The 144,179-nt window shown below is 35.1% G+C and overlaps 1 long non-coding RNA gene across 1 annotated transcript; it reads right to left on the bottom strand.

The window, feature by feature from the left end:
• Positions 1 to 37,776: 37,776 nt before the first annotated feature.
• On the bottom strand, positions 37,777 to 100,412 carry LOC113929845. The gene is made up of 3 exons (XR_003522345.1): positions 100,283 to 100,412; positions 44,752 to 44,879; positions 37,777 to 37,941 (listed from the first exon to the last, which is right to left on the bottom strand). It is a non-coding gene; the product is annotated as an uncharacterized LOC113929845 (long non-coding RNA).
• Positions 100,413 to 144,179: the final 43,767 nt, after the last annotated feature.

The raw sequence follows: 144,179 nt of genomic DNA, 5'->3' as shown, positions 1-144,179 counted from the left end.
TGCCCCTCCCCCTGCTAACTCTCTCTCTCTCTCTCTCTCTCTGTCTCAAATAAATAAATAAATCTTTAAAAAAAATAGAGGAGAAGACTATTACTTGCTTTATGTCTCTGTGTATTTCACAAGGAGCAATGTACGGATCTTGTTAAGGTTGGAAAACCATTGCCTATTTTCTGCCAGAAATGGGCTTGAGTCCTTCCATTCATGTTTCTTCTCTTCCTTGAACTCCTTTCATATATAGGATAGGAAAGGTCAAAGAGCTTAAAATTTTGCATCTTTCTTACCTATTAGTCCCACCTTGAAGATAAATGTTTGGCAATGAGTACTATTTTTTAAAAAAAAATTAAAACTTCTTAATTCCCTCTGATTATATCAATTATACTCATTACAATTAACATAATTTTTGGTCGTAATATTTGGGGCTCATTGGTTTTCTATTCATGTCTGTTTGAGAACTCCTGATTTTATCAGAGCCATGCTCAGATGAGAGCTGCTAGAAGAGATCTGTTAGTGTTTGCTGCTGGATGTGGGACCCCTGTCCCTCCTGGGTTTGTTATTATGAAGAATACTGATTTGCTTCTCCTATCCCAATGCTGATTCTCACTAGTCCTCATTTGGGACACCCTTCCTGCACTTTTGCTTGGGAAAGAGTGGCTACCTTCAAAAAGCTCTGATGGTTGCTGTCTGATTGGTCACTCCGATATTTGCTTAATTGTTGCCTTTGCCTGGGTCTGAACTCATGGAGCCTGGTGCTCCTCTACATTTTCTCTGCCTCTCCAAGAATCTTTTCTTTTGTATATTTTTGGTCATGATTGTCTCTGGTCATTTTCTTGTAGATACGACCAATTCTGCCCTCTGTTTTTCAGAAGGTCCCCAATATTTCTCATTTACTAATCCCATAACTTATTTTCCCATTCTGATATTTTTCACTGATAAATTCTCCTCTACATTTTTATGAGATTTGAGACAGGGGTAATTTAGAAGAATATTGATAAATGTCAATTTTCATTCAGTCACCATTTTAACTTATTTTTACCTTACTAACTTACTTGAAAATGTGTCAGAGGTCTCCATTTTTTGTACTTTATTTTTTTTAAAGATTTTATTTATTTATTTGACAGAGACTGATACAGTGAGAGAGGGAACACAAACAGGGGGAGTGGGAGAAGCAGACTCCCCGCTGAGCAGGGAGCCTGACATGGGGCTCGATCCCAGGACCCTGGGATCATGACCTGAGCCGAAGGCAGATGCTTAATGACTGAGCCACCCAGGCACCACGATACTTTACTTTTTTAATAGCAAGAAAAAAATATGCTTATGTAAGAAAATGCTCTTCCAAAGTGTTTATCATAAGAACTTCTCTTTTAATTGCACCCTAATCCTACTCTCTTCTTATCCTCTGAGGGGTAACTCCCTTGGCATTTTCTCATATACACTTGTATGCAGGTATGCAAATAAATATTTTGTATTTTATTTTCACATAAGTAAAATTATATTGCACATATCACTATTTCAAAAGTATTATATTGGAAACTTTTCATGTCCATACATAAAACATTTGTGCATTTTACTGTCTCCATTTTATATAGAGATAATGAATTTGAAAATTGTTAGCTAAGTCAAAAGACAAAAAATGATGACATAAGGTAAAGGAGAGTAAAAGGGCTGTTACATAAAGGTGACTGAATCACAATGAATATAATAACCTATAACATAAGATTGTGATGTTGAGGGCTCACCTGTGAACTTAGAAAAGTTTCCTTATCTGTAAAACAGTGGTTCTACTAATAACAATAGTAATATCCATCTTGTAAAATTATTGTGATATATGAAAAAATGCACAGAAAATACCACAATGCCCGGCACATAGTAAGTGCTCTATAATGTTGATGGTTATTTTCTTAAAAGAAAGAAAATAAGCTGTTAATGTGATACTAGACAACAAATAAACCTTCAATGTTCTCAAGTATCATAGTATCTGGAGTAAGAACAGCATCCCAAAATCATTCTTTAAGATCAGGGAAGGTAGGACATCAGAATGAAAGTGGAAGAGAGTATTCCTGTAAAGATCTTCTTACCTCTGGATACCTTTTGTTTTACCTACCATTTTAGTTTTCACTATAATGTTTATACGTCAGAGATTGAGGGGAGGGGAGTTATTACTGATTTTTTTTCTTCATAAGCCCACTGCCAAAAAATAGCTGCCCAACCAGGTAAACACTATAAAGAGGGAAGCCATAATGCTACCTCTAACAGAACTGTTTTCCAAGTTTGGAAAGACTCCCCCCTACACACATTTACTTACATCAGGCATGTTTATACATGAGGGATACTCTATCTTTCTCCAGGGCAAGGCTTAGGTAAAGGATGCAATAGAACTGTTCCTAAGAGTGCTGATGTTGGAAGAGTATCAATATCTTCATTAGAGAAAAGCCCTGGAAGCTTCACCACTCTTAAAACTGGACTTCTTCAAAGCACAAAAGAAGGTTGAAACTACATACTTACAACTTCATTAATTTTACAGAGTTTTCTAAAAAGGACCAAAACTTTAAAAAATTTACTATACTACATTTTATTGTTATTTTCTTGGTGTAATATAAATAATTGACTGAACAGGGCGACTGGGTAGCTCAGTCTGTTAAGCCTCTGACTCTTGATTTTGGCTGAGATGGAGCCCTGACTTGGGCTCCACATTGGGCATGGAGTCTGCTTAGGATTCTCTCTCTCCCTCTCTCTCTGCCCCCTCCCCCACGATTGTGCAAGCACTCTCTCTGTCTCTAAAAAAACAAAATTAAAAAAATAACAAATAAATAATTGACTGAATTCATGAGTTAAAATTTTGTTTACAAAAGTATAAACATGGTGTATATAACAACAGAATACGATAGATCAGTAAAAATAAACTATTACTTTTGGTAATGTATATAAATCTTAGCATTATTATACTGAGTAATAACAGTAACTTATTTTTTTAAAATAGCAATTTCTTCCTTTTTTTAAAGATTTATTTATTTATGTGTGTGTGTGTGTTTGAGAGAGAGAGAGATTGAGCACGCAAATGGAGGGAAGGGGCAAAGGGGAGAATCTGTAAGCACACTCCTCACTGAGTGCAGAGCCTGATGTAGGGCTCAATTCCATGACCCATGAAATCATGATCGGAGCCAAAACCAAGAGCCAAGACGCTTAACCAACTGAGCCACCCAAACACTCTAAGAGTAACTTTAAAAAGATTAGATAGGGTGTGTGCTGTTTTATAAAGTTAAAAATAACTAAAACGATGTGTTTTTTAGGACACACACTGTATTAAGGAACTCTGCACACATACAGCCCCAAGAGATTGATCATCCAGGATGATTGTTATTTTGGGTTGCGGGAGGAAGACAAAAAGTTTAGAAGACCATGTGGGCTCATGTCAGTTACCATCAAGGCTCTACTTTTCATAATAGATGTAGGTTGACTGTTATTAAAAATAAGCAAACAAATAACTAAATAGGAGAGAATCTTTCATGTCTTGAAACAAGCATTATAATTAATCTAGGTCCTAGGAAAATAGTTTTTAAGAGTCATATAAAACTTTGCAATAGAACTTATAATTTTTCCTTTCGCTCCCTCTCCATCAAGAGTCATTTGAAATACTAAATATATTTCTGTTTCTTCCAATTCCAAAATTCTCTGGCTTTTTTTCAAATGCCAGCAGTCACACAACTCAGGGAGAAGCTTTTGATATTCACACTTATTGTAATATAGACTATAAATGCATTTTGATTCTGCTTCTTGAACTTAAAAAGCTTGTATGGTTAAAATTGCAAACCCAGGAAGTGAGGGATCATTATTTTGAATCACAAGCTGAGATGATTTTATACAAGGAAATATATAAGAAGTAAGCAATGAATGATGGAGGGGTGCCGGAGAGAACAAAATAAAGATATTAAAGTGGTATGTGAAGGAGGAGCCAAAGCAAGAATTGCTGATTTGATTTGATTCGATTTGATTTGATGTGATTTGATTGATTTATTCACACATGCATACATATATACATACATACATTCATACATTCAGGTGTCATAGTTAAATGACTGAGTGATTATTAAAAATCCAGTCTTCAGGGGCAGAAAAATAGATGTCGAAGTTCATCTAAGTTTCACCTAATCCATTTCATTAGCCTTTACATTATTCGGAGTAATTCCCTTGCAGAACGGTTAGATTGGATAAACAATACATTTTCTCTGATTTTATCACTGTTCTTTAAAAACAAAACAAAAATTGAATTAAAAACAGACCAAGAACCCATTTCAGGCACTCATGACCTACCAGAGGGGAGATCTCACATTCCAAAGATTCAATTATGTAGGTTATAGCCATTTGCTGCAGGCTTTAGGGATGATCTACATGTTTTGGTTAAACTGAAATACTACTTTTAAGATTTGGAATTTATTTCAATGTAACAGTCATATAAAGTATTCTGCCTTGCTAAAAGAATGGTAAATATATTAAAAATGTTCATCAAATCATTATAAAGTCTAGCTATTTATCATATACCTGTTGCAATTTGACCAAATTAGTCAAGACAAAGAAGCTTCTTCAAATTTCTTCCTCTAGGTCCTGTATCTTTAGGTCCAGATAGGTACAGTGAAGGCTTGGGACATAAGCTTTTTGACAATCCAAATGTATGTTTTATCTTTACTATTTTAGAGTTAGTAAACCAGAAGCAAGCTATGCCAGGCTATGCCTGGGCATCTCAGACTTACACCTTTGTCACCATTTACAGTTTAGGGGGAAGAATGCATTCAGGCTTCCCATTGCTACATTTCAGGATTTCATTAGTGTGTGAGGCTTCCCAAATGAGTATTTCAAGTGACAGATGATTTTGTTGTGCCCCTTCTTCACAGTGTCAATATCCACTATTCTATGGAGGATTAACTAGAGTAAGCACCCTGCAGTCACTGCTTATGAATTGTAAATGTATGACAATTATGGCTCTTGAGGTACAAAACACATTTTTTATAGTGATTTGTGGGGCCCATTTTTATTGGGAATGAGCTTAGAACTGCCAGATTCATTAGCTACTTGAGCTACACTGGTCATATCCTTTGTGTGTTTGTGCATTAGGCTTTCTTAATCAGAGAAATAAGCTTACATAATTTCTTTTAAATTACACGTAGTGGGGAAGGAGGTATTCAACACGGGAAGGATTGTGAGAAAAACTATAAAGTAGAAATGCCAAGAGTGGATGCACATTAAAAAATATTTAATGAGCAATAAAATGCTTCTGGAGCGATTCCAAGGGATGCACAGCATAGTCCAGGGAAGAAACAGTGTGCTCCAGTAGTTCTTCTTGGGAATGGTACCATTGAGAGAGTCCAGTTATTTTCTGCTGCTCAGGTCCCCTTGTCTGATTGTCTATCTTATTTTTTTCCTACTTGGAGTTATTAACAGTAAACTGATGTTGAGATATTTACAGGAAAGATGATTTCAAAGTTTGAATGATACCTCATCTTTCGCCAAAGGGCCACAAGGAGGATCTCATTGTGTGACAAACTGAGAGACAGTTTCCCTACGAAAGGAGTATCATATACATAAAACCAGAAAAAGCATAAAGTTTAAGTACATTTTTTCAGGACATCCACAAACTAATGAAATATGTAAGGGAGTGTGTGTATACACACGCATGTACACACATATATAAGTATATGTTTATATATAATTTTTATATATTTACTATATATAATGGATATGTCACATATATAAATGGTATAAATGAGGTGATGTTTACCCTAATAACTTAATGCCATTGGTATTTACTCAGTAAATATCCATTGTACCAGGTACTCCGCTAGGTTTGGGATGCAATAATAAAATAGAAACAGCTTTCACTTTATGAAACTTACATTCTAACTGGGTTATGAGAAGGCTGTTAATCAAATAATTACACAAATTAATCTATAATTAATAATTGTGCTGTCAAGGAGAGGGACATGTTATTGTGGAAGTGTGTAACAAGGGGATATGAATTGGCTTGTTCTCTCGCTCCCCTAATAAACCTCATTATTTGGACCTTTCAACTTCTGTCTGGACTTCTGAATCTATATGTGTGCCAGTCTAGTATCTCAGAAGTGATGAGGGCGCCTGGGTGGCCCAGTTGGTTGAGCGACTGCCTTCGGCTCAGGTCATGATCCTGGAGTCCCGGGATCGAGTCCCACATCGGGCTCCCTGCTCGGCGGGGAGTCTGCTTCTCCCTCTGACCCTCTTCCCTCTCATGCTCTCTATCTCTCATTCTCTCTCTCTCAAAATAAATAAATAACATCTTTAAAAAAAAAAAAAGAAGTGATGAGGCACAAGTACAATACCGCTTTTCACTTCATCTGTCTTCAGGTACTCTTAAGACCATCCTACATAGGAAAGAAAACTCTAGGTTTACATAACAAAGCTATAGGTTTTTCCAGAGTTCTGGTGAATGATCTCTTCCAGCTTAGGGCAGGGCTGGTTAACCGTTCCCAAATCCCCTCTTTCTGATGGTTAATCCATGTGTCAACTTGGCTAGGCTATCGTGCCCAGTTGTTTAGTCAAACAGTAATTTAGATGTTGCTGTGATGTTAACATCTAGATGTGATTGAACATTTACAATCATTGGACTACATAATGTGGGTAGGCCTCATCAGTCAGGTGAAGGTCTTAAGAGCTCCAACTTGGGTTTCGTTGGGAAGAAGGAATTCTCCCTCAAGACTGTAACATAGAAATTCTGCCTGAGTTTCCAGCCTGCTGGCCTGAACTGTGGATTTCAGACTCAGGGCTGCAAAATGAACTCTTATTTGAATTTCCAACCTGTGAGTCTGCCCTATAGATTTTGGACTTTCCAGGCCCTACAGTCATGTGAGCCAACTCATTAAATTAAATTTTACTCTATATAAAGTATCTCATCAGTTCTGTGTCTCTGGCGAACCCTGTCTGGTATACTACTAAACTGCCAAAAAATAGATTAAATAACCACAGTTGGTTTTCTTAGAAGCAAACACTGAACTGAATCTTCATGTGTAAATGATTTAGCAGAGTTCCTTCCAGTAAGAAACCAGTAAAGGTGTGGAGGTAAGAGGATAGTGAAGGGATGTGTTCAACCAAGAATGGAAGTTCAAGCCACGTTCTAGCCTTATCCTGGTGTTATGGGGAGTGAGTTACACCTGAACATTGGTTCTACCTTGAGGAAAAGAGCTGAACTTTCATATTTGCAGCATTTGGTCATTGGATAGGGATTAATAGGGCCCTCTAACTCCTAGAAACTGCTGGCTTTCTGTGCTGCTGGTCCAATTTGTTGGAAGCAGAGCACACAGACACTACAAAAATAGTCAACTGGATCTGCAGTAATGTGAGTGAAGCATGGGCAGTCATGTTACATAGATAGTTAACAAATTTGGTTGATTTGGCCTAAGCCATGCCATATGCCAACTACTTTAATAATGTGCAGCGGCAAAGGAAACAATGATGGGTTAACCATAGAATTTAATATGGTCGTATCTCTCTTACACAGGAAAGAAATATTCTCCCTTTTCCTGCTGCCCAAGAATAAGAAAAAACTGTAGGTCAAATCCCATGCCAGTAAATCAATTGATAGCTGACACCCTACTGTTTTCCCAGCCCCACACTAGATGCTAAGGAAGAAACAGAGGAGTACAAGACCTCTTTCTTCCTCTCCAGAACTTGGCAAATATAGATTGGAAAATCATATATGTGAACTTTCATTATCTAAGTGAACTTTGAGCCTCTTCTTCATTTTGATGTGGGGATGGTAGTGATATTTCTTTTCATTTGACTGATATGAACCTTAGATAAATGCATGGAAAATGGTTAGCACAGAGAAAACCATAAAGGGAACCTATTTCTAATTTTTATTCTTTGGCTGGACTATAACATCATGAAGTCAGGAGTCTTGTTTTCCTCACCATTTTTCGCCTAGATCCTAGCATAGTTCCTGATTCATAATAGGCATTTTATATGTTTCAATGCAGGAACAGGAGACATTAACTAAGATAACGATTGATTTTTCCTCTTGCTTTTTGCTTAACCTTGTAACATTTTTTTTTAAACATGGGATTCTCAAGGTCAAAGAGTTAATGCTAGTTGTGAGTTACATACTGCTGGCAGTTAATGATAAGTAATAATATTTGAGTCAATTTTATATGTATATTTATATATTGTTCTTCAGGGATGAAATCATTGTTTATTAGCCTTTAGGGAAATGTCTCAAGTGTGAGGGAAAATAGAAGACATATGGGGCACAGGTATTTGCTGACCTGTTCAGTGAACTACATTGTTGAAATGTTGGCAGCTCTAAAGTTCTAGTCAGAGTTCTTAATCAGTCTGCATACACTCTTCTCATCTGTAAACTTATTAGCTACATACCATCATCTATATCTTCTGATTGCTCTAATTATAGCCAATTAAATAGCCTTCATATACCTGAAATGTATTCCTCTCTTGACAAGCTAAGGCTGCACCCAGGAAAGGGGGCTGAATGTTTGCTCCTTCAGTCACTTACTGCTTCATCCCCATGTGTATCTGCCACGGGGAATGCATCTCCCCATTGTGCTGGTACCACTATATACTTTGGAAATAAAAAGATGAATAAAATCTCTCTCTGGTGATTAAAAAACTGGTAGGGCAACACATATTTTTAGAAGTTTGCTCTTATGGCATGCAATAAATAATAATAGATCTGAACAAATCTTAAATTTACAATGTGAATTTTTGCTTATGCATACATCCATGTAATCACTATCTATAAAAGAAAAAAATAAAAGTATTCTAGGAGACTCCTTTACGTCCCTTCCCAGTCAGTAAGTCCCATCTAGAGAGAACAATTATTCTGACTTCTAGTGCCCTGGATTAGATTTACCTGTAAAGAGACATTTAAAGAGATAATTTTGATACTATTTAAAATCACTAGACACAAATGGGTCCAAGAAGATGTTAAATGATAATGAAGCAAAAGAGGACCGATCAAGCATAAGAAAATGCATCTTTATAGAAGTGGTAACATTTTAGTTATATTGAGAAGAATGATACAAGTTGATGAAAAAGCAGAGAAAGAGGGACTTCCATGCAGAAAAAAAACACGGCATGCACCGTGAGCATTCTGTGTTTAGCAGGTGGCAAGTAGATCATTTTTCTAGACATTAAATTCCGCGATAAGAGAGGCATGGGGAACCAGCTTGAAAGGTAAATTTGCATCAGACATAAAACTTTTCATAATATGTTAGGAGTTTAAATACTATGCCGTGAGCAAGAGGAGGCCAGAAACACGCTAATTTTTAGATGGGGAAGAAATATGGAAAGGGGGTAATGTGAGGATAACTTGCACAGCACTGAGGCAACATTTCCCACTGAATAAGAAAATATTACCAGAATCATAATGCCCAAATGGCAACTCTGTTGCCTTTTTCTGATGAGTATTTTTCCAGGTCTTCCTTCAAACTCAAATTGCACAGTGTGTTATGGGAGGTATTAGAGACTTTATAAGAGAAAAGTTTCACATGTTTAAATGTTTTAGGCAGTACAGGGTTAAACCTAGTAGGTTTCTTTCATAAATAACTTCACAGTACCTTTCATATGTGCGTTAGGAATATTGGGAAGAGGGAATATATTTTCTCTTACACTTGTATTTGGCTGAAAAACATAAAAAAATTTTTAGCGTATCTCATCATATGGATAGTGTTCTATAGTACACAGTTTGGGAAATGTTGTTATATGATAGAAAAATAAAAAATGGCCTATCAGAAAGTTTACCTCTATCATGCAGATTCCTAAACTGAGAATGTCAAGCTATAGCCACATCATTCTAAACTGTGTGATCATTGCCATAATTTTAATCAAATCATCTATTAACCCAGAGGTTTTCATCCTGGGATCTAAATTCCCAGAAATCTTCAAAGATAGTAACAGAGGGACCTTAGTGATGGAAGATAGGGAGCCCTTCCCCCAATGAAAATATTTGAGAGTTTGTGAAATACATTTGTCTTCAAAATTGAAATCCTGCTCTCAAAAGTAAGATATTAAAGGGAGAGAAGGCTCTGTGAAGGAGAACCCCTGTTAAATAACAAGAAAATCTCCAGATGCTAACTCAGGAGCAAGCTTAAGGGATAGCTCAGCAGCACGGAGGTCGAAAGCTACACAAGTATGAAATGCTGAGAGGGTGGACTTGCAGAAATTTTGTTCTGACTGGATGAGTTCACTGCCACAGTTCTGGGTTTGAATTTAAGGGCAAACTGTGTGTCAATCTGGCTGGATACATTCACTAAAACAAATGATGAACTCTCCACTTGAAAAACAATGAAGTAAATATCTGCAATGGCCCTTCATTCTGCAGGCCCTTAGAAATAGTTATAAATTAAGAATTTAAGACAGAGTATCTATATTATGCCTGGTTCGGTTTCATTTTTCTACATTTCCCTCCTGGTATTCAGGGCCTACAGATACTCAGAAGAAGGGAAGAATATATATACAGTACATACATAAAATGTTGAGATATAAAATGTCTGGTTTTTTATATCTTGGTCATTGCAATAATCCAGGATAAATGTGTATCCCATTGTTGTTTGCCTATAGTTCTTTTTTATCACTATTTTAGATTTTATTTATATTCAAGTTAGTTAACATATAGCTTACTATTAGTTTCAGGGGTAGAATTTAGTGATTCATCAGTTGCATATAACACCCAGTGCTCATTACATCATGTGCCCTCCTTAATGCCCATCACCCAGTTACCCCATCCCCCCACCTCCCCTCCAGCAATCCTCAGTTTGTTCCCTATAGTTAAGAATCTGTTATGGTTTGCCTCCCATTCTGTTTTTATCTTATTTTATTTTTTCCTTCCCTTCCCCTATGCTCATCTGTTTTGTTATTATATGTCTATTAAAAATGCAGGGAAAAAATAAAATATTCTCAACAGCAGTACACAAAGCATCACTTCTATTTTTCATTTAAGATAACAATAACAACTTAGAATAAATTTTCATGTTTCTGCATATCACTATGGCTGTAGTTTAAAAATAAAATTTAGAAAACTTCTGCTATTCCTTTTTTGATCTACTTTATATTATTAATACTATTATTTTGCCTATAAAATTTATAGAATTGGCTTTCTTCCAACCATATAACTCCAAAAGCATACTGTTTCTAACAATATTACTTTATGGCAAGGGAAAATCTTCCTGCCACAAATGTTCAATTAATGTCACAATGAAGATAAAACTACCTCCAAGTTAGGAGAACTAAATACATTTATCCTAAATATTACCTTTTAAATTAGATAAAGTTTTGAAAATCTGCTATCAACTTACTATTTCTATGACCATTTGCTAATAATCACCATAATTGTAATGATTGTCTACCTTCATTTGTCATTTATAGTGCCTTATAGAAGAAAAAGCACTTACAACATACCCATGTGCATAGCAGGCGTTAGTATACTCCTCTTACAGAAAAAGAAATCAAAGTTCAGAAAAGATGTCCTATGTCATCTAGTAACCAGAATTCCAACCTGATTTTATGAAGAAACTGTAAACTGTATGTAGAGCCTAATAATTTAGAGAAGTAATTAAATCATTATGTTTTAATGCTAGAAGGAGGTCCAAATACCATCTGGTCTGATCAGAAGCAATGTGATGATAAAAGCTCAGACATGTCCAGTCATCTCCTCAGTGTTACCCCACCCCCATCCCCATTATCTTAACTCCTTGGAGGCAGCATTAATGTTCTAGTTCCAGATCTGTGACAATTGGCTAATGAGCCTTTTCTGTTCTCTTAGGAGGATTTACCTCCTTAATTTTTGCAATTTTATTTCTTTTTTTTCCACATTGACCAACCATTTTAATATCATAGAGTCTTAAGTTATTTAGAACAGTAAAGAATGATGCTAGCCACCAAATCCAATCTAACCTCTTCAATTTCTGAATAAGAGAACAAAACCCAGTGTGGTTATAAGTTTCCCAGCATAGCCCAGTCATATTCTAATTTGGCAAAATCTCTTTGTGATCATCTTGGTCACCTAACTTATTTGCAGATCTAAACTCTGATTTTATAATGGTCAGTTAAAGCAGCTCTCTTGCTACTTTTCAGTTATATTGGAATGATCACCAGCAAATACTGTTTTAGTAAGTATTCTCAGAATCAGAAGAGCAATAAATGTTATTGAGTGATAGATAAAATTCACTATGAAACAGTTAATATGACTAGTAGCACAAGACAGAAGAGCAGTTTGGTGATATTGACCACTGTTGTCTTGGAAGAGCTAGAATAAGATGATGGATTTCAACATGAACACCAGTCTTAAAATAAATATTTCCATGTTAAATATATTGAACATTTTTATGGACCATATACTACATGCAAAATAGAATCTGTGCAAATGTACAATTTCATGTATATAGTTACACACATGCACACATACATCGTGTGTGTGTGTGTGTGTGTGTGTCTTGTTTAGTTCCGATCTGTATAGTATAGTATGGTTCAAAAGTACCTTTTCTGTTAAAACTACTGGAGCTTGATTCTCAACACCTTGCTATCTTATCTTCCTTCCCTTCAATCTCTCAGTTAATGGGATTTCTATAAACCTGCACGACAGTGGGCTTGGTAGCTCAGCAGATTAGTCTGTGGGCTTTCATCCTTGGAACCTGGTTCAAATTCAGGCCCCACCAAAATTTCCAGTAATGATCCATGGGCAGATTGCTCTCAAAAGGGCATGAAACCTAGTTTATCTTTGAACCTGATTTGGAACTGCTTTTACATCCGTCCTAGACTTGAGGTTTCATTCATGCAACTGAGAAAAAGATATGAAATGTGGGCTTCTGCCTTTGCGCTGTAACAAGTTTCCCTTCTGGAAACAGCAACAACAACAACTCAGTACAAACATCCAAAAGTAAAACAATATTGTCTTTGCATGTCTTTACAACCCCTTTATTACAAGGATCTAATAGTAGTTTTCACTGTCTCCTCATACCATGTTCTAACTATATTATTGCTCATAGACAGACAAATTATAGAGTGATTTCATCATATTACTCCTTTAATTAAAAGCCTGTAACGATGCTTCTTTGTTGTCTGTTCTCCATTAGATCCAAATATTCCTGAATTGCAAGTTCCAACCTAGACTTTTTTTTTTTTTCTTATGCAGGTAACAACTTTCTAATCAGGCAGGAAAACTTACCATCTATACACAGCATACTTCTTTCTTTCTTTCTTTTATTTCATATAATGTATTATTTGTTTCAGAGGTACAGGTCTGTGATTCAACAGTCTTACACAATTCACAGCGTTCAATTCACAGTGCTCACCATAGCACTTACCCTACCCAGCGTCTTTCTTCTCTGTGCATTTAATTCTGTTACTGCTCCCCACCCTGTTCCTTTTCAACTGCTGGAATGCCTTCAGTCTTCTTTTTCAGTCTCACCTCTCCTTTATGGGCTGACTGACTTCATCTCCTCCCATAAGCTGTGCTTCTGCCATATCATTCAACAAAAGCTCAGTCTTCTATAAGGTATTAGAAAGAGCACTAAAGGGTGCCTGGGTGGCTCAGTTGGTTAAGCGACTGCCTTCAGCTCAGGTCATGATCCTGGAGTCCCGGGATCGAGTCCCGCATCGGGCTCCCTGCTCAGCAGGGAGTCTCCTTCTCCCTCTGACCCTCTTCCCTCTCATACTCTCTCTCTCAAATAAATAATAAATAAAATCTTTAAAAAAAAAAGAAAGAGCACTAAATTAGAAGTCAGGAAACATCCTTCTATTCATCTCTACTTCATTAATTCGCTGTGTATCTACAGCAAGATATTGATGAGGATGAAGAAGATGATGGTGGTAATATAATAAAAACAATTACAGTTATTTTCTGAGTACCTGCTAGAATCTGGGCAGGATGCTGGGTGTTCTTTTTGAGGCTTATTTCAATATGATACCATGAATATATAACCCTAATATTCAATCCTAAACATAGCTTGTATGTAAGACTCACTAGGCCTTTTAATAGAGAAAAATGCGGGGAATTTTAAGCAATTTGCCAGGTAGCAATAGAGCCCAGACTTCAACCCAGCTGTTTGATTGCTTTGTCTCATTTCTAATTGTGATGCTGCTAATCCTCTCCTCTTAATCTGAGTTTCACCTATCAAGTAAAGGGATCTAGACAGATGATCATGAGGTCCTTATAGCTCGAGAATTACAATGGTTTATGAATTCTTACTTGTTTCCACTGTACCATATAATATTTTTCTTTAAATATCTGTGACAGATTAGATTTCTCCTATTTGATGGATACATATATAAAATGTATATGTATAACACAAACAATGCTGAGTATTCAGTTACGATTTTTTTGGTAGGCAAAATAAAAATTTTAAAAATACATAGCCTACAGCCTTTTATTTGCACTAAATCTAGAAATAAAACACTGCAGAACCACTTCATTGAAAGATTTACTTAACAAGGGTTTGAATCCTCCCTACTTTGAAGAAAGTTTTATTTTAAGCAAGTGGGATACCATGTTAAGCACAGTGTCTATAAACTAAAACTTAAGAGATTTGAATATTCTTAATGTCTTTGTTCTACATGATCCCAATACTATGAACTTTCAAACCTTTTAAAATGGGAAAAGATCAAGAATGACATATAATTTTGAAAGAAACTATTGTCTATTATTACTAATTATAATAGATTTATTCAGAATGAATAATATCTAGAAAACGTTCATGGCCTTTTATTCCCCAAGATGGTGGAGAAGCTAGATGGCTAGCCAGTTTTTCATTAGGAATCAACTGAGTCTGCAAATCTATTCTCACAAATACCACTAAGAATAAAAACTGTTAAGAAAAATGTTCATCTTCAAATAAATTTCTTTCCTTTTTTCAAAGCAGGCACCCTAAATTAATTGATATCAAATCAGAATGATTATAATATCCATTTCCATTCAAAAATTCTAATAATGAAATTTGTCCTTCCATATTTGTTTATTTTATTCACTCATTACTTGCATAATAGAGAGCAATAGTGAAATTTTTAGAAATTTCCCAGTTACTTATACTTGCATTTTATTGGTGCCAAATCAGATGTGAACAGCCAATTTGATCTGTTGGAGTTGACATTAGTGTATCAAACAAGAGAGCATTTAGTAGTTGATCAATCCACCTAGAAAGAGTCTTTCAAGTCTCCAGCTTAGCCTCAAGAAAATTAGGACATTTTCTTGCTTAAAAAAAGCATTTCTCAGTTTATCAATATAATCATTACCATTATTTATTTAACCAACAATTTAAAGGAAACACTGTGGCACAATAATCATTTCGGAGTCGCTCAGAATGAGATTTCAAATCCTGGTGTCACTCTTCACCGGACATTATGGTAATCCCTTCATAAGTCTCTATTTCCTTATTCTAGAATACAAACATTAAAAGTGTCATTCCAATGGTATTTCTGTAAGGATTAAATGAAATCCTACAAATGAGTTCATCAGAATGCCTTGTACATAATACACATTTAATAAATGTATATGTTTAATTAATGTATGGCAAATTAGGCATAGTTAATGGCATGGTTGAGGAAAATGTCAATACTTTCAAGAAGAGAGAAATAGTTGGGTGGGAGGGGTAATAAACTATTTAAGAACATACTAGTCTTACACCTTCTCATTGCATGTACTTCAACCTATATTTTAAAAAAATTAGTCTGGAACTGAATGTATTCTAGGACTCAGGGTATTATAGCCTATTTTTTTTATCCTATATAGTTCATGCATTTATTCATGTCTCTTTTATGCTAAAAGGATTATAGGGGTATTTAAAGATGCATCTAGATACAGTACCTAAGACCCATCCATAGTCTGGGGGCCTACAGACTGGGATTAGAATATATTCTAAATAGTTTACATCCACTCCCCCTGCTTGTGTTCCCTCTCTTGCTGTGTCTTTCTCTGTCAAATGTCAAACACCCAATTTAGCACTGACTGCCCTTAGCATACCACATTCATTTTTTTAAAGAAAAAATTCATTACCATGTACCCAGAACTCTGTTAGTGAAATGTATATCATCATAAATGAAAAATGCTCCTTACCTCTATGGATTTGATAGTTTAGAGCAGTTGTTGGAAAACTGCAGCCCACAGGCCAAATTTGTATAGGCTATTATCTACTTTTGGGCCACAGATACAATAATTTAAAATATTGTCTGTGACAGTTTTTGCACTAGAAAGGGAGAGTTCAGCAGTTGCCACAGAGACCTGAGGGTGGCAAAACCTAAGATATTTTCTATCTGTCCCTTTACCCAAAGTATTTGCCAATTCATGGTCTACAGAAAAAAGTAGACATTGAATAAAGAAATGGATACATATTTAATTTTAACAAAATTGTGTTAGGTGCTATTAAAGAAAATAATATGGCAGACCTAATTTGAGTGGTGTAGCCAGACTTCCATTACAGTAACATAGCTAATAACCCCAAATCTCAGTGACCTAACATAATACAAATTTGGTTTTTGTTCACACAAAACCAGCCGCTGTCCAGCCAACCCCCTAGGGCATCTGTCTTCTTTGAGATGCCTCAGTGATCCCTCAGGGTTGTTGGTTCCACCATCTCAACAAGTTCACTGTTAAAAAGGAAGAGAGTCTGAAAGAATCATATAGGAGGTTTCCACTGACCCAGCCTAGAAGTGACATTTGTCATTTCTGTTCATATGTCATTGACTGGAACTAGTCACATAGCTGTGCCTAAATTCAGAGAAATGGGAAGTTATCTCCCAGATGCGTAAGAAGGAACAGAAGTCCCAAAATTGTTAAGCACAAATAATATTTGCTCCATCATTCTGAGAAAGTTATGTCTAATCTGAAACCTGAAGATGGAGAATAAGGCAGGAAGGTAATGAGGAAACAGAATCTGAAAGTGGAAACAGGATTTAAGAAGATGAAAAAAAAAAAAAAAGTAAAGCCTCAGTGTATTCCAAGAATCAAAGACCAGTGAGTTGTAGGGAAAGTGGAGTAAGATGTGATTAGGGCAGAATTCAGGAGAAAGATCAGGCAGGGCCTTATAAGCTCTGTGTATGTTTGAGTATTATTCACTTGGCAGTCAGTGAAAGGTTGAAAAGGCAGAACATCATCTCATTTATGTTATAAAAGAACCACGTTACTTTCTGAGTGAGAATAGATTGGAGAACTTGTCTGTGTCAGGTAAACTGAGATGAAATTCCTTCTCTTTTATTATGAATTTCCCTGCCATCTCATTTATAGATATGGAAAAAATTAATTATTTTGCCACTGAAGGTCATAAAACAGTTATAAGAATTAATAAAAAGAGAATTATTCTATTGCAGAGATTAAGACATACACATAAACTGAAAAGTTATTTCCTTGAGAAACTGAACTTAGTACTTGCCACAAATCCCTCAGACCCATCCCTGTTCATACAGATTATGCACCAGCAAGGAGACAGAGATTAATGATGAAGGACCTTATCAGGAACCTCTTTTGTTTTTCTTGCTATAAAATGTAGTTTATGGAATCACTCCATCCTGAAAGAAAGCCCATGTTTGTTCTCTTGTTTTCATTCCCTTTCTCTCTTCAGGTGCCAAAGAGTTTTTATATGTTAAAGAGATGGATTTTTATGAAACAGGAAAATGTCATTTTTTGGTTGACTCTTAGGCATAAATTTTATAAATACTAGGTAATAAATCATGGAGCTCCAAATAATATATGTGATATTATAAATGTAATTTCAATGTTTTCATGACTAGCTAAATAACATAGCTCATCCACAGTGCAATCACACCTTTTATAACAATTCTTATATACATATATCAGGTTAATTATAGCCTGCGTATCTGACAAGAATTTTATGACAGCTGAAAACAGTTTTCATTTCTCTTTATAAGTAGGTGATATCTTTTCTTATTTGGGGATCATTTTATTAGTTGTATTCAGCATGAGTTATAAAGAATTCTCTAAAATCCACAGTTCCAAATTTATGAGATTGCTAAGATTCTAAATGCAATTCTATGGGTTCTTTCCCAGTTAAAGTTAACCCTGAGTTTTATGCCACACATCCCCTTCATACAAACACTTCCTCTAAGGAGCCAAGGAAGAACCAGCTCCTTTTATGACTACTGACTCTAAAACAATTTGCCCAGTATGAGAAACAGTTTGCATCTTCTCTCTTCAACGTGGAATTTGTTGTAGAGCCCTCGTGACTCTGACACTCACTAAAATTGAAGGAGAAAAACCTCCTTTAGAGGCACCGTGGTTTTCAAAAAAGTAAAGTGCTCTGATTTTATAGATATCTTTGCGTATTAGCAGAGGAATGTTGGATAAATTCACAAGAAATGGCACTTCCCTTCTAAATATTATTTGAGTTGGGAAGTGGAATGAACACACATCTGTATTTTAAAAATATAAACTGTGGCTCTATTTGTCCTGTGAAAGCATGAAAATCGCATTTTTAATCAGGAAAAAAAATGAAGCATAAACTGAGTGTCTTTTGCGTGTAGAATACTGCCATATCAAGGTAACTTGTTTGCCAGTGGCTCCTCAATTATAGTTTTTCATGTTCTATGTATGAGAACCAGCACACTTTTATTTTGATAATTTCAAAAGTTATATGATGAATTAAAGCAAATGATACTGGCGAAACTGAAGATGGAACTGGAGGGTGTTACACTGCGCGAAATAAGTCCAATTAGAGAAAGACATGTATCATATGACCTCACTGATATGAGGAATTCTTAATCTCAGGAAACAAACTGAGGGTTGCTGGAGTGGTGGGGGGTGGGAGGGATGGAGTGGCTGGGTGATAGACACTGTGTATGTGCTGTGGTGAGTGCTGTGAATTTAAGAATCACAAACCTGTACTTCTGAAACAAATAATACATTATATGTTAAAAAAGAAGAAGAAGAAGAAGATAGCAGGAGGGGAAGAATGAAGGGGGAGAAATCAGAGCGGGAGACGAACCATGAGAGATGATGGACTCTGAGATACAAACTGAGGGTTCTAGAGGGAGGGTTCTAGATGGGTTAGCCTGGTGATGGGTATTAAAGAGGGCACATATTGAATGGAGCACTGGGTGTTATACGCAAATAACGAATCATGGAACACTACATCAAAAACTAATGATGTAATGTGTGGTGATTAACATAACATAATGATAAAAAAATGCAAAAATAATTAAATAAATAAATAAAAAGAACTGTTAGAGGGGTCCGTGGGTAGCTTAGTCGGTTGAGCATCTTACTCTTGATTTTGGCTCAGTTCATGATCTTAGGGTCCTGAGACCAAGGCCTTCATCAGGCGCCGTGCTTATCAAGGAGTCTGCTTTTGTACTTCTCCCTCTGCTCCTTCCCCTTCTCTCCCCCTGTTTTCGCTCTCTCAAATAAATAAATAAATAAATAAATAAATAAATAAATAAATTCTTAAAAAAAAAGAACTGTTAGAATTATAGTAGTTAATTGTGGGTGCTTAATATGTACCAGACACTGTGCTAAGCACTTTTCATGTATTCTCTCTTTTAATCTTTACCAGAACTATGAGGTAGAGATATTATTATTCCCATTTGACAGGATAGGAAGTTAAATCTTGAGCATTTCCTTGATGTTATCCATGGAAGATCAGGAATAAGAAATCCCGTTACTTTCTTCAGACCCAATTTTGAATTTTAGTTTTCCCTAAGTTAAACTCTCTCTTCAATAAACAGGAAGAAAAAGAGAGAGAGAGAGACTTTTGCATATTCCCAAAAGACACCAAGTGTGGGTAGTGGTTTGGCACAAGGATTAAATGGATTACTAATAATTCAATGATCATAAGCATAGAACAGTCTTTTGTGGAATGCCACAAGTCTCTGAGCCACTTGACAATTTTTTTAATGCTAAGGTAAGTGTTTACATGGTTGTTTACAAAAAAAAAAAAACAGTGTGTGTCTGTGTATAGATGATTATGAGGAGATAATAAACACCAGGATGGCTGTCACACAATTAAAAACAGGAAACACTTTCGAACAGAATGTATTTTAGTTAAAATAAGTCTTTAATTTCGGTCAAGAAAAAAAATAATAGTAATTCTCTGTTGAAAAGAAAACAAATATTTGAGTGTTCTAACATTTCGGTAGGTACTTTGCCTAAAGTATTTTAAGTTTTGCAACCAATCATCTTTAAAAAAAAAACAGATAAGGCTTTTAAAAAGTTGAATAACTTATCAGGGTCACAGATTGGAGAAGGAATTCAAGAATAGATCTTTCTGTCACCAGTCATTATATGTATGTGTGAGTGTGAGTGTGTTTGTTTGTGTTTTCTTTACCTTTGAAATACTGCTTTCTATCAAGCACATTATAAATAATAGCATGTGAAAAAACCAGGTTTTAGTTAAAAACTCAATTAGCAAGAGTTAACAAATCAGCATAGCTAAAACCCAAACAGTTTTTCCTTATATTAATTAAGATATGGAGTAAGAAGATCTGGAGTAAGAAAGGAGTTCGTCTGTCCCTCCCTCACTCTGAAGTGTTCATGGCCCATGTGGAAACCTGACTTGCAGCCAGGGCCACAGACTTGAAAAACATTGACAAATGGCATAAGGCAAAGACAGACACTAAGTTGAGAGACCATCTCTCAGGAAGAACAGTGAAAAGAATGGGACATATTTGTTAGAGAATTAAAAAAAAAAGTGTAGCAATTTGGTTGGACAAAACAACCAGTTTTATTTTTTAAAAGGATTCCTTTGTATAAAAATTTTTTCAAAAAAAAAAATATATTGGCCCCAGATACTTAAAATGAACATGTTTGTCTATTTATGTAACTGCATGGTCCTAAACCGATAAAGGCATAATTGTTATTGTTAAAAAAAAAAAAGGATGCAAATTACCAGTGTAGTATGTTATTTTGAACAAAGTAGAAATGGTTACTACAATTCTCCAAGGAGAAATTCTGGTAATATATGAAGTTCTGTGCTATTAGGCCTGTCCCCCTGCTTAAAACAAATGAGAGGAAGTGACTTTTGAAAGCAGGTTAGAAGTAACTAAAACTTTAAAAAGACTTGAGAATACACTTTCTGAATTTGAAAAAAAAAAAAGATATTGGAAATCCTTCTGCTTTGGGTACAAAAAAAAATCTGGAATTTCAAAAAAAATTTTTTTCAGTATGACTGTAAAAGGCAGTTTTCCCAGAAATAGATATTAGTACAAAGTAGTTTTAAACTCAGTATAAGATAATTAATATATAATTCTAAAGTCCAATATGAGTAACCTTAGTAGCAGTTTTTTCTTTGGGACTAGAGCTGCAGAGCTTTGAATAGTTAAAACGGCTATAATTTGTGACTTTCTGATTTGTTCTTAGAATTTGGATAATTCCAATGATTTCTTTCAAGCTTAGCAATATATTTTATTTTTTAAAACATTTAATCTGACGTGTTATATGTTTAGAGAAGTTGGGAGGATTAGGAATGATTTCACAATAGTCCACCATTTTGAAGGGAAGTTCAAAACTTCATTGTGATTATCATTCTATGACTTTGAAAAGGTTGGGAAACAAAGTGACAAGAGTACTATGACTAAAATTCTAGTCTTATGTAGCTCTCACTATTTATAACCATTAGACCACACTGTTTTGCGTTTATAAGTAAATTACATCATCTTCTCCATGATCTGGACTATTCTTAAATTGTCAACAAAGATACTCACAGTAAAAACATAAAGCTTGAAAGATCTACCATTTCATTGCAATCATCAAAACAAAAGCTTCCGTAGTAGCTTGGCACTCTCTTTCATGACCCATGACCCTTATTCAGCAAGTTATGTTTGGGGTCCAGCCTAAATCCCTTCTAACTATAGTCTCATCCTACTGCCTCTGTTCCTTTGCATTGCAGTTGAACAGAAATTTCTCTAACATGTAATTCTTTTGGATAGTTTAGGTCTTGTGTTCACCCATAAAATTGGGCCCTTGTTTCAATGTATACTACAAATTAAAAGGACTGTTTACAGGTGTTTCATTTGCATTGGGGTTTTTTATTTAAAAATTTGCCATATGAAAGTCTTACAAATTAATCTATTTCATTTTTTATTTATGACTTATAATTTTATATATATGTAAAACAATACAATGGACATGCAAAGAAGAAACCTGTGACCATGTGTATATGTGGGACATAATTGCTTGCATATATGTGAGAGGGAGATTTTTTGTGTGTGCTTTGTTTTTTTACAAATTAATTTCCACTAAGCCCTATTCTGTCTCTTCTAAGGGAGATGTAAACATTTTCTAGTACAAAGTCCTGTCATTCCTATGCACCTTTTAGCTTGCAAACTCTGGCAGTTATTTCTAATAATTTATTGCTCTAAATTAAAGCTATTCAATTAATGCCATACAGTTCAACTTTGTGAGGTTTATTAATATTTTCTCTTCATTTCTCTGGTACATGGGGGCATAGACTAAGAGTCATGGGGTTTGTAAGCTGCTGTATGATTAATAGTGTGGGACTTGGAATTTGGCATCTGGCAAGTATATAATAATCCCCTACCTGTATAAGATATATGAAGCACTCTTAAGGTTGTATATTTTATTCACTTAAAAAAAAAAGAAAAAAGAAGAAGAAAATTTAGGTTCTGGATGAATTCTGATCTAAATAAGTTTAGTGACTGGTATTTTGTGTTAGGTCAGTTTCTCCATTTCAGTCAAGCAAACATTTACCAAGAGGCTTTATTATGTTTTAGGTCCCCTTCTCATTGATGTATGGATACAGTAGTGAGCAAAACAGACCAATATCCCTGCTTTCATAATGTTTACGTTCTAGTGGAGACAGCTAAAAGTGAAGAAAATAACAAAGTGCAGTATATAGTGTGATAGACGGCAGTAAGTGTCACAGAGAACAGAGAGGGAGAGTGTAATCTTACAAAGGGTGGCCAGGGGGCCACACTGAGAAAGGGACATTTCAGTAACAACCTGAGGTCCCACTCAGAGGAAGAGCGTTCCAAGAGCAGGGGGCTGCTGTGATGAGGCTTTGAAACTGGAGATTATGTGTGATGTTCAAAGCACAGGAAAGAGGCTTCTTTATGGCCTGTCTGCCTTCAAAGCCGACCGAGGGCGTTCCATCTCACACAGAATAAAAACTAATGTGTTTACAATAGGTTGTAAGACCCTATATATTTAAGTTATATTCCAGCTGGTGTGTTGAGTGGATTCATGTGGAGGCAGCATTGGGAAAAGGTGAGCATTTAGAGCACTATTATAATAACCAGGGAATGGATGATAGCAGATCGGGCCAGGATGGAAACAGTGGCATTTGCAGTAAAGTGTTCAAAATGTGTACTCGTTCTGAAGGTAGCAGCAACAGAATTTGTTGATAAATCTCATGATGGCTGAGAGAGAGAAGCCACACATGGCTCAGGTTTTTGACTTGAGTAAGTGAAAAAAAACTAAATTATTGTCTACAGTTGAATTCCAAAGAAGGAAAACATAAGGAAAAGAAAAAGGAACCATTTGCTAATTGCTTTTCAGACACACAGAAAAATTGCTATGTCTATTTCTATGAATGAGAAAACTAAAATGACCAATGAGTGTCAGAGATCTACTGGATGTGCAGGCTTTTCTGACTTGAAAGTCTAGATTCCCTTGTATGTCTAAATGTGAGGTTTTCAAGTAGATTGTTGAGAAAACAGCTGATAGCAGTTTGGCAGGTAAGGTGGTTTCAAGTAGAGTCATAGTATAGGTTTTAAGAGTCACATTCTGTGCTCTCCTTACATAAGATAACTCATCGTGGCACAAGTTAAGTATCTTGTGTCTACAAAGATACAGCATTTTTTTATTAAAGTAAGTAATTAGTAACATACATGAATTGGTTCCTAGCATATAGTAGGTGCTTAGTAAGTAGAAACTGCTTTCACTGTTATTATTATAACTATTATAAACCTTGTCATTTGGTTGAGATTAAAGATTCTACCTATTGCTTATCTGTTAAGCCCTTTTAAAGCATATTAAAGTCTTACACAATTCACAGACCTGTACCTCTGAAACAAATAATACATTATATGTTAAAAAAAAAAAGAAGATAGTAGGAAGGGAAAAATGAAGGGGGGGAAATCAGAGGGGGAGATGAACCATGAGAGACTATGGACTCTGAGAAACAAACTGAGGGTTCTAGAGGGGAGGGGGTCGGGGGATGGATTAGCCTGGTGATGGGTATTAAGGAGGGCACGTACTGCATGGAGCACTGCGTGTTATACACAAACAATGAATCATGGAACACTGCATCAAAAACTAATGATGTATGGTGATTAACATAACATAATAAAATAAAATAATATAAAAAAATAAAGCATATTAAAGTAACAGAATCTGCTGAGTTTATATAACTAATATGGGACTGGTCATGAATTCATCAACTTACTTGTTTTTTAAATGCATAAAAAACTGGAAAAATAGGTAATCACAGTATAATTTTCCTGGCCTTATGGTTAAAATCTAGCCCAGTTGGGAACAATTTTGTTTAACGGGGGGCCTAAATATTATACATGAGTGATAAACACTGCATCCCTCTTTTAGCACTAATTATATAAATCAGTAGACATTCTCGAGCATGCATCTTATCAATCAAATTCAGACAAACTATGCTATCATTAAATAATTTTATAAAAGTGATTGTCTGTATTAAAAATTTATTTTCTTCTCCAATTGAAGATTTTGTCTCCTACTTGGGATGGAAATGTTTTCCTTTCAGCACAGACAAGCTAGCCAAAGGGATTAGAAAAATGGCCTGAAAAAGTCTGATGTAAATCTACAGCTAAGAAATATTTATAATAATAAATGTGAAATATTAATATTGTTGTTAGGATTCATAGTATTCATATATATGCTTATATTTATATATTTTCTCTTAGCCTCCAAAATGTTTTCTTATGTGTCCTTGGTTCTAGGAAAACAGAATGCAGTTTATTAACTTTTTCAACATTTATCCATTCAACTTTCTTATATTAATCCCACATACTGGGCTAGGTGTGAATTATAAAGGAATGCATAAGAAATAGTCCCTGGCCCTCAAGAAGAATACTCTCTAGAGCAGTCCTTTCTAAACTGAGGTCAGGAGTATATTGTTTGGGAAGATGAAAGCAAGTGTGCTGAGGATATAAACTGGATCATCTAAACATTAATAATATTCCTTGCTATAAGACATCCCAAAAGCTTTATAAGCTACAGAATATTTTGACTTTCCAAAGGATTGGCAAATAAAAAAAATATTATCTAAGCTTATTTGGTCAAGAAACATTTATTCAACTAAGAGGTTTAGAATATTATTCATCACTAAGAAGTGCTAGTCTGATGTTATGCTACCATATACCTAGTAAATTACAACTTCAGTATCATGCTGACAGTCATTTAGCCAAGGACCAAGTTAATGTAATGAAATTTTTACAATTACAATATTGGTACTTGAGGGTCACTTAAAGATCATTTAAGCACTATGCCCTTCTCCCAACCTTTGCCTCTACTTGATACATACTATTTATGAGCCAATTCAAAGCTGTCTTCACAGTTGCCTCCAATCCATGTTGGTCTATTGGTCCTACAGGTCCACTCAATCTGAAGCTAAGCTATAATGGGTATTATGGCATTCATCAGAGTCTTCTGAGATTGGAAATAAGTTTATGATTATAACCTCTTGTGTTCTAAAGACAAGGGCTATGCTACTGTTCTTTTTTTGTATTCAATGTTCAATTACTTAAGAGGCCCTAAGAAGCGAACATAAAAGTTCCATCCCCCATATACATTCAAATAAACATTCACTATGCTCATCTTAAGAGCAAGGCACTGTTCTGGGCACTGGGGATTTAGCAAAGAAAAAAACAGACAATGTGTCTACCATCATGGAGCTCACGTTACAATAGGTGAATCAGACAATAAGCAAAGTGGTAAATAAATATGCAATATAATGGCATGGAATAATAGCTTTATAAAGAAAAATAAAGCAAAATAAAAAGATTAAAAATGATTACAGTGATTTAGCAAGGCCTCCCTGGAAGTAAGAATTTTCAATTTGAAGAAATAGTTAAGTACAGAGACGCTGAGATGAGAGAGAGGTCATACTGTGCTATTGGAGAGCAGTTAATTCTAAAAAATAAATAAATAAATAAATAAAAGGAAAGAAAAGAAAAAAAAGAGAAGAGAAGCATGAAAATAAATCAGAAAAAAAAATTGATGGGAAGCATTTGTTAACTCTAATTTGAAAACACCAAAGAGTTACATGTAATTTAGATATATGATAAATTGTTGTCGTTTAGATGTATGATAAATGTTGGTAAGTGTAGCTGTTCTTTTTAATTTAATATACTTGTCTTCCAGTAGAGAAGTTGGTTGGACATATTCTCCTCTAACTCAATGTCAGTTGTAGAGACTAACAACCAGGTGAAATAGAAGCAACCATTTTTTTCTTTTTAAAATTTTTTTTTTTGCTGAGGTGAAATTTACATAACAAAAAATTAACCATTGTAAGTGAACACTTCAGTGGCATTTAGTACATTCAGTGTTGTGCAACCACCACCTCTATCTAGTTCCAAAACATTTTCATCACCCAAAGGAAGCGAAGCGCTTTACCCATTAAGCAGTTGCTCCCCAACCCCTCACCCTGGGACTTGGAAGTCAGCAGTCTGTTTTCTATCTCAACAAATAAGATTTTTATTTGATAATTTTTCCTTCTTTATAAGATTTTTAAAGTGTACAACATGATGATTTGATATACACATACATTGTGAAAGGATCCCTCTCAGTGGTTTTTAAATTATAAAATTCTACATACGTTCATTGAGGTCTGCTCTATTCTATTTTGCATTGTGCTTTTACTTTGCTGAAGTCTTAAGTACATAATCTGGCTGTCCTCCAAACACCTAGCAGAAGTAACTTCCCAGCATAGTTTGCTTAAATTTTGTCTAATCTATTTGCCCCCGCCCCAACACACACTTTAATTTTATAAAGAAGGAATTTGGTAATTAACAATTAAATTATCTATTCAAGGTTACTTAGCTAGCTATCACAAATTTAGGACCAGTACTTAGGTCTCAAAGAGAATCTCACTTTTTGTGGTTTAGGTAAGAACATCAAGCAGTGAATTTGGAAAAGGTTTGTGCCTTCTTTATGTCACACACCCGGGAAGTTTTTGGTGAATATGATGAAAGAACATAAATCTTAACTGTAATACCACCTACATGCACAGAACTATTCTAACAATCTGTACCAACAACCATTTTACTTATAATTAAGGGTCTAAGAAAGCATTGAAAAGGAATAAGAGAAAAGGAAATGCTGGAGATGAATGCAAATGCATGTGTTGCTTTCCTCCAGGGATCTAAATCAAATCCTCATTGTATAATTTGATTTGGTTACTCATTGTTTCTAATTAGAAATAATCACATTTACATGATTTCCCCCTCCTTTTTAGTTTCTCACCAAAATTGCTTTGCTCAATTATGCCACTTTATGGTTTCATATAATTTGTATCTCTTGACTCAACAGTTCCCCACATCATTTGGAATGTGTTTTATTTTTTTTAAGAAGTGAAAGTTTAAGAGCTATTCTCAAACTGATCGTGAGACTTAAGTAGCTCCAGTAAGCACAGAAGCATGCTAAAAGCAAACTGAGGAATACTTCAAAGTGCAAAACTAGAATGATGCTTATTACTAACTATATGTGAAATTAATTAAAGATTTAATTATTTGAGGAAAAATAAATTGGCAGTTTCTACTTTTGAGTCATTAAAAACATGTCTATTACTCTAGGGGTTTTGAAAGCATGTGCAAAAAATAGACTACACAAGCTTTGATGTTGCAAGATTTTTTAAAAAAACAGGAATTCAACTTAAATATATGTTGCAGCCTGAGCTTCTTATTCCAAATATGCCAACCTATTTTCGCCTCTAAAACAGTATATATATGTGTGTGTGTGTATATATATATATATATATATATGTATTCACCCAGATATTTAAATACTATAAGATACTATAAGATAATTTTTCCTTCTTTATAAAATCCCATTTTTATGAAATGACATTTAGAGTTAAAGAGGAATTTCAGGCTCATTTATAAATAAAGAAACTAAAACTGGTGAGTATGTTGTGTCCCACAGTTACACACCTAGCTAAACACAGAACTAATAGGGCATGGAAGTTCTATAGGATAGTGCTCATTCTGCTACATGATTTAGTAGAGACCAATAATAGGGAAGAGGAAGGTAATTATGGGAATAGACATATTAAAAGTATTTCTTTTCATCTTATCTATTTATGTATTTAATAACTTCTATGTAATATATCAGAATACTTTTAGTTTTCTTTTCTGTATCAGTTTGCTCTTCAGTAGTCCATACTCTCACTTAGCAAAACTTAAAAAAAATTATTGATGCAACACATAGCTATTTACATCTATTATGTGTCACCATCTATTAGAATCCCAAGGCTATAATGAAGAACAGGGTAAAAAGTACATTTTTAGTGAAAATAATGTTAAACAAGTATATAAACAATATAACTTCATGGATCTGTGATAGAAAGAAAGGAAAACGAAGTGCTATAGTAGAGAGTGAGTAGAGTTAATTGTTGGTGGTTTTTAAGTTGATTGGATGGTCAGGATGGTATCTCTGAAGAAGTGGAGGTCTGATGAAAGAGAACAGGAAGCAACTATAGGGATAATTGGAGATTGGTGTTCTAAGACCCACATGTAGCAAATATATGCTCAGGCCTTTAGATGAGATTGAAATGATCATATAGAAGTCCATATAACTCCATATGGTCAGTCCAGTATAGCTGGGATGAAAATGTAAACAAGATTTCAAGATGAAGGTAAAGGAGAAGAGAGTGAGATAATGTAGGACCCTGAAGGCCATTAAAATATGTCTGGACTTTATGCATAATTTTACAAGCTATTTACCTTCATTGTGTTTGTTTACACAGACCGTAGAATTCAAAGTTAATTGCTCACAGTTCAGGGTCATATCTGATCCAGAATCAAGAGATAATTTGTTACAGGGGAGAAAAGATATACAAGCGATTTTTTTCTCCTTAAAATCCACTGAAAGAATTCTTACTGGATAGCTATCCATGCCCATAATCCAGTTATCTGTGTTTACTTCCTTTCAGATTGATTCAGAATTTTATTTTATTTTTTTAAAGATTTTATTTATTTATTTGAGAGAGAGAATGATATAGAGAGAGAGCATGAGAGGGGGGAGGGTCAGAGGGAGAAGCAGATGCCCTGCTGAGCAGGGAGCCCGAAGTGGGACTCCATCCCGGGACTCCAGGATCATGACCTGAGCCGAAGGCAGTCACTGAACCAACTGAGCCACCCAGGCGCCCTCAGATTCAGAATTTTAAATAATTTTGAAAATAAGGTACAAGAAAATATCCTTATGCATTCTAACAAAGTACAGACTAAGAATTTTATCTTACTTGCAACTTTTATTTTCAAAATATACATCATTTTCATGTAGAGAAAGAGCATCTATAAACAATACAAACTTCTAAAAACAGAGATAATCAGATGAAAGTGTATCAAAAATGATGACCTGTGTTATTTTGGCACTAATAATGGAATTTCCCATGCAGCAATTTGGGTTATTTCTTACCCTTTGAAATAATTTGTGTTTTGCTGAACCATGGGTAAAATATGATCTGTGTATCAACAGTAAAGACAACTAGCAGTAATGTAATGTCATCTGACTTTTTGTCTTTCCAAATTTTTAATTCATTCAGATAACCTATAAGTGTAAAGTATGACACAGATGATTTTAATTGAAATTTTATATCCACATGTATAAAGTGTTGCTATTTCTGTTGAACCCCTTCCAATTCATCAATCTGCTGTTGCTTAAGACAATTTATTGTGAATTAGAGGGTAAGTATAAAGCAATGTTTATGTGATGCCATGCATAGGAGAGCAAAGTAATTAGGAGTGCTTTTAACACCTTGAGTAAAGGGAAAACAATAGTTAACAGAGAACCAAATAGTGATTTAAAGAGTCACCAGCCAAATCAAATGTGGCTATTCGAGATGTAGATCTCAATAAGCTGGTAATTTAATGAGAATATTGAATCTCAGCTCTGATCCCTTTGACCTTGGACAGGTTCCTTACCATCTGGAGCTTTTGTTTTCTCAATTTCAAGATGGGGGTAATAATACTCATGCCATATAGTTACTGTGAAATTTAAATAATGTAAATAAAGTACTTAGTAGAGTAACGGGGATATAATATTTGTATTATACACTCATACTATGTAAGGTCAAAATACGACTATATCGTTCATTTCCACATTTGAGATGGAAAACTGTATCAAGACATGTGCATCTAGTTTTCCTTTGAACATTTTTCATTTGTTGCCCAGTGATTTTCTTTATCTGCTGCACAGGAGCTCCCAGGTATCTGTCATTTGACAGTTGAGATGTTTAGAGGATTAGTACATTGAATGGCAGGTTGGCTTACATTACAGTTCTATTCCTGTGTAGCTTGCCTTCATGTTCTTAAAATACAATGTATCACAGACAAGATTGATGATGACAAAGAAGAAAGTTCTCTTATTGTCAAGCTGAACAAACTAACATAACTTCAAAATAAAATTTGGACTGAGATTTCAATTTGTTTGTCTTTTCAAGGTAGAGATGTTTTCTTCCTGAACTCAAGAAAGTGAAAACATTAATTCTCCCAAAGAAGAAAAAATATGGAATACTTTAAATTGCATTATGCTGTATAAATTACTAATTCATACTTATCTACACCTGAAATAGTTAAATCTCAATTGGCTGGTAGTTCTTTAAATTAGTATTTGGCTCTAGGTTTCCCATTGTCTTTACTTATTTCAGGGTGTGAAAAGCATCATCAAATTCTTTGATTAGGAGGAGTGGATCTATGGGGAATTTGAGTACCAGATGAGTGGTGGAGGAAATGAGCATTTGAGGTTTTTCCTTATTTCATTTGTTTTCATTCAATGCCTGGATAAAATTATATTCATAATATTAAAAATAACAAAACAATTATAAAATGGAATATAATGAAAAAATGGAAATATTTCCTTCTCATTCTTGTCTCTTATCTATTTTATATCCTTCCACAGCACCTTTATGCTCATACACACGAATATGAATATAGATTCTTCACTTAACCTTATTTTCTAGTCAAAAGGTAGGAAACTATATGCATTTTTCTTTACCTTATCTTTTTTATTTATTTTATATATACAGATATATATTACAGATATATATATATATACACATTTCTTTTTTTTACTGAAGTATAACTAACATACAGTGTTATGCTAGTTTTGGATATGCAGTATAAGGATTCAACAGTTCTATATATTTCTCAGTGCTCAAGATAAGTGTACTCTTAATCTATTTCAGCCATCCCTAGATCCACCTCCCCTCTGTCAACTACCAGTTTGTTCTCTGTATTTAAGAGTCTTTTATTATCTTTTTTGTCCATGTTTGTTCATTTGTTTTGTTTCTTAAATTTAACATATGAGTGAAATCATATGGTATTTGTCTTTCTCTGTCTGACTTATTTCACTGAGCATTATACCTTCTAGGTATATCCATGTTGTTGCAAATGGCAAGATCTCATTCTCTTTTGTGGCTGAGTAATATTTCATTGTATGTATATACCACATCTTCTTTACATATTCACCTACCCATGGATTGTGGGGTTGCTTCCATTTCTTGGCTATTGTAAATAATGCTGCAGTAAACATAGGGGTGCATATGTCTTTCCAAATTAGTGGATCTTTTTCCTTTTATTTATTTCTTATGTCAATTTTTTTATTTACATTATAGTTAGTTAACATATAGTGTAATCTTGGTTTCAGGAGTAGAATTTAGTGATTTATTACTTACCTACAACAGCCAGTGCTCAACAAAACAATTGTCCTCCTTAATACCCATCATCCACTTAGCCCATCCCCCTCCTTCCAACAACCCTCAGTTTTGTTCTCTATAGTTAAGAGTCTCTTATGGCTTGTTTCCCTCTCTGTTTTATTTTTCTTTCCATCCCCTCTGTTCATCTATTTTGTTTCTTAAATTCCACATATGAGTGAAATCATATGGTATTTGTCTTTCTCTGAGTTGTTTTGCTTAGCATAATACACTCTAGTTCCATCCACATTGTTGCAAATGGCAAGATTTCATTTTTTTGATGGCTGAATGATAGTCCATATTATTTGATATATATATATATCTCACATCTTCTTTATAGCCAAAGCAATCTTGAAAAAGAAAAGCAAACCTGGAGGGATCACAATTCCAAATTAATGTTTTCACTTTCTTTGGGTAAATACCCAGTAATTGAAATACTGGATTATATGGTAATTCTATTTTTAATTTTTTGAGGACTCTTGTACTGTTTTCCATGGTGGTTGCACCAGTTTGCATTCCCACCAACAGTGCCTAAGGATTCCTTTTTCTCCACATCCTCACCAACATTTGCTGTTTTTTTACATTTTTTATTTTAGCCCTTCTGACAGGTGTGAGGTGATATCTCATTGTGGTTTTGATTTGCATTTCCCTGATGATGAGTGATGTTCAGCATCTTTTATGTGACTGTTGACTATTTGTATGTCTTCTTTGGGAAAATGTCTATCCAGGTCCCCTGTACATTTTTAAATTAGATTGTTTTCTGGGGATTGAGTTGTATAAGTTCTTTATATATTTTGGATATTAACCCCTTATCATATATATCATTTGCAAATATTAAAACAATATTCCATCAATAGACATTTGTTTTTCATCTCTTGCTATTAAAAACACTACTGCAATGAAGACCTATTACACAGGCCATGTGACACATGTACAAGTAGGTCTGTAAGATATGCTCATAATGGTGAAATTGCCAGGCCAAGAGTTACTATCTTTATAATATTGATAACTATTGCTAAATTTTTTATACAGAGATTGAATTAACTTATCTTCCTACCAGCTATGTATGAAGACCTTTTTCCCCATAGCCTTTCCAATAGAATTTTATATTGAATTTATGCCTTTAACTAATATAATAGGCAAAAAATAATAATTCAGTGTAGTAGCGACTTTTGCTCTGTTAATATTATTAAGATTTATCATCTTTGCATGTGTTTGAAACTATTTACAATCTCTTGTGAGTGATCACATTTCTTCCTGATTTTTTGTATTAAGTTTTTAATGCTTTAACTCACCAATTTTCTAGATATTACTTATATACTGAGGGGTATGATCACTTTGTGCTATGGGTTACAAAATATTTTCCTCAGTTTGTCATTTATCTTAAAATTAGCCTTTGATATATATTTTTTACATTATTGTACCAACATAATTAACTGATAATATATATTTATTCACTGATTGAGTTATTCCTTTTTCCTGCACTAATTCCTAGAACATACATTTTTTCCTTATTTTTGGATTTTCTCTTATCCTTAATTTATCCCTTAATGAATCAGTAATATACTACTTTAAGTGTTGATGATTTATAATATAGTATGTTTTCAGTCATTGCTTCTTTTTTTAACTTTACAATTTTTAAATTTTTCTGGCTATAATTATTAATTAATTTGTCCATACCTACTTAAAATCATCTTTAGTTTAAAAAATATTTTTAATATTTCATTGAGATCAAGTTAAATTAATAAAAGAAGTGTGGAGAATTAGCAAGTTTATGTGTTCTGCTGTGTAACTCAGTGTGACCTTTTCTTTGTTCAAGTCTTCTCTGTCACCTTCAGTAGGGTTTATAACTGACTTCAAATAGGCCTTGAATATTTCTTTCCATTTATTCCTATGCACTTATCTTTGGTTATTATTGTAAATGATTTTTGTTCATTTGTATATTTTATCTTGTGGTTTGTATTATTTTATTTCCTATCTTCTCATTTATTTTTTAAAATATGTGTTTTTTTAACAATGGATATGACATTCCTTTGTTTATAGCAGTTTTGCAGTTGCTTTTGAGAATTTTTAGATACAGTTATCTTTAAATATTGAGTTTTACCTCCATTCTTTCTCTTTTTTTTAAATGTATAATTATCTTATTTAGCATCTCTAGGAAAATATTATAAAGTAATGGTGATAGTGTGTTTTGAAATCTTTCTTTTTTAAATATTTTATTTATTTATTTGACAGAGAGAGACAGCGAGAAAGGGGACACAAGCAGGGAGAGTGGGAGAGGGAGAAGCAGGCCTCCTGCTGAGCAGGGAGCCTGATGTAGGGCTCAATCCCAGGACCCTGGGATCATGAGGGATCATGGCCTGAGCCAAAGGCGGATGCTTAAGGACTGAGCCCCTCAGCCTCCCCTGAAGTCTTTCTTAATTGCTTTGAGTTCCTCACTAAATATAGCCTGTCTTTGGTCTGAATTAGATGACTTTTTCATGTTGTGAAAGTATAGATCAATCTTATTTTACTGAATACTTTTAAAGAAGTATTTTTGAATATTATCAAAGGCTTTTCAGTATATATAGACATAATCCATTTTTAATTAGATGTATTAATATGAATGCTTATATTAATATATTTAATCCTTTGTAGCATTATACTCACTTAGCAGAATGAGTATGAAAGTTGCCCTTTTCTTAATTCTCTAAAAGATGTTTTAAATTTTGAAATTACCTGTTGTTTAACCATTGCGTAGAATTTCCTTAGGAAACTGGTGGGACTGGCGCTTTCTTAGGGAGCTAGTTCTTTGAAAAATTATCTCTTTTCATTAATAGAAATAATTCTGTTTACATTTTTTTCTTTCCTCTCTAAGATCTATTCTGGTAACTTATATTTCATAGAAAATGACATACTTTTTTCCTGAAAGTTGTGCAGAGTAGTTTCTTAAGATTCTTTTAATGTGCTCTTTACATGGCTACTTCTCCCTCATCATCTATAAATGTATTTGTTGTTTCTCCTTTTAAATTTTATCCTTTTCTACTTTTTTATGATATTCTGTTATTCTTTAAGATATATTTTTATTAATAACATCATATTATTCTTTATAAGCTTAGTTATTTTCTATTTTCCACTATTGAGAAAGCTTTTAAATTTATTTTTTCCTCTTTCATTTTTTTTTAAGATTTTATTTATTTATTTGACAGAGAGAGACACAGCGAGAGAGGGAACACAAGCAGGGGGAGTGGGAGAGGGAGAGGCAGGCTTCCCGCGGAGCAGGGAGCCGGATGTGGGGCTCGATCCCAGGACCTTGGGATCATGACCTGAGCTGAAGGCTTAACGACTGAGCCACCCAGGCACCCCTGTTTTATTTAGTTTTTACAAGGAGAGTGATCTTACCTATTTTTGTTTCTATTTTGGTTTTTAAATTCTAGTTTATTAAATTGAAATATGACAAATTTTTCTATACTTTGTCTATGTTTCAGTGCTGATTGAAGCTTTCTTGTATAATATGCAGTCATTTTTTATTGCATATTCTATGAGCACTATTGTAGGAATTCATTAGTAGACTCTGTATTATTATTATTTTTTCCTACAATTAGTATATTTCCACTTTTCCTTATATTTTCTTTTTTTTTTTTTTTTAAAGATTTTATTTATTTATTTGAGAGAGAGAATGAGAGACAGAGAGCATGAGAGGGAGGAGGGTGAGAAGGAGAAGCCGACTCTCTGCTGAACAGGGAGCCCGATGTGGGACTCGATCCCGGGACTCCAGAATCATGACCTGAGCCGAAGGCAGTCGCTTAACCAACTGAGCCACTCAGGCGCCCCTTTTCCTTATATTTTCTATATTTATAATTTGTGTTTTTAGGGTCAGTATAACTCACATGCTTTATCATCATAAAGCAGTCTTGTTTTACATAATAATATTTAATTTATTTTTATACATTGTGCTGATATTAAGACCGTGATCCATGCTTTCATATTTTCTTTTCCTGATATAATTTTGCACATCCATCCATTTTCAAACTCCCGGAAGAACTTGGTTTAGGTATGTCTATTATACACAGTATAGAGCTGGGTTTTGCTTTGTGATACAATGTGAAAATTTCATATGTTTGCTTATAATTGGTGATTTAGACTCTGAGGTTTCTATGTATGTATTTGTGATGTGTATAGGTAAATATATTCACATATATATGAATTCACATTCATATATTCATATTCTCCTGAAACTAAACATAAGACTTCTGTATCAAAACAAATTATTATTGCTTACATCAGTAAACACAACAGTTCCCCTTGTCCTTATCTTTCTTTTGATTCAATTTTCTGTTTTCTTACCCTTATTTACTCTGATATTTTTTTGTTCATCATACAGATTCTGCCTTGTCAGAGCATGTAATTTAAATTCTGATCTCTCACTATAATCCATAAATCTATTTTATTTTTAATTCTGTAGTTTAAGAATTTTTGCTCTAATTTCCCCCAAAAAATCTATTTGTCTAAAGTCATGTGGTTTTCTTTGTCTTTCTAAGTAAGGGCTCCAATGTAATATGTCCATTGAAGCCTTCCATATTCAAAAAAATATTTGTTGACTGTTTACATAGGTCACAGCATGATTGGATAAATAATTCCTTAGATCATGTTTCTTTTTCTAATAGGTATTACTTTATTACCTTTCATTTTGTTTAATCTTTTCTGTGCTCCTCTGTTTTTGAATGTTGGTATATTCAATTTGATGTCAATCTGAATTTTTAATGAAAGATTTGGTCTTTATTTTTAGATCTGCTCAAAGGATTTGTTCCTTATCATTAAGATCTGGTATTTCAGGAAAATATATTCTATGGTAACCATTCTTGGTCAATTTTTCCTGGCATATGGTATATCCTTTAACCATATAGATTCATATTTCAATTTATTCAGGAATATGTCCTTGAATAATATCTCCATGTAATTTTTCTATTCAAATAGTTGGTCTACTTCTCTGGCAGAGCCAATTAATCATATTATATATATATATCTATTTTGTCTTATATCTACAATTATTTTTGTCTATAAATGTTTTGCCTTCTAATTTCCTTTTTTCCCCATTCATTTTGATTGTTTTTCATAGTTCCATCCACTAAATCCCTTACTGTATTTTCTACAGCATCTGTTCTTTGATATATTTCTTCCATTTTTCTTTCTTTGTCTATAATGGTTGTGGTTTTCCTTTCTCCCACTCCCATTTATTCTATGGGTTCTGCCAGTTCAATTTTTATTTTCTTCTATTTTATTTGATTTTTCTGTATATTTGTTGTGTGGTTTTCCTTGATGGAGGTATTGCCTCACGGAATTCTTCTAATTCTCAGAAAATGTTTGGGCAAAATTTTCATGTGTTCTGTGGCAGCATTTTTCTTACCAAATTTTAGTAAGTTTTGCTGATTTTCTACCTTTTATTTTTATAATTTTTTTGTATTTATGCTGTTATGCTTCCTTTTTAGTGTTTTATGGAATCAGTTGAATTTTCCTGGCTCAGCTTTTTGCAGAATGCCACCACCCCTGATTTTTTTTTTTAGTCTGTTCTCTAAGCATCGTTTATGGTGTTGCCCATATGGCTTCTAATCCATAGATTACAGTATCAATCATTCCAAATCTCACAGCTTTTGTTTGATGCAAGGGCTATAGGATGATAGAATTTCAGGATGAGCCCATTACATCCAGAAGGTGCCTTTTCGCTTGCATGTCTAGAAATCTACTGATATTGAGCTGCCTTATTTTAATTTTTTTCCGTATGGTTGCTAGTTTATTTCATTCTACATAATGTCTATGAAGATTTTGACTGGTTTTGCAGTTCTTATGCTTTTTGTAACTCACATTTTTGGTTTTATATCTGTTCAATTACAGTAGTGACTATAAACGCCAAAATCTCAATGCTTAACTCAGTAAAAGTTTATTTTTATCTCAAGTAGTCCAAAGGTGGTGCTTCTGTTTGGAAGGACTGATGGGACCACTATCTTCCAGTCAGTGATCTGGAATACGGGCTTTTTTTCATATTATGGCTCCACTTTCTTAAATGTGACTCCCACCATCACATGGTAAGCAGCTATAAGTGAAAAGATGAAAAGAAGTATTAAAGGACAAAGCATTGGAAGAGTGTACACAATCCTCATGACATTTTTATTGACTAAAATAGAGTCATATTGTCTTACCCTCATGCAGAGGAGACTGACATATAATGTAGCCATAAGTTCAGTAAGACAAGAACATGAGTGTGATGATCAAATAACCATCTCTACCAGAGTAGAATGTTGGAAAGAAGTCACTTAGTATTTCATGCTGCCATGACATATTAAAAATTGTTTCTACAGCTCTTTCTTACTTTAATATTTTAAGATTGAGCCTAAGAATTGGTACATAATTTAGTAAATCTTTGATGAATGAGCTAAAATACAAAATACATAGATAGTTGCTTATCTTACTGAAGGAATAATGCGTGAAAAAATGGCTGATAGATCAGAAATGACAGGTAGATAAGGTGGGCAAATTGGTCTAACAATTCATCTTATACCATAACATATTATTTTCTTAGTTTTCTTCTTACTGTCTAATAGTCAAGGATGAATGTGAGACTTCAGGTATAGAGAAATATTTAAAAAAAAAATGTAAAATCAGTGGATTCTATTCCAACTTTAATTTCACCCTTGCTCTGATTTTTTCTTTTTTACATTTTTTCTTATTCTCATTAAGACAGATTGCCACATGCAATACAATAAATTTAATAGGAAACAGCTTCCAAGTGCATTGTTTGGTTGGATTTAGGCAAAGCACTTTTCAAAGTAAAACATGAAATTGTCCATAAAACCTGTGATGAAATTGGAAAGATTTATAAAAAGCTCAAAGAATTTATTCTGCTTTTATCTCATTTATAATCAGGAAATAAATAGGAATTTGAACCAACTTGAAGGAGGCCCCCTAAAATGCTCCAAAGTTAAACTTCATCCAGGCTTTGGATATCTATGCTTTGAAGTCTATGCAAAATCTTTTAAAGGTTGTTAGTATTCCTCAGTGTGGTCAGCAGACATTCATGTTCAAGTCCCCAGGATCTGTGAATATGTTATATTACATGCCAAAGAAAAATTAAGGCTACAGATAGGTTAAGTTTGCTTATCAGCTGACCTTAAAATGGAGAGATTATCCTGGATTATCCAGCTGGACCTGGTATATTCAAAAGGGTCCTTAAATGTGAAAAGAAAGGTAGGAATGTCAATGTCAGAGAGAGAGAAAGATTCAACTGTTCATTGCTGACTTTGAAGACAGAGGAAAGGAGTTATGAGCCAAGCAATATGGATAACCTCTAGAAGCCAAGAAAGTTAAAAAAAAAAAAAAAAAAAAGATTCTCCCTTAGAATTTCCAGAAAGGAGTACAGCCATGCAGACACTTTGATTTTAGCCCAGTAAGACCCATTTTGGACTTCTAATCTCCATAACTTCAGGATAATACATTTGTGTTGTTTTAAGCTATTGCTTCCTGTAATTTGTCATAGCAGCAATGGGAAACTAAGACATTCAATAAACGAGAATGTTTCTAGTCTACGAAATCCACATTTTTCCCAATTTATGCAGAACGGTATAGTTGAACAACATGAGACAGGTAGTTTGAAAGTCTAAAAGTATATAACTGAATTATCTGATCAGATTTGTTGTTTAATTTGCTTTATTGGTTCTAACCAATTATATTACATTTCTGTCATAACTAGCAACAGGTGTTTATTGGGCCATTTGAAAAAAATCAGTTTATATGAAATGCCAAGATAAATCTTGTTTAATAGGAAATCTTATTGGTCACACTGATGAGGTAGGAGATAAATTATTATGTTTTGAGATTCAGTTTAATGCTCATTTCTTAAAAATAATTTAGCATTTGTGTGAAATCCAAATTCATATGTATTAGTTTATTTGTTTTCTTGTCAATTAAAAAAAAACAAACAAACTGTTTCTTGGAATGCTTGCGTGGCTCAGTCGATTAAGCGTCTGCCTTCAGCTCAGGTCACGATCCCAGGGTCCTGGGATTGAGCCCCGCATCTGGCTCCTTGCTTATCAGGGAGCCTGCTTCTCCCTCTGCCTACCACTCCCCCTGCTTGTGTTCCCTCTCTCTCTCTCTCTCTCTCTCTGACAAATAAATAAATAAAATCTTAAAAAAAAAAAACTGTTTCTCTTCATGGAAAACATGTATTGCATTTTTATTAGGTTAGGAAAGACAAATAAACCTGACTAGTAAAAAGTAAAATACTAGGTAGGGAAAAACATATTTGTGGACAGTTTCAGTGGAAGTATGCAAAAAAAAAAAAATACTCAGAAGAAAATTATCTTCCAAACCATGCTTACATAACTAAAAGTGATTGTGACTTTTAGGTATCTCTCTAAAGAAGTGAACCATTTGCTCAGTAACTTAATCATGATCTAGATTTTCTTATTTAAGTAGCCAAGTAGGGAGGGTTGCTGGTTGGAAACGTAAAATGAGCTGAAACATCACAATAGTATAAAGTATATTTCTGATAATTTTGCTAATTAAATTGTTACAAAAAAGTTATAAAGCTCTATCTGCCCCATGGGAAGGTTTATTGCTTTTCTGAAGTATTCCAACAAGAAACCAAACTATGAGCACCTATGAAACAGCATAATATGTAAGGCCCAAAGTTAGGTTAGCCAAATTGTTTTGAAGAGGCATCAAATAATTGATCAGGAAGTAAAACTGTGATTACAGAATAAAATCACAGTTGAATTGTAGCAAATAATTGCAAAAATAATTAAAGTCACAAATCCTCCCAGTAACAATGTGAAACAATTCTCTTTAGTGCCCCACAGGGATGGAACTTGCTAGCTTTGATTGGGATTAAACCTGGAGGTAAAAGAAAAGGAAAATTGTGGTCTGGAAGAAATCATATTGAGAACATATCATCCATAAGAAAAAAAAAGTTCCTGAAAAGTGAATTTGGAAGTTAGGTAATTTCCATTTCAAAGGATGCAATTTATTATAGTTCCTTTAATGATTTTTAAAGAAGTCAACGTAAGCTTGAGCTTTCATATATAGATAGATTTCTGGTTCTCAGTTTATTTCTTCTTCTGCTATGGTAAAACAGAGCCAGCTTGTTTCACATCTCTAACTGAAAGAATAGGAACTTAATTAAGGGGAAAATTTTGCTTTCAAAAGAATTATGGATATGATTCTTATAAGCAAATGTTGACTCCGTAAGAGTAAAATAACTGTTCTTTTGCTTTTAGTACTTGTATTGCTCATATACAATGCATATAATACTCACTACTGGATGACACCCTAGCAGTAGAATGAATGATTTATGAAAATATGTCTTCCATTCTTTAAAAAAATCTAGTAATAAAAACACAATCTGAAACACACGAATATGTAGCTTATATTCTACTTGGCCTTCATGTTAGCTACTCAGTCTTTCTTTTGATGTACATGTTATGGTCCAAGTGTAAATATTTACCCAATCTGTGATCTCTCAGGTTTAATAAATAGGATTGTCCAAGCAAAGAAGATATCATAAAAAAGCCTTAAAAGATAATGACATAAACCCCACTCTTGAATGTAAAGCACCTAATTTTAGACAACAAACTAAACCTCAACTTTTAAAAGCTCCAGTGTTTTAAGTCAAATTATTTTATTAATTCTAAATTATTTATTGAGTCCTTACTGTGTCTTTGGCACTGTGTGGAACATTTTATACGTAAGGGATTTGTAATTATATTGTGAGAACAAAGCCTTCTCAGAATGACACACTAAAGTAAGACAAGGTGGTATATAGTTAGTTACAAAAATGAACGCAATAAATTACTCAATTTAGTGGGCTTTTTTAAACTCCAAATTAATATCTCCTTTTTAATTGAGTATATTGTACTAATGAATCTCAAATAGTCAATTTAAATTGCAGCTAGACAACCTCAATCTGTCTATATTTAATAAATACTAATTCAGCACATACTATGTACAGATACTGCATCATGAAATCAAACTAATATGATGAATAAAGTGAGAAAAATAGGCATAGCTTTAGCTCTTTCAGAGCTTATACAATGGTAGGAGATATATACAAGAAAATAGGCAATTACAATATAGTGTGATAATAATGCTGTCAAGCAAGACAGTATCACCAGCTTGACAAGTCAAGACTGAAGGATGAATAGAAATTCACCAAATAGAGGGGCTAGAAATGTTCTGGTAGAGAATATAGCATATAGCAAATGTCCAAAGTTGGAGAAACAGAAAGAGAGGGAGAAGAAGAGAGAGGAAAAGAGATGACCTGCTTAATAAATGCCAGAAATTATTTATGGATATGATGGAGTCTGAGGAGAAGTATGAAAAAAAATGAGGGTGAAAGAAAAAGCAGGAATTATATCATAAGTAAAGCACAAGTGTACCTGTGCATGCACGCACACGCACACAAACACACACACAAACACACACACACACACATTTTTTTTTCCATCTATCCAGGACAAAAACATTTCCAAGAGATTAACACCCTATCTGAAATTAATGTTCACAGAAAACAACAGATCACTCTATGATATTTTTTGGAGACAGAGATAGTCCATTAGAAAAATACTGGAGAAACAATGGAGGGGCATTTTAATAAAGGCGGTGAGCATTGCTTTATGGTCACATCTACTGAAAAATAAGAGCTCTTTGTGGAGCAGCACAGAATAGGAGTCAGTCTCCAGAATGGCTGCATCCCACCTTTCCTATACCTCACTCTTTATACTTATTTATACAACAGGAGTTACACACCTGCAGCTGTGAACAACTCACAATTTGTAAGCTACTTAGAGAAGTGTTTTGTTTTAACCACACAGTGATCCATTTGTTTTTGTTTTTGTTTTGCATTTAAAAATTTTGAAATTATAATTTAAAAATCCAGACTCCTATTTTTTGGTAAGAAACCTGAAGCTCTGGCAATGCTGTCCTTTCATTTCTTCATGGAAGAAACTGGCTGGAGCAGAATAACAGCAGCCTGTATAGGCAGGGAAAGCCAACATTTAGTTTGCTGCAGTCCTAAATACTCTCATATACCCAGGCTCTGTAGAAGTTGGAAACTTTGACTCAGGGTGTAACCTCCATGGCTGTTAGCCTTGTCACTAGGTTACTTTAGGTTTTTACCTTGTCTTCTGGATTTCTGGCTTGGTATCTTCTTTCACTTGGCTTGGAACCATATTTAACTTTTGGCTACGTTTCTACCATTCAGACTTGAATTCATAGACTTTGTCTTCCCACATATTGCCCCAGTGGACAGGTCCTCACACAGTCTATTACCATTTATAGAATGTCAAATAATAGAACTCCTCTGCTCAAAAATCTCCAAGAGATGTCCATTTCATTCAGAGTGAAAGCCAAATCCCTATCATTGATCCATAAGGATCAGTACTAACATTTCTGAACCTATCACCAACTATGCTCCTCACCTACTCTGTTCCAGCCCATTGTTCTCCTGGTTATTCTTCAAACATGCCAGATATGATCCAAATTCAGAGCCTTTCTGCAGTTTGAACAGTCTTCCCTCAGATATTTTTTACAGTTGCCTTTTTCTGTTCAGTTCTGACTTTTTCAAAGGCTTACCCTGATTATTTGATTTAATAGAGCAACTTGTTTTGCAATACCACCCCCCACCCCCGCTACTCACAAATCTCCTTATTCTGATCCACTTTTGTGGTTTTTGTTGTCTTGGTTATAGCATTATTTTCAAACCATATGTTTTGTAGGTATATTTTGTTTATTGTTTATCATCTATCTGTCTTTCTAGAATATATGCTCTGTGAAGGCAAGAATTGATGTCTTTTTATTGTTGTTGTTCATTAGTCCTCTCAAAGTCCCTGGACCAGTGACTAATAATAGCTGGAGGAATAAACAAATAAATGAATGACTTACACCTGATAAATAAATGAATGAGTGGTTTACGATAAAATGCAAAAATTTCACCCCTATTCCAAGGTCTATTCATAAAATCTCTTATATTTACTTCCAGAAGGAACTTTTGTTTTGGAAGAACAATATATTTATCATCATCATTAAAAAAGTATTAGTGTATATGTTCTCCCAAAACCTCATGTTTTTAATCTGGCAAAAAGAATGCATTAATGCCTCTGAGTCTTAGTGTGAAGATATAAATAAACAAATGATTATAAATATTCTTTATATAAGTGTTAGTTGTTACTAATAAAAAATAATAAAAAATAGAAACTAACATTTATTAAGCATATGCTGTGCATTAGGCACTATGCTAAGCATTTTATAAATATTATCTCATTTAATCTCATTGAATGCTTATAATAACCTCATGGTGCACAATATATTATTATGCCTAAAAACTAAAATTTAAAGAAGTCATTGGCAGAGCCACCACTTGAAGTCAGGTTTTTTTTAATCCAAATTATTTTAACTACTATTCTATTCTTGTGTGTTATATTATAAAATAATAGTCACTTGTTTCTTATAGACCCAGGCACACCTATCTCTTTTTGTCTTTTCCTACATTCTTATTTCCCAGTTATTGATGCAGATCTTCCCTAAATGACACAGTAATAGACAGTTGTGCACCAGCATTATATTGAGGAATTGCTAAATGGTTTGAACTGGGCTAGAAGGTGCAGTAATAACCAAAGGGCCAAGTGTCTTACCAAAGCAGGAAGGCTACATCAGAGAGTACTCAGTGGTTGGACAAATGTCAAATGATAGTATCTAGGTTGAAACAAGAGGAGCAAGGCAACAAAGAATAGGAAAAAAAAGAAAAGACTATTCTTTGAAATGAACATGTTTCCCTGTAGCTAGAGTGCCTCTTCTAAACTGACCCCATGGATATTAGTCCACTTTACATAAAACATTCTTATTCTGTACTTACATATTTTAGTGGGAGAAAAACAAATGAGAGATTGTCATCTGCCCCAGACTCTTGGCGTTTGCATGATTTCCTTCAACTAGCAATGAGCTAGAATTGCTGTTCCCTCCACTCAGTTGCATAGTTATGTGCTAAAACAAAAAGAGAAAAAGCAAAAAATGCAATTTGGGCAGTAGTAGTCCTCCAAACCCAGCATTTTTTTAGCCTATATTTCCCAAATGATATTCCAACAATCATAGTAATTTAGCATGTTATGTTCTTGATTCTGGTAGAGAGAAAGTGATTATGTAAAAAAAAAAAAAGGTATATTGTGCTGTGTGCTGTTTGATATTGCACTTCAGCAAAGGAGCATCACCAGCTGACAGTAATCAGGCAAGGAAGAGCAATTAGGCAGAAATTGCCCAGATTGTGCCTGAGCTTAATGAAGGTACAAAGGTGAAGATCAATTGTAGTTTGGTCAGCACATCGGGAGTTCAGAGTACAAAATGTACAACTTAGAAAGAAGGAAGTGTCCGTGAGCCCCACATATTAAGAGATCACTTTTAAATCTAAAGAGAGATCACTTGTTATTCAGGAGAATGGGAGACCAGTTTAAGTACTGGGGACTCTCAATGCCTGGTTGTCCTTATATCAGTCAGTGGATTAAGTGACACACAGTGAAGAAATAGGCTGTGATCTTCAAGATTATGGCTACCTTCTTAGGAAAACATATTAAATGTGTTTAGAGGAATACGATTGCTCTAAAGCAAAATAATTCAGGAAGCAAGTCCAGGGAATAGGGGCATTGTTTGGGTAAGGAAGTGATAGAGTAAGATGAAAGTCTTCTTTAAAAAAAATGATCAAAACTATATGAGAAAATATGGTGTAAAAAGATAGGTGACCATAGCACTTTGCTGCTTAAACAGAACTTATAGATAAATCATCTCAGTTGCCAAATGAAGTGACAGAGTCGATTGGAAGGAGTGTTTGGAAATCACAGGCAAAGATTTTCAGTAGATTCAACATTTGGTAACTTTGAGACCTCGGGCATTTATTTAAAATCTCCAACTTTTGGTTTTCTTATCTTTACAATGGGGATAATACACCAAACTCAGGGCCCACTGAAGTGAGAAATAAATGAGATGTTATTTAAACCAGCTAAGCCTATGCCTGGCACATGGGAAATGGTCAAAATGTTGGCTCTTCTCTTCACTCTCTTGGCTCATTAAATAATAAATGGTCTGCTAACAGATTTATTCTTTTCAAGTCAGGATAATAAAGTTCAAGCTAGAGAAAATAGAGAAATGTTGAAAAGACATAAAGTAAAATGTGTAAGACTCTGCCTGTTTGTTATAGAGCATTTAACTTTTTAATGTCTTCAAATAGTTTCCATTTGATTTTCACAGTTTTTTTAATTATAGAAAGTATTTTTGTAATTACATACTTTATATATTATATACTTACAATGTTTCCAATAATAAAATAAAATCACATTGCTTCAATTAGCATTTAAATTAATTTCTTATAAACATTGCACTGAAATAATTTTTCTTTACCTCTTGTTTTTATCTATCTACTCCATTTTCTTCTTTTCTATAATATGTTTAATCTTTCTGTGATACTGTGATTTCTAATAAGAAGTGTATATTTGGTATCTGTCGCCTTTTCTAACACAGAGCTCCTAAAACCCTTGGAATGTCCTTAGGGATCACAGTGATAAATGTGTCTTAATATTCATAACAAACTCCTTATAATCATACCTGAGTTTATGTTAATGAGGTTATTTTTGGAAAGAACTTAATGATGGGGGCTTGTTACCGGGGAAGCCAACCTTGTGATTGGAAAGTTGCAACTTTAAAGTCTCACTCCCCTGACCTCAGGGAAGAGGAGCTGGAAGTTGAATTGATTGCCAGTGGTCAATGATGTAATCAATTGTCCCTACGTAATATAGCCTCCATAAAAACCCAAAAGGATAGGATTTGCAAATATTCTGGGTTAGTGAACGCGTGGAGGTTCAGGGAGAGAAACTTGCTCAGACAACTTAGGAGCTCTGCATTCTTTTCTCTATAAGTTGCCCCATACATTCTTCCAGCTGGGTATTCCTGAGTAGTACCTTTTATAATAAATCAGAAATATGGTAAGTAAAATGTTTCTCTGAGTTCTAAAAGCTGTTCTAGCAAATTTATCAAACCTACAGAAGATGTCCTTGGAAACTCTAATCAGTAGCCAGTAGGTCAGAAGCACAGGTGACAATTTGGACTTGTGGTGGGTGTCTGAAATAGGGGAGCGATGTCCAGTGGGATTAAGCCCTTGACCTGCAGGATCTGATGCTGTCTTCAGGTAGAGAGCATCAGAATTGAGTCAAATTGTAGGACACCCAACTAGTGTCACAGATTTGCTTGGTGTGGGGAGCTGTCTCTTATCTTAAGTTTCCTTTTGATATTTACAGTCTTCCTTAATTAAGACCTTCAGTGTCATTTTAAACTCACCGTGCCTTAGGATTGCATTCTTAACCCTCTTCAAGCCACCCTTTCCACTGGCAAAGTATTTACATTTTTAGAAATTAGGTCAGTTTGAGTATTTCTCCAGTGAGGAAAGAAGTTTCTATTGCCTTCTGCATTAAATTTTAAAGCTCTAGGACAGAATTGAAGATCTTTGAAAAATCTACCCCGTGCTGTTCTAGCTTCATGTCACCATCAGTGTCTCTCTTCTCTGCCTCAGAAATGGTCCCAGGGAGCAAGAATGAGCACAGGCATTGATGCTGGCTCATGGTACTGCTTTATATTTTCCTATGTTCAAACTGAACAGTTCGAAATGCATAGGTATAAAAATCCTGATATTCTTCAGATGAAATCTTACCAGATAACTCCTCAAATCTTGGCGAGTGAGTATACTTTAAACGTGTAGGAGTCATTTCCCTGGACATAGGGGCCATTTAAGAAAGCCCCACAAAGTCAAACCTTCAAAACAGCAGATGCGACTTTGAAAATGTCCTCGATATTTTCTCAAATATCCTCTATCTTTCCTCACACAAAGTGCTTTCTTTGATGTAACTATCGAACATACAGTACGCCCTAGGATCACTGCTTTCGACTAATTATAAAAAGAATCATCAAAACACTGGACCCACATCACACAACCAGTGAGTGATAGACCCAGAACCACAAATCAAGTGATGTATTCAGATCCTCTCCACTATACAGCACTGCCTCTCGTATGTTGTTACAGTCTGCATCTTAGGAAAAACAGTCCAGAATTTGGGTAGATGCTTCATTTTTTTCTCAATTTATTTTTTTTTAAATCAGTTGAGAAACAAAAAAAAAAAAATCAGTATTCCAGTTTGATGCCAACTACCTTTTCATTTATTTGTTTTCAACTTCCCAATTGATGTTAGATTTTTTTTTTTCTAATTTGGCTTGTGGGAGGGAAATCATATGTATTCCATTTGTTTCTGTATCGCTAATGAAATTCCCATTTGTGAAATATGTTTCAAATGAAGAGTGTCTAAAATTATAAAGGTCTGAAATTAACTATCAATTTAACATATAGCATTCTAAATTTTACAATTAATTTAGCATACAATACATTTTTAATAAGAATGAAAGATTTTTTTTAAAAGAGGCATTTAATCCTGCTCATGTCTATACATGGAGAAAAAGAAGCAGATTGAATAATGAATACATTTACACTGTAAATTTTAAAATCTGTGGTGAATAGTCCCTGTAAAATTGTTTCTCTCTCATAGAAATGTCACAGAGCATTGTGAATGTTTTCACTGGTTGGTGGTGTGCTGAGAGGTTGTCTGGTTATTTTGTTTTGTTTTTTAATTTATGACTGTTTCCATTCTCCATCAGTATTTTCAGATAATGCTATTGGAAGGGGATTTCATTTGCTTCAGCCAACATACGGCTGCTTTTCTAGATAGAACTGGAGAAATTTTTAAAAAAATGATCTATGCTTCTTCCTGTTGCAAATAATGTCCTTTTACCAATCTTTACTAGTGTAAAGGTGTGAGTGTGGGTGTGCATATGAATAACTAGAAGCAAAACTACAGGTAAATCAGCATATGCTGATGCTGTTTTAATAAAAGAATATGTTATTTTCCTTTTCTACTGGATAAGCCAGAGAAGAATTGCTATCAACATAAAGACAGTTAAAATGTAATGACATGCAGAGTTATCTCAGGGGGAGTATATCCAGTCTTATCTGTCTATCTCCAGGGGAGCATATGTAAACTAAGCATAAATATTTTTATGTGTGGCAGATTTTTAAAGCTAATTGTTAGTAAACCATGGCTCCACAAAAAACCTCTAAGGGACAATAAACTGCTCCAGTATTAAGAGCATTGTAAAATAAAATTTGGCTAGTTTATATAATGTATTCAAAGAGAAATGATGGAAAACATAGTACCGATAGCATGCGGTATTTAGTTTGGTATGAAAATATTTTAAATACGCATTATAGGACCAAAATTTGGAAGAAAAAATGCCCAACTAAGAATGAAAATCGAATAATGGCCATCTTTACTAGAGGGGAATATGAAACTTTCTTTCATTTTGCCAATTGATAAAATATAAATATATATGTGTATGTTTTTAGGACTAATGAGGGTAAGATCTCAATTAGCTGAACAGGATTAAGATGAATTTTAAATGTATTGGGAAAAGAATTTTCAGATACCCAGATAATGTAATCTCCCATCTCATAAATCACCAAAAAGAAAACCTACATTTTCATGGGTTGTGAAACTTTTTGCTGGCAAACAGCTACTCAGAAAAAAGAAAATATAAGTATAAACCTCATTTCAATTATTTTTTATTTAAATTTTGAAAATTAAGCAATGCTAAATGTCACATGAAGAAAAATATATTGTAACTACAGCATTTATTGAATGATACACACAGGCCTCTGCGATGTATTTTCAAGATTATTGTTCAGTATAGTTCATTAGATAGAGCACATCATAGATTCATGGGAAATCATGTTAGTCATGACTATTAAAATTAACTGAATTTAGATAGCAAGGACTTTCTCGTTTTTGCCTCCCTATCTTCTATAAATTTGAATTCTATGTAATATTCTACACTTCTAAAATATGGACAATTTATTGTGGTTTTATGACTCTTATTGCATTTTGCTCTGAATTTAAAATTTAAAAAGTCCCCTACAGTTGAATACTGAAGTTCAGGTGTCTAATATTTGTAATAGCTTATATTAATACATTGTTTAAAAACATATTGTCAAATTTACAGTTGGAAATAAAATTAATGGAGCGACTACAACAACAAAAAAATCTAGCTGTTTTGTACAAAGTCCTTTGCTAAAGGGTTCAGGGGTAGAGTATGAAATTTAATGAGTATTTTAAATGTCGTGCATGTGCAGGGAAAGCACCAAGCTAAGTTCAATTTAAATGGCAGTGAATTAGTTAACGGGGGTGAAGAGAAAGGATAAATAACTAGATCCAACATCTGAATTCTCATTGCATTATACAGGAACCAAGAAAGCTAATAAGAGGCTGACTTTGACCAACAGTAATGTATTATCCAAGGATATTGTGTTCTCTTGATTCATGGGAATTAGACCAAATCTAGGATATATGGTGAAGTTTTCCTGCTTCATTTTTTCAGAAATATATAGTGAAGTTTAAAAGTTTTTTGTAGACACATTTTTTGCACATAAAAAAATTATTTCTCAAAAAATGCAAATAATTGATTTGATAAGTATTTAGTATTTAAAATTGACCTAAGACAAAAAAAATGTTTAAAAAGTTTTATTAGGGAGCCCCTGGGTACCTCAGTCGTTAAACCTCTGCCTTCAGCTCAGGTCATAATCACAGGGTCCTGGGATCGAGCCCCGCATCGGGCTCCCTGCTCGGCGGGAAGCCTGCTTCTCCCTCTCCCACTCCCCCTGCTTGTGTTCCCTCTCTCACTGTGTCTCTCTCTGTCAAATAAATAAATAAAATCTTTAAAAAAATAAATAAGTTTTATCAGATAGATTTCTAAAAACATGAAACCACGTATCTTGGCATTAATAGGTTGAGAGGTATTTAACTTCAGTTTCATAAAGGCCAAATAAAAGCAAAACTTAATGTCTTAAAATGGGCAGTACCATTGGTAATCTATCAGAAATGTATTGCTCTGACAGCAGCACTTCCTGCTCACAGTCCGCTCCCTGTGCTTTAATAAACTATCCTTTTGCACCAAAGATGTCTCAAGAATTCTTGGTCGTCGGCTCCGGACCTCACCCCACCGAATTTCACCTATATTCCAAAACCCCATCAAGAAGAGCACCCCCTGGACTTAACACCACCCACTCCAGATGTCCCCACCAGTATCTCTCCACTTAGTGCGAGACTCCATCCCCACGATGACTTCACGTCAACAGATGATTCTTACCACCCACAGAGATACTTCCTGACTTCCTGTCAGCCTTAGATTCAGCTGCCTCCCCTTTCGTAACTCCCCTAGGTAGGGACATCTCTACACCCCTATTCAGCGAGAGGACGTTACAGAAAATGAGACCTTCTGCCTTCAACAACCTTAGATTTAAGGGTAAATATTGCTCAGGGAGGAAATGATGAGGGAGCAGAAGGGGATATCTGAAGACAAAGCATTAATATGCACAACGTCTCCCACCCCACCCCACCCTTCCCTCTGGGTGGGAAGTGTGTGACATTCTTCCAGGAATCTCCCAACTGTTTTCATGTTAATACCTTGCTGGGGGAGAAACAAGCTTGATGATGGCTCTTGTATCTTGTTGTAGTCAGTCCTCTTTAGCATATGAAAGTTCTTTTGAAACCTCCCTTTTCTTTACCTACCCTAACACCGGGACAGGACCCATGCTTTAATAAACCACCATTTTGCACCAAAAAAAAAAAAAAGAAAGAAAGAAATGTATTGCTCTTCAGATGTACAAAACTAATTAACATATTACCAAAGTTTCACTATTCTCTTATGGTGATACTCTTTCTTGTTTTGTATCTCCCGTAATATGAACAAATGAATCTTGCTTTTATCTTGTTCACTGTTCTTTCTCAGACTTCTAGAACAGTGCCTGACACAGCTGCTTAATAACTATTTGTTGAATGAATGATGAATGATTGAATAAATGAATGGGGTCCTGTTTCCATATTGCCCAGGTGTTGATAAATAGTCCAGATTTTTTTTTAAATTTGAACAGGGAAGGTTTACTATAAAAATGATTAATGACTTAGAGGAAATTAGCTAAGAGGGAATAAAAGAGTACACTAAAGAAAACTCTAGGGTTGAGGGACAGTAGTCAAGGAAGGAACAACCTTTTGGGAAAGTGAATCCTCTCCAAAGTCAAGCTTCGGACTGATAGGAGAGAGTGTGGTTGTCGCCCTTTGGTTGAGGGAGAGTTGACTAGGTTGTCCCAAAACAGAGTTGGTCGGCAGTCCATGGGCAGAGGCTGGCTGGAATGCCAGAGAAATGCTCTGGGGAGCTGCCTGCTGGAGGTACTGCCAAACTAGCTAGGAAGCCATAAGCAGGAGGTCATCAGAAAGCAAGCTGGGGAGCCTCTGAGTCTAGATTTCTCTTGTGAAGGACTTTCATTAGTAACCCAGTGTGCAGTTATACAAAGCATGGAAAGGAAGTATGCTACAGACACTCTGTCCATCTAGGAAGTTAGAAATTAGACTGGGGTTAGAATTTAGGTACCAGCATTTGATTCCTTTTTACTGTATTCCAAAAGAACCTCAGTTATCTAGCCTTGGTTTTCCTGTCTGTACTTACAGTTCTTTAAAGGATTAAATCAGATAACCTATGCAAATGTCTAATATAGTATCTAACCATAGTAGACCCTCAGTTTGATTATTTTTTCCTAGTCCCCTTATATGGTCTATTCACAGTTTAAACCAGTAATCAGGATATCACTTCAGGATATCACTTCTTGCCCCCATACCATGCTATACTTAGTAGAAAAAAAAATCCTAATTCTAGAATAATCCCATTCTTTCTTTACCATCTATGGAAAATGTGAGACTTACTAGCTAGGCAGAAAGCAAGAAGCTGCCTGAAATCTCTACGACAGAGCACTCGTTAGAGTTTACCACTTCATAACTTTCTAAAGCACTCTATGCCTATAGTCTAATTTGATCTGCAAATCCATTCTTAAAGAAATCAAAGAAGAGGCTGAATTATTGTTCTCATCTGAAACATGAAGAAACCCCTAGAGCCCTAGAACAGTGAATGACACATCACAGCTTGTTAGTAACCATGAAAAAAAGAGTCAATGTCATCTGATATCTGACTCCATCACTTTGCACAATTATGTAATCGAGCAGTATTTTATTTTATTATTTTATTTTATTTAAATTCAATTAATTAACATATAGCATATCACTAGTTTCAGAGGAAGAGTTCAGTTATTCACTGTTGCATTTAACACCCAGTGCTTATTATATCATGTGCCCTCCTTAATGCCTGTCACCCAGTTACCCCATTCCACTCCTACCTCCCCTCCAGCAATCCTCAGTTTGTTTCCTATAGTTAAGAGACTCTTACGGTTTTTCTCCCTCTCTGATTTCATCTTATTTTATTTTTCCATCCCTTCCCCTATGATCCTCTGTCAAAGCTTTTTAATTTTTTGCTATTTATCTTCTTATTTGCTTTCCTTTGACACTAGGACTTTTCTTAAAATTACATATGTAAGGAAGTCCAACCTAAAAAATAAAGTCAAACTGACCTATTGTGTTCAAGGTAGGAATGTGGATACAGTGACCAATTCACTGGACTTCCCCTTCTCATCTCCTAAAATGGGCCCCATAGGTGAGAGGAAGCATCTTGCAGCTTTAAAGAATACCATTTCCTTTCAGATAATAAAGCCTGCTAAAATGCTGTAAAACAAATAAAAAAAGAGCACCTGCCAACTTCTATGGCCCCTTGCCTTACTTGGGTTTCCTCTCTTTGAAATCTGCTTTTTGCAATAAAGCAAAATATCCATCAATTTCAGTATATTGTTAAAGATTACTAATTTTTGATATTACCTTGGCTGGACCAGAATGAGATCTGCCTTCTTGTTGCTAAAGATGCTGAATGCACACTTATGAGAACAGCCATGTCTCAGACACCATATAGAATGGACAAATAATTTAAACCTCTCTTAATTCCAGAATTACTCTATAACTGCTTTTGGCCTAAGATGGTATTAATTTTAAGTTATTATTTTTTAACTCTTACTGTTACCTGTCTTGTGACTTCCTGACTCTGTCTGCTTGCTTTTTAACTCCCCTAATCAAAACCTAATCCTCTGAATGGAATACATTTTTTTTTTAAATGAGTCTCAGTCCTTAAGCGGTTAAACTGCACCTCTGGGATCTCACAGAACAGTATCAGTCATCTTATGTCAAGAAAAAAATAATGTCTAATATTTGACAGAAATAAATTACTTCATATGGGACAGCTACATTTGGTCTGATACTTGTTGTCAGCTTTCACTGGAAGACGAGGAACTAAGAAATAGATTTCATCAAATTCTGAGATGGGAGGAAATGAAATCTTAGCAAAGAAAACAAGTTATGCCTCTGAAATGAATTGTATGAGCGGGAAGATATATCAGGTGAAAAGTGAATGTTAAAATCATTTACCAACAGATGACATAAAACATTTTGGACAGACATTTAAGGGTAGAAAGCCCTGATATTACCAGTTTATAAAATATTCATGTATTTAAGAAAACTAAATGATATCTAGATTTGGGAATTGCTTGTAAACATTCTCTGGTTTTAGCAGTATTTTTTTTTTCTTCATGATACTCCTATTTTTTTTCCATGAGCTGCCTATTTGATATGGGATTTAAAAAAAAAAAAAGTTTGTAGTGTAAATTTAATCCCTTACTTTGAATGTATCTACAGTAATTTCTCAGCACTTGCTCACCTGGATCACTGCAGATTTAAATAAAGGGACCATATGTACTGTCTTGCCTCAACAAAAAATGAAACATCATATTTGTCAAAAGAGGACAGAGGTTTAGGGGATTAAAGGACCAGATAGTTTAGGGGATTAAAGGTGGGCAATGGAACCTTTCAACTCTAAGTCACTTCTTGCCATCTGTTTGTGGTAGGTTAACTTGACAGAAATTATTACGATCTAAAGGCTGTTCAGTTGTCTCCTAGTTGTCAGAGACATGGTGGTCTTCATCTAGCTCTTGTTAGACAGATGTCCATATCACACAAAACCGGTCCTGACTAGCAGCCGGTGAATTTATCCCCTTAGGGCAACACAAAACTTTCCTACCTTTGCCAACAAGGAGGAAAAAAATGCTGTTTCGGGTGCTACCCCCGGACAAAATGCCTCTGATGCTTTATCTTTGTCTTATCCAAGGAAGATCATTTGGAGATGAATATTCTGCTCTTCTAAATCTACTTAAAATAGCTGACTCCCCAAAGTTAAAAGGACCTAAAAATGCAGTTTGCAAAATTTAAATAGCTGGACTTAAGCATTAATGGTTTGGGGGGAAAATATATTCCTTGCACTCTCTCATTTCTCATCTTTATTTTTAAGAAGAGAATATTATGTAAATTTAAAAATGTTTAATGAATAACATATATTTGGACAGAAAAGTCCAAAAATGATAAGAATTTTCACAAAGTTAACATGGGTTGAAAAGTATCTTCAATAACACACATACTGTGATCAGCATCCTCAGGAAGCTTCTCTTGTGCCCCCACTTATCTCAGTTCCTACCTTCTCCCAAAAGCATTCTACATCTCTTTTCCATTACTGTTGGTTTTTGAGTGATCATTAATATAATTTATTCTTGAACAGTTTTGTCTGAGTTTAGGGCTAAAAACGTATTTGATTACAACTAGCAAAATAAGTATATGGGATATGCACACTTGAAGATGAGATTTATAATCTTGGGACTTGGATTACATCTGGCCGAAGTTTATGGAAGTTTATACATTTATTTACAATGGTTTCATGTTATATTTGTCTGTAGACGAACACACTAAGAGGGGAGGGGCACATTCAATGCAAGGCCTCAGACCATAAGAAAAAGTTACACAGAAACATGATGAAAGAAAGTGAAGTAGAATTAGCCTTGCATTAATGGTGGTATTTTATTTCTAACACTTAATTACATTATAATTTTAGGTGGAATATTTAACTCTTCTGGGTTTCAATTGCCTCAAGTATAAATGGGAATGCTAACAACTTGCTAAAGTCACTTCTTACTAAGATCAATGATTCTAGGAAGATAGTTGAAAAAACATTTTTCCCCCACTTTTTGCTGTCTTATCACCATCTCTACTACAAAGTTGGGGGATTGGTCTCTTTTTATCTTTACATGAGTAGAGGTAAGAGATGGGGACTTCTCATGATACCTGTTTCGAGCTGAGGAATACAAGATGTGTGGATGAATCTCTCTTTATGCCAAGGTCACAGCTGAAATGTCTATTTTAGACTATCTCAAGCCATGAGGCAATGCTAACTTGGTCGTTCTTAGCAAATATCTTTGAGAGGTAGGATACAGACTTAATCTTTCACATTATACAGATAAGAAATGAAATCACTGAACACTCAAGTGATTTATGAAGCAGCAGGTAAACGTTAGAAGAGGAAAAAAAAGGAAATTTGGTCTCTTGTCTCTTCTTTCAGGATTCTTTTCAAGGGCTTCCTGCTGCTCCTGGACCACATAGGCACTTTTGATAGCCACCAGAATGAATATTGCAGAAACTGTATTCTGCAAAAGGTAGAATGTGAAAAAGACAAAGGGGCTCTTTCTTATTAAGGCCTTGACCTCTGGTGTTCAGTTTTCCCAATATTAAGTGCATGGAGAAACAGCTTAATGGCAGAAATGTCACTGCCAGAACTTTAAAGAGGTTAATCAATACTGAGCCTCAATCAAAATTTTACCATTATGTTTCCAAACACTGGAGTCCTCATGGAGACTTTTACATATTCACTGAAATGTTTTTAGAACATAGAGGTCAGGCTTTTTAAATTGTTCAAGTGTTGCCAACCATCAGCAGTTCCCTGTAGATTATAAACAAGGAACAGAGCCACTGTCCTCCTATTTGATACTTATTTTCCCAGAAGAGAGTGGGAGCTGCTGGCTGAAATGTCAGAATAAAACAAGACTTGCCTATTTTTAGCTTCAGCTCATACAGTTTCCCTCTTCTTTAATCATATGTCAGGATTTTTAGACCTGCCACCTTTTGAGAGGCTTCAAGTTAAGGAGAGCTGAACTTAATAAATATGGAAGATACTTTAATATGAATTATTGCAATATATAGCTTTTAAATAATTATTATTATAGAAACATGCAGTTTTGGGATTTTATTTTTGACTATCCTAACCATTGTGTGTGAATAGATCCTTGGTCACAAAATTGAGCACAATGTCAAGGGTTCCACAAGGAATTAAAGGGGAAAAAAATAGAAAAATGTAAGAGGTTAATGTCCTAAACAGAAGCTGCATCTCAGGCAATATCCTTGCCTCCTCCATCCCATCCCATCCCATGACCAGAGAATATGTAAGAAAAGGGAGTATAATCAATTTCTAGCTCCAAAGAAGAATGTGTTGGATAGTAGAGAGTAAGAATTGGAAAGGTTTCAACTGCATTGAGATACCACGTGATCCAGTGGGAATACTAAGCTTAGAGCAGTAATTAAATCATAATAATATCTCTTATGTGGGTAGATGATGATTTGGTGAAAATTTAAGTATAGGTGACAGATTGACCTAGAGGCATGAAAACATTAGATACTTCATTCATTCAACAAATATTTACCGATGCCTACTATGTGCTAATATCTGCTCTAGATCCTGGGGATAGAGAGAGCAAATGGTTGTGGAAATTGTATTCTAGTGGGGGAAAATAAGTAACGACCAAATAAATGTATAGGTCAGACAGTGCTAACTGCTATGAGAGTTAAGGAAAGATAATGGAAGTGATTTTAGCTCAGAAAGCATAATCATGGAAGTCTTGTTTCATCATCAGTGTTGAGCAAAAACCTAAACAAAGTCCAGGAGTGAGCCATGTAGATATATCTGGGGAAGGAATGTTTCAGGCACCAGAATGGAACATGAAAAGTCATTGAAATGGAAAGATACCTGATGCATTTCAGGAAGAATCCAGAGAACAGTAGGCACAGCAAGTGTTCAGGATGGAGGTAGGAGGGGGCCAGAACGAGCAGTACCTTAGAGGTTTGTGGGGTTTTTATTATTTTTTTTATTATTATGTTATGTTAATCACCATGCATTCCATCATTAGTTTTTGATGTAGTGTTCCATGATTCATTGTTTGCATATAACAGCCAGTGTTCCATGCAGAATGTGCCCTCTTTAATACCCATCACCAGGCTAACCCATCCTCCCACCCCCCTCCCCTTTAGAACCCTCAGTTTGTTTTTCAGAGTCCATCGTCTCTCATAGTTCATCTCCCCCTCTGATTTCCCCCCCTTCATTTTTCCCCTCCTGCTATCTTGTTTTGTTTTTTTTTAGCATATATATATTATTTGTTTCAGAGGTACAGATCTGTGATTCAACGGTCTTGCACAACTCACAGCGCTCACCATAGCACATACCCTCCCCAATGTCTATCACCCAGCCACCCCATCCCTCCCACCCCCCACCACTCCAGCAACCCTCAGTTTATTTCCTGAGATTAAGAATTCCTCATATCAGTGAGGTCATATGATACATGTCTTTCTCTGATTGACTTATTTCGCTCAGTATAGCACCCTCCAGTTCCATCCATGTCATTGCAAATGGCAAGATTTCATTCCTTTTGATGGCTGCATAATATTCCTGTGTGTGTGTGTGTGTGTGTGTGTGTGTGTGTGTGTGTGTGTGTGTGTGTGTATGACATCTTCTTTATCCATTCATCTGTCGATGGACATCTTGGCTCTTTCCACAGTTTGGGTATTGTGGACATTGCTGCTATAAACATTGGGATGCACATACCCCTTCAGATCCCTACATTTGTATCTTTGGGGTAAATACCCAGTAGTGCAATTGCTGGATTGTAGGGTAGCTCTATTTTCAACTTTTTGAGGAACCTCCATACTGTTTTCCAGAGTGGCTGCACCAGCTTGCATTCCCACCAAAAGTGAGGAGGGTTCCCCTTTCTCCACATCCTAGCCAACATCTGTCGTTTCCTGACTTGTTAATTTTAGCCATTCTGACTGGTGGTGTGAGCTGGTATCTCATTGAGGTTTTTTTTTTTTTAAACTTTTTTTTTTTAAGATTTTATTTATTTATTTGAGAGAGAGAGAATGAGAGACAGAGAGCACGAGAGGGAAGAGGGTCAGAGGGAGAAGCAGACTCCCTGCCGAGCAGGGAGCCCGATGCGGGACTCGATCCCGAGACTCCAGGACCATGACCTGAGCTGAAGGCAGTCGCTTAACCAACTGAGCCACCCAGGCACCCCTCATTGAGGTTTTGATTTGGATTTCCCTTATGCCAAGGGATGTTGAGCACTTTTTCATGTGTCTGTTGGCCATTTGGATTTCTTCTTTGGAAAAATGTCTGTTCATGTCTTCTGCCCATTTCTTGATTGGATTATTTGTTTTTTGGGTGTTGAGTTTGATAAGTTCTTTATAGATTTTGGATACTAGTCCTTTATCTGATATGTCATTTGCAAATATCTTCTCCCATTCTGTCGGTTGTCTTTTGGTTTTGTTGACTTTCTTTTGCCGTGCAAAAGCTTTTTATCTTGATGAAGTCCCAATAGTTCATTTTTGCCCTTGCTTCTCTTGCCTTTGGTGATGTTTCTAGGAAGAAGTTGCTGCGGTTGAGGTCGAAGAGGTTGCTGCTTGTGTTCTCCTTTAGGATTTTGATGGACTCCTGTCTCACATTTAGGTCTTTCAACCATTTGGAGTCTATTTTTGTGTGTGGTGTAAGGAAATGGTCCAGTTTCATTCTTCTGCATGTGGTTGTCCAATTTTCCCACCATTTGTTGAAGAGACTGTCTTTCTTTCCATTGGACGTTCTTTCCTGCTTTGTCGAAGATTAGTTGACCATAGAGTTGAGGGTCCATTTCTGGGCTCTCTTTTCTGTTCCATTGATCTATGTGTCTGTTTTTGTGCCAGTACCATACTCTCTGGATGATGACAGCTTTGTAATAGAGCTTGAAGTCCAGAATTGTGATGCTGCCAGCTTTGCTTTTCTTCTTCAAGATTCCTCTGGCTATTTGGGCTCTTTTCTGGTTCCATACAAATTTTAGGATTATTTGTTCCATTTCTTTGAAAAAAGTGGATGGTATTTTGATGGGGATTGCATTGAATGTGTAGATTGCTCTAGGTAGTATTGACATCTTCACAATATTTGTTCTTCCAATCCATGAGCATGGAACGTTTTTCCATTTTTTTGTGTCTTCCTTAATTTCTTTCATGAGTATTTTATAGTTTTCTGAGTACAGATCCTTTGCCTCTTTGGTTAGATTTATTCCTAGGTATCTTATGGTTTTGGGTGCAATTGTAAATGGGATCGACTCCTTACTTTCTCTTTCTTCTGTCTTGTTGTTGGTGTATAGGAATGCCACTGATTTATTTGCATTGATTTTATATCCTGCCACTTTACTGATTTCCTTGTTTTTTTTTTTTTAAGATTTTATTTATTTGACAGAGAGAGCACAAGCAGAGGGAGAGAGAGGGAGAAGCAGGCTCCCTGATGAGCAAGGAGCCCAATGTGGGACTCGATCCCAGGACCCTGGGATCATGACCTGGGCTGAAGGCAGCCACTTAACTGACTGAATCACCCAGGTGTCCCTACCTTAGAGGTTTTAAAAAGCATTTTAGATTTTACTCGGAGGGATATGGGAAGGTTTTAAACCATTTTAAAGTTTCGAGCAAGGAAATTTGTGATCAGATTTGCCTTTTAAAAGGATTTTTCTGCCTGCTCTATGAGACTAGATTGTTGGATTCCCCAGATAGAAAGCAGAGAGACCCGCAAGGGAATAAATATACCAGTCTAGGCAATCGATGCTGGTGGTTTTCTGACTAGGTGGTAGCAATGAGAATAATTAAATGAACCTTGATTCTAGATATATGTATAGAAGGAGATCCATCTGATGATGACAAGTTGAATGTGAGGTGTGAGAAGGAAGAATCAAGGATGATACCAAGGCCTTTGGCACAAGGAAGTGGTAGGATGGACTTGCTGTTTACCAAGTTAGAAGAGACTGTAAAAGAAATGGATTTCGGGACCATGGGAGGGGCAGATTTCATGGAACTAGGATTTAAAGTTTGGACAACTTAAACTTGAGATCCTATTAGACTTCCAAGTAGAGATATAAAATCAGTGGCTAGATATATGAATTGAGTTCACAGAACAAGTCATGGCTAGTTTGTAAATCGATGAGTCATCAATCTATAGACGGATTTAAAGCCATGGATCTGAGTGAGTTCACCTAGGAAGTAAGCAAGACGGTAGTCTGAATGAAGTTATTTATTAATAAATCCATAAAAAGTAGGTTATCTTTACATTCTTTGATTCCTTGAAATCTAATAAAAATGGTCTTAACAATCAATTGGAGATATATTTATAACATATTTGAGGCTTAAGATCTTGGGAATCATTTCTGTGGTTTATCAAACCTCAGACAATGAGTTATAGCACCATTATCTGGATTTTACAAGAGATCTGGTTAGAGCATTTTTCACTTAGTCTTGTGTACAGAAATAGAACATTGTCTTCTGTCCGTTGTTCTTAACCCTACTTCAGTTGTGTGACATTCTTTCATCCATTCTCAAAAGATTCCTTATTGGATAGTGCACTGCCTTTACAGTGAAATACTGATTAGTTTGTGGGAGTATTTTCTAGAGTTGATAAATCAATGCACAGCATTCCATTTTAAAATAAAGCTAACTGTCTAAGCCAGTGTTTTTCAAAGCACATCCCAAATAACATTAATTTCCAAGGATTTAAATATGGACAATATTAAGTAAACAGGTTTCTATACTGCGGGACTTCTCAGGGCCTTTAATAAACTAATGAGCCTTGAGTCTGCAGAAAATAAGAGAAGCTATAAGTAATATTTGTCATCTCCAATTGGTCTTTGAATCTTTTTTTTAAAGTACAGGTCTTAGGTCTAGTGTCATAAGGAATAAGATTGTTCAGTGGCCAATGTGCATAACATTAAATATTAAGTATACTTTGATTTTGAACTATAAAAGTGACAAATATCTTCATAAGCGTTACCAAATGTCAGGTGCTATGCTCTATAGAAATTACTTCTTTTATACATATAAGGTGCATACCAAAATTATTCCCATGTTAAAGATGCAGGAACAAAACTGGAAGAAGTAAAGCAGCTCTCCCAAGGCCACAGAACTAGCTGATGGGAGTGATACAGTTTAAACCTAGATCCTTTAAGTTCAGAGCCAGGTCACCAAGTCATTGGTTCTCAGAGTGTGGTCCCTGGACCAGAAATATTAGTAATGCCTGGGAAGTTACTAGAAATACAAATTCAGTCCCAGGAATCAGCAACTGTGGAGGTGGAGCTCAGTACTTTGTACTTTAGCAAACCTTCCACAATAAGTCTAATACTGCAGTATAAGAACCCCTACTTAAATCATTGTAATAAATTGGAATAATACTGTGTATGGTAGAGAATCCTAAAGTGACTGGGTTAAAGGAAATAATCTCACCTATTTGTTCTAAATTAGAGACCTCAGCTTTTATTATAAATCAGAAACACTCACGGAATTCTTTTTTTTTCACTTATTTTATTTAGATTAAATTAGTTAATATATAGTGTATCATCAGTTTCAGATGTAGAGTTCAGGAATTCCCACTCATGGAATTCTTAAAACACCGAGATGACCCTCCAAAATCTGAATATCCTTAGGTGAGGCCAGGTTTAAAAGCTGTAATTTTAATGCATTATCAGAACTGAGATAAGTATAGAAATTAATGGGGGACAGTCACCTGCCTGTCTATATCAGTGCTTCCCAAAATCTGATGTGTTTGGGAATACACAGGGGATGTTATGAATTTAGATCAATCCACTAATTCTGAGTGGTTGCCTAAGATCCTACATTTCTATCAAGTTTCATGCTGATATACATACTGTGTCTGAAGACACACATATCGAGTAGCAAGGATTTAATTTACCCTTAAAGTTTCTCATTTTCTCCTACATTACTTTATATTTAATGACTATAAAATTAAAAGCTTGAATTTATTTAGAAAACCCCTCTAGAGGAATTCTAAGTACTCTAGGCACAGTATGTTAGCATTTTAGTTACTGTTTCTCCCTGTTACATGGTTGCTGACCAACCATCTTGGTCTGCCTAGGAGAGGTTTAGGAAGTGAATGAAGGACGTTCAGTGCTAAACAGGGTAAATCCCAAACAAACTGGGATGATTTTTCCATCCTGCAAAGGTATGTACTTCCATCTGTTATGGATGGACCCTATCCTAACCTAGAAATACATTCTAGTTCAATGACTACTCCTAGTGTTACACTGTATGTAGGAAGATGTGGGAGTGAACTGGGTTTACAGAAGCAGGTTACCCAGCAGTCTTGGATGACCTTACACCTGTCTAGTATTCACAGACTAACTGGTAGGTAGACCCACAATCTGAACTCAAGCCACCTGGCTTTTAAGCCCTCCATCTTAACTACTATCATGGGCCAACTACTCCCCTAATGCCTCAAAGTAAGTTTTCTCCAAAGTCAGGTGAATATGGCTCAAGTGTGTTAATAATTGAACAAATTGAATAATTTTTCACCTCATCCTTTAAAGATTGTATCTTGGAAGTTGCTGTATATATTTTTAAATAAATAGAGGAGATATTTGGTATTTATGCAAATACAAAATACTCCTGTTACACATGATCCGGAAAGTATGGAAACCACCACCACCTGTGAACCATCTCCTCCCCTCCTCCTCTTCACTTCCCTTCCCTTCTCTCTCTCTCTCCCCCTCTCTTTCTCTCTTATGTGTATGTGTGTGTGTGTGTGTGTGTGTGTATCACAATCTATCCTACTTCTAAGGCTCTTTGTTGGGAATTTCCTTCATTGGCTTTGCCTAAATTCTTTAAGTTACTCAAGTGGCAAGCTGATAAATGAGTGCACCTTAATATCAAATTTGAAGTATTAGAAATAGAATTAGTTCAAGGGAGTTCTAGGCTATTTTAAGATATTTAGTACAAATTTTTTTAATATTCTGATATCCTATCTCTATAAGCTCTTATTAAGACGTTCCTAAGAATTTTAGCTACAGAGTGAGTTTGAAATCCTATGCACAGAATCAAGATTTGAAATAACCCCAATAGGAGGCAAAACCCTTGAAATATATATCTTTCCAAAATTTATACATTTTAATATATATTTCATATATGCTATAAACATTTTAAAAATAATTTAATTTGTAATTCCTTAAATAATTCTTCAAAATCCATATTCTATTTATTGCTGCAGAAATTTTCTACTAACACATCAATGCATTATTTGATATATTTGAAAAAAATGCATTGTAAATTTAAGCAAGCTAAACTGTTAATTGAGAGTATCCTAAAATGGACTTTCAATTAAGTTCTCTCTTTTTTTTTTGTGCATATGATAAAAATTACATTATCAGTATGACCATTTTTTAAAGTTCCTTTAAACATCCATCACTTAACCAAATAACAGGACAGTTCCACTAGAATAATTTTCAGTGCTGGGTTAAAATGCTTTTCTAGAAAATTAGGGCCTTTCTATTCAACAGCAGTGAAAACAACAACAGTACTTGAGTACTTAAAAGGCTCTACGCTGTGTGTTTTTCATGGAATTTCTTAATTACTATTCATAACAGAGTAATGGTCCATTCAATCTGACCACATTCTCCTTGACACACTTGCTGGTTTTGGCCTTTGTGGCACCCCTACTCCTTCATTTTCCTTTCCTCTAAAAGCAACATCTTAATGTCTTTTGCAGACTCCTCCTCCTTCCTCTACCCAGACTTTTAATTCTAGAATTCCTATGGCTTAACCGCAGGTGGTAGGTTGAACAGTGCCACAGAAATGATTGGTCCAATGCCTAACCTTTTGTACCTGTGAATATGAACTTCTTTGGAAATGGTGTCTTTGCAGATGTAATTGAGTTAAGAATTTCAGGTTGGTATTGTCCTGGAAATAGGATGGATGCTAAATCCAATTACTATTGTCCCTATAAGAGAACAGAGAGGGAGACCTAAGATAGAATAAGACCACACGAAGACAGAGGCAGAGATTGAAGTTATGCTGTCACAAGCCAATGAATGACAGGAGCCACTGGAAGCTAGAAGGGATAAGGAATGTCTCGCCTCTGGAGCCTTCAGAGAGACCATGACCCTGCCAACACCTTCACTTTTGCCTTCTGGCCTCTGAAATTATAAGAGAATAGATGTCTGTTTTAAGCTGCCCAGTTTGTGGTAACTGGTTATGAGAACCTTGAGAAACTAATAAATATACCCCATGCCTCTACTTTTTTTCTTCCTTTTGTCTCCAGCTCCTCTGACCTTACATACCAAGTATATGCTGAAGAATTAGTTCTACTTCTGATATAAGCCTTCCCCATGTGCTTTAGATATCTATCTACTTTGTGTTTCTACTTAGCTGTTTTCTTAGCACTCAAAATTGATATGTCTCCAAAAGCTCTTAAGTACTAAACCTCCCAAAAAGAAAATCCAGTTTTATTCTCAGTCTTATTTATGTCTCTTTGTCATGAACCTCTTCCCTAGTGTCTAGAGAAAACTAGAATCATTCTTCATTTTCTTTTGTCTTAACTGCCCCCACCCCTGTATCTAATTTGTCAACACTGTTATGATTTATAACTTAGAAACATTCTCAAATCAATTCATTTCTCCTGATCTCCATCTTTTTACACATATTTTCTGTTTTACTGCATCTTCCTTTCCTTACTGATTTTCCTAGTTTCTTGTCCTTCTTAGGAAGCTCTTTTATACACAGAAATCAAATAAATCATTTAAAAATATAAATTAGATAATGTCGTTACCCTGCTTAAAATCATAAAATGACTTTCTTTTCTACTTATTAGAAAATCCGTTAATTTTTGTAATTGCCTGTGAGGTCCTATATGGCACAGTCCTTGCTTATTTTGTACTTTTATTTTTACCACCCTGTCTAGGTAGGATTGCTTGAAACCACTAGTTTTTCCATAGCACTTATCACAATATGCATTCACATACTCACATTTATTTATCAATTTTTACTCACTAAACTGTAAGCTCATAAAAGTTAACGTGTCATTTTTATTCACCAACAAATTCCTGGGATTTAGGACAGGGCCTAGCACTCTGTAGTAATTTTGAATGGATGAAATAATGAAAAAGATCTACATACCCTTGATATATCATTTGTCAGGTTCTCATAAAGGCTATTTAATTCTAGAACTTTAACAGATAGTGCTCCTGAAAGCTGCCTACATGTATCATTAATCCATATTTTTTGTTAGTATTTGATACTTACTGAACACTTACTTTGTTCCAGGTACTGTGCTAAGCTCTTTGTCTATATAATATCATTTAATCCATACAATAACCCAGTGAGGTAGATAGTTGAATCACTTCCTTCTACAAATGAGAATTGTTATGCTCAGAGAAATAAAGTGATTTGCCCAAGACAACACATCTCTTACAGGCAAAGTCAGGTCTGTGGCAACAGAGTCCACACTCATTGTGACTGTGTCATTTTCCAAGAAACTACTTCAAGACTTCAGTAGTCCTTTCAAAGCTCTTTTTTTAACTATTGATTTTCCTACCATTCAAAAACAAACTATATTCAGAATTAGACAACAAGACAAAATCCTAATATTATTAGAGCATTTCCCTGGGAAGTCTTTAGGGTTGGGAGTTGATGGCTTTCTTTCCTTGGAACTGTTTTAAAGGAAGTTCTTACTGGCAAAATCATGATTATCCTTTAAATATAGGGGTACTCACAGATTTTGTTAGGTGGACATACCAACATAAGTTTTCAAAAATAGATACAAATAAAATGCTTCAGGCCTCAATGACCAAAGCAGAAATGGCAAAGTTCGGATTCAGCCAAATTCTTTAATTGCCGTAAGTCCCAAGTTGATTTTTGTTACATAGTTCTGTTGACATATTTACTTGACTCATGTGTGATAGTTAATTTATGTGTCAACTTGGCTAGACTATGGCACCCAGTTGTTTGGTCAAACACAAGTCTAGATGTTTCTTTGAAAGTTTTTATATATGAGGAACATTTAAATCAATATGGTTCCTGTAAAGGAGATTACCCTCCATAGTGAGGATGGGCTCCACCCCATCAGTTGAAGGTCTTAAGAGATAAAAATTGAGATCCCCCTGAGGAAGAAGGAATTCTTTATCCGAATGCTTTTGAACTCAAGAGTGCAACCTCCCTCCACTCTTCCCTGTTTCTCCAGCCTGCTGGGCTGCCCTGCAAATTTCAGACTTGCAAGCTTTGACCATAGTATGAGCCAGTTCCTTAAAATAAATCTTTCTATGTATCTATACATCCTATTGGTTCTGTTTCTCTGGAGAATCCTAACAGATGATGTAACACACATGTGAAGGGAAAGCTTCTTTTTTTTTAAATTTTATTATGTTATGTTAGTCACCATACAATACATCATTAGTTTTTGATGTAGTGATCCGTGAATCATTGTTTTCATGTAACACCCAGTGCTCCATGCAGTACATGCCCTCCTTAATACCCATCACCGGGCTAACCCATCCCCACACCCCCTCCCCTCTAAAACCTTCAGTTTGTTTCTCGGACTCCATAGTCTCTCATGGTTCATCTCTCCCTCCGATCTCCCCCCCTTCATTTTTCCCTTGCTTCTCCTAATGTCCTCCATACTATCCCTTATGTTCCACAAATAAGTGAAACCATATGATAATTGACTTTCTCTGCTTGACTTATTTCACTTAGCATCATCTCCTCCAGTCCCATCCATGTTGATGCAAAAGTTGGGTATTCATCCTTTCTGATGGCTGAGCAATATTCCATTGTATGTATGGACCCCATCTTCTTTATCCATTCATCTGTTGAAGGGCATCTCGGCTCTTTCCACAGTTTGGCTATTGCGGACATTGCTGTTATGAACATTGGGGTGCGTATGGCCCTTCTTTTCACTACATCTATGTCTTTGGGGTAAATACCCAGTAGTGCAATTGCTGGTCATAGGGTAGCTCTATTTTTAATTTTTTGAGACACCTCCACACTGTTTTCCAAAGTGACTGTACCAACCTGCATTCCCACCAACAGTGTAAGAGGCTTCCCCTTTCGCCACAACCTCTCCAACATTTGTTGTTTCTCGCCTTGTCAATTTTGGCCATTCTAAGTGGTATAAGGTAGTATCTCAATGTGGTTTTGATTTGAATTTCTCTGATGGCTAATGATGGTGAACATTTTTTCATGTGTCTGTTAGCCAGTTGTATGTCTTCTTTGGAGAAGTGACTGTTCATAATCTTCTGCCCATTTTTTTGACTTACTTGTTTTTTTGGGTGTTGAGTTTGAGAAATTCTTTATAGATCTTGGATACCAGCCTTTTATCTGTGGTGTCATTTGCAAATATCTTCTCCCATTCTGTGGGTTGCCTCTTTGTTTCGTTGACTGTCTCCTTTGCTGCGCAGAAGCTTTTTATCTTGATGAAGTCCCAAAAGTTCATTTTTGCTTTTGTTTCACTAGCCTTTGGAGTTGTGTCTTGAAGAGGCCGATGTCAAAGAGATTACTGCCTATGTTCTCCTCTAGTATTTTGATGGATTCCTGTCTCACATTGAGGTCTTTCATCCATTTTGAGTTTATCTTTGTGTATGGTGTTAGAGAATGGTCGAGTTTCATTCTTCTGCATGTGGCTGTCCAATTTTCCCAGCACCATTTATTGAAGAGACTGTCTTCTTTCCACTGCATATTTTTTCCAGCTTTGTCGAAGATTATTTGACCATAGAGTTGAGGGTCCATATCTGGGTTCTCTACTATGTTCCATTGGAATCAGAAAAGACCCCGAATTGCCAAGGAAATGTTGAAAAAGAAAAACAAAGCTGGGGGCATCACGTTGCCCGGTTTCAAGCTATTTTACAAAGCAGTGATCACCAAGACAGCATGGTACTGGCACAAAAACAGACATATAGATTGAAGGGAAAGCTTCTAATAGTTTTACTTCTCTTTTTATTTTATTTGTCAAAGCAGTCACAAAGGTACAGTGAGTTTCCAGAAGAGGAGAAATAGAATTCACCTCTTGATAGGGAATGTCAAGGTTCTGGGAAAGCATAGTAACCCCAAACTGGTGATTTTGCCAAGGTCATTTTTACAAAATACAACCTGACACATGTCTTTATTTGTGATATCCACCCCCCAAGTACTTCAGTCTTTTGAATCTTTTTCTCTCTTCAAGGAGAATTCTACCTCCTCTATGAAGGCTTCATTGATCAGTACTTTACCTCCTTGATGTCACTTATCATCAGTGCTATTTGGCATTTAAATACATCCTAAACCTTGGGCTTTGTAACCAGAGGTCATAGTAGTAAAAAACAAACAAAAACAAAAACACACAAAAAGTATGGCATCTGGAATCTATGTCATTAATGTAACTTAGTCAAGACACACAATCTAGGAACAATATAAAAGCTGAACCTTGAGCTCCTAAGTTATGGTTCATTATTCTTTCACCAGATCATGTTGTCTCCCTCTTTTTATTCTCACTATTATGCCTACTTTTGTATCTTACCCATTGTTGCTAAATAAGACCTATTACATAAATGAATATTCAAATATTTTTTCAGCTTTACTGAGGTATAATTGAGAAATAAAATTGTAAGATATTTAAAGTATACACTGTAATAATTTGATAAATTGTGAAAACATTCCCCCTATCTAATTAATACATTCATCACTTCATACATTTATATACATATATTTTATATAATGTAAAAAATAATATATATGTATTTTATTTTCTTTCTGTGAGAATGTTTAAATTCTTAGAAAAGTTCAGTTACAGGGAAACCTGGGTGGCTCAGTTGATTAAGTGTCTATCTTTGGCTCAGGTCATGATCCCAGGGTCTGGGATCCAGCCCCATATTTGGCACTCTGCTCAGCGGGGAGTCTGCTTCTCCCTCTTCTGCCTGCAGCTCCCTGTTCATGCACTCCCTCTCTGTCAAATACATAAATAAAATCTTGAAAAAAATATTTCAGTTCTAGAATATAATGTTAACAACTATGAAATCATGTTTTATATCAGATCCTTAAAACTTATTCATCTCATAACTGAATGTTTGTACACTTTTACCAACCTCTCCTTATTTCCACACTCTGCAGCCCCTGACAACAACTTATCTACTCTGTTTCTATGATGTTCTTTTCTTTTCCCTTCTTTTCTGTTCTTTACCTTTTTTTCTTTTTTCTCTTTTAAGATTTCACATATGAGTAATACCATGCAGCATTTGCCTTTTTTTGTATGGCTTATTTCACTTAGCCTAATGCCTCAAGATCCGTCCATGTTGTCGCAAATAGCAGGATTTTCTTCTTTTTCATGGCTGAATAATATTCCTGGGTGTGTGTGTGTGTGTGTGTCTATGTGTGTGCATGTGTGTGTATCTCACATCTTCTTTATCTATTCATCTATTGATGGACACTTAGATTGTTTCCATATCTTTGCCATTGTGAATAATGCTGCAGTGAACATGGGTGTGCAGATAGCTCTTTGGTACCCTGTTTTCATTCTCTTTGGATAAATACTCAGAAGTGGGAGTGTTGAATGAATGACAGTTCTCGTTTTAATTTTTTTTTGAGGAATCGCCATATCACTTTCCATTTTGACTGTGCAAATTTACATCCCCACCAACATTACATAGCGGTTTGCTTTTTTTCACACTCATATCCCAACACTAATTATCTCTTGTCTTTCTGAGGCTAGCCGTTCTAACAGGTGTGAGGTGATATCTCATTGTGGTTTTGATTTGTATTTCCCTGATAATTAGTGATGTGGATCTTTTCATGTACCTGTTGGCCATTTGGATGTCTTTGGAAAAATGTCTGTTAGCTTCCTGTGCCAATTTTTTAATTAGATTATTTGGCCTTTTATGTTATTGAGTAGTATGTGGTATTTCAAATCTTATTAATCACAAATTGAAATTCATATCAATCATAAAGTCACACAGAGTGTGATTTTTGTATTTCAGATTCTAGTAGACAATTTAGAGGTATTTTTTTTCAAATTTTTATTTAAATTATAGTTAACATATGGTGTAATTTTGGTTTGAGGAGTAGAATTTAGTTATTCATCACTTACACATAACACTCAGTGCTCAACAGAACAAGTGCCCTCCTTTTTTTTTTTTTAAGATTTTACTTATTTATTTGACAGAGAGAGACATGGCGAAAAAGGGAACACAAGCAGGGGGAGTGGGAGAGGGAGAAGCAGTCTTCCCTCCGAGCAGGGAGCCCAATGCGGGGCTCGATCCCAGGACACTGGAATCATGACCTGAGCCGAAGGCAGACACTTAATTGACTGAGCCACCCAGGAGCCCCAACAAGTGCCCTTCTTAATGCCCATCACCCATTTAGCCCATCCCCCACCCATCACCCCTCCATCAACCCTCAGTTTGTTCTCTGTAGTTAGGAGTCCCTTATGGTTTGTAATGCAAACACAGCCACTCTGGAAAACAGTATTAAGGTTCCTCAAAATATCAAAAATTGAACTATCCTACAACCCAGCAATTGTACTACTAGGTATTTATCCAAAGGATACAAAAATATTATTTCTAAAGGGCACATGCATCCGAAGTTTATAGCAGCATTATCAACAATAGCCAAATTATAGAAAGAGCCCAAATGTGATAGATAAAGTGATAAATAGATAAAGAAGATGTGGTAAACACACACACACACACACACACACACACACACACACACACACACACACACAATGGAATATTACTCAGCCATCAAAAAGATTTAGAGGTGTTTTAATAAAATCTTGTTAATCTTAAGACCTGATAAAGTTCGTGAAATGAAAATAACTAGCTATTGTAGACATGTCTGGTGTCACCAAGGGTCTTCAGTAATGAAGACCATTCTCTCCAGACTTGTCAGTTAGTAATACATGCTATCTGAGGGTTATTATTGGAATTATAAAGTTTGCTTTTAAACTTTCTGTTTTTTTAAGAGCTAGTACTTTCACAGCAGATTTATTATACACTCTAGCTATTGTGCTATATTTAAATTAAATGGCACAGTATGTGGTGCAAACAAAAGGTTCTAAAAACATTGTGGTGATAGGGAGTTTTAAGCAGTTATCTCAAATTTCACTTGCTCTACTGAACTGGATCCCGAAACTTTGAGAGAAGACTGGATAAGATCTAGATACTAGATACTAGAAAGAATTTTGACTCCAAACTGACTTGAAGTCTTTCAACATAGCTGAATTATGTTGTATGTGAAATGTGTAAGTTACATAGACGATGTCTAAGGATCTTCAAAGTTTTAAAATTTAAAATTATAGATAATGTTTGACTACGGTCTAAGTCAAATCCTCAGGTTTTTTGGTTTTGTTTTGTGCTGCTTTGTTTTGTATTTTGGTGTTTGGTCAATATAGTGTTTTCAAATACATGAAATCATCTTTTGTTTAATGCATACAAACAGTGAAACTTACTAAAATAAAATCATAAATATAGTCTATCCTAAAAAATAATGAGAAGACTGACAAAATTGTACCAAAAATTAGACCTAGCACCAATTAATTAGAATGGGGTACTTAGCTCTCCTGCTGTAGAAAGAATATGTCCTGGCCAGGTTAATGCTAGACCCATTTTACTCATTAACATTAACATTTTTGCCCCTGCATTAATATGAGTTTGAGTCCCCAATTCTGAACAAACCATAGTCTTTGCTTTCTCATTTCCTTTTATTCTAAGAAAAGAAAATAGATCCATCATAACATAGTGTATAATGTCATAATGTTGAACTTCAGGGATATAGACTTTTTTTACATATTAAAATGTGGGTGTAGGAAATGTACTAGTAGAGTTACATTGTTAGTTTAAAGCTGTAGAACATCAAATAAAATTATTTCCCTAATTCAGTTAAGTGAAATAATAGTAGAAGAGTAGTAGTAAATGTCTTCTAATAATATGGCAGACTAGATAATCAGAGAAGTCCTTTTACAATAAAACATCTAGATCTTTCTTGGAAATGGAAGTGACAGCATATATTATTAATGTATTGCTAGGCTAGGACAAGATAATAGACACCTTTATGGGCGCTCTCTACCAAACATGTAAAAAATATCATAAATCTCAAAGCAGTTTCATGAGGATATGATAGATTTAATCTAAGGCAAAATGCCTAAAGCAGTGCTGATTTCAGGGAACTAACTCTTTTTAAAAAGAATTTTATTATTGAAGTATAGTTGACATACATTGTTATGTAAGTTTCAGGGGCACAATATAGTGATTTGACAATTTTATACATGTGTAATGCTCACCACAATAAGTGTAATTATCATCTGTCGTTAATTACAATATTATTGACAAAATCTCCTAAGTTGTTTTTTTCATTTTTAATTTAGTGGAAGCTTGCACCTTTTAATTCCGTTCACTTATTTTGCCCTTTCCTCAACTCCCCTCCCCTGTGACAACCACTAATTTGTTCTCTGTATTTATGAGTCTATTTCTGTTGTTTGTTTGTTCATTTGCTTTGTCCTGTGGCACGGAGGGGCAGTTGAAACTGAGATTATTTTTTTTAAGTGATATATAAGGTCAAAAACAGGCCACCCCAAAATGGGCCACTTTGGCCTGTGGTTATTTTGATTTATAAAGCAATCAAAACACAGCAGATTCAGCAAAGGTTCCTTACCTCCCCCTCAAATGCCAAAAGAGAGTTTAGATAGAGGACTTGCTCCAGAAAGAGAGCTATCACCATTAGATATCTAAATTGTGATAAGAACTAGGTATGGTAGATAGGGAGGAATCTAGCAAGAGCTGTTTAATCAAAGTCTTCCTTTGTCTTATTGTTTATGAGTAGCTCAGCAAGTATTTGTCTACCAAACTTTTATTTTTTCATTCTACCTGAGGATTGTATTCCTTCCCTTTGAAGTACAGACCCCTACTCCTTTCTGCCTTAGCTCAGGATAACACATATACCTCATTTTGCTTGACTATCTTTGCAATAGCCATGTTTATGTGGATTCCCCATACATATGCTATTAAATTTGACTTTCTCCTGTTACTCTCTCTCCTGTCAATCTGCTTCTCAGTCTGGCTAGAAGGACCTTGAAGGGGACAGGAATTCTTGCTCCCTGACAGTAGATACCCTAAAAATACACTCAAGGATACCAAGAAAATTGTACTCATTGACTTCTAGCTGAAGTAAACACAGAGAAAGGAGGAAGGAAGAAGGAAAGAATAAACATAAACTCAGTGGCTTAAAACAACAGGAATTTATTATCTCTTAGTTTTGGAAGCTGGAAGTCTGAAATCAAAGTGTCAGTAGAACTGTGCTTTCTCTGAAGGCTCTAGAAGAGATTTCTTTATTTGTGTCTTCCAACTTTTGGTATCTCCAAGCATTTCTTGGCTTGTGGGCTGTATATCTGCAGTATCTGCCTCTGGGGTCACATTGCCTCCTCCTCTTCTGTCAAGCCTCCCCTTTGTGTGTCTGTTATAAAATAATTGTCTTTAGATTTAGGACTCACCTAGATAATTCAGGATAATCTTGTCTCAAGATACTAAATTCTATCTGCAAAGACTCTTTTTCCAAACAAAGACAAATTCACAGTTTCTGGGAATTAGAATATATACATATCAACTTGGTGCCACCATTCAACCCACTGCAGCATCATTGTATGCAAATTTATTTTTAAAAAAGTTTGTATGAATTGGTTAAGGAAATAAAAGAGATTATATACACATTCTTATACTCATATTTTCCCTCATATGCCCAAGTTATCAAGTTGAGAGTTTTGGGCCAGTTTCATGACAAGGCTACTTGAAATGTATAAGATATAATGGAAAAGAGAAAGTAGAAGTTTAATAGTGCCTTGGGAGCTGTCACAGACACTTCTCTTGCCCACCCAATTGCCATTTTTACTTTCATTTTTGTTCACAGAGCCTCAGTCTTGTTCAGGACAATGTGGCCAGCACAGTGGATTGAATGATAATTAGGACAAGCCAGATATGACCATCCTTTTGTTGATAATTCACTTTCCAACCACTCTCCGCATTCAGGACACCCAATGACATAGTTATGACCAATAGAATATAAATAGTGTTTTTTTTCAATGTGGAAAAAAAAAAGGTTTTCCTTTCTGGCTAAAGGAAAATCCTATTCTTTTTGCTTCTGTGTTCAGATCACTGGTGCAAAGATATGATGTGGAGGCTGTGTCATCTATAATGTGACTCAAACCTAAGCCCAAGATAAAAATCCAGTGGCAGCAGAGCAGGACATTGTTGCACAAATACCATAATTGCTTTTTTCAGACTTCTTCAAAGTGAGATAATTTAATGTCTGTATTACTAGAACAAGTATTAGATTTTCTGTTACTTGAAAACGAAATGTCTACCTAAAATTGCAGGGGATGACTTTTCCAATGATCTTCATTTCTCCATATTTTTGTCTATATGAAACATCAAATACCTTCATGGTATTTTGTTGTCCAGACTCACTTTTACAAGGTCAGTGACTAAGTATCTATTATTCTAGATTATTTTCAGTAGTTACTATTATCTACCCACTAGAACAAGGGAAAGGATTTGTTAGGGTCCTTATTTATACTTCTCACTCTCCTTTAAATAGTTGTAAAATACTGACTTGTTATTGCTTTAATTGTGAAAAGAAAATTAAATCCACGGGAATTAAAGTTTTATTCTTTGTTTTTCTTCTTTTTATATTTTCTAAGAAGTGCAGTACTGCTGTTTGATCCATACCCCCCTTTTTGATTCATGAGACAATGTTTAAGAGCTGTCACATTATCATATGTACCTGACATATTTTCCTGGCAAATACAATGTTGACAGAAACAATTGACACCTAACATCTAAAATACAAACCTCTCTTCAGATTATTGACTTATGACTCTGAGAAGAACAGCCTTCAATAGCACTGACAATCACAACCTTGCTCTTCAAAAAGTATCTCTCTAAATGCCAGAACTTGCTCCTGTAGAGATTTGGGGAGGTTTACCTGATGTTGATATGGAGTTCGGACACAGAAGTTTGTGGATCTCATGATCCACAAAGGGCCTTTCCTGGTGTTTTCTGTGCATTTATAGTTTTCAGTGAAATTAATCAAAAACATCTGCAGTTCCATTTTTGGTCACTCTTTATTTACTTCACAGTGTTACTGAAACTCATCATGTCATTTAAAAAGTTATGGTGAGTTAGAGATTACTGTTTTGTATTCCTAAGCAATTATGTCTCACCTGAAGACAAACAGCTTCACAGAGAGAGGTATCAAATTAGTAATGATTAACTCACAATCAGTACAAATGCCAATGGACTCAAGCCTTTTTACTTTAATATTGCTTAAATTACAGTCAACTTTTTAGAACATTTAAAATGTGTAAAATCTGTCTGGTCTAGTCTCAAGAATTTAAAAATTAACAACTTTGTAGAACTCTAAAAAAAGAGACTTATTGTGTCTAACAAGCAATAAGTTTCATATATAATAAATTCAAATATGATACAGTTCAATATACATTCCAAATGTCCTAGAAAATGACTCTTTGCACATTACATATTTACATATTTGTGTATAAATATGAAATTACAAAATGTATTTTAAGTTCATCACATCATTTCTCTGAGCTTATGTCCTTGAAATCCTGGGATTAAATTTAGGGTATCATGTGAATGTACACTGTGCATGTTTAAATGAAGAGATTTCATCTATTTAAAAAGAGAAAATTTCTTATTCTATTTATTTCTAGGATTCTTCTCCTTGGAGAATATTCCCAAACTGAGAAACAGTGATTAAATTCTGTTATTGCAGCAAAGCTATCTTCAGTATTGAGTATACAAACACACACATTCACAAACAATTATTTATGGACCAATAAATTACCAACATCTAGGTAGAGAGTCCAAAATAGGCCTTGGAATTCAAATTCTACTTCTTTATTCAATAACTGCATCTTCTAATACACACACACACACACACACACACACACACACACACACACACATACACATACACACACAGCATTCATAAAAATGATTTGACGTTCCTGAACTTTAGGTTCTTTATAAGTGATGTGTAAGATATTGATATCATCTCTATCCATTAGGAAATCTTCAGGGTTAGGTGGCATACTCACATGCAACTCAATTCAGAATTTATGCTATGTCCTGGGAGCTGTCCTTCATCCCAACTTCCTCTGGGTAAGCTCCCTTTTACCACCTGGCTGTAAGAGAGTTCCCATTTGCTTCTGGGAAAGCAGACTTTCAGACTCTCACATGATAGGAAAAGAGGAAGAGTCTTGGTTGTAAAATTCCGTCCAAAAATTATGTCCCCCTGGCCATGATTCAGTCACAAGCTCATTCTCAAGAGAATTTATATAGCCACCTGATTAAGCTGATATAAAGTCAACTCCAGAAGAAGCACTTGGGGAAAGGGGATAGTGCTCTGAAGGAACTCTGAAGAGTTGTTAGAAGGAAATATCTTAATAGATGCTGGTCAGAAAAACCAATAGATGTTTACTGTAATTATTTAGACTGGTTCTTGTGAGGCTTAAATATATTAACAGAATGCCTACCTGTTGCCAAGAAATTGTTAAGTATAATCAAGTTTATAGTTATTAACAATATCTTGACACTATTAATGACATCTGAAGTCATTTTATATCTTTAATCATAATTCAGCACTCACAACCCAAAATTCTTTCTGAGTTATCCTCGGAGGTTATTTGTTTCTAAATGTTTGCAACTCAGGGAGGCTGTGCTACCAGCCCAAGGTCATGTAGCTAACCAGCCGGAGGGCCTAGACTTATACCAAGTCTTGCAACTCCATCAGACCATAGGTGCCTGACTAGGCATCCTGTGGATATGATAACCTGTGTTTTATCTCAGTGATTTGTAAAGCATTTACTACATGCTGCATATTTATGAGATTAAAAAATGGACCAAAAGGACAATGTGGACATTTTCTTTCATATAAGGCAATACTGTTCATCTCAATTTAGTGGTACCTCCTTATTTAATCTATAAAATTGCATTTAACTTGTGCCTAGTCCCCTTCTGGATGAGGAGCCAGAAGTGACACAAACGAAAGGCCTATGTTTGCTAAACCCTATTTGATGTCACTTGGGAGAATTGAAGTCTAGAACAGTTCAAGTGAGAAAGTATGAAACAGAATTTCAGAAGCAGTAAATTAGAATAGGTAGGCATAGGTAAGAGTAAGGTAAAGATCAAAAGTCCTAAGTATTTATAAAATCTTTTTAACCAGGAATCCAGTAGGTATTCCATTAAATATAGTACCAGTGAATCTAGCTACATAAGTATCTACCTAGGTTTCATTCACCTTTTAAAATCAATGACTAGAAACACATAAGAAGTCACTTCGTAACTTTTGCCCTCTGACTCAGAGACTTAATATCAGTCCAAATCAGAGCATAGACATCTATGCAGCTATCCTGTTATAGAGAGCATAGATGTGGTTTTTGAATGCTGGAATTCATCTCAACCCTGTATTCGTACATTCCTTTTTTGAAATACAATGAACAGGACAGAAAGCCTCCCACGGAGAGGTAGAGTAGGGTACATACTGAGTGTAGCACATTGCTTCTGATGAGCTTTATGTCCCATAATTAAGAATTCAGGCATGGAAAGACAGGGAGATTCTTCTAGTAACAGTGTATGTTTCTGGCATTCTGTCGATTGTAGGGCCAGAGAGTAGTGACAGGAGAAACCACAACCTCAATATGGTACAGCTGTATTAGACATTGGAATTTGTCATGTCAAATTGCCCTCCAAATGCAGATCTGTAAAATGTGTTGAAAGTTGTCTAAGTGGAACTTTTAACAAAACTTTTGGCAAACCCACTCTTTTGCTGATGAACGGGAAGGCTGGGTAATTTCACCTCATTTGCCTTTTCCTTTCTTAACAACCAGCACCCTTTCTACTCTAGTATCAGGCTTCTTTTATCCTGATACAGTTTCTACCTTGGCTGATCTCAGGTAGTCCCATGACTAGCTGATGACCCCCAACTCTTTGTTGGAAATTAGTTCCCACACAAGCTTCTGCTATAAATTCAGAACTTTTATATCTGGCTGGCTCTTTAACATTTCTACTTGAAGGTATAATACATATTTAAAATGTATACTAAAGTGAGTATCTCATCTTTCTCTCTAGTTATTCCACTTGCTTTAAAAGATTTCATCTGATGTTAAGAAAATTATGCTAGTTTTCTTTATTTTGTGTTTACCTTATATATTTTTTTCTAATCTTGTATGATTTTATTTAATTATAACACATGCAGAAAAATGCTGATAAACATATCTCAATGAATTATCACATAGGGAATACCCTTGTGTCCACCATGATAGTCAGAAGATAGGATGCTGCCAGTGCTCTGGAAGCTGTCATCTCAATTATTGCCCCCTTCTTTTCTAGAAGCAGACACTTTAACTTGACTTCTAACACTCTAGTTTTACTTGCTTTTGAACTTTATATAAATGGAATCAAGTCATGTTATTTTTCTGTGTCTGACTTATTTTGTTATGTTTATATGACTTATCCATGTTTTTGCATATAACAATATTTTAGTTATTTTTCTTGCAGTACAATTTAAAAAACAAAGGAGTATTGTATGAATATACTATTTATTCATTTTAGTGCAGATGGACGTTTGAGTTTTCTTTAGCTTTTGTTTATCCCAAATAAATCTGGATATCCCTATATATATCTCTCTAATGAATATTCTTATCAGTGTCTTTTGGGCACATGTGAATATATTTCAGTTAGACATGCACTGGATCATAGGCTATTTATTTGTTAAGCTTTAGAAAACAGGGCGCCTCGGTGGCTCAGTCAGTTGAGCTGCCTTTGGCTCCTGTCATGATCCCAGGGTCCTGGGATCTAGTCCCACATGGGGCTCCCTGCTCAGCAGGGAGCCAGCTTCTCCCTCTCCTCCTCCTCCTACTCATTCTCTCAATCTCTCTCTCTCAAATAAATAAAGTTTAAAAAAAAAAACTTCAGAAAATAATGTCAGTTTTCCAAAGTGGCACTGTCAGTGTACGATGATACCAATGATATATGAGTTCCAGGTGTTTCACATCTCCAACGCTATGTCTTGTGACTCTTCTTATTTTACCCCTATTCATAGGTAGAAAGTGACATTCTGTTTTTATTTTAAGTTGCAATTCCCTGATTGGTAATAAGGCTAAGCACATTTGTATATGTTTATTTTTTTCTGTGTGTAAAGTGTCATACAAATCACTTGATCTTTTTTCTTTTATATTGTATGCCTTTTTTTTATACTGACACATTACCAGTTTTATGTTATGGACATTTTCTCCCATTATGTAGCTTACCTTTTATCTTCTTGATAGTATCTTCTGACAAATACAAGCTCTAATTTAATGTAGTAGTTTAATTTATCAATCTTTTGCTTATAGTCAGTACTTACCATTTAACAACTCTTTCCCTACTCTTCAGGACCATAAAAATACTCTTCTAATATTATCTTTTGGAAGCATATTCTTGTACCTTTCAAACTTAGGTCAACAATCCACTTGGAATTCACTATTACACATTGAGTGAAGTAGGAGTCAAATTCCATTTTGTATTTCCATAAGGTGGTATAATTGAAATAGCACCATTTTATGGAAGCAACTGTCTTTTCCTCACTACTCTGCAATGCCACCTTCATCATACAATCAAGTGTCCCTAAAGATGTAGATCTGTTCTAAACTTTCTAATAATGTTCCATTGGTTCATATGACAATCAAACAAATATCAAACTGTCTTAGCTATAGTAGCTTTTTACATAAGTCTTGATATCCAGAAGAGCAGCTCTTACCCTCTTGTTGTCCCCCTCAATGCTGCCTTGGCTATTGACTTTTGGTATTTCCATATAAATTTTAAATTAGCTTGAAAAGTTTCGCAGACACACACACACACACACACAACTGTTGGGATTTTGATTGGGATTGCATTGAATATAAAACTGGTATAATTCGCATCATTTCAATATGGAATATTTTTTTAATCCATAAACATAGTATTTCTCTCCATTTATTTTCTTTTGGTGTAATCTAGCTCAAAACATTTTAGGATCTTGTGTGCCTTGTACATCACTTGTTAGAAATTTTCTTAGGTTGATGCTATCTTTGACTATTTAAAATTTTTACTTTCCACTATTTCTGTTAAGAGAAACATAGTGTGCTTGTGTATGCACGTATGACTTTGTAATCAATAATTTTAAAAACTCAGTTATTAATTGTAATACCTCATCTCCTTTTTTTACTTTGCATAGAGGCAAATATGATATATCTTATCAAGGTGGCAGTTCATATTTAGGTACTTGGCAAAACACAATTGTGTGTGTGTACACATGCTAACAAAGGGAAGGAAATTTTTTAAATGGAGACATGCACTGGGCTTTTTCAGTTTTAGTATTAGGATCTTGTTGATCTTAGCCAAATGACTTAACTTGCTAGTTTTCATTTGATCACCGATAGCGTGAGGGTGAAGCCAAAATTGTCCAACCTGGTCTATCCTCACTAAAAACTCTGAAGATGAACCCAAAGAATGTTTGTCTAATGCTTATAAGTCTCATACGTATAAGAGGATTGGAGATATATGCTCCCTGATAACTTCACCTGATGAGAATATGATTTAATAAGAGAATACCAGGCGATTAACACTTACTTGTATGTCAGTGTATCAGTTTCCTAGGGCTGCCATAGTAAAGTGCCACAAACTTGGTGGTTTTATACAACAGAAATTTGTTTTCATAGTTCTTCTTTTTTTTTTTTCCATTTGCATTCCCTGTCTTTTATTTTATTTTTTATTTATTATTTTTTTACTTTCAGAGGTAGAGCTTAGTGATTCATCAGTTGCATATAACACCTAGTGCTCATTTACATCAAGTGCCCTCTTTAATGCCCATAACCCAGTTACCCCATTCCCCCACTCACCATCCCTCCAGCAACCCTCAGTTTTTTTCCTATAGTTGAGTCTCTTATGGTTTATCTCCCTCTCTGATTTTGTTTTATCTTATTTTTCTCTCCCTTCCCCTATGATCCTCTGGTTTGTTTCTTAAATTCCACATATGAGTGAGATCATATGATAATTGTCTTTCTCTGATTGACTTAATTCTCTCTTTTTTTTAAAGATTTTATTTATTTATTTGACAGAGAGAGACAGAGAGAACACAAGCAGGGGGAGTGGCAGGTGGAGGGAAAGGGAGAAGCAGGCTCCTCACTGAGCAGGGAGCCCAACACGGGGCTCCATCCCAGGACTCTGGGATCATGACCTGAGCTGAAGGCAGACGCTTAACCAACTGAGCCACCCAGGTGCCCCTGGTTGACTTATTTCCCTTAGCATAATACGTTCTAGTTTCATCCATGTCATTGCAGTGGTAAGATTTCAATTTTTGATGGCTGAATAATATTCCATTATATATGTGTGTGTGTGTGTATATACATACACACATACATATACACACCACATCTTCTTTATCCATTCATCTGCCGATAGATATCTGGGCTCTTTCCATAGTTTGGCTATTGTGGACACTGCTGCTATACACATTGGGGTACAGGTGCCCCTTCAGATCACTCTGTTTGTATCCTTTGGATAAATACCTAGTAGTGCAATTGCTGGGTCACAGGGTAGCTCTATTTTCAACTTTTTGAGGAAACTCCATACTGTTTTTCAGATTTTCAAAGTGGCTGTACCAGCTTGCACTCCCACCAGCAGTGTAAGAGGATTCCCTTTTCTCTATATCCTTACCAACATCTGTCATTTTCTGACTTGTTAATTTTAGCCATTCTGACTAAGGTGGTACCTCACTGTGGTTTTGATTTGTATTTCCCTGATGACAAGTGATGTGGAACATTTCCTCATGTGTCTGTTGGCCATTTGTATGTCTTCTTTGGTGAAATGTCTGTTCATGTCTCTGCCCATTTGTTGACTGGATTTTTTTGGGGTTTTTTTGGGTGTTGAGTTTGATAAGTTCTTTATAGATATTGGATACTAGCCCTTTATCTGATAAGACATTTGCAAATATCTTCTCCCATTCTGTAGGTTGTTTTTTAGTTTTGTCAGCTGTTTCCTTTGCTGTGCAGAAACTTTTTATCTTAATGAAGTCCAATAGTTCATTTTTGCTTTTGTTTCCCTTGCCTCTGAAGAAATATCTAGCAAGAAGTTGCTGTGGCTGAGGTCAAAGAGGTGGCTGCCTGTTCTCCTCTAGGATTTTGATGGATTCCTGTCTCACATTTAGGTCTTTTGTCCATGCATTTTGAGTCTATTTTTGTGTATGGTGTAAGAAAATGATCCAGTTTCATTCTTCTGCATGTGGCTGTCCAATTTTCCCAACACCATTTGTTGAAGAGACTGTCCTTTTTCCATTGTATATTCTTTCTTGCTTTGTCAAATATTAGTTGACCATAGAGTTGAGGGTCCATTTCTGGGTTTCCTATTCTGTTCCATTGATCTATGTGTCTGTTTTTGTGGCAGTACCATACTATCTTGATGATTACAGCTTTGTAAGATAGCTGAAGTCAAACTTTCACTCTTTGCAGATGACATGTTACTATGTTGAAAATCCAAGTGACTCCATCCAAAATTGCTAGAACTCACAGGAATTCAGCAAAGTGGCAGGACATAAATTCAATGCACAGAAATCATTTGTATTTCTATAAACTAACAATGAGACAGAAGAAAATTAAGGAACTGATCCCATTTACAATTGCACCAAAAATCATAAGGTCCCTAGGAATAAATCTAACCAAAGAGGTAAAGGATCTGTACTCTGAAAACTATAGAACACTTATGAAAGAAATTGAGGAAGACATAAAGAAATGGAAACATATTCTATGCTCATGGATTGGAAGAACAAATATTGTTAAAATATCTGTTACCCAGAACAATCTATACATTTGATGCAATCCTTATCAAAATACCATCAAAATTTTTCACAGAGCTGTTCTTTCATAGTTCTGAAGTGTTGCTTCTTTTTGAAGTTTCTGAGGGAGAAGCTATTATTCCATGCTTCTCTCCTAGTTTCTGTTGTTTCTGGAAAACCTTGGCATCCCCTGCCTTGTAGCTTTATAATATAATTCTAACCCCTGCCTCTGTCTTCACTTGTATTTTAACACAGCTTTCTTTTCTCTATATCTCTGTGTCCCACATCTCCCTCTCTTTTCTCTTGTAAGGACACTAATCATTGGATTTAGGGCCCCACTAAACCCAGGATAATTTATTTCATCTCCAGCTTTTAATTATTTGAGCAAAGATCCTATTTCCAAATTAAGTCACGTTCATAGGTAGCAGGGTTTAAGACTTGGAGATATCTTTTTGGGAACACTATTCAAGCCACTACAGTCAATCAATAAGGAAAACTTAAAATACATGATACTTTTGAAAATAAATTTAAGTACTGAGCTTGAAATATTTTATTAAATTCATTTTTATAAAAATGGTCTAGCAAATTGGTGATTATATCCCTATAGAATTAACAAAAATAAATGTTATTTGTGTGTGCAAGCAACCATATCTTTTAATTATATTTTTTTCAAATCAGTATTAAGTAACCAATAAGCATTTAATTTTTGATATTCATTGTTCTGGCTTTTGCTTCATATTCTAAAGAATTCCTTTTGCTAAATAGTGTCAATCCCTTTTGATAGGAAAGGGCTTTTAGAAAATGATTTATTGATGATTAAAAAATAGTTTCATGTTCTTCAACTTCATCCCATTTGATCTTAGATATGACATTTATGCTTTTTTTCCCATTATTTAAGGTTAACTATCTTTTTGTTTTTACTTATTTCTTCTCTATATTGTGGTGCATTCTCTTTTACTTTACTTCTTTTCAAGTTTTTATTTAAATTTCAGTTAGTTAACATACAGTGTGATATTGTTAGAGGTGTAGAATTTAGTGATTCAACAGTTACATACAACACACAGTGTTAATCACAACAAGGGCCCTCCTTAATCCCCACCACCTCCCCTCTGGTAGCCATCAGTTTGACAGCGTATAGATGGGTTTGTTTTTTATCCGTTCTGATACCCTATGTCTTTTGAATGGAGCATTTAGTCCATTTACATTCAGAGTAATTATTAATAGATATGTATTCAGTGTCATTTTATTAGTTGTTTTCTTGTTGTTTTTGGAGGTTTTCTTCATTCCTTTCTTGTCTTTGTCATTTTGGGTCTTTCCTTACCACTCAAAGAGTTCCTTTAATATTTCTTGTTGGGCTGGTTTAGTGGTCATGGGAACTCTTTTAGGTTTTGTTTGGGAAACTCTTTCTCTCTCCTTCTATTCTGAAGGATAGCTTTGCTAGGTAGAATATTCTTGGCTACAGACTTTTCCCATTCAGCACATTGAATATATCATGCCACTCTCTTCTGGCTTGCCAAATTTCTGTTGAGAGCTCTTCAGCTAGCCTTATGGGTCTTCCCTTGTAAGTTAGGGACTTCTTCTGTCTTTCTGCTTTTAAGATTTTTTTCTATATCATTATATTTTGCAAATTTCATTACAATATGTCTTGGTGTTGGCCTGCTTTGGTTGATTTTGATCGGAGTTCTCTGTGCCTCCTGGATCTGGATGTCTGTTTCCTTCCCCAGATTAAGGAAATTTTCAGCTATGATTGCCTCAGATAAATTTTCTGCCCCCCTTTCTCTCTCTTCTTCTGGGAATCATATAATACAAATGTTATTATGTTTGATGGAGTCACTGAGTTCCCTTAATCTATTCTCATGTTCCATATTCTTTCTCTCCTTTGTTTGGCTTCATTATTTTCCATTATTTTACCTTCTTTATCACTTATTTGTTCTTCTGCTACTTCCATCCTTGTGTTTATTTTAACAAGTGTGTTTTGTATATCAGTTATTGTATTTTTCATATCTGATTGTTTTTTAACTCTTTTACCTCTGCAGTAAGGGCCTCCCTGAAGTCTTCCATTCTTTTCTCAAGGCCTGCATGTATGCTTATGATTGTTTCTTTTTCTCCATCAAGCATGTCACTTATATCTGTTTCGCTTAGATCTCTGGCTGTGACCTTATCTTTTTCTTTCATTTGAGAGCATTCTTCTGTCTTAGCATTTTGTGTAAGTCTCTGTCTTCTTCTGTGTGTTAGGAAAGTCTGTTATGTTTCCTGCTCCTGAGAGTAATAGCTTCATGAAGAAGAGGTCATATATTATCCAGGGCATGGTGCTTCAGGGAATGTCTCTGGTGTGTGCTATGTGCACTCTGCTGTTATGGCTGTCTGCTCTATCCTTCAGGCCAGTCATCTGCAGAGGCTCTCCTTGCCTGCAATGGGCAGTGTTTGGTCCTTGGCCAGAATGTGGCAAGTTTTAAGTAGGTGTGCTCTGGTCTGCTTGTTAAGTGAGACCTGATACTACTTCCACTAGCACTGAAACCCTGCAGAACATTCTGGTAGGAAGACATGGTGTGGGCAAGGGTTTCTTCTAATCTTCTTAGGAAGGGGCCTGCTGTGCTGGGACTGAAGTAAATTTGACCCAGAAAGGTAGTACTGGCAGAGCACAGGGGTGTGGGACTAAATGTGAGCAAGTTAGGCAGACAACGTTGGCTCTGCATTGCTTCCTGCAGGTGCCTGTGTGTTTATGCTGAGGGGCAAGGGAAGGAAATGACATCAGCCAGCTTCTTTGTCCCCAGAGAGGGATGTCTGTGCCCAGTGCTCTCAGAGAAGCACTCCAAGAAGAGTGAATAATTCCCCTGTGTGTCCCAAGTGTTTTTCAGATCGCCATTTTCATGCTGTCTGCTTCCGGATTTTTTGCCTGCAATCTCTCCAGGAGCATTGCAGTGCCCTCTGGGCCCTATCCCAGCCAAGCCTGCTGACTTTTTAAAATTCCAGGGTTTTGGGACATGGTACATGTGGGGACCTGTGCTGGTCTTCAGGGGTGGGTCTTACTGCACTTGGGTGGATACAACTTTGACCCAGAGGTTGGTTACACCACAGCACACGGGTATGGGACTTGGAGCAAGCAGGCTAGGCAGCCAGGGTCAGGGCCAAGCTGCCCTTAGCATGTGACTCTGCATTTATGCTGAGGGGTGGGGAAGGGAAGTGGTGCCCATGAGCTCCTTTGTCCCCAGTGAGGTGTATCCCTGAACTCTGCCTCTCAGGAATGTGCTCCAAGAAGAGCAAATAATCTCCTCACTGTGTGCACCTGTGATCATGTCATCTACCCCGGGGGTTGCTTGCCTGCCTTCTCTCTAGAAGTAGGGCAGCACACTCAGGGCTCTATCCCAGCTAAACCCACTCACCTTTAAAACTCTAGTCTTTAAGCCCCACTGCTTACAAGAACTCGTGAAAATCAGTCTCTCTCATTTTCCCAGCCAATGGCTTTGGGGAAATGTTCTCCCTGTGCATTTCCCTGTATGGCTCCTCTCGTCTCTCTCTCCCACTCTCTCTCTCTTTCTTTCTCTGTGACCATGGTCCCTTCCTGCCATAGCACCTGGGATCCATTTCTCCCCAACCACATCTCTGCACTTCCTACTTTCCTTGATATGGCCTCTTCTCTCCCTCTAGTTGTGGAGTTTGTTCTGTCAGTCCTTAGGTTGATTTCTGAGGCATTCAGAATGATTTGGTGGTTATCTAGTTGTGTTCAAGGGACAAGACAAACCCAGGGTTATCCTACTATGCCACCATCTTAGTTTCCTCACTTCTATTTTACTTTAATGTCAACAACGATACTTGCAAGACTTCCCTAGGCAAAACTGGGAAGTCCCTGAAATTATCTATCATGTTCCCATCCCATCATGGAGTATTCCAGAGCTTTGTTCACTCTCAAAACCTCCACACAACTCTTCTATAATAAAATACTGTTGGATAAAACATTCATATTTATAAATGATCGATTTATTTTAATGTTTTAGATTTTATGATATTTCCAGTTTCATAGATTATTGGAAAAGTAAGTTAAATATATCAGTACTTGTGGAATTTTAGTGCTTAACAAGAAGGAAGAGTGCTTTTGAGTGATCAAAGAAATTAAAAATATACAAAAAGTAGCACTATTTTAAATAACAAATTCCATTTAGGTGAAAATTTCTAAAATGACAAATAAAAAACAAACTTATTAAGAGGGAAATTCAAAGATGAACAAAAATAGCCAAGGAACATTTGTGGTAGAACTTAGAACTAACTCCTTGCCAATCAGCTAGCATGGGTTCATCTTCTACTTCCTCCAAACATGCCCTTCAGCTCTTTTCCTGCAAACCCTTAGATAACAAAAATTGATAATAAAACAGAGGGATATAATTTGGTCAGTGGAATCTGGGGCTATTTTGATGTCCTCTTGACATTCACCTTAACTTAGAAGTCATGCAATGGCCCAGAGTAAAGTGAAGAAACTGTAATAAAATTTTGATACTTTCCAAAGTTACAGTAATTATCTAAATCCCGTCCTAGCAATGCCACTCCATCCTAATATAGCATGATAATCATCCCCATGAAAAAAACAAATAAATAAATAAGTAAATAAAAACAGAGAAAACTTTCTATGATATTTAGAATGGAGGTTTTATTTGCTAGTTACTGGACATTCCTTCGTTATTTTAAATAGGCTATAACCAGATAGAGACAAAAAGACATTTGTATTTTCCTATATTTAACCTTATTTATAGAGGGTATTGACCTGGTTCAAGGTCTGAATGCATGTTATGCCATGAAGATTTTCAAATTTAAATGACTAGCAAGAAAAGAACATAAAAAAAATATTTTGTGGATGTATAATTGAAAATCATCCTCCTTGAAAAGCTTCCTAGTAGCAAATGGAGGAAAAAGTTAAATTTAACAGTTCTGCACTTTCCAAGTTCACTGCTACTTTTATTTATTATGATTTTTTATATTAGGGATTCATATGATTACTTTAAACTGTTAAACATTCATATAAAGTTTTAGCATTCAAATTTCTAGTATAATGGTACAATTCAAAACTTGGCATTGATGACTTGGGGTTTGTTTAGAATCAAATTTTGGAGATATAGTATGAGACAAAAAGATAGACATACAATAATTACATGAATTTGAGTATATGTTTATATAATTTCATAATTATGATATTCTTATAAATGTTATAATTATATTAATGTATTAAGAGAAAAATACTTTTAGTATTCATGCTAGTTTAGGGAATTCATGAGTTTAATCCCAAAATATCTATTGAAAGATATCATTGAATTGTATCTATGTTTCTCTTATTCAATAGAATATTTTGAATATGACAATATGGACTGTGGTGATACTTATATGAACAACCTCTTGAAAAATATTACTGGATGTGAAGATATTTGAAGTAATTTCCAAAATACCACAAAATGTGAAAGGTCAGCAAATTAAAAGGAATTCAAGTAAATTAGAAATATCAACAAGAATCTCAATTATCACTGATATTGGTAGCAATTTACTAATGTATAGCAGGGAATTCTAAATTACTGTGAGAAGGTGAACCTTCATACACCTTATTAAAACATGATAGAAGCAAAAATGTATCTGAGTATGAGTTGTGAAAAGAATGTAGTAGGTAGAATACTTTCTACCTTCAAGCAAATTTCCACATCAGCCAAATTTGCAGCCATGTAGGACAGAAGAGCAGAAAATTTGGTTTGAGTTCACATTACTTTCAGAAGCAAATTCATTTGAAAGTGTGAAAAATGCCATTTTTCTGCACGGTTGTATTTTGCATGTGGATTGCTGCATGGATCCCATTCACAAGTCTTTTGAACATTAAGTACTCTCTCTGAGTGTAGGGACTGAGATAAACCTCATTAGCAAGTTGTCCAGAGTGAGAAAATACAGTTCCTACCAGTTTCCTGGCTTTTTCTGTCCATTGTCAGCAGCAGGAATAGGTAAGCAACTTGAAAATGTTTCACATGGTAAAGATTTTTTAAAACAATAATAATGGTACCCAAATGAGAGTGTGAGATTATTTCATCAGGGGGTCTTTGTTGGTATGATACTTCTTACTTGCTCAGGGAGAATATCGATTTCAGTTGTAGGAGCCCAATGGTTTTTAATAATGGTGCACTTCAGAATCATATGGGAAACTTTCTCCAAAATCCGTGTATCCAAGCCACATACTTAGATCATCTGGTTCAATTGGTGTAGGGTAAGGTTGGTCATTTTTTTTTTTTAATAATTAAGCTCATTCTCACATGCTGATATGGGCTGCTGTATAAGAATTCCTGTCCCAGAATGCCCCTTTGTGCTTAGTTGGTTACCTGCTGGTGTTTTAAGGTCCCAACACCTTTGAGTTTTATGTCTCCAGTGTTAAAACAACAGCTGGATATTTTAGATGCCTATCTGATATTTTTATATAGATTTGTGTCTTTTCACTTTCAATACTATTTAATAGTGTCCTAGGAGGATGGACCTAGGTAGTTTTGAATCTTTCACAGTCATTGGTAGAGATCCAGTAGTCATTCTAGGACTTCAAGCACTCGTTCTCTTGATCTTGAAGGGTGCACTTGGCAATCTGTGTTAAGGACAAGCTCTTTCTTTGGTCTCACAGGGGTCACTTCAGTGAGCTATCTTAGACATGCTATGTGAGTCAATAAACTATTAATATCTAATACTGTCCTTGAGGTAACTTCATATATAGGTGAAGTAGTTCAGAGGCACAGACTTCAGCTTGGAATCACTTCACTCGATTCGCAAACACAAAAGATAGCCCTTTTGAGGATACTTTACAGAAACTATTTTGGAGATTGTTATACATTGTAGTTACTTAAGAGAAATTGACAGTTTCACTTATGGTCCAAAAGATAGGCTTGGAGAAGGCTTGGTATGAAAGAGGTGGGGAGAGAGGAAGAGAAGAACAAATGCTTGGTAAAGGATAAAATTAAGAGGTCTCATTTTTTAAGTATAGACTAGTTTGGAAACTTATTTCCAAGACTTATGTACCTCTACATGACTTATTCATAGGCAGATTCTCTTTCGTACTCAACCTCCAGGTTTGCTCCAAGAATTACAGTACTGATTCAAGCCTTGGGTATGATAATATAAGCCCTACAGTCCAGTTTTTGTCAAAACTACATTGCAACCGAAAATGTATTTATTTTCACCATATAACAATTACATATTTTCACTACTCACATTAAATAATTGTATTTGCTGTGGAGGGTAAAAGAGTTTTTCATTTCAACTCTGCTGAAATTATGATTCAAGTGGGCTAGTTACCACAAAGGGTCTTGATGAAAGGCCTGCAACCACAAGTGAGTTCTCGCATAAAGAATGGCTTTCTTTGACCACTATTTAAGGGATAGCCACTGCAAAGCAGTATTGCAAAATCTTTCTTCATTTATGCCTCAAATCCTATGGTGTGCCTTGTACAAAACTTTCTAAAATTTTCTTTTCATGTTTCTAATAATTAAAACCTTCTATATTTACCCCTTTCCTCTATATTCTTCATAACAAAACTCCAAAAGAATCATCTGGCAAACCTAGATCCTCACCAAATGGGTAGTTGTCAGTGGAAAAAATCATAAAGAATAAAGCCAGAAACCTTTTTTGTAAGGTTACAAGAAAAAGCTAATAACACTCATACGTTAATATTTTTGTCCCATATTATAATTCACACCTGATTAAAGAGAACAAGAAAAGAATTGTACATTCATGAAACTCTAAGAATGTACTAGATTCTTGTAGTACAATATACAAAGTTCTTCCTTCCCCAATCTTCTTTTCTGTATTGTCTCTTTTAATGGTATGACCTTTATATATTTAATTCAAAATTTTGAATTTTTCTCAATTCTTTATTTGCTGGCTAATCCTGTAAGTGCTACCTAGTCTATATTTCCCTCTTCTCTACATAATCTCAATTTTATTGCCTTGGTTCAAATCCTCATAATGTGGAAGTATGCTGAGGAATGTTACAATCATGGTACTGGAGTCAGGTGGACTTAAATGTGCATCCTGAATTTACTAACTACTATTGTCATGAGTTTGGACAAATTATTTCATCTTCCTAGACCTCAGCTGATAAATGAAAACAATAAGGACATGTCACTTTTAGAGACATTATAAGGATTAAATGAGGTGATACTTATAGAAATTTAACACATAGTATGCATATTGTAAACACTCAGTAAATTATACTTACTATTCCATTAAGTAATAATAATTAATAATTATTAACTCATAATAACATAAGGGTTATAATAACTATTATGAATCAATGTCACCTGGACTATCATAATGCTATTCCTAATTATTTCTATTTTTTATATACCTTTTGCCTTTAGCCTTGCTTGTTTATATTTCTCATTAGTATCAAAATTATTTTTTTCTAAAGATCCAAAAATCACTTGCTTTTTTAATTCCTTAAATATTTCCTATCACTGATTCTCAAATCCCCCCACACATATACACAATATATAAATATTGTTCAGAATACACTCAAACACATACACAATTACATGAATAAAATTAAAAGTATATTGGCCACCATAATTAGGTTGTTGAAATATAGAATGGATTTAGGGGTTTTCAAATGACATTATTGTCTCCATGTTCTCATTGCCCCCAGTCTCTGGATATAAATAACCTCTCTCTCTCTCTCTCTCTCTCTCTCCCCCTCCCCCATCTCCCTACCTCCCCATCTCCCCATCTCTCTCCCTCTCCCTTTGATCTCTTTTCCTGACCACTCCCCCCACTCTCTCGCTCCCTTCCTCCTTCTATCTTTCCCATTCTATCTTCCTCACCCCACTGTACCCACCAGAGCATTTCTCAGATATACTTCCTCATTCTCTCCCTCTGGTAGAACAACCTTGTCTTCAGGACACATCAGGTGTGTTCTAGTTTGGGTTATAGTCATTCCTGTGCCAATCACTGTGACCAGAACATAGTACACATACCCTTGTGAGTAGCAAGGTGGAATACGGTTATGAGAAGCTCCTAGAACTACAAGGAGTGTGCAAAGAACAGATCCTTCAAATGAAGGCATTTTCTTCTGTCAGAAGAGGCCAGAAATGGAGAAAAATACAGCAAATTCCACTTTAGCATGTAGCAGATGACATGGTACATACCTTGCATATTACCATTTCTAATTTTCATTTTAGCACCTGAAATGTCAGCTCTTTATTATTCAAAAGGCAATTGGTTATGAACAATATAAGAAGGAACATGACTCTACTCTAATTTACTAAACAAACAAAAACAACAATACTAATCATTACACGTCTCACAAAAAAAGTGTTATGAGACTCCAGTATGTAACAGTTTCATGACTGAAAACATCAGAGTTGAAGGGTGAAGTACAAAGCCTTTCAGGCTCTGTTGTAGCTTGCTCTTTTAACATCTTGTCCCACTATTTTCCATCCTGCTTGTAACCACTCTCCATCTAACACTTTACAATACCGTAGTCTTAGGCTGTACAATGGGCTATCATGACTCTGATTTGTACCTGTAATTTATGTTAACTATTACTGATTTTTGGTAACTAGCGTAGAGCCTGGCCCATGGTAAATTCTCCATCATTGTTAGTTAAATTGTTTTGTTGACTAGGGAAAAAAAATCACAATTCATTACATGGAAGACTTTAACAGATCAAATGAGTATTTGGTTGACATGGATACAGGAGGTAAAGGAGAAATCCTGCAGAATGAATAAAGTAAGGTGAAAATCCTGTAGAATGATCAGGCTACAAATTCATCATGCTACTTTTATACTTGTGCTAATAGATAGTATATGGATGGGATCTGAAATGTAAACCTGTTCTTGGGGCAATTCCCCTTGGGACCTAGGGATTGCAGACAACTGCTGATGTTTATTGACTTGTTAGGCCAAGCCATAAAGGCTTGAAAATAGAGACAGGACCTGTAGGTTTAAGAGTGCTTTAGCACAACTCTCTTTATTAACTGTATGTTGGTGTACTACTTCTTTCCATCATGATTACATAATCATATACAGAAATGCAAATATTATTTCAATCAACTTCAAATATTTGTAAATAACAAATAAAGTGAAGCTATTCTTTGATTTAATACACATACGGGGCAGTGGATTGAAATCATATGCTCTCCCTACAGTGATGTGATGCTAAGCCCAAGTATTCCTATTTCAATCTAGAAATAGAATTGTTTTCCACTTACAAAGATTTCAGTTATTTACGGTTGATATCAAAAGGTATGCATTCTCACTACTTTTAGCTTTTATACCAAGATAATTACCCTGGAATGAACTGAAATTTTCATTTAAGCCCAACTTAAGACTTGGGTGATCTTTAAAGTCCCTAATCGAAAATTAATGGCTGTCTCCTTAAACCCTGTGTAGTAGGAGCTGCGGCCATCTCAGTAGTGATCTCATACCTGTGCCATAGTCTTGTCAGCCCCTGCACAGATACCAGGATGAGAAATAACTTTCCATTTTTAAGGATCTGAAAAGTCCAGGTCATAGGGTGTCACTGTGAAAATGAATACCGTGTTGGGACTCCCAAGTTTTGATTTCAATTTCTGATTCTGCCTTTATCAAACTGTGTGAAACAAGAGACATAACTTAGCCTTCTACTGTGTTAAGTTTTCATTTGTAATGTGTGGCAAATAACCTAGTAAATACTACAAATCATATGTTTTATGTTTTATGTGTGTCTGGGGTACCTGGGTGGCTCAGTCAGTTGAGCATCTGACTCTTGGTTTCGGCTCAGGTGATAGTCTCATGTCCCTGAGATCAAGCCCCACATCAGGCTCTGCACAGGGTGCACTGTCTGCTTGAGATTCTCTCTCTCCCTCTGCCCCTCCCCCCTGCTCTCTCGCTCTCTCTCTTTCTCTAAAATAAATAAAATCTGAAAAAAATCAGATATGTTTTATATGTGTCAAAGATGCATTAAGGTGGCTAAAATGTTTAAAAGTTCTGCAGAAATATATTCTACCCCTAATCTGTTTCATCTCCCCAGAAACAATTTTCAGCTCTTTCATTAGTGCTTACTGCCAATCCTCTAAATTATTTTGAGAATTTTCAATTTAATTGTCTATATAGGATCAATATTTTGCTTTATTCCTACCCTCCCTCCCCCTGCCCAGCACACAATCACATTTTTTACCATCTTCCTGGTCCCAATATATTTCCATTCTATTTATGGTTAGCTCAAAGCCTTTTCCTTTCCTGAACAGCAGTGTGTTTAATAATGATCTTGATTTTTTCCTTGTTGTTGGGTTAGTGTATTAGTTTGCTAGGGTTGCCCTAACAAAGTACCACAGACTGGGAGACTTAAATACCAGAAATTTACTTCCTTATAATTCTTGAGGCCAGGGGTGCCTGGATGGCTCAGTTGGTTAAGCTTTCAGCTCTTGATTTCAGCTGGACTCATGATCTCAAGGTCGTGAGATCAAGCCCTGTGTTGGGATCCATGCTCAGCAGGGAGTCTGCTTCTCTCCCTTTGCGCCCCCCCCCCCCCCGCACTGCTCACTCTCTTTCTCTCAAATAAATAAATAATTTTTTTAAAAAAATTCTTCAGGCTACAAGTCAGATCAAGGTGTCAGCAAGCTTGGTTTCTTCAGAGGTCTCTTGGCTTGTAGATGTCTTCTCTCTGTGTCTTCTCATGGTCTTCTCTCTGTATATGTCTGTGTCCAAACTTCCTCTTCTTATAAGGATACTAGTCACATTAGATAATGCCCACCCTAATGACCTCATTTTAACTTAATCACCACTTTAAATACCCTACTTTTAAACACAGTAACATTCTGAGGCACTGAGCTTTAGGACTTCAACATGAATTTTAGGTGGACAAAATTCAGCCCATTAATAGTTTTTTGTGTAATTCAAAGAAAACTCAAAACTTGTCAAGGATTATGTAAGTCTCCTCTCTAGACACTCAGGTACATTATCTATTCTTTCTGTTTCATCTTCCTCCAAAAGTCTCTCATAGATACATAGCTCTACATAGTCATTATACAGCTACCATGCTAGAATCCTTCTCAGTACTACCTTAGGGAGTACCTTTATTTATTTCCTAGGGGGGATGGCTTATTTCCTACAGACCATGATTTCTTTCTTGATTTACTCTTTCATTTGGGGAGAGCTAAACCTGCAATAACTTCCTTAAAAAAGGTATATGAGAATTAAGAATTTTGAGACTCTATAGGTCTGAAATGTTTATTCTACCAGGGAAGTGATTTAAAGTTTGGCTAGGTATAAAATTGTAGATTGAAATAATTGCTCTTCTGAATTAAGACATTATCCCATTGCCTGCTACTTTTCAAATATTGAAAAGTATTAAAAAATTGATTTTTTATTTTGTTTTTTAACATTTTTATTTTTCTTCTCTCTCTGAAAGTTCTTAAAAACATTTCTTTGAGTCTGGTACTTTAGAAAATTATGACTAAGAGCCTCACTGAAGAGCATGCCAACCATTATCTTTATTGTGATATGATTAGTCTCTATCAATAATCTAGAAACCTTCAATTTCAATTTTTTTTAAGTTTTTCCTCTTGTGCTAGTCAGATTCCCCAGAGAAATCTTTAAAAATCTGCTTGTCACATGAAGGCATGGTTATTAAAGTTCTAAATTTTGGGAGGGAGAAGGATATTTATATTGCCATCCAGTATACACATGTGCATCAGCCCTCCTATTTTCGGATGCAGCACTTTCAGTCAGTACTGTCTTGTCACAGAGAGGTCTTGTAGTATCCTTGTGATTTTCACAAGCTATAACCACATTTTCCATAGTTTCTCCTATCCTAAGATCAGAGTTTTGCTGCTTTTGCCATCTGACCTCCATGCTGGGTGATGTAGAGACCCATCAGGCAACACCTATACAAGTTCTAATGTTGAAAATTAGGTTTGCTGTGTTCTTTCTGGCTCACAGAAGAGAACTGGGATGAGGCCACTGCTTTATCCAAAATGCATTGAGACAGTAAAAATGAGTAAAAATGCCACAAATTCCCTACCATTTTGAATGCGGTTCTCCCTTGTTTGGGCTTTCACTTGGTTGCTGTAGATCTTTAACTGATTACCAGAACTCCTATCCTATAAAGTTATATTAGCCAGTTTCCAGTTGTTTATTTAATGTATCCATGAGGAAAATGGTCTGGATTTTCTTGATCCACTATTTGCTGATGCCTTCTGTTTAATTTTTGCCATTCTTTTTGCCCCATGTCTAAAGAATACCACATTTTGTGGTATAAATCTGGTGTAATTCCAGCTTTTGCTACCTGGTTTAACATTAGCCTTTTCCTACTTTTATTGCTGTTATTAGAATACATGTTCTATGCATGTTGTTTGTTTATATTTATTACATTTTTATTTTATCTGTGACATTTCAGGTAGGAAGATGTATAGATGCTTGTGTTTAATATGTCGTTTTTACATGGATGCCTAATAAATAACACATCATTTTGAAAAATAGGATGGAGCTATAAAAATGGTTTGGGTCTTATTTAAAAGCTAGAAGCATATTGTATTATATCATAAATTGTAGGGTTTCCTTCCATATGTATGTCACACTGACATTTGATTCTGTCAATAAATTCAGAAAGAGACCCATCATCACTGAGGCATTTAGAACTCAACATGTGAGTGCCAAGAGTTAGGGAGCAAGCATGATTGAACCAAGAGAGATGAATGATGGAAGGTAGGGATGGGAGAAGATGAAAATTAGAGAAGGTAGAAAAAGAAGGCAAATAGTGAATGAGTGAAAGTATGAGAAAGAGAGAAAAATGAAAATAAAAATGTGAGAAGTATATAGAAAGAGGGACTTGGAATTACTCAAGTCTTTATTTTATTTTATTTTATTTTATATTTTATTTTATTTTATTATTATTTTAAGATGGAAGGCTCTGAAAGCAAGAGACTATATTAAAAGTGGGAATTGGCCATCTAAAATTGAAATTGCAAAAATAATCTTTTCTAGGAAACACATCCTTCATCCAACCTCACACAAATAAGATGGCAATTGACTTCTTGGAGATTTTTAAATTTAAAACATTGTGGGGTTTTTTTAGTTAAATGTCCATATGATAAAGCTAGCCTTACGTAAACCAGAGGCAGAGGATACAACGTTAACATTAAAGCATTTTTTTAAATGAGATTTAGTCTATATCCTCTAATTATAGTGGTAGTAACTGGAGAATACTTTTGAAGAAATCCATAAAACCTAGCTACAGTATGTTTATTCAATAATAATTTTTATTTATTAGCACAATAGTAATTATCCACCTAGGTTAAATTCTGTTAAATATATTGCATCTTGAAAAATTTTGAAAGGGATAGTAATTAGTATTCAGAGAGTGTAAAGTAAGTTAACTCACATTGGTATTACAGTACTAACTTGATTAGATGGCATGCTACCTATTACCTTAATTATAATGCTTATTGATGTAATGCCAAAATTTCTGCTCTTTTATCAATTGGAATACCTACACCACAATTACTCTATACAATACCTAAAACTGGTATCTTTCCTCATTGGTACAATGCCTCCTGACAGTGTGATAAGATGCCTCTGTGAGTTCTGGCAATCTGCCATAAAGCAATGCTATTTGCAAAGGAAAAATCGTGTCTCTCTGTGTGTCTATGTATACCTTATACGCGAAAGCAGAAAATCTTTTACATATTCTTGTGCCAAGCTGATACACTCACAGGCTGTTTTGAAGTTTGAGCCTAGAAAAAAAATACTGTTCAACATGGAGGGAACAAATATTTCACAACATCATGTTTTTTCAAGTATTTCTTTTTTTTTAAAGATTTTATTTATTAATTTGACAGAAAGAGAGAGAGAGAGAGCGAGAGCAGGAACACAAGCAGGGGGAGTGGGAGAGGGAGAAGCAGGCCTCCCGCCGAGCAGGGAGCCTGATGTGGGACTCAATTCCAGGACCCTGGGATCATGACCTGAGCCGAAGGCAGACGCTTAATGACTGAGCCACCCAGGCGCCCTCAAGTATTTCTTGAAGTGGACCTGGTTTTTCTTGAACGTTAAATCCCCACCATGTTTTACAGAAACCTTTCCTGACACATGAGCTGTCAATACCTACCCCATTATAAACTTTTACCTTTGAAATTCCTAACTTTGGTTGTGTCAAATTTCAATTAATGAGGAAGTGTTTGCTCTTGCAAATGTATTTAATATTTTCAAACATTTAAGTAAAACATAGTCTGTTAGACCCAGAGCCGTTGTTTTTTTTTTTTTTTTTCTCCATTGGGGGAACTTAGGGAGATTTCCTTTCAAAATTGGCTTTTGCATATGAATTATAATGGGCAGAGCAATAGTAATAGTTATTTTCCAAATATGTTCTGGAAAGAGACAGGGAGGAGGAGGGGGAGTAGAAGGAGAGAGACTGAGAAAGATAGAGATAGCAAATAAAATAATTCATGTAAATAGAACTTGAAAACTTCTTTGAAATCTGGATTCCACTGTTACTGATGCCTTATAGGAAACTGGCTCTGGCAAAGTGTATTTCTTTTTAATTTTTGATTTTTTATTTGTATTACCTTTCATAATGAAAATGTTCAAACATGAATAAAATTGGAATAATATCATCAGCTCCATAAACATATCACCTGAATTAAATTGCTATTAAGACTTCACCATATATGCTTCAATTCTTTCTGTCCTAATGTAATCTAAAGCAAATCCCAGATCATCATGATACATTACCCCTACAGACTTCAGTATGCCTCTTTAAAATAGGAGAAAATTTTGTACATACTAGTGATTTTTGTTTTTATATCCTAAGTAATATTTTTTTTAACACACTCTTCATAGCATTTGACCCTGTGAATATTTTCTCCTCCTTAAAACTCCCTCCTTCCTTTGCCCACTAGATTTTTAAATCTCATTCATATGTTCTTCTCCCCCTACCCTCACCTGTAGACCCACATTTTAATTATGTTATAAATCTGGATTTTATCATCCTACCTCTATTCATCTTATACCAGGGACTAGTAACTATTGTGGGGAGCAATAAGCACTTTTTTAAAATATGACAAAAAATAGTAGGGAATCTTTCCTCCTAAAAACCATGTAGGTAAACAATACACTTGCACCCTTGTGCATGTATATTGCTTCAAATATATTTTAATATCTCCATAATGCTAACCTTCCATCTATAATACTCTTTTAAGGTTCAGATCCTAAAAATTCAACTGCCTTATAATCACCTGAACTTGAGTATTACATAACAATGTCAAATTAAGCATTTCCACAATCTCAAATTTTCATCCTGTTCACCAAAATTGTTCAACTCTGTTTCCCGTCTGAGTGAATGGCACCATCACAAAAATAGAGGACCAAGACAGAAATAAGGATTCAAATATTACTCTTCCCTAATCTACATTGTTTTAAACCAATATGACAGCAGTGTCTGCCTTCTAAAAGTACTTTAAGTCCATGCACTTCCCTTGTGTAGCACTACATTGTCTGTGCAGAAGACCTCATTTTTTACCTCCTGCATTAGGACCAACTTCTTAGTTGAAGCCCTGGCTGCCATTATAACCATCCACTTACCTGCATCTTGCCAGAGTATTCTTGTTGAAAATCCAAGATGCCCATATCCATTCCATTTTTAGGCCTTCATTGCTTCTCCAGAGGCTTCCAAATGAAGTCATATACATGAGCTGCCCCTGACCTTTTTATAACTCTCGACTCCCCGAAGCTCCTTGACTACCTTGGAACATTTAGGGCTTTCAGGTCTTTGAACTTGTTACTTCCTCTGTTTGGAATGCTCTTCTCCTCCCTTCTTGATGTGAGTGTTTTCCTTCAGCACTCAGCTCTGTTGACATCTCCTTTTGGAAACTCTCTTATTCTTCCAATCAGCATTAAGTGCTCTACCACTGTGCTCTCTCGGAACTTAGGACATTCCACTACCACACCACCTATCACACTGCTTGCAATTATTGATTTGTCTTAACTGTCTTCTTAAATCTATAGCAAGTCCCTTGAGGGCAGAGACATGATTTATTCATATTTTCCCCCTATATATATAGTAGAGTGAGGGAACATTGTAAGCACTAAGTAAATAAATATGAATTAATAGGATAATGATAAATGCTATGGAAATTCAGGCTAATTGTCAACTTATCTCATTAATAAATCAGTGTAGATAGATAATAGTAAAAAGGGGGGGGGGATTTCCAGCCTGTAAATTAAGAACTTTGGAAATGGTTGCCTCATATACATAAGGTTTTAAATAATATTTTTAAATTATAAATATAAGACTAGCTGATGGTAGAAAAATCAGAAAACAGGAAAAAAGACTACAAATTATAAAAATGATACCATCAACCAGAGATAATAATTTTTAAAATATACAGACAAATATAACACATGGACAAAATTCTATATCTAAAGTTCTTCACACTGTCCAGTAGTATTAAATATTCCTCAAAATTATAACATTTAATTGTTATAGAATATTCAGTTAAGAAAGAACATAGTCTAGACACACTAGAAATCTTTCTTAAGCATGATTTACAGAACATAATCATTGAACAACATTGTACAAGGCATAATAAGATATAATTCTAAAATTATATATTCTTGTCATTTTTCCTTATTGAAAAAGTATTTTTACAACTGAATGCAATGAGAAATTGTTCTAAAAATAATGTGCACTCCTGCTTCTGTAGCTCATTTATAAATCCCACAAAACCAGATTTTTTTAATGGGAAGAAGAAAAAAGTTATACAAGAAAAAATATAGCACAGGTACTCTAAAAAAAAAATTAATGTAAGTGAACCCATAGCAGTTTGAATCGCAGCCCCCAAAATATGTCTACCTGAAATCTCAGAATGTGACCTTATTTGGAATAAGTGTCTTTGTAGGTGTAATTAGGGAAGCATCTCAGGATAATATCATCCTGGATTTAAGGCATGCCCTAAATCCAATGACTGATGTCCTTATGAGAGAGAAGCAGAGGGAGTTATAAGACACAGAGACACGAAAGGGAGAAGGCAATGCAAAGACGGAGGCAGAGACTGGATTATGCTGTCATAAGACAAATAACACTTGTAATCATCAGAAACCAAAAGAAGCAAGAAGTCTCCCCTAGAGCCTTCGGTCAGAGTATGGCCCTTCCAGTACCTTGAATTTATGACTTCCTGCCTCCAGAACTGTGAGAGAATAAATTCTGTTGTTTTAAGCCATCCAATTTGTGGTAATTTGTGAAGGCAGCCACAGGAAACTGATACACATCTGAAAACACTAAAAAGATGGCTGCAGTACAAATATTGGCAATATATACAATACATCTGACTTGTAGAAAGGGGATGGCACAGGACATAGGACTAGAGAAAAATGCAACACTGCTTGAAAGAATACTTTAAGCATCTGGTTAGAAATTAAAAATAATTTATTAAAATTGGCGTTCATTTAAGAGACTAATGAAATTATTTTGAAATTTTATTGTGAGATATATGTGTATATATATATATATATGTATTTTTTTTTCCTAACACAAAAAAGTAGTAGTCTTGATGGGATTGCTGGCGGAGGAAGGGCCTTTCCCTGTGTACAATATTTTCTTCATTTTTTTCAATAAAACTATTGCAAACGAAAATCAGATGTGAGTATTCAAATGATAAACACTAGTGAGGGAGGTATGCCATGCTGGAAAAGAAGTTATTGAGGAAAATTGCTTGTACTAAGCTGCTTAGAATATGTTGCATGCCAGAGATGAGACTTAAAAATGAAATACACCTTTAAGCATAACTTAAAATAAATAGTTTGTGTTCTTGCTGAAGGACTCTGGAGGAATATTACTGTAACAAATTGCTATATTTAATTCTTGGATAGCAGCCAGGTATAGGCCAGACATGAAATTTTTCTATTAAAATAACCACTAGCAGGGGAAAAAGAGAAGCTCATGCCTAGAGACACACATATACACATATCATACTGTATGCAACCCAATGGTCATTACTTCATGGTGACCAGACAAGGCAACGTGTGGCAAAAGGCACCCAGGGTCTCTTGACTACTGAGTGATAATAATGCGGTACCTAGGATTACTGACGCTCCTGTAACAGATATTTCCCCATGAACTATTTACTGCTGTCTTGGGCTATGATACTTCCAAGCATTCAGGAGAGTTCAGCCACCCAGTGCAGATCATGGAGTATAGTCACCCACGGCATGCTGCAGCCCAGGGAACCAAAGGAGTCCAATCCCAGATAGGCGACCCTGCCTCCTAGCAACCCTCTTCCAATGACATGTGGCAAATCTCTCTCCTGAGGGTTAATGTAATAGATATCAGGGACTAGTTATTGATTGAAAATGGAAATCAGAGTGATTCAACAGTTGCTTTTCTTTTCATATTTTTTCCCATTTAAGCTGAAATGATTTTGATTTTGTTGGATTAAATAGTATAGGAACCAATCTTCTGCTGTCACCTGCAGTGCTTTTGTTAGATTAATGATTTTCAACAGGTAGTAGACTGGTGTTCATTAGAGTAATATTAGGTATTATAAATAAAAAAAGTATTAAACATTAAAATATATCCTTGTGGCATCAATCTCTGTCTTTGTCTAGAAACGTATCATTTAGCTGACTAACTGATGCTGGGTTGTATATAAAACTTACTAATCTCTTAGGAAGAATTTGAAATTCCCAGAATTTATAACCCCAGTGATGGGGCATGTTACAAAATGTGGAACTGTCGGGTGCCTGGGTGGCTCAGTTGGTTGAGTGACTGCCTTCGGCTCAGGTCATGATGCTGGAGTCCCTGGATCAAGTCCCGCATCGGGGTCCCTGCTTGGCAAGGAGTCTGCTTCTCCCTCTGACCCTCCCCCTTCTCATGTGCTCTCTCTCTCATTCTCTCTCTCTCAAATAAGTAAAAAAATCTTTTAAAAAAATGTGGAACTGTTGTTGACTATTTTTACTGGGCTTAAACTGCCACCATGCAAGATAAAAAATAGGACAGTCTCTCTGGATATACACAAAAGTTGCAATATAGTAAGATAGTTGTGTTTGTGTATCTCTTGAATATCAGCTGAGCCCCATGATTAAATCAAAGTTTGCAAACCAGTAGCCAGTGGGCTAAGATCTGCTTTGCTTTTAGTAACTTGCCAACTTCTAAAATGATCATTTACATTCATCTCCAAATCCGAAATTCTACCTTCTCATGAACAGATCAGACAATCTGGCGACAGTAGAGCCATATGCCCATGTAAAAATTATTGGCTGAAACTCCGTGGTGGCATATACTTTTAGAAAGGGCATATTAGTTTCCACTTCACTATGAGCCCGTCATTCCTTATCACGTCACATGTGTTGGTTGCAATTTACCATCAGACTAGTTTGATCATTTGATCATTTGACTTATTCATGATCATTTGACTTATTCATATCCTCTGTATGGCCTCTATTTGATTATTTGACTTTTTCATGTTCTCTGTATGGCCTCTAAAACAATCTAATTCCAAAGCCCTGGTTTAGCTTCTTATTTCTTATATACTTCCACAAGGCAGCGCTTTTTCAGGCCACAAGAGTGTATTCAGTTGATTAGATATCCTGAGTCCTAAAGAGTGATTTTAAAGGAGTAACTTATGCTCTCAAACAAGTCAGAAACTATTAATTATAACTCCTAATGTTATCACTCTAGACATGCTAGTAGCTTGTTGATCTCAATAATTCTGTCAATTAGAATTGGAAATGTTAAGCATTTTGAAAAGAAACATGCCTGCTAAAGTGATAATGCCAATCTGATGACTAGTGGATTAAGGAAGAAGGTGTTATTGGTGGTCTTTCCTAGTGCAGGCCCTGGGTCCTCCCCATTTGCTCATTAGGCTCCATTTCCACCAAGCCCTTTTCTTATTCCCCTAACATGTCAAGTTCATCCCATTTTAGGACTTTTGCACTAGATGTTCTTTTTCTGTGAAAACAGCTCTTCCTTTACATCTCCTCTAGATGATTTCTCCTCATCGTGTTCTCATCTCCTATGCTCATTCTAATGTAACACATATATACCACTCTGTCCTCCCAGGTTTAATCACATCATCTTGTTTTGTTTTCTTCAAAGCATTTATGATTTTTGGAATATACATAGTTTATGTACTTGTTTATTTTATTATTTAGTATTGTCTCTCATTACAATATAAACTCCATGAAAACAAGTATTGTTATGAAGTGACACTCTATTAAATATAGGGTGAATGTGTGAATGAGTGAATGAATGACATGGTGCGTTATGACACTGAAATGCCTCTGTGGTAGAAAAGGGAGAAAGATGACTGAGAATAGGTCCTCTGTTATAATACTCTAGAACTATACATTTGTTAAATCCACAGATCTTTGAACCAGATTGGGCATAAGACTAATTACACATGGGTAGTTTTTGTCACTCAAAGTGCCAGTATTTAAACTGCTTATTAATGGACTCTGACAAGACATGCAGTGTGCACCAGAAGGCAAATCCACATACTATTTTCTTATTGAGAAAGTCCTATGAAAAAAATGTCAGCTGAACATGACAGTGTGCCTAGTGTTGTAATTTATATCCCAGCACCATCTCATCACATTGCAGACCAGTAACAGTTTTCAGATTGCCATCTACCCAAGGACAAAGCTTTATGTACTCTTGACTTAGGTATATATATATTTAAAAACAAAATACCACTTGAATCATGAAATGGATCTCATGAGAGGAAATACCTTCTCAATGAGGAAAAGTGTATTTTTTCATGACAATAAGTTACTTTATGAACCTATTATACTTTCCATGGAGATAAGCCTTTATTGAAAGGAATGGTAAATTAAAGAGATTGGGCAGAAAAACGGGTGTTGGGGAGGGGGCAGGGAAAAGAATTCATTTAAGAAATATATAAGAGCATACTCAAAGTAAATAATGAAAGGAATTGATTTTGATTGTAGTAATTTTCAGAAGGCATATCATGAGTAATTTTGTGGCTTCAAAAAACAGTATCTGAATAATAGTTGAGAGCTGAATCTGAAATATATTTTCCATACATGCTTCTAACAAAATAATTAGATGAATTATTTTATGTATTTCAAGAGTGTAGAAAAGACAATTTTAATTTTAACTTCAATAGAAAACCAAAATTTATTAATGGATTTATAATAAAGCTCAACACATTATTCTTCTTTGGCCAACTCTTATCACTTGACTATTTTTATAGCAGAATAACTTTGTAAGTAAGGCTTGCATAATTCAATCATATTCTGTTTTTAACTTAGCCATGAGTATGTTATCGTTTGAAGATTCTTCAGGGTGGCCTACTGAAGTGGAGTGACCTAAAAATGAAGGTTGATTGGTTAGTTTGTTTCTCCTTTCCATTTTGTATTTGCTTTGGTCTTCTGAATAACTGTGAAAATCTTTTCAGCAGGTAAATAATCTCAGAGGTCAAAGAACCAGTAGAGAGGAATTAAGGACTTGGAAAACTAGATAGATAGGACATTTCCAAATACAAGTAATAAATGAATGAGGGTACAATCAAATAGACTTTTTAAAGTCAATTCCTTTTTGAGAAATAAATTATCTGTCTAGGTGAATTCCCCTTTTACCATTAAAAGCCAGCTTCGAGATAGGTCTGATCCATTCATTCACTGGCCACTAAATGGCATTGACAAATTATACTTTCTAATCACCCAGCACTAGCAATGATAAATCTCTTGACTTCTGGCTTTGTAAGGAGATTGGATTTGGTGAAGTAGCTGCTGCCCCAACCATATCCTTAGAGATGTAAGCAATCCAACTCTCTACCACTGAAATAATAGTTTTCTTTTATTCAGAGTGCTGATGAAGCCAAACCCAATGTTTTGATTTCAGAGAAAGTAGATTTAATTATGGCCCCTGAGCATACTAGACCCTAGTTATCCACTGGGGGAAAAAAATGCATTCTACTGGTTGCAAAGAGTATTAAAAGTATGGATGTTTCAGGACAAATTCCATTGATTTGTCTAAAACAACCAGTGAAAGCCACCCTATGCTACTTTTCTGCTGGTATCAGACAAATGTCTTCAACCCTTTGAATCAAGAAGAGAATCCAAGTACAGTAAATTCACACTTGTTCTCCCTTTGCCATCTTTGAAGTACTCTTTTCATAGATTTTCCGTTTCATTCTATGTCCTGACCGATGAAAGGAAGAAAATTTGTAGAGGCCTCGATGAGGCAGAGCAACTCTCTCTCGATTTACATGGTGAGATGGAGTCAGACAAAACAATTAAAGCAGTACAATTTTCTTCTTGCAGTAGTCAACAATAACTGATGCAAGATATTTGGTTTTCAAGTTCTGCTGGTTTTCTTTCTCTTTTGTGTATTGGTTTCACATGTAGTGGCTGAATATGGAATTCAGATCTAGAGTAGTAGATTAATTGCTATACCACGGAGTCATTATCTTTCTCCACTGGAACTAATGGGAAGTAGCCACAGGAACTCAAAATAATACTCAGCCAACCAGTATCATGGTCAAAGTATGCATTGAAAATGTGAATGGCTTTTACTTTACCTTTATAAAATTCAGATACTATGGAACATCCCTGATATAAGCTGTAATTTCAGTATGACTTTAGGATTACGGCAGAGGGCAGTTTTAGAAATTTGTATTTCAGGAGGTAGAATTAAAATAGAAATCTCTTTAACTACATAAGTGCCTATTAATATTTTTTTCTACTTGACACATTCAAAAAAATTTTTTTAATTACACATACATGAATCTCCAACCCTTAAGTATTCTTTCACATTTAACATATTCCTATTATAAAAGCAAAAATAACGTTTGCATTTCTTTCATATTCTTGCATAAATATAGAGTCTCTTTGTTTTCATTAGAAAAAAATACTGTTTATATTGTACCTTAGAGAATTAGACAGGGATGTATGTTTTGATCAATCTTAAGAAAAAGTTAGTGGCTAATTAAGTGGCCAAATAAATTAAATAGGCTCCAGACTTGGGTGGCAGCATCGGAAGTCTGGACTACTTTTCCATTACACTTCTTTAAGAAGAACAATATAGGTAAATGTAGGAGAGAACATTTTGCTTTGGCTGGCTGTTGGACTGCCTCTGTTTCTGAGAAGACATTTATTATGTTTGCCTTTTCTTTTCTCTAAGTGTAGGAATGTGCGAGGGCAAGAGTGTGTTAGCAGTGTAGTTTTGATTTAAAGCACGGTGGATAACAGCAGGCTTGGTTTTATATATGAGTGGCCCCAGCAGGTGATGAATTGTTTTTGACTTTCATCATTTGCCAATAAATAAGAAAAGTGAGAGATTTATCATGTATGTAAAAAACTCTGGCAACATTCTCTGTCATGTAAAATAAAATTTAATAAAATTGCATTTTAAAAAATGCATGCAATCACTTGCCTTACTCTTATAGGCTGTAAATTCTGGAACCCAATAGTCTTTAGAAAATGAAGGGTGGGAGCCAGGGAATGGACCTGCTTGTCCAGCATCAGGGTAGTGACCATTTTGCACAGCTGGTGGATTTGCAGCGTTGAGTGGCCATCTTTGTGTCTGACTCCCTGTGACCCTTTTATTAAGCACCTAGCTGTGCTCAATAGCGAAATAGATTCTAATTGCTTCACAGCAGGTTAAGTGATTTAACCTGAAGCAAAGCAATAGTTTTTTTATTTGAAATTGCCAGCATATTCACATTGACTCCCCTCTACCTCAGAAAAGAAAAGAAAAAAATCACCACCCTGAGAAGAGAAAAACATTATCAAGGTTGGTACCTACATTTTTTTTTTTTGTCTCATCATAAAACAGAGGAACACAGGACAATGTGTCCAGAGGTAAGAAAATGTTAATACTGGAAAGAGCCCTAGCAACCACCCAGTTCAGTGTTTAATTTTACAAATGTAACAGTGATTTGAATTTATTTATATTTATTCATTGACAATATAGAAGTTTCCAGAGCTGTGTGGCAGCAAGTAACTAATTTTGAATGGAAAGAAAGCTTTGTTTAAGATAAACACAGGGCTAATTATTTTGGATTTCTCTCTTCAAATATGTATTGAGCTCCTTCTAAGTACTAGTCACTGGGATAGATCCCATGGGGTGTGGAGAAACAAACCAGACATGGTCTCACAGTCTCATTAATGTCATGCTAAGGACCAAATGTCTGACTGGCACATGGGCAGGAGGAAATCATATTAAATATTAATATGTGTCTTATTTTGGATCAATTTGATATTCTTCTAACCTTGAACTTCCAGAGGAATTATCATGTTTTGAAATGGTGTTCTTTGGCTCTCTGCTTGAGTTCACATAATTTTTCCATTTTTCCCCTTTCCTTTCTCTTTTCCCAATATTTGTTTGGATGAAGCAAAAGAAATTGGCAAAGACCCGACTGTAAGAAATAGAATTACCTCCCTACTCAGATTCAGGATCATGTGATGAACTGGGACTATTCTTTCTCCACTGTGTGTGTCTACAGAAAATCCTGTCCTTAGTTCAGGTGCTGAGAACATGTTCTCATTTCTTATACTTTCCCACCATCTGCTAGCCAATATTTTTTTTTTAATATTCTGAATATAGTTTGGGGAGAATCAGATTAGCAAACCCTTTTTTTTTTTTTTTTGGTCAGGGTGAATCCTAGTCTGTACCAATTATAATAGGAAAAAATAGTATAATTTAATTAGAAATACAAAGATCTTTTATTTTTAAAACTTCAGATATTTGTGAACCCCTCCCACATAACACAGTCACAGTCCTACTTCTGATCGCTGGCTTGAATTCTCCAGAAACACACACCTTGGCAAACCGTGCATATGAATTAATCACTGTATACAATTGTAATGTTTTTGTCTCTCTCCCAGGCCCTTTTCCACTCCTGGCTGATAAGAATCTCTAATGTGATGTTGTAAACGCTCCATTTCTATACTTAGTCTAAATAGGAAATAACATTTACGTCTATTAGCATCCACAGAAACATTTGTCAACAACAACTTGGAGAATGACATAACTTTTTTAAGTGCACCCATCTGGGAAAGTTTCCAAGTTGGGAGATACCCAAATTGGCAAAGATTCCAAGAAACTCATTCATATGCACTAGACATGACAACAATCTCTGGACTTCTTTTATATTTCCAGCTATTAGATTTGGAAGTGCTGGAGATAAGATGAAAAAAAATATACACATACATACAACCATAAAATAAAGTAAAAGTAGATCTATGAAAGTTCTAACAGGATAGCTCTGGTAAACTCAGAGCAAGGGAAAGGTCAAGATCACCCTTTGTGTTTAGTCAACTCATCTCTGAGCCTGGCCCATTTTATTCAAGGACAAAATGAAACTATTATAAAACCATTCAGGGTCTACCTCAAAAACTGATCCTTTTTTATCAAGGACTCTCCAGAAATGCCACAGCGTTGTCTGCACTTATACAATATAAAAGAACATACATAGGATTTTTTTCTTTTTAAAATTTAAAATCCTTCTGAATTTTGGTTTTCATTTTCTGTTACTTATCTTACTCTTTCAAGCACAGCTCTCTACTGATGAACTGTTCAGTAGTTTTTTCTCTTCATTCACAAAACTAATGCCACCTTCGTGTATGTAAGAAAGCCACATGAGTTTTCTACATTTTTAATTTTGCTTTTAGTAAATGCATACTGGAATGCAAAATTCTTTATTTAATTGGTAAATGTTGACCTTTTTTGTGAAATTGATTCTGAGAGTTCTATAACTTAGACCTGTATTTATTTGACACATTTGGTAAGTCCTTTAGCTGATGTTTTGAAAAATATCGTGTAAGAGTAGAATTTTACTTAGTATCAGAATCGATTGAAATAAAATTCATTCAGTAAAATTGTTAATAATCATCAAGTGAACTCAAGCCAACTGTCAAGCTGATCATTCAAAATGAATCTGTACAAAGGGGAATATTTATCCTTAAGAGTCATTGCTTCAGAACTTAAGTCAACAGGGTCATTTTACCTAAAATTGCTTCAGAACTTAAGTCAACAGGGCCATTTTACCTAAAATTGCTCATCCTTTTCTTTGAATTTTTATGGAATTGTACCATTCTATGTCTAGACACCAGAAAGTGATACAGTCTTTGCCACCACAACAACCATTTCTAATTCTTAGCACCTATTCTAAAATAACCAGTTTGTACAGTTATCTTTAAGATAAATTCAACTTTTCTTTCTTGTAATTTATCACTGGTTAATATGTTTTAGTATTTTTAATTAAAACATATTAATATTGACATCATTAGTCTACCAGTTCAGAGCTTTGAATTTAGAGCTAAATGCATGGGATCCAATTCCAGATCTGCCATTTAACTAGCACACTTAACTAATGTGATCAAGGCAAGTTGCTTAACTATAGTTTTCTCATCTGTAAAAAAGAAATAACACAAACCTCAGAGAGTTGCTAATAGAATCAAATGGATTAAGATGTGTAAAGCATTTTAAATAGGGTTAAGTTAGGCTAGATAAACATTTGCTATCAAGACTATCATCATCATCATCTTACCAATGGAAATGTCTAGCAGGCAGTTTTTATGAAATTTGGAATAAATCCAAAAAAGTTTTTCTCACCTTGAAATAGAATGTATTATATTTGCAAAACTACATAAAATATATGCAAAATAATGTAAAGCCTATGATTCCATCAGGTTTCCAGCTTTAAAATACAACATTGGCTCCCCTTATAATTTGAAAATAGGGTGCCTGGGTGGCTCAGATGGTTAAGCATCTGCCTTCAGCTCAGGTCATGATCCCAGGATCCTGGGATCGAGTCCCACATCAGGCTCCCTGCTCAGCGGGGAGCCTGCTTCTCCCTCTGCCTCTCTCTCTCTCTTACGAATAAATAAAATCTTTAAAAATTAAAAAATAAATAAATAAATATAATAAAAAATAATAATTTGAAAATAAATTTTCAGTACCTTGGAAAAAGAATAAATAAAAGACAACTTTTCATTCTGTATATTTTCTATATTGGTCCCAAATTGTCCATAAATGCAAATGTTGAAATATAAGTAACCATTACGAATGGTGAGTACTATGTGTGTATATGTCTGTGTCTGTGTGCGTGTGTGTGTGTGTGTCTGTTCCTTTTTAATGAACTACTCAAAGTAAGAAAGCTATATTTATGATCTGAGATGTTTGGTATGTTCTTCCTAATAATTAGACTGATATAATTTCAGAGTTGGTAGTCTAACTACCATAGAGGTCATCAATTCAACTAGTTACTCTGATGGTACAAACTTTACTGAAAAAAGAGTGTCCTTATTTATAGGGTCCATTTAACTAAGTTTGGTGTGACAAATATGTACCACATATTGAACTATATACCAGCATTGTGCTGGGAGATCAGGAAAGAAAGATGAATAAAATATGCCCACCTATGTTAGGGGAAGGTGCCTATAGTCTCTTAGTCATTGGCTTACTCATTGCAACCTTATGCCTTTAATCTGATCTTTCTTGAATATCACTGTTGCTTCCCCAGCCTCCCAGAGTTTTACCTGGAAAACTAGCTTAAAAGTTAGAAGTCCCATCTAGAAATTAGGATTCACTGATCATTACAAAATATTGATGTTACTTTGGAGAAGAAACACACACACACATCTTGAATCTTGGCTACTGTGTATAATCTAATAAAATGAATATGGAATTTTTAATGTGAAAGCTTTTCTTAGTTTTGGTACTTATTCACATATTTTTATATCCCTGTCCCATTTTACTGTTTTTATATTGAAAGACAGAATACATGTTTATCTTCAAAGCAGAGTAACCAAACTAAATTTACTGGTAATCACCAAGGGAAGATGCGGTGAAAGCAATGTAAATAACTAAGAAATGAATTAATAAAGATAAACTATCAGTGTATTATCATTTCTGCATAAAAATTTAAATTTCTTCCTATAGTTTTACTGATGAATATATTGAATATGCTCCTTTTCAATATCAAGTAAGATAATCAGACTTTGGCAAAAATTATATAATGTACTTACTGTATTTTAAATTTTTCTGCAAAGGACTTAGACAAATTCAGGAATTATTAATAAAAATTTTCTGTCTTCTACTAAAAAACATACTAAATCTTGTTTTTTGTTTATACAGATTGAATCTTGTTAACTTTTCAAAACAAACTATTAAAACTAATCCTGTCCTTCATACAATCTCATATTCTCATGATAATTAACAGTTTACAAAATTATATAGGACTTCTCATATAAGGGGACCAAAATTAAAATTCATGGCATGGTACAATTTTTTTTAATTATAAGACCATATTTTTATATTTGGTAAGACTCTCCTGGAAAAATCTAAGCACCCAGAGGATAAAGAAATATATCTACATTAATAACAGATGTCTTCATCCAATACTAATGCAGAACACTAATGGTTCTCTAAAGGTTTAGTCAGAAACAAATTTAGTTAAATGACTATTCATCATCCCCACAACTTTCCACAATTTTTAACATATTCTGAATATTTGGGAATATTTTATCAATTTTATTTTTTCTAGTATATGTTCCCATTAAAAAATTGCATAAATCCCAGCACCTGGAAAATGTAATAATATTAATTATAATGATGATAACATTAGGGGACTTAAGTAAAAATTATGGGTTTCAGGGGCAAAAACTCACAATTTCCAGTATTGTACCCAAATTATTCTTGATAGCCAGGTTATCTTCCTTTTTTAAATTTAATTTTATTTTTTAAAAGATTTTATTTATTTATTTGACAGAGAGAGACACAGAGAGAGAGGGAACACAAGCAGGGGGAGTGGGAGAGGGAGAAGCAGGCTTCCTGCAAAGCAGGGAGCCCAATGTTGGGCTCGATCCCAGGACCCTGGGATCATGACCAGAGCCCAAGGCAGTCGCTTAATGACTGAGCCATCCAGGCACCCCGCCAGGTTATCTTCCTATAAGTATGAATGTAAGTTATAGAAAGAGATTTTAGAAGCCATCAAATAGAATCATGAGGAATTTTTTAGAACCAAATGCCTATTATAGGTTAATAGATTAGCCCATCTCACTTATTTTGCAGAGCATGGAAATTTGCTCCAGAGAAAGGACATGACTTGATCAAAGGCACAGGAACAAATGAAATACAGAGCCAGAAAGAGAACTGAACTATCATGACACTCTAGCCAAGAATTATCTTTTGTCTACTTGCTTCCACTCATCTTTACCAGTAGACTCTTTCCAAGAATAGTCAAGACTGCTTTTATTTTTCACTACTGTATTCTCAGAGTTTAGTACAGTTTTTTGGGACATTTCAGGTACTTAATAAATAATTGTTGAATGAACGTAAGAATTAAAAAAAATGAATAACTATGTAACCTGGGAGAATATTCAATTTGTTACGAACCCACTGTCTTTCTACCATATTTGGATGCTGACTTTAGCTTGAATTCACACCTGCAGGGCTTATTAGTAGCCTATAGGTTAACATTTATTTTATTTAGTATTACAATATTTGATACGCTTTGCCTAGCATCATCAAAATTGAATATTCAGTTGCTCTTTTTATGCTTCCAACTCTATTCTGTTCATTTAAAATTATCCTCTGTGTGACAGCCTTTTTTTTTCTAGGGCTGCTACTACTTGGCTTTTACAAATTAAGTCGTAGATTTTTCTGAATTTTAATTGATCCTGAATATATTTTTTCCCTAAAATAAGGTAGAACCACTGATAGAAGAAGTATATTCTATGGAAAATAAGTTGCTGGTGTTTCACAAAATAATTGGGAATACTTGCCAAGCTTTAAGTTAAAAAAAAAAAATGGGAAGGCTTTATGGATAATGTGGCAGCATATTGGGAGAGAGGAGAGGGAGGAAGAGAACCACACTTTAGTTTTCAGAGATGCTTGTTATATATTTCACTGGCTCTGTTTTATCTACATAACTTGGGTCTTCTGATTCTTTCTTTTTTGTGTGGATAATTGCCTTGTTGTTAGTGCTTTGACACTGAGTGACAGTGCCTTTGGGTGGTTGACAGCCAAATCTATTGGCAGACGATAGTCCTCATCCACGGAGAGGTGCTTTCTTTCTGCCTAGTGACAGTAAGAGCTTCTAAGTTGACAGAGGAGGTCTCATTCCTCTCAGAAGAGAGACAAAAGCAAAGTGGGTAGAGTAAGATTTCTGCCAGAATAAAAACATTTATTTAATTTGCTATAGAGTGAAATACAACAAGCAGCGTCTATAATGAGTGCACGTTAAAACAAATCATTTTATTTATGTGTGTTGCCTATGGAAAATTGTTATCACTTAGGAAGCTATCAAGGTCTTTATATCTTGCCTTTGGAATCACTGCAAACCAAAAATAAATTCTTTTTCTCTCAGTGGAGTTTATTAAAAGGAGACAATCAGGAACAGAGTAGAGAGAGGATGTGAATGCAGTTTTGTTATATTTCAAGTCACTGAATTAAAGCCATGTAAGTAAAAATATCCCTAACAATGGTTAGTAGAATTATGTTTCTAAATTTTGAAAGATATCTTTTTGCCAAGTGATTTGGTGGTATAGGCCAGAGAATCTGATTTACCATTCATAATTTGCAGTTGAAAATTACACAATTTGACATTAAAAAGCATCTTCTTGTCTTGAGATAGGAGTTAACCATTTAGATTCTAAACCACCACCTGTGCAACAGCATGCATTTATGTAAACTTGAGAAAAGAAGACATAGGGAAGGCGATTGTCCATCTGTAGAGAGAGGACTCCTTGAGGATTGGGACTGTGTCTTGAAAGATCTTGTTCATCATTCAGTGTCTTTAAGTAGAGTTGGGGGTATTTGTGAATCTCCAGAAATAGTATGTGAATTTTTCCTTGCATGTACAATTTTCTGTTGAGTAGATTTGTATTTTCATTGAATTCACAACACTTAGTCCATAGACTCAAGGAAAGTGAGAATCCCTACTCTGGTAAGATGATAAATATTGCGTCATAACCACGATTTCAACTATTAAACTTTTGTTTGTTCAAAATAAATAAATAAATAAATAAATAAAATTCTCAGTATCTAGGAGAGTGAGTGACAAAGGATTGAAACTCAGTAACTTGTTGATTGACTCAAGGTTGAGTCTTCAAATATTAAAATGATCAACCTTAAAGTAAAATAGCCCTGTTAGAGAAGGCTGAACAGGAAGTCAGTCATGGGATGACCAATTTTTGCTCCAAAAGTAGAAAGGCTTTCTTACAGGAGCCTCTAGGAATAGAGTGAACTGCCCTGGAAGGTAATGACTATAGGTTTTAAGTAATGTTTAGTTTTATTCAGTAACATGAACTACATCTTAGTAGAATTTCTGCCATGTGCCTGGAACTATTTTAGATAAGTTAGATACATCAGTGAACAATCTAAACAAGGTCCTTGTCCTTATGGATGTTACATTCTGTTGGTGGAGATTGACAGTAAACAGATAAATTATTAAATAAGGAGTATTTATTGTACAGCAATAAGCACTGTGTTGAAAACAAAATAATGCTATAATAAATAATTTCAAAGAACTCTGATTTAAATGGCCTCTTCAGTGAAGTCCTTAGGTGGTATCTGTGACAAAATCTGAATGACAAAATGCACCAGTCATTTGACTACCTGGAGATTAACAAGGATCTGCCAAGGACTTTGCAAAAGAGACTTTCTGTGGGAAGGAAACTGAGACAAAATGGCCCTCTAAGGTCCCTTCCAACTCAGTAGTATAATATTGGATATGATCTCAACTTCTAGATTTCATCATCCATTGGCTCTCTTATGTCTCCTTAGTGAGACAGAACTTATGAATAATTGAGTTGAAATGAATAGATAAATTGGTTTCTTCAACTAAACAGTATCACCTACTGTGAAAATTCAACTGGGAATGATGAATGATGATGGTGTTGGCTATCCTAATTGTCAATATATGATCCAGAGTCACTTATCTGATACTTTTAAAACTTCTTTGATCTTTTTGTTGCTCTAACTGGCTCTATCACAGCTACTTACCAATTTTTCATTCATATTTGTCTCATCAGTGAATTGCTGGAGGTTTGTAAGCCTCCCTTTTGAAATGTTGCCCAAAAACAGAATGTAAATCATACTAATGTGTTCTTTAAATTAAATTAGTATCGGGTCATGGTCAGGGTGCTGCCATTTGCTGTTGTCTCAGGGTGCTTCTGAGATGGCTCCATGCCTACTAGACCCTGAAGAGACTGGTGAAAAAGAAGACATTACAATATTTTCAAAAAGTAAGACTTCTAGAATAAACAACACATATTCATTTATTATTTCAATTAAAGGCTTTCCTAGCAACACATTTTCAGTGTTCTAAGCTCTTCCTAGAAGGAGTCCTTTAATATATGGTGTAGTTCTCATTTTTTGTTTGTTCATCTTTTCTTTTTTTTCCCCTACACATATCTATTCTTACAGTGACTAAAATACCATGCTGCATGTATAGGTCTTAAACATGAGTAGAAAACATTCCCTGCTCACAAATACCCAACGATCTACTGTATGAGGGTGAAGGATGGACTGTGCGTGAAGTCTGTGCAAGATGCAAAATATAGGAAGTAGGGAGGCATTATGAGAGAGGTAAAACCAAAACAAAACAATGGATCTCACTGCCTTGTGACCTGAATGAGACAAGCTTTCTTTAATGCAATAGCATTTAAACTGGACTTTTCAGGAAGAACTGCAATTTCAACAGACAGAGATAAAAAAAAATAATAATAATAATACACAAGTGGAGATATAGGGTACTGGGGAGTCCGAAGGAAATAATAGTATCCATATAAAGTAGATTTCGTGTGGAGGAGTGAAGCCAGAAAGTATTCTAATTATGACTATTTTGGTTGTAATGATCAGAAACATCTTAAAACTGGTTAGAGTAATGCTTTTTATGTAAGGATAGAATTAGCAACTTTATTGACATCAAGGACAGGAAATGAAATACAGCTGAGCTCATGGGTCCAGAACGGCAAAAGCAGGAGAAATGGAGGCTGTCCGATGCCGTTTCATAACTGATAGGCATGGAACACAAAGGAGAGGTGGGAGTCAAAGATAACACAAAGCTTTTGAGATGGGTGAGGGAATTCAATATCCTGGCAGAGAGAGCACTCAATAAAATTACCTACTCTTAACTGACTGCCTGACAGACTGAAAGATTTCTTTCAAAAGGAAGAACATCATACAGACTTTTGACATCAGATTTTGATATTTGATCCCAGGTTGTAGGAGTCAACTTTGCAGCCATTCGTAGGGATTTTAATAGGAAAGACTGTATTGCATTTCCTGATGAATTGTAAAGTTTGGTATTCTAATGTTATGTATATTTCTGAGTTTACTAAAAACTTTGATGTGTTTTTATATATACATGCATTTTATTCTCATGACACTGAGATTGAGTAGGTAGGCAGTTTACACCTGAGGATACCAAGGCTCAATTATTTATCTAAAGTTTAAAATTTTATTCTATTAGAGAGAAGATATAACCTAAGGGTCTTATTCTGTAAGTCCTTTGATTTTTCTAGACAATCAAACAGTGCTGGTGTAAAGGACTTCTTCCAATTCAGTGTTGTTCTTCTAATGCTCCTTTGCCTTGAGTGCCTTCCTATTTAGTAATTCACACTCCAGTAATTCTGTGTGAATTATAAAACACACAATTGAACTGTCCCACCAGATAGGACTAAAATCTGATGACAGGAGACATCTCCCTCAGGACTAATATGGATTATTTTAATTCCTTCTACTGGAATTAATGGAACTTAAATGGCATATGCCTTATTATAAAAACCAAACCAAACCAAACCCAAACCAAGTGAAAACTAAAACTTTTCACTACTCATTAGATATTCAATTTAGTTCAAACCTTGTAAAGTAAAACTGGGTCAAATCTTAGGTCATAAATTGATATGAGAGCATGTGCCTAAATTTAAATTACATAATAAGCAGAACTGAAGTTCAGCCAGTATAGGTAATAGACATATTCTATTGCTCTTTGAGTCATCATTCCTCTGGCTTGGTGATGCCTAAGCCTGTTACATTTTTAGTATCTTTTAGTTATTAATGATAACTAAGGCATTTTTAGGTATAACTTCAAACACAAGGATTTCAAGAAATAACTATGTTACCAAACTGGAATTATATATATTTAATTAAAATTTGTGCTTTTGGAAAACTATTTACTTTGGTTCCCATACACCTGAAACATAGATAGACTGAAATTTTAAGTTTCTATTTCAATGCATTCTACTTCTGCTTTCATTTATTCAGAGATGCTTCTTAGAAATTAACTTCACTAGAATCTCAGGCCAGGAAAATAACCAGAAAAACTGCTTATGAAAGCATTATTTATTTTAAAAAACAAAGAAAGAAAAAGAGAAAAAAATCCCGGAAGAAATGGACTACAAAACATAATAATACAATTTGCAGTGAAATACAAACATCCACTAATAGTATGATGCAAATCTAAATTTGTTGACATGGAAAGATTGTGTATGTGTGCACATATATGTGTGGATTTATATGTGTGGATTTAAAATACCAAATTACAAAAGATTATGTTTAGAAAATCCCATATTAAACACTATGTGTACCCACACGTGCTCACACACACAGAAAAAAGTCAAAGAATATTTAATATTTTATTAAGGTTCCATCATATAAATAAATTTGGTATAAATTTGGGGACTTTCCCCCCCTTTTTCTACTTTTTTGGTTCCTAAATATTTTATACAGATTTTATGAGAATAATAAAAGTTATATTTAAAAAAAGAAAAATGAAGTCTTTCTTTATTTAAGATGATCTTCAAATCTGATTCCCTTGCGTCTTGGTTATCATCTCTTTCCCCAACCAAATTCTAGCAACCTTGTGCTGTATCCCTTCTTTCCCTGCTCACTATCCTTAATTTCACTTTTACCCTCATTGATAAGTGGATATGGAAACTAACATCATCATTTACTAAGATGCAAGCATCTGTACTATGTGATTTCAATTTCAGTTGATTTATATCAGGATTTTAAATTTTTATTATTATTGTTATTATTATTATTTCAGAAAGCAACTGACTTACTGAACCAGTGAATCAGGGGTGACCTTAGAATGCACAAATTGCCTACTTAATTAATATTTATTGAAGTGATTTTTATGATAACTTGTTGAAAATTCTGTTTCAACACTTCAGTACTTAATCTGATTCAGTATATTCTATTCTCTTTTGAAAATGTAAGGCCTTGTTACTATCTCTATTTCCAGTTTTCCTTTCAGTTCATTTTTATTATTCTCACAGTCTTACAATCTGTGTAGTTACTCTCTAAATGTAAGTCAGCAAATTTAATCTTTGTATGTTTAGAAAGCAGTCTCAGTAGAGATTTTTCCCAGTAACTGAAAATACAGTAGTCAGAGGTTGGAAAATATTATCTTTAGGTAGATAAATGTGAAAGTTACGATTTTGCTTCAATTTCATCAATTTTGAAATACCTAGTGCATTGTTGGGGTTATATAAATATTAAATTCTAATTGTATTGACAATACCTACCTAAAAGAATCCTTTCCAGATAGGTTATGTAAATAATGATTCATTAGAGCAAATTAAATAAATTTGGATATAAATTTTATAGACTCCTGGAACTGTTTGCTGGAGATTAGTGCTCTGCTGAACACATCCTCAGAGCCATGTATGTATGTGTGTATGCATACATACATGTACATATATATGTGTGTACATATACATCCATGTGTATATGTATATGCATATATATATATATGCATATAATGTTTGCTATCACTTTTTTATTTGACTTCTAATTTGCTATGTTTTACTTCATCATTGTATGCCTTAATGATTTCAAATTCCTTCTTCCCCTTCAATCCCCTCCGGAAACTCTGCCCTTTTTTTTTTTTTCCGTCAGATGTCCCTTTAATTGCATCTTCACAGTAATCATGAGAATACCATGTGGAGATTTGTGAAAGATTTATTGGTAAAGATCAGATTGCAGGAAACCCATGTACAAGGTTCAGCCCCTACAAAGTAATGATGTTATTTAAGAGCACTGAATCTCTTCATATCCATCACTTTGACATATGCCACATTCCACTTGGTTGCAGCCTCCTAAAACGGACTGCTAGAAGCAATGTCAGTGTTGGTATGGGCACATTTGTAAGTGACAGGACAATTCCTGTGCAAAGCCCCTAGGTCCTAAATGAAATTATTTTGAGGACTTTAGCAAATACCAAGCTTTTTGCAGCATGAAGCCCTGTTTCTATAAAATCTTCCAAGTTCCCTAGCATTCTTAAATAGGATTTGGGCAGAATGGCAGACGGATGAGGTTAAATGAAAAGCTTAAATTTACTTCTTACACTTTGTAGTGGTTTTAATTTATCAAAGTTATATTTATTTATAAAATACTTTGGAAAGGCAAATCTATAAAATGCTAATTAGAAAACAACCAAAGAAAAAGAAAAAAGAGACAAAGGAATATGACCATGCAAGTGACAAAAGAGACTGCCAAATAACATTAATTTAGAAAGCAATTCTGAATTTAATTAATGATAAGAGACATAGAAAACACCTACATAAATAAGTGAATAAACAAGATACTATATTTCCTGTGCATCAGATAGGTAACCATTTTAAAGTTTGAAAATATCAAGTATTGGCAATGATTGCAAACTCTCTGCTGTGGAAGAGTGAATTGGAATAACCACTTTAGAGAATAGTTTGGCATTATCAGTAAAATTAAATATGTATGTAACCAGAAATTTCACTTCCATGTTTATTCTCTAGAGAAATATTTACACAACTTCACAAGAGGGAGATGTACAGGTATGTTTACTGTAACATGATTTAAAATAGCAAAAAGAGAAAGCACACAAATGTCCATAATTTGCATAATGGGCAAGTTAGTGTGTGTGTGTAAATGAGAAATTATATCTGTTAACAGAAAGGGATAGACAAGGAAACATACATACTGACAAATTTCAAAACCACAATTTTGATTAAAAAACAAGTTGCACACATATGGACTCTAGAATTATAATGCTGAGTTATAAAGCAAACTAGAGAATAATGTGTATGTTAGAATATTACTTATGTAAAATGTTACAAAACATACACACAGAATAGATCTATCATTTATAAAGATATGTATGATAATTTATAAACTTGGACCCTGCTACACCAATGATAATAACTGCCTCTGTGGGAAGGGCACAGGAGGATATGACTTATCTCAATAATATTTTATTTTTTAATAAAAAACATGAAGCTAACATAAAAAATGCTAGCAAGGGTCAGTTCTAGGTATTGAGTACAAGAATTTTTATTATGTTAATTTCTGTTCTCTTATTAAAACTATCTCAATACCAAAGGAAACTCCGTAACAATAAACTGTCTTACCGTTTTCAATGTAATATTCTAATTGATAACTTGAGCAAATATTTTCTCTTTAGCAGTGAGGTGTCATGGTTATATTTTTAATGCCATTTCAGAAAACAAAAAGTTTTTTTTCCTATAAGGTTATGTTTATTCATTGTGATTTTAAGTAAGACATTTAATTCTACTGTTATTGTGAGACACTAATTTGCAGATTCTTTGATTTCAAACGTCTTACATAATTTACCTATACAAGATTATGGTTTAATTTTAATTGCATTTAAGACATAAGTTTTCCTAAAGCAACACTCAACATGCACCATCAATTATCTTAGAGAAGGAAACACAGAAAATATATTAATTATAGGTCATGACCCAGCAAATTATGAATTTCCAACCAGAAGTAAATTATTGCCACTAATTAGCTTTCTTGTTTGCCAGACTGAGTTAAAGTCTTCATTGCATTTAGTCATTTCATAAATCACTTTCTCAACATGCAAAGCTGGAAGGAATGAGAATTTGAAAATATGCTAACAGCTTACTAGTATTCAGGCAACAGAGTTTTGTTGGGACAGTTTCTTCCCTTGTCAGGAATATTTGATCAATTCAGTGTGGAATATTTGGAGGAGAAGATACCTTATTTTCTTTACTAATATAGATTGTTTAGATGTCATTTATTATTTGTTCCTCTTGCCAATTAAGGCTTGGACAGACTGAGTCTGTATTAAGTAAAAAAGAGTGTGCTTTTTAAATTATTATTTTAACTGTCATATTGTTTAAATTCTTATTTTAATTATCGAAGTATAGTTGACATACAGTGCTCTGTTAGTTTCAGCTGTACAACATAGTGATTCGACAATTCTGTACATTATACAAGGCTCACAGTAATATGTCTAGTTACAATCTGTCACCATACAACGTTATTACAATATTATTGACTATATTCCCTATGCTGTACTTCTATCACTATGACTTATTTATTTTATAACGGGAAATTTGTACCTCTTACAGAATGGCTATTATTAAAAAGACAAGAAATAACAAATGTTGATGTGGAAGTGGAGAAAAGGGAACCCTGTGTGCTGTTCATGGGAATGTAAATTGTTGCAGACACTGTGGAACACAGAATGGAGGTTCCTCAAGAAATTAAAAACAGAAATACCGTACAGTTCAGTAATTCCACTACTAGGTATTTATTCAAAGAAAACAAAAAACTCTAATTTGAAAAGTGTTTATTGCAGTGTTATTTACAATAACCAAGATATGGAAGAGTGTAGTGTTTTGAATATTTTCCAGCTTCATAAACTTTTCACAAAATTGTGACATTAATGGAATGGGTTTGCTTCAAACCCTTCCTAATTTAAACAAGTGATTCCAAATTCTCAGTATAACTGCTATGAGTAATAGAAAATGTTCTAATCTCTTTGCTATTTTATCATTTTTTCCAATCTTTTCCAAAATTTGGAAAATAATTATCTTTAGGTAGATAAATGTCTTCTGCCTTCAGAGCATCTGTCCCTGTTCCTATTTCCACTGGCTCCCGCTTTCTGATGTTTCAGCTAAATAATCTAACAACAAAATAGTACTAATAAGTTAATAAATATTAATGAACTATAATGGACAAATGTGCTTACTCATTTACATTCACAGAATAACATATTTGGAATGTGCATGATTATTTTTTTCCTGAAGTAATGTCTTAACCATCTTCTCACTTAAATTTAAGCAACATGAAAGTAGGATATTATGTCCCTTTGGTTGACTAGTATGTCCCCAACACTGGTACAGTGGGTGGAAAATAGCAGATGTTCTTCACTGGTAAAGAATACAGTAACAGCAAAATATTTCAAGGAGAGAGAAAAGGGTGGGAGAGATTTTTGAAAAAGCTTGTTTTTCCCCTGCTTCTCACTTTGGGGCACAAGGAATGCCCCAAGGTAGGGTGTGTGGAGTTATTTCATCAGCATTTTGATGGTAACCATAGCATTTAGAAATCAAATCAGCATACTTTGCACTCTAGGAAAAGGAAAATGCTATTTTGCTGATTAGCTATTTTCCCTGAGGAATCACACTTTTTTAGGAAGCTTTGTCTCTCTTGTTTGATTCCTAAGATAAAGGTTTGTTCAACACTAGCATGAAATGAGGTGTATTTTAGCAGTTAGGAAAACTTCAAGAAACTAAAACCGGGTCAGGCCCTTGACAAAAGTAGGGTGAGATCTTGTCTTTAGCACTGCCAGTCATTCAGCCCTCACCCTCTCCCCCGAACCTTACCCTCCCCAGTCAGATATCTAAAAATCTCTTTCAAGCCCTTAGTATTCTCATGGCCCTTCAGAATATTACAATTTTTGATGAACTATTTTCCCCTCAAATCAACCATAAATTGTTGAGCAGTAGCTTACAAGGTTATGCAGCATTGGGAAGATGGAGTTTCCTGTGTCAGTGAGAAGGTGGCAGAACAATACTTCCTACGTTTTGCTCCTCCATTTCATCAATACTTTTCTAAGGTCCGCAGAAGCTTCCAGGCCACCTCAGCAAAAGACCTCTTTTCAATCCACACTTTACCTGCCCCTTCTAAAAAAAAAATTTGTAGTTAAAGATGACGTCCGTAGCACTGCACTCTACTGATTTTCCTCCTGCCTCTTTGACTTCATTTTATGTCACCTTTTCTGGCTCCTCCTTTTTACCTAACCTCAAAATGTTGGGATTACTCAGTGTTCTCTGGTGTCTATATATTCTTCTATTTCTCTCCCCCATCCCGCCCCGATCTTCTCATCTTTCCCTGTGGCTTTAAATAAAATATAAGTGCTTTAGATCCCTGTATTTCCCTCTCTAGCCAGCCTTGTCTTCTGAACCATGGAGCTTTGTATCAACTTGCTCTCTTTGATAGTTCTCTTAGATGTCAACTAAGGTATCACAAATAATAACAGCTTCACAACTGCACTCATTCTCCCTCCTACCCCCCATAAACCTGTTCCTCTTCCTCTAATTTTTATGACATAAACCTGGAAGTCAACCTTCATGTGTGCCTCTCCCATATATGTAGTATCTGGCAATACCCTCAATAAATGTATGTTGAATGAATAAATGAAAAAGGAACATACGTGGTCATTTGAGCATCCCTGAAGTCGTATTATTCAGCAATCTCCAGTTCCACCAATATACATTTAATTGCGTATTCTTCTTAGACTTTTGATTTAGTGGGAAATGCAAAAGTTTGAGTGTGTTTTAAGCTAATAATGTCAGCCTTCCTTGGTAGAGCATTGTAATTAAACCATTTCATTTTATCCTAAATAACCTTGAGGGTTAGGTATTGTTTTTCTCTCTCCTAGATGATGAAGATAAGACTTGAAGAGTTTATGTAAGTCTCTAAAAGGTACCCAGCCAGTAATCGACAAAGCTGTAATAGGAATGGAGATTTTTTTTTCTTTTTTTTTAACATATGATTCCAGGCCATTGTAGGATTATATATTTTTTCCATTACATAAAATGAGGTCAATGGGAGATTAGCCTCAGTTTCTTCATCCATAGAATAAGGGTAATAATATCTACCTCAATGCAATAATTAAATGAGATAATGAATGTAAAGCACTTAGTTACAGTGATTGGGCCATGGTAAGCCCTTGTGATGGACTAGAATTTATTAATGTGAGATTTTAAATCTCTTCTTCTATGAAATGCAAAGCAATTAAAGGCTTTTGAGCAAGATAGTGATACAAAGAAAGCTACTATATGGGAAGATTAATCTGTCACTTGTGGAAAGGTTATATCAAAGGAGAGAGAAACTAGAGATAAAGTGAATAGTTTGAGGACTATCCTAATAGCTCAAGCACCAAGGGCTGCCCACTTAAACTTAAGTGGTGGCTGTGGAGGGTCCCACCAGGCTAGAAAGAGCCTGTAGGGGCTCAGGCAGAGCCAGCAAGGGAATCCAGAAGGAAACCTTCAAGAGAAAGTGTAGTGTCAAAGCTGTAATGGAGGTGAAGACACTGCCCGTCAAGCCAGAAGGCAAGGAAGGATGGAAAGCCATGATTGTTTCTCATCTTAAACCAAATCTGGTCCACAGGAGTGTTTGTGCAGTACTATTATTTTCTATCTAAATTAGTTGTCATTATTTCAAAATTCTAGACTTCTGGGCTCCCTGATGAATTAGAAGGGATAGTGGCTCAAAATCCACATTCACATGTGACAGTAATGTCTATTAGCCACCATTAACTTCAAATAGCAGAAACCCCCTACTGATGCCAGTTGTGTTATGCCAGGCCTGCTTCACTCATCCATAGGATCTGCCTGACTTTGGAACTGCTTTATAAATAAAGGACCAAAAGCCAGGGTGAATCTCAGGGACGTTCGTTTGCAAGAGCCCAGATGGTTCAGAAAATAAAAGTTTCATATACAAGCCCTTTACAGTGAGAGGATTCTTACCCTTGTTTGAATAAAATAGAACTGAATTTCTTGATTCATGTTGGAAGCATGATATGGTTGGAAGTCCATACTGGATTAAACACTAGCATTAATCAATATACAAAGTAAAGGATGAAATGGAGAGATGTTAAAAAGGATTAATTATGGTGGTTTTCTGAGTATTAGAATTCCAGTGCAAGAAGATTAATAGTACTTCTGAAAATTTTAAAAATCACTTTAAAATAGGCAAGCCTTATATTTATTTGATTTCTTTTCATGCCTGGAAAAACTCAGAGAAGCTAAAATACCAAGTGCTGTGGTTTAAAAATTAAGCTTCCTGGAATGGAAATTAAACATCAGGGATCAACAACACGTACTTGGTATGCTACCAAGAAAGAACTGTTAATAAACTTGTTGCTCAATAGAAGTGTAAGAATTTAATATTTTAGAAAAAATGTTAGCATACTATTTTAAACTTCTTTATCGAAATCCCTCACCAAACAATAACAAAACTCGCAGAGCATTATGGCTGCTCAGCGAAGTAATAACCACTTGGATTAGATTCTCTGCTTCAGCAGAATCTAGGTACATGTACAAGAGTGATATATAGTGAGGCCAGAGATACTGTAGAACATCTTCACAGCAGACTGAACATTGGAATCGACATGAAACCTTGTGTCAAGATACACACAAAGACTTCCAGACACAGAGCGCACCTGAGGTTATAATCTGTCAAGATTAGCAAAGAGTGAGTACCTGCTACAGCAAATAGACTGTGATATAATTGTCATCTCCAAACTGGTGAAAGAAGAATTTTCTTTCCAATTAACATTCAAATGCATGAGACTGAAATCCATTTACTCATTTTCTGATAATTGATGCAGCAATGTACAGAAGTAATAGGCATGGTTACATGGCACATTTATACAATACTTTTCATCCCTAAGGATCCTAAAGCTCTTTACAATTATAACTAATGTTTGTTAAAGTACTTTTAAGGGGGAGAGCGCCACAGACGTTCCAAATATTATGATTATAAAAAGCTTGATACAGTATGTATAGAGGCACTTCACTCTCACAAAATTGTTGCCAGTTCTGGTGTAGGAAATGGAATTCCTTTATGAGACTGATGAGCCAATGTTTATAAAACCTTTTTTTCAAGTTGTTTAAAGTCAATCTCTTCTCTACTGTAACTACCCTGGAAATCACAATGTAGGTTGATCTAAAATTAATTATTTTCAGAATTTTAAGGGAATGAATATCCTTACTAGGGAAAAATATTTTGGGGGGTCAATAAATAGTCATTTTTTCCAAATGATAAAATTATAGCATGTAGTAAGACCCTTCAGCTCAGGGACAGCTGAGAATATGTTTTATTATTTTGCCAGCTTCAGCTCAGAACTACTTTTCCATACATGAACATGTGAATCAAAGACTCGAGAATGGCAGGAACCGGACTTCTCAACTTCCCTCTCAGCAGCATGGACAGATGACATAAATTCTGCCAATTGGACTAGCTTACCTGCACTTTGATCAGAAAGCCAATGTCATAAGGAAATAGAGAATACACAGAAATCCAATCTGGCATAAATGGCATTAGCCATGGTGGCCTCAACCAGTTTTCAGAGGCAGCAGTACCCAAGGTCAAGCACAGCTGAAATAAGTGTGGAGTCTATGCCCATTGGTGTTGACAATGGAGTTATCACAGGACCAGTCCCACAGTGTGATCTGTAAATTTTTTCCCCCTAGCAACATGACCTCCAAGCTGGGATCTCCAACCCAAATGGAGATTATATGAACTATTTTCTGTCTTATAGTAAACTATTTTTATGCCCAAATGATCATACTGGCTCTTTGTTTTTTATGATCCAAATTCCTAGGTGATCAATACACAGATGATGCTTTAATCCATTTAAACCAGTAGCTCAGTAAGTAAATATTTTGTAACTGGTAAACTAATTGTTATATATGATTTTACTTTTTTTCCTATTTCAATCCTAGCAAGCAAATTTAGATATGAAAAACCTGTCCACTTGTCCAGACAGGATTTTTGTTTTGTTTTGATTTGGTTTGGTTCTCAGCGTGTGTATGTGTGTGTGTGTGTGTGTGTGTGTGTGTGTGCGCGCACATGCACACATGCCCGCACAGTCATTTGACCTTCCTCCGGACCTAGTAGACTTATTGCTAAAAGTAGTAACCTTTCCCTACAGCTGCCTGAGCAAAACAGAAATTAAGGCACTTAACATTGTACTAGTCTATATGTAATTTTGTTTATAAAAGATTGCCTATTACTTCTTAAAAGACAATTCAGTAAATGATTCCATTTGGAAAGCATGTATAAACCTATAAGGAAAATGGGAAACAAAAAAAAAGAGAAATATTTCTAATATCATGGAGTGACTACTTTGAGCTAAGGATAAAATTATCAGGGACAAATTCATACTACTTTCAAAGAGCCTCATGTCCCCCACAACTTAAATGGAAGTGAAAAGGATATGTGCTGCAAACCAAGACAGTTCAAAAGTGGTTCTGGTTGTTTTGAAGACACTGATGTAAATGATGTACAAGATGAGCTCTCCCAAAATTGCTTTGTGAAATGCCAGAGAAAAAATTCAAATTTCTAAATTAATATATTTGGTACAGACAAACTTAGGTTCAAATCATGGTTGTGCTGAGGACTATTTGTGTGACATGGACAAATTATGCCACCTTTTCTAGCCTACATTTTACCATCTGAAAGGAGCAATTAGCATACTTGCCTCAAAGAATTGCTAAGAAGACTGAGCACATGAAGCCTATAGCATAGTGGCTGGTGAATAGTAAGAATGTGAAATTGTCAACTATTGCAGTGATCGCTATTATTACTATTGTTGTTATTATCTTGCCATAGAAATAATCACACAAGTGTTGATGGTACATAAATGTCCATCAGTAGACCAAGCATTAAATAATTGGTTTCATCCATTCTTTGGAATAAAAACAAACCATTTAAGAAATGATTTATCTCTGTGTGCACTGACAGTGATGAAGGTCCAATACATGTCACTATTGATTATTATAAAAAGCACATTGAAGAAAAGCATGTATCTTAATCCCACTTTTAAACATGTGTCTATACAAATATCTATTTGTATGTGTTTATAGATGTGTCTGAACAGTTGTATATCCATTAACATTAGTTACCTCTGGGGAGAGAGAATGTGAGTGGGAGCAGATAAAGGAAGTATTTCACTTTTATTTTAGATTTCTCTTCTCTCTCTATGTGACTATGTATGTCTTTGTTTACAACAAGCATGTGTTACTTTCACACTAAATAAATAAAAATTAGTAAGTGTTTGCATCCTTTTTATTCAACAGTACCCTCCCAAGTTTCACACCAGTAATAGTGCCAATTTTTACCCATAAATTATGCATATGTGCAAGCATGTTTCTTCTTTATATGATCAGAATCCTGTAATGTTAAAGGAGTTAGTCATAGAGAAGAAAGATACTCCCATATCTTTCCTTTGTTGGCATTTCTCCAGCTGACAATTTATGGAAAGTTTATGACTCTACTCTGCACTATTCCTTCTAAGGCCATGATCTTAGACAACCAGATGCCTTTCCTTTGAAAATACATCCTTGCCTTGCCTAGGTTGGTTTCATTTTTCTTCTCTTACCTGGGATGAATAATCACCCCTCATTTTCTCACAGAATCAATAGGCAATGGATTGATGGAGGTCAGGTGTTTGTTCCACAGATATTTCTTGCATGTCAACCTCTGTGGACAAAATTGCCTCACCTGCAGCACAACTCACTTGTATCTCATGGATACTTGCCAATATTGAATTGAAACCTGTCCACATATAGTTCATTTATTTTATGCAGAAAAAAATACGAGCACAATGTAGTAATATCCTTCACCCACCAGTTACAGTTTGAAGTCACAAAACCAGGTAGCCAGTAAGCAATGGGCTAATAACACATGCTACTCTATAAAGATTTAGGTGATGGATGACTGGAATTTGAAGTAACTGGACAGCTATCCGAACAGACTATTTCATTATATGTGAAGGGGTGCCATTTGATGATAATTAGAGTAGATGAAATGCATAAATCAGTGGATTTTTTTTATAGGATTGGTTTGGGGGAACAATTTTTACCCACCTTATGGGCTCAATCCGTTGAATTAGGATCTATTGAATGTTGCTGTAATTGGAAGGATATGATATTCTTATTTCAAAGGCCACAATGACGTGTTTTCTTACATTTGAATTAATACAGTAACACACAATGCAATAAGAATGGTCTGGTGCAATCAAGGGTTTGAATTTTAAAAAACGCCTGATAATATCATTATTGATATTATTATATTTGTTGCCATTGTTATTATTATTTTAGCCAGGTTATTTCTTTAATTCAAAGCCATTCCTTTCACATTTTCTCATATCCCACAGACATATAATGTTCCTCTTTCAGTTATCTATTGCTGTGTAACAAATGTTCCAAGACTTAAAAACTTAAAACAACTACCCTTTACTTTTTCTCAGTATTTTGTGTTGTTTGGGATCATTTAGGCTGATCTTAGTTGGGGTTTCTCATAATGGAAGGTGCATAGGGCTTAGACTTCTCTGGAAGCTTTGATTCTGGGAAAGGCTGGGCCTCATTCCCTCTTTATATAGCCTGAAGGGTTTTCTTCTCCATGTTACCTTTCCATGTGCTTCCTTCATGTGGTGTCTCTTCATGTACAGTCTCCACCTTGTAGTGAGACTTCTTACGTGGCACCTTGAGGCTCCCCAAAGTAAGATTTCCATGAGGGAAGAAATAGAGAGCTGCCTGTGTTCTTAAATGTTCTTAGGTGGGTACAAGCACAGTTTGAATTTACCATATTCTGTTGATTAACCCTAGTTCCAGGGCCAGCCTGGATTCAATGAACACAGGAGCTATATAAAAACACAAATAGTGGGAGGCTTAATTCTTCAGGGACCATCATTTAAAATCAGTCACCACAACCTCTTTTCATGGAAGGGGACATAACAATGGTATGACAGCCTGTCCATTGTCTCTGCCTCAAATCTTCAGTTACCCCTGGACTCTAAATTCTCTGCTAGTCAAAACAGTGCTTTACCTTTCCAGCCCAATGCTTGGTACTTAGTAGCATCTCAATATAGTTTAAATCGATTGGAAGTCCTGCTGCTACTTCTTCACTCCTATATATTTTCTACTTTGTCTTTACTACCAAAGTTTAGATTGCATTATACACTATATTGTAATAGTTATTAGTATAGACTTGAAAAAAAGACGGATTTAAGTTCAGATTCCATTTGTACCACCCATTAGATATATAATTTTTGCTATGTCAATTAGCATTTTAAAATCTTATTGTATGTAAAATGTATATTTTATAATACTGCTTTCATTAATTGAGATAATGCATAGGAACTGATTTTCCTAGGGCCCAGGAATTATTAAGCACTCAATAAATGATACCTGATAATCTCTTTTTCCACTGTATGCCTATAGCACCTTCTAAAGATCCCACTTTCTCCAGGCTCACCTACTTATAATTTATAGTGATATCAAATTAGTGGCCCTAAAAACAGATGCAAGATCATATCACTTTTACTCCAAACTAATTCATTTATTCTTTCCCCACAGTCTAATCTAAATTCTCTTAACCTGGCATTCTCATCCTTTTAAAATTGTGCATTTTCTCCTATTCTTGTTCTAAAATGAAGCCAAACTGATTCGACTAGTATTTCTCAAGCCATGCAGGGTATTTTCATATTTCCCTTTTTGTTATTTTGTTTTTCTCTCTGCCTCCTTCACTCCCTCTGCTCTAGCTAAAGGAAGTTGAAATGATTTGGTCCCTGAAAATTTTCAAAAATACTATTTACAATACTCTCCTTAAATAGTTTATTGTGAGCACACACTCAGATACCTGCATAAGTCATATATCAGTCAACGCAGGCTAATCAACTGCTGTTGTAACAAATAGATTTCAAAATATCAGAGGCTTAACACAATGGACATTTTTTTAAATCTCTGTAACAGTTCAGAGCACATGTTCAGCAATATCCTAGGCACTGGGCAATATGGACTATGGACCAGCTCTGAAAGTGGCTCACACCACTTCCATTCATATTCCACCAGAGAGCACTAAGCCATATTGCCAAAGTACAAAGAAAACTGAGAAATATAAGCTAGCTTTAGGTCCAAAGAAGGGGGCAGTTCATTTTGATGCACATTTAGCAGTTTCTGACTGGTCATTCACATTTATTTTAAATAAGTGACACAACCTGGTTGTTAAGAAAAGAGGGAGATGTGAGGTCAGGGACAAACTAGAAAATGGTCGATCCAACTACACAGGATAATGTTAGCGTAGCCAGCTTGTGCCATGGATGAATGATTGTCAACTTCTACCAGATCTTTGATTTTTAAAAGAAACCTAAAACCATTTTTTTTGTACCTGAAATCTCCATTTAAAAATATCAGTAGCTAATTCAGTGTTTTAAAAAAATGCTATGTGGGCCAAATAACCCATATACCAGCTGAATGTCAAGAGACTCAGAGACAAATTATGAGAGAATGGGGCATTATAAATGTGACTCTGAAGAACGTCTCTATTTTAGGAAATAAACTTAATTTTTTTATGTTCTCACTTGCTAAACATGCTATGGTATTCATTATTTATATTAATTTAAATATGTCACATTCTCTGGGCATAAGGTAGAAATTAACTTTCCCATCTTCTTTGGAGTTGTATGTGATCATGTGACTTGTTCAGCCAATGAAATGTGACAAAAAGTGCCTTGTCCCTTATAGGAGGTAGTTTAAGAGCCATGCTGTGCTTTGCGTGTTTCTCTCACTCTTCCTCATGGTAACTGGCAAAAATCCAGATAATGGCTGTTTTGTCAGCCTGGCACCTAGTGTGGCAATGATACATAGCAGAGTTCCCAGCTACCCACAGCAGAGGTAAAACATGGATGGAGAAAAAAATATATTAAATTATCAAGACTTGGGAGTTGTTTGTTTGCACAGCACTATCTGATCTCTCCTGATTAATTTCGTTGTTAATGGCCATGTGCCAGCAACTGTTAATTTTTTGGCAGGGGAATTATAAGGATTTGGATTAGACAGTACAGCCTTGACTTGAAGTCCCTTGAAGGGAGAATAAACTATGTGAACCTAAGGCACACTACTCGACGATCTCTCTGACCCTCAATTTTGTCATTTGTAAATTAAGGAACCCCAGTGGTACTATCCAGGGTTACTGGATAATTTTAAAAGTATTTCTCCTGTAAAACTCACCTGAAATGAAGTGTGTGCCCTTCTTGAATGATGAATACCTGCTTACTGATCTACTAACTGACATGGAAGCCCACACTAAGCTATAGTAATGATTTTTCTGTTATATTTATTATCAAAATTTGTAGATATGCTTAAAATTATTAGGTATGCATATTTGTATATATAGAATGGGTTCAATTAGATGTAGTTTATAAACAAAGACATGCAAATTCAAAAAAAGTAAGTGACTTCCTCAGAATCACAGAAATTAGTGGAAAAATCTAGAACCTAGACCTAGTGATTTCTGAGCATATGTTCTTTCTCTATTACCATATTTTCAATCTAAATTAGATTTCCTGCAGAAAGCTTTATTTATTTATTTGTGTTTGATTTTTTACCCTGCCAACATATATAGTACAATTAGGATAGTTCTCAAAGACTGGAGGTCACTTAACACCACCCACTGAGAGAAATATGGAAGAACACGTGGAGAATTTGCCTTGCTTTGAAAAAAACAGAACACTTCAATATGTTTTTTCATGGAGGAAAAAAATGAGAGAAGCAAGTTCAGGATGAGAAATTACTAGCCAGTAAGCAAATTGTGATAAATCAGCCATAACATGATTATAGCAACTTCCTTGGGAAAGAAATCAATGTTGAATCAGACTTAGATAGACCAGAGGGATCAAATAGAGGTCAAAGGTACTTCTCCATCTTGAAATTGGATAATTATTACTGCATTATTATTGTCAGTTGCTATACTATATTTCTGATAGAAATACATGGTGCCCCTATGCTGCTTTTATTGGCTGGCTGGACAAGTGAATCTGTTTATTACAAGGAAATAAATGCAAGTATATTAGTCTAAATACCAAGTGAATTAAGGTAGTTAGAAGAAAACTACTTGTGAGTCTCCTTGAGATTTTTTTTAAATAAGCAGAAAACAGAAATGCAAAAAAAGCAATTTTGAAAGAAGAAATTGCCTACATTCCTTTTGTTTTAAAAACTGGACCATAAGTGTTGCTTTAATAGAGAGTGCACCAGGTTGGAAACCTGCAAAGATGGATTTGAATGTCTGCTTTGCCACTTTACCATCCACCTTGTTACCCAGGAGGAAACCAGGAAGCATCAGAGAAGCCTACCAATATTTAGTCAACAGGTTTCCTTGTTAGGGTGCTTTAAGGGTCCTGAAATCTTTCTTCTTCATTCTGCTCTCATTGCCTACATCTGGTCTTTAGCCTTCCTTGCCTTCAATTTTGCACTAGCCTTCTCTCTCATCTCCTTTCCTTTAGCTTCACACGTTCCTAGTACACTCCCTTTAAGTGATCTTCCTGAAATGCAAATGTAATCACCACACTCATGTTCTTTAAATCATTACTAAATCATTTAATAGCTCCTTCTCATAATTATCCAAAGATTAGGACTATCTGTCTTCTCCTTGCCAAACATTTGTCAAACTGATTATCAAACAAGTTCATCATTTGTTGTCTATGTAATACTTAGTAGTAATCCTTTTTTTTTTAAAGATTTTTTTTATATATATTTATTTGAGAGAGGGAATGAGAGAGAGAGAGAGCATGCACGAGAGGGGGGAGCAGGAGAGGGAGAAGCAGACTCCCCGCTGAGCAGGGAGCCCGATGTAGGACTCGATCCTGGGACTCCAAGGATCATGACCTGAGCCAAAGGCAGTCGCTTAGCCAACTGAGCCACCAGGTGCCCAGTAGTAATCCTTTATTGCCCTTATTGGACTCTCAGCCCTCTGCTGGTGAAGTATCTTTCTTTTTATTTTTGGATAAATATATCCATCTTGGATTATGGATGGGGGTGGGAACAGAGGTTCCTTAGTGATCAGGCTCTGTGAGTGCAACCTGATCATTGCTGCCCCAGGGAAGTGCATGAACCCTCTTTTATGCCATCATAAAATGTTTCTGTTTCCTTTTGAAGTGCTGAGAGGAGCTTCTTGTATCTTTCAATATAAATGTCAGAAAATATACGTATAATTTCGCAGGAGTGTGTGTGTGTGTGTGTGTGTACGTGTGTATGTGTGGTATTCCTAGAACATGGTAAACATTCCATTCTCAAAAAATAATTTATATCAGTTATAATGATGAAAGGAAACAAATCATATGTTTGCAAGTGGAAGGCCCAGACTGGTGATTCTCTGCTCCAGTAACACTATTAACAGGTTATAAATCCCATTCTCTTAATTACTCAAAAGTCTTGATCCACACGGAAGGATTTTCTTCTGTTTCTTGATCAACCCAAGTGCAGGTATAACACAAACTCAAGGGAGTTAATGCCCTAAGGGCATTCTTCAACCAGTGCAATAAGTATGTCGCTAGAGGAATGATCCAACCTTCCATTCTTTGGTTGGGCATCCATGCAATCTGCATGTGATTTAGACGACTTCCAGTGGGATTGAGTGCCATTTTTCCATAAGGGTACCTAGTTCAGTAGTGGCGGCTCTAGTGGGTTTTTTTATTTGTGCCTCTTTCACTGTGATCACCTGCCTGATAAGCTAGCAGAACCCCAAAGTCTTGTCTCTGGTTCCTTTTTCAGGAGAATCCAGACTAAGGACACCATACTATCAGTTATCTTATTGATTCCGTAGTCAGGTATGTAAGATATTTCCTTTTAGTGAAATCTTAGATACTCTGCAGTAAAAAAAAGCCAAAGCAATTGATACAAAAAATAATTTCAGGAAATTTCCTTAAACGGTGTTTAATTAATGGTTGATATCACCTTAATTTGCTCTTTTGAATAATTTTAGCATAGAACTATATGCATATATTAATTATTCATATATATTATATTTTTATTATGAATTTTCCCTAAATTCAAAATTTGTTTGGAATAAGAGAACCCTCTATTGTGAAGAGGGTATAGAGCTTGGGGTATAGGGCTACATATCTGTATTTATGCATCATGGAGATGAATAACAATAGGCATGTAAAGATTTTCTGTTACCTAGATACAAGGGGCTTTTGATTTTATCACCATGGAGGTTTCTACTCTACTTCTGAAAATAACCACACTTCTTTATCATAATGGTTCACTTTCAAGCTTTAAAAAGAAGGGAAATTTTGCCATCTCTGAAGAAAGAAAGGTGTGTAGATTTTTATGATTCATAGGTTAAAGCAGAATATATCCCCCCTTCGATACGTAAAATAACAATTCTAGTACAATGTTCTCTGTTTCTTATATAGGGCACATTTTATGCCATAAAGGTTAAATATCAACATATGTAAATTAAGTCTAGGTCAACTACGGTGAGTTCAATTTTCCTGAAATAATCATTCTTTGCTCTTATTTATATGCACAGATACAAACATCTTTTTAACACTTCAATGTCTGTGATTCAGTTACAAATCCCTGAAAGTCTTATCTTACTCATTAGGATAATAAAGCAAGACAAATAAGCACTTGCTTCTGCTCCTAGTGTGTGAATTTCTTCTGGGTAAAAGTGCAGATTTCATTTACTAAGCTACCCATATACTTCCTAAGGGTATGGCAGCAAAGGGGAGAAAAGAAGTATAAATGTTTTGACTTATTTGCTAGTCATTTAGTTGTCTTTCTTCTCTTGTTTTTAAAATATTTTTGTCTTGATATATGTGTTTATATGTATGTGTGTGTGTTCAATTCAACAAATGTATTGATAGCTACTGTTTGAAAGTTCATTAAAAGATGCTAGAGGGCATACAAAGGTGAATAAATTGCAAATTTTCTTCTCAAGAAGCTTAGAAATTAATGAATAACTATAAATATACTCATGTCAGTTCAGGCCAGGTTTGTCACCAAATATGAGTTCAGGTTAGGTTAATTTTTACCTAAACATAACTTACAAGAATGTTCAGTTTTAGCCCAGCCTGAACTCACATATCATGAGATGCTCCTCCTAACCCTGCCAGAGTATTATAAAATATACAAAAATATGTACCTAATTACCTTTCTAAAATCTAAAAATTCTGATTTCTGAAACACATCTGGCCCCAAAGGTTTTGGATCCAGGACTAATACTGAAAAGAATCTGGACTGCTGTGTTTGGTTATAGGAGTAAGTGAGAACTTCAATCCAGCCCACATTGCATCCTCTTCTGGAGCTCTGTTGGGCTAGAGAATGCCATCTTTTACAAACTGGCTGAAAGAAATTCTCTTCTGACCAAATGCTGCCTGCAATGGCCAGCCTGGGCCAAGAGATCTCTTTTTTAAAAAAATATGATTTGTGAAGATTATTGAGGCTTGTAGGAGATTAAGGTTGAAGTGAGTATGGTCACAAACCTGATAGGGGCAGGTGTGCAAACAAGAATCAATGAAGAATGCTCCTGTAATAAAATATTCTTTGGAAGTGTCCATCTAATGGCATTGGCTAATAGGCAGTTGGAAAAACAAAAGTGAGAGCAAGAGTTCTCGTGGTAGAAAATTTTGGTTAGTGATTTAGAAACCTTCTGTATCAGTAATCATCACTTATGTGAAGTCTTTGTTGGGGGGAAAAAAACAGGAAAAGGGCAGAAATAGCAGGGTGGGATAAGATTATAGAAGGATTTGCATACTAAAAACGTGGTACTCTTGAATATTGTGAACCGAATGATGTGTCTTTGCTCCCAGCCCATGTATATATAATCCAAAGAAAACATAGCCTACCAATATACTTTATTATTATGACTTCTCAGTTCAGATTGTAACTATTGACTTTCTTATTAATTGACTATCAACATGATGTATAATTGCCATTGGGACTTGAGAGTGTAACCACTAATAGATTTCCAATGTTCTTTTTTGTTTTTAAACCCTTCTATCAGTCTTATTTCTTACCCCCCAGTCCCTGGCAACCACTTTTCTATTCTCTATTTCTGATTCTAATCTTTTTTTATCCATGTGTTAGTGATTTCAGTTAGCATATTCCCTCCAGTTTCATCTATAGTGTTGCAAATGAAAAGATTTCCTTCTTTTTTAGGGCTGAATAATATTTTTCTATCTGTCCGTATTTATTTCTTTCCTTTTTTCTTTTTTTTTAAGATTTGACATATAACATTGTATAAATTTAAGCTGTACAAAGTGTTGATTTGATACATTTATATATTGCAGTATGATTACCACTGTAGTTTTACCTAACACCTCTATTACATCATATAGTTATCATTTTTAATGCTATGTTTTCTTGATCCATTCATGTATTGACAGACACTTATGTTGTTTCCATACCTTAACTATTGTGAGTAATGCTGCAGTGAACATGGTAGTACAGATAACTCTTCAAGAAAATGGTTTCATTTCCTTTGGATATCTGTATGGAAATGGGATTGCTGGATCATGTGCTAGTTCTAGTCTTAGACTGTTATAGACAGCACAGTTGTGATGTCCATGCCAATAAATCTTTGACCATGTGTAGGGATCCTGCAGTGCCTGCTGTGGTATCTTTAGAGCTTATGAGTCCTGTCATCACCTTACCTGCTGGGGTGTGCGTTATTCATGTGTCCTATATTTTCTCATTTATTCTTCAGGACAACAGTATGAACTGGACACTCATATTAATTCCATTTTACAGATTCAAAGATTGATATTTAGACAGTAATTCATCCATGGCCACATCACAGTAGGTTGTGATGGCAGGAATCTAACAGAGGTTGATATTATTTCAAAGCTAATACTCTTACTACTACACTAAACTAGAATAGTAGACTGGAAATATGGTAAATACGGTAAATCTGAGTTCTATTGCTAAGTCTGCCACCTCCCAACAGCAATCATTGTCCCTTTGAGTTGCAGAGTTTTTGTTTTAAGAACAAAAACCCCAATAAAAACAAAAACAAAGTTGTAGAAAATGGTTTCCAAAGTTTTTGTTTGTTTTGTGTTTTATTTTGTTTTTTGGTACTTAGTGATGAGCACCCAGATCTCCTTATTCCGTTTCTAACTGGGATTCCCTGCTTGGCTTCCTCACCTCTTAATAATATGGATAAGTTGGTTAAATTGCCTGACCTCTGACTCTTCGTCTTTCCAGGAAGAGATTGAAAGAGTGACATTTGATGCTTCTAGTTCTCTAAGTGTACACGTCTCTCTCCAAGGCCATTACTTGAAGAGTTTAGGACAGGTTGGTTTGAAGCTCTTACGCACACTTTGCTCTCATTTTTTTTTCTCATATCTTAACACCTTTGGCAATTTCCCTGTACTTCTTATTTGAAAGTGTTAGCTCTCCTCTCTGTTGCAGAATTTTTCTTTCTCTGAACTACCCTAGTTTTGTCATCAAAGTATTTGAATACATGCAAAATATAGTTATGTAATATGTGTATATATTTATTTATTTATTTATTTCTAAAACCTAAATTTAACTTGTATTCTGATATCAATTTGATTTCCTGTGTTTTTCATTATTGCTTTCAAAATACTGATTCTATTCATTCATTCACTCTATTCACTTAAAATATATTGAGTTGCTACATTGTTTCAGGAACTCTGTGAAGTACTCAAAATATAAAGATGTATAAATCATGATTTTTAGAAGTTAATAGCTTAGTAGGGCATATAAATTAACAATTGCTAAGACAAGTAGTTTTTAGTACAGTATGTATGGAATACTAAAGATACAAGAAGTGGTATTTTTTAACTCTCCTTCAGTGGATCTTTAAAAGGCATCATGGAGCTGATAATATCTGAAGGTAACTAAGAGAGTCTTGGTAAATAAGGACAGAAAGGGCATCCCAAGCAGACAAAGTATTGTGTTCTTTGTATGGTTGTATGTTGTATAATTACAGGCACCCCCAGTTTTTCTCATTACAGCTATAGGAAGACAGTTCAAAATAGTGAATCGACCTGTGGTTTTCACATTTTCCATAAAAATTAATTATGGAGATTATGCTGAAATGACTACCATTTGTAAGCCATTCAGTTAATTCATGTTCTCTTAAATTTTATATGTTGTGGAAACTAAATAAGAAATGGATGGTGTGTTCGGTTATATAAATGCAATGAATTAAGGTCTATAAAATGAATTCTCATTTTTAAAACAACTATACCACAAAAAAAAATCTCTACTCTTATACCTTATTCAAGCCTCTTAGTGAAAGTAACAGAAGTGTGCTCTGAGTGATTATTTGACTTATTAAAATGATTCCATCTATCTCAAAGAATTTTTATGAAAAATGTAGAATTGAAATAAGTTCAAGATTGAAGTTTTAGTAACAAGCTGCAAATTCCACCACAGAATTGTGCAGATGAGAAAACTCTGCTGTTGCCATACAGTTGTAGCCATTATAATTGTAGCTTGCATTGTTTCCATTTTGGTTCCTGAAATTTAACTTTATGAAACTGATATGACCATAATTAATGTCACTGTGGCTTTGGTTAACCATCCCCACTACCTATAATAATCACCTGCATGTTCCTCAGTCCCTGAATTCATTCTGGAGAAATCAGACTAATTACTTGTTTTTTATTTTAATCCATCTCATCTCCTAGGCAGAGATAAGTACTTCCTTGTTTATTCAACACATGTTTATTTAACACTTAGTATCCACCATGCAAGCACTAATTTTGGTGACCAAAAGAATGCATTTGATTTATCATACCTGTTCTCATTTAAACACATATCCTAAAAGATCTGGACAAAGTACAGTGGTTGGTCAAAGACATGAATAATCTTCCTATGGATAGTCAAGGTAAGCTTCAGAGAAGAGATTCTTCATAAGGAGGAAATTTGTCATAAGAAGGAGATTCTTATAAGATAAGTAAGAAATTGTCAGCCTAGCAAAAGAAAAGAAGGTGTCATATGCAAAGGCAATGAAGCCAGAAAGGTAATATTATGATCAGGAATCGAGAAGTTTCATTTTGTGACTCTCAACTTTAGCACTTACTAGTTGTGTCTTAAATGTTTTAATATTTTATTCTCCAATAGTTTGTGAAAGATTATTAAAACAATTTTTGTGAACAGTAATATCCTAGTGTTCATTTAAAAAAAGGAAAAATATCCCTTTGATAATCCAAACATAATAGATATACTTATACATATAGTTTATTAATGCAATTGAAGTTTGTTCTTCTACATATGTTTTTGTAATGTAAAATAGCTCACTAATGATTGGTAAATAGAGGAATACTGTCATTTTTTTCAGCTTCATCAACGTGTATTTGACAAATAAATTGTAATATATTTAAAGTGTGCAACATGATGATTTTGATATACATATACCTTGTGAAAGGATCCCCACCACTGAGTTAACACATCCACCACTTCTCATATTTACCTTTTTGTATATGTGTGAACACCTAAATTCCACTCTCTTAGCAAATTTCAAACCAAAATCAACATGTTTCACATTGGATCTTCAGATCTTATTCATCTTATAGCTGAAAGTTTGTAACCTTTACCAACTTCTCCCTATTTTTTCCATCTCCCAGCCCTGAATAACTACCATTCTATTATCTATTTTTATTCTCTATGAGTTTGCTTTTTTATTTGTTTGTTTCTTTTTGTAAATTACACATCTAAGAGATACCATGCAGTATTTGTCTTCTCTTTCTGGCTTATTTCACTTAAGGAATGCTGTCATCTTTATGTGGAAGTCACAATGGTCCATAAACAATTTTTCTGGCAAATTATTGATTTTTACCATCATGTAGCAGTAGCTGAAATGCAAAGTATACATACAAAGCTGAATGAAGCAGGAGGAATTGAATATGGTCCACATGCCCATATCTTCTGGTAGTTCAGTTTGGCTATAGGGTCATTCTCAGAGGTGTTATCACACTTCCCCTGTCTTTGTGCATTTTCACCTTACCTTCATAATTAGCGTTTTCAACCCTTCATTATATCTCTTTCATCAAATCACTTGTATCCTTTTATGTTTAAAATAAGTTTCTTTATTTATAATAGTATTTATTTACATTTAGGAATTTAACATAGCCTTTTCAAAAGTACAATATCTTAAGTATATTTTATTATTTTTGTTGGTTGTCTAGTTATATTTTGCAAGCTCCCCCAACCCCATTTTCCCCTATGCTTGGCAAATTTAATGTGTGATTTTTAAGACTAACAGATTTTTTGGGATTTTTAATGCTTCATATTTTCTTTATAAATTATCCTTAGAAGGGAAAGCCAATTAAATCATTCATGAAATAGTTTCTACAACATCATGTGAAAGAAAAAACTTCTCCCCCTCCCCATTTAATCAATAATCCGTGAAAAAAATTAAGAACATTCACTTGCCTTCATTCTACAAATGATCAAGTTAATCTATTGTTCAAACAAATGCCTTCAAATCTTTCTTCCCCCAGTAAGAGTATAACTAGTGCCAAACACTGGAGTACAAAAACAAATAAATGTTACAAGACTGAGTTGTAATGTAGCCCATCAATTTGTTTTGGTAATTGACAAATCCAATGCTATAAATTTCTGGCACCATTCAAATTCAGCTGTTGTTCTTATGTTATATTTTCTCTTCTGCTGTCTGTTGTTTTTTGTCCTAACTAGATTGAAACTACTTAAGGGAAGAGTTTTTACGTCTACATTTCTTAATACCTAACAAAGTATCAGGTAGAGTTTAAGTACCCAATAAGTGTTTTCTAATTGACTCATAATATTTGGGTTATTGCTGAGTTGTATTAAACTTTGTGAAAAAAAAATCTTGCAAAGAGTTGACTTTTAACATTTGAATTAAAAATAGAAATCAAAGAGAAGGAACATGACAAATCATTCACTCCTACATAACATACTTTGTAGGTATCTCTTTGGAAAGGTAGAATATTTTTCAAGTACCTACTATATGAAATGCTCTCTAACATTGTATTAGAAAACATGATTTGCTTAAAAGGTATAGTAAATTAGCCCATATTATACAAAAACTAATAATATTGTAAGAAAATTTTAATGGTATAGGTATAATCTGAAATATCCACTCTATCTCAACTACTTTAGTTGAGCAACTCTAACAAGTAGTGGATTTGAACCTCAAGAGATGTCTTGTGGGTTTTTTTTAGAGGATGTGAATTTCCTAATTTGTTTCTATTTTGGTACAATCAAACCCTGCAAAGATTGAGAATTTCAAAAAACTACAGAAGAGTATTATTTCTTCTCCGTGTTGAATATATACATATATTTGTTGCTGTTTGATAGACAAATGGTAGCTTCTGAGGTTGTTATTGGCCTGAGTCACAATTCTCCTTGGTTAGAAGGCTTTTTTTACTATCAATTTATTTGGTAGAGGTAAAGAATGCTTTTCCTTGGTGGCTGTAGATTTTCATCAAACCAAAAATGTCAGCTTCAGAACATAATTAATGCAACAATTATGGCTTCTGTAGGTGATTAAATTGCTGAAAACACAGATATTGACATGTTACATCATTATTTTCAGAGCTCAAGTGAACTGTCATTCCCCACACCCTTCCTAATCTTCTACTTGGTTACATTTATTATCTTTGCTAAAGCAAAAATAAGAAAATTATATATTATGCACATTATATATAAAAATATATATGACATTATATATAAA

This window comes from Zalophus californianus, chromosome 5 (genome assembly GCF_009762305.2).
Source record: "Zalophus californianus isolate mZalCal1 chromosome 5, mZalCal1.pri.v2, whole genome shotgun sequence".
Lineage (NCBI taxonomy): Eukaryota > Metazoa > Chordata > Mammalia > Carnivora > Otariidae > Zalophus > Zalophus californianus.
This window is presented reverse-complemented; position numbering and strand designations above follow the sequence as displayed.